Below are 140911 nucleotides of genomic sequence, written 5' to 3'. Positions count from 1 at the left end.
GTAGAGACGGGGTTTCACCACGTTGGCCAGGATGGTCTCGATCTCTTGACCTTGTGATCCACCTGCCTCGGCCTCCCAAAGTGCTGGGATTACAGGCGTGAGCCCATTGTTGAAGCACTTTTATATGACTGCTTCAGAAGCTTTATCAGATGATTCTAATATCTCTGTCATCTCAGTGTTGTTATCCACTGTCTTTTTTCCTTTGTTGGAGATCTAACTGGTTCTTGGTATGAAGAGTGATTTTCGATAGGAACCTGAGCATTTCGGGTACTATATTTTGAGACTCTGGGTCTTTCTATGCCTTCTGTTTTGCAGGCTTTTTCTGACATCACTCCAGCAGAGAGAAAGAGGGAGGGCCACCTCATTAGAGCCTCCATGGGTGGAGGTGTTCATTTGGCCTTTGCTGGTGTGGGTGTGGGTGGAACCATAGTTTTTTCCTGTGGTGCTGGGCTAGGGTAGAGTCGTTATTTCCTAAAAGTTTTCTGTCTTGCTAGGTTGCCTTTTTCCTTGTCCTTTAGCTAGGAAGAGCCAACTTTTGTTGGGACTTTATTTTTTTTTTTCTGTCTGCATTATTGCTGTTCACATGTTGCCAGTTTCTTCAGCTCCAAGTCTGGGATTTATAAGGCAAAAGGAAAATCCAGACAACTCACCACTATGTTGTTTCTTGGGTTCCAAGGTCCCTAGCCAGTCTCCCTTCATCTCCGCCTTTCAGAGACATCTTAGGTTTGTTTTCTATTAAGTTTTTACTTGCACTTAATAGGAAAAATAAGGAAAGTGCATCTAATCCAACCTTTGGGAAGCTGAAGTTGAAGCTCCCTTTTATTTTTTCAATTGCCAAACTACATTTTTAGTCAGCCAGGTGGAGGGAAGACTTAGTAGAGAAAATGCACTGTTACCTCAATCTCAGCCATTGTTTTCTTCCTTCTTAGCACAATGGATCCGAAGTGTAGTAGCTGTAGGATCTGAAGTGTAGTAAGTTTGAGAGTGGGAGTAAAATCCACGCTAGTCCCAAAGGAGAAGTACATCTGGACTCTAAATTCAGTTTCCCCCCTCACTGTACCATGTTGCTTCTTATAATAGATGTTTTTTGGTTCGGTTGTTTTTTTTTTTTTTTTTTGAGACAGTCTCACTTTGTTGCCCAAGCTTGAGTGCAGTGGTGCAATCTCAGCTCACTGCAACCTCCACCTCCCGGGTTCAAGCGATTCTCCTGCCTCAGCCTCCTGAGTAGCTGGGATTACAGGCACATGCCATCATGCCCGGCTAATTTTTTGTATTTTTAGTAGAGATGGGGTTTCACCGTGTTAGCCAGGATGGTCTTGATCTCCTGACCTCATGATCTGCCCACCTCAGCCTCCCAAAGTGCTGGGATTTGGTTGGGATTATTAAAACAGGTTCTATAAACTTATAAAGCAGTGAGGAATGCATTTGGTTGCAAATAACAGAAAAATTTGGTTTAAACAGAGGTTTATCTGTATCATACAGCTATTTTAGTGAACTAAATATGGCCTGAGAAGACTCCTATATTTGAGTCCTTGTGGACGAACTGTAACCTAGCTTAATAGGCAGACAAGATCAGAAACCTAACTTAGGAGTATGCGCCTGTAACAGTCACTGAGTCTTGGCCAATCCCGGCGGCCATACTTCAACCACTCACATACTGCTGAGTGTTCAAACTGTGTTCAAATAAAGCAAATGCCAACCTGCAACCAAACCAGCTTTTCTGTACCTCACCTCCCTTTTTTTGTCTATAAATCTTCCACCACGTGGCTGCGCTCGAGTCTCCGTGAATCTGCTGTGATTCTGGGGGCTGCCCGATTCGCAAATCGTTCATTAGTCATTAAACTCCTTTAAATTTAATTCGGCTGAAGTTTTTATTTTATCACAGCCAAATGCTTCACCCCTTCGAAAAAATTAATGAGTAAGCAAACCCCATGTATTTATACTACACACACTGTCAAACACTTCGGAGAGATTAAGTAAGATAAGGAGTGAGAATCAACCATCGCCTTTGACATTGTAGAGGTTATTGTCCTTGACAAGGGCTATTTCAGCGGAATTCTGGGAACAACAGTACTTCATTACAGTAGTCCAACAGAGTAATTTGTAGGTGAGAGAGTGAAAACTAGCAGGTATGGATGATTCTTTTGAGGTGTTCTGCTATAAAGGGGAGCAGAGAATTGGAATAGCTGAAAGAAGATGTGAGATCGAGGGACGCATTTTTGTGTACTTAAGACTTAAGCTATGACAGTGTGTTTTTAACCTGAGAAGATTGATTCATTTTAAAATAGAAAAAAAAAATGCTGATACAAGAAGGAGAGGCAGGGTGATTGCAGAGCCAACTCCTTAAGAAGGTGCCCAAGAGGAAAGGTTGATCTTGGCGAGAGCACACACAATCCATTCATTGTATTGGGAGGGAAACACAAAAGTTTAAAGGAAGATTTGTTTGTAGATTGTATGGTGATTAGACTAAGGAAGTTCTCTCTACACTTGTTTTCTCAGTGAAATAAGCAAGTTCATCACTTAAGAATGAGTAGCGACGCAGTGCAGACATTTGATTGAAGGGGAGGCCATATTCATAGAATGTGTAAAAATGAAATAACATTGTACTGACGATCCTAGCCAACACAACAGAACAAGAAAAAAAGTAAATATTAGAAAGCTAATATTAGAAACTAAACTGTTATCAGCACATACTATGTGTCCAGATAGAAAACCCAAAATAATCTACCACTAACCACTAGAATTAGTTTAGAAAGATACCCGAATAGGCCGGGTGAGGTGGCTCACATCTGTACCCGAATAGGCCGGGTGAGGTGGCTCACATCTGTAATCCCAACACTTTGGGAGGCTGAGTTGGGCAGATGATGAGGTCAGGAGCTCGAGACCAGCCCGGGCAACAAAGTGAAACTCCGTCTCTACTAAAAATACAAAAAAATTAACAGGGCCTGGTGGCGGGTGCCCATAATCCCAGCTACTTGGGAGGCTGAGGCAAGGAGAATCACTTGAACCTGGGAAGTGGAGGTTGCAGTGAGCCGAGATCGCACCACTGCACTCCAGCCTGGGCAACAGTGTCAGACTCTGTGTCAAAAAAAAAAAAAAAAAAAAAAAGGAAAGATTCCTGAATACAAGATCAATATATAAAAACTGTTTTTATACAAGAACAACAGTTATAAAATATAACTTAAAAAATATATATCATCTGAAGTAAAAAAAAAGGATTAGGAAGCTAGAGATAAAAATAAAATGTGCAAAATTATTACTAAGAAAACTGTGAAACTCTCTTGTCTGATCTACAGATTCAATTGAATTCCAATCAAATTTCTACAGTTTTTGGGAAATCTTAATAAGCTGATTCTAAAATTGTTATGGAAGAGCAAAAATAGCTCCCCAAATAGCCAAGGCACTCCTAGAGAAGGTGATAGAGGGATCTGCCTTACTAAATCGTGATACTTACTATGAAGCTATTGTACAATGTTGTGAAGGGGTTCCATGGATTGGGCCTCACATAGTTGCAGGAACTGGGGAGGACGCCCATGGAAGGTGGTTGCCTCTGCATTTGGAGATGGATCTGAAGTCACAGTAGACCAGCAAGACCAGGAGTCAGGAAGCAAAGCTGAACATGAAATGAGAGAACAAACTAGAATCTGTGAGGGCAAGTTGGAACCCATGAGAACAAATAGGAACTCAAAAGGACAAACTGGAATGCACCGTTTTCTACCTTGATCATACAGGGGAGCCACAGAAGCAGCCTGTGCCCTTCACTGCAGAGCTGTGTGTTTCTGGCTCAGGACTCAGACAGGACAAAGGCTATCCGACAGCAGCTGGAGGAGCAGCAGCCATGCCTGGCAGCCCTCGCTGACCTTCACAGCCTACTGGCTGCCTCCCCTCTGCTACTTTCCAAGTCTTTTCTCTGCAGCCCACTGCCAATGGCGGGAGATGGGAATTTTGGGAAATGTAGTTATAGCTTAACTAAGTTACCACACTTTAAAATCACAATGAGGAACAGAAAAGGGGCCAGTGTGGCCAGATTGCAGTGAGTGTGGGGGAAAGTATATAGCAAGGGAGGAGGACTGCAGACGTATATTTTGAAAATACGCTACCTGGGCATTCACTTATTTGATTCCCTGTACAATTTGTCTGGAAACAACCCTACCATGTATGGTGCCTTGGCTTCCTAGGGTGAGGAAATGCCTTCAAATGTATTTGATTGCTGTCTCATGCCTCCCTCATGCCTTCAAAGTTCAAGGAAGTAGGGGTGGTGAGGTAACAAAGAGCACTGGTAATTAAAACTGGCTTAAACTTCAATTTTTCATTTTACCATGAAAATCTTCATGATATGGTTTCTACTCTTCTCTCCCTGACAAGTAGGGAGTCTTAGTTTTGGCACAAACGGAGTTCTGAGATCAGGAAGTAGACAGGGTGGACTGGCTGGCTAAGAAAGTTCCTTTGCAACTTTTTTTTGTAATGTTATTGTTTGTTTTTATAATTACATGAAAAGGCCTAAGACATTTTTATATCTTGCAAGATATCCATATGACACTAGCCTAAATGCCCACCTTGGTTTCTAGGCAACATCCAAAAGATATGGTAGAGTCTGCCTACTCATTACCAAGTAAATAGCCATTCTTCCCTTCTATATCAAATTAACAGAACTCCATTTGCCCACCCAGCTAAAGCACCACATTTCCCAGCCTCCCTTGCAGCTTTGTATAGCTGTGTGGCTAAGTTCTGGCCAATGGAATTAAAGCAATGTTGTGCGGGACTTTGAGTCTTCTTTAGATCCAATCTTAAATAAAACGCCTACAACAAAAATCATACTCAGTAGGAAAACATGGAAAGTTTTTCTTTGGAAATCAGGACCAAAGTAAAGAGGCCTGCCCTCATTTTTCAAGTCAGCGTTTTAGGGAGATGTTTTGCAGCACCATAAGGAAAATAAACACATAAGAATTGAAATAAAGGAAATAAAACTATCATTTTTTGTGGATGATATGATTGTCTACAGTACTGTTGACCAAAAGAGTCAAACTCTGTAAAATATTTGAAGAGGTTTATTCTGAGCCAAATATGAGTGACCATGGACCGTGACACAGCCCTCAGGAGGTCCTGAGAACATGTGCCCAAGGTGGTCGGGGCACAGCTTTGTTTTATATGTTTTAGGGAGGCATGAGACATCAGTCAAATACATTTAGGAAATACATTGGTTTGGTTCAGAAAGGCAGGACAACTCGAAGCAGGGGGAGCTTCCAGGCAATAGGTAAATTTAAACATTTACTGGTTGACAGTAGTTTGAGTTTATCTGAAGACCTGGGATCAACAGAAGGGAAATGTTCAGGTTAATATAAAGGATTGTGGAGACCAAGTTTTATTGTGCAGAGTAAGCTCTAGATAGCAGACTTCAGAGACAGCAGGTTGTAAAATGTTTCTTATAGGACCTAAAAGGGTGCCTGGCTCTTAGTTGATTATCTCCTGGATCTGGAAAGGAAGGAAGGAAAAAAAAAGGAGGGGAAAGGGATTCTCTATAGAATGTGGATTTTTTCCCACAAGGGACAGCTTTGCAGGGCCATTTCAAGATACGGCAGAGAAACATGTTTTGAGGTAAAATATTTTGCTTTTCTTCCTTGTTATGCCAGAGTCAGATTGGAAAGTAAGCCACAATATACAGGGTTAAATAAAACCCTTCTGATGAGAATTTGTGGTTTGTAGGACATGACTCCACAGACCCCTTAGATAGGAATTGGGGCAAGATAAAAAAAAAATCAGAGCTTAGTTCTCAGTAGAAATCCCCAAAGAATCTAAAAATAAATTCTTAGACATAATAGATGATTTTGATAAGATCAATATAAAAATTCAGTTTCATTTCTCTATACCAGACACAATCTAAAAGCACAATTTATTTTTAAAAACAAATATTGCCGGGCATAGTGGCTCATGCCTGTAATCCCAGCACTTTGGGAGGCTGAGGCGGATGGATCACAAGGTCAAGAGATCAAGACCATCTTGGCCAACATGGTGAAACCCCGTCTCTACTAAAAATACAAAAAAACAAAAATTAGCTGGGCATGGTGGCAGGTGCCTGTAATCCCAGCTACTTGGGAGGCTGAGGTAGGAGAATCTCTTGAACCCGGGAAGTGAAGGTTGCAGTGAGCTGAGATAGCGCCATTGCACTCCAGCCTGGGTAAAAAGATCAAAACTCCATCTCAAAAAAAATAAAATAAAATAAAAAATAAAAACAAATATCAATATTATTGACGTAGAATATCACCAAACTATATAAGTTCTAGGGTAAAAAAAAACTAACAAAGATGTGTAAAATCTATACAAAAAAATTACAAAATTTTAGCAAAAAGCATTAAAGAATACCTAAATGGACAAAGATCCCATTTTTATGAATCATAAGTTCTTATGATAAACACATGAATTTTCTCCAAGTTAATCTACAGATGTAATGAATTACAGTCAAAATCCCCAAAAGATTTTTCATAGAACATGAGAAGTTAATTCTAATATATATTAAGGAGCAGATGTCAAGGATAGCCAAGGTATTTCTGAAGAAAAATTAAAAGGGGAGAATTATTCTAGCAGACATTATGATTTTTTATAAAGTTATACTAATTAAGATAGTGTGGTCTTGGTGCAGGAATAAATGAACTGACTGATAGATAGAAATAGAGGGCCAGGAATCAGACTCATGCATATTTGAATTTTTAAGACAGGCTGGAAGTACAGAACTGGAGAAAGGCAAGATTGAATAATAAATGGAGCTGAAAAATTGGTTATCCATGTGGAAAAATGAAATCAGATCTTACTTCACACCATATACAAAAATCAAACCTAGAAGGATTAAGAGTTTACGTGTTAAAAGCACACTTTCACTTTTAGAGAAAAATAAGCTAATATTGTTCTCATCTTAGAACAGGGAGGGATTTCCTAAATAACACACAAAAATATGCTCACCGTAAGAAACAATATTCACAAATTCAGATATGTTAAAATTAGTCACCAAAACATGTCATCAAAAAATATTTTAAAGAAATAGAAGAAAAATTCCAACTGAAGTTATTATAGCACAAAGGATTAGCATGCAGAATAGATAAGGGTTCCTACAAACAAAAAGAGGGAAAAGCTAGCAAAACTGCAAAAGATTCAAACAGACATTTCACAGAAGAAAAAATACATACAGCTAAAAATCATGAAGCACTGTTGAACCTCATTATCAGGGAAATGGAAGTCAAAACCACAGAGATACCATTTTACACCTATTGATAAAAATTTTGTGTGACAATATTGAGTTTGAAGGGAATGTGAATCAATGTGATCACATTCCTGGTAGAAATGTAAATTAATATAACCACTTTGGAAAATAATTTGTCATTACCTTATAAGGTTGTTCATGCCTGAAGACCCAGTAACTCCTCATCTAGTTATATACCCAAGAGAAACATTAGCACCTAATATGAAACAGAAGATTGTTCTAAGCAAAAAAGTTTGTCTTACAGAAAGAAATAGAAACAACTCGGATATCTACTGGCAGGAAAAAATATAAATTTTAGTAGAGTCGCACAAGGGACTATAACACAGAGGTGAAAATTAAGGAACTACAGCTTTACCAACCACATGAATGTCTCAGAAACACTGTTGAGTGAAAAGAACAGGCTAGAGAAGACTATATACAGGGTGATACTACTTTTATCACCTGAGAAGACCCAATTACATATGATTTAGATGTTCAAGCATATTTGGTAAAACTCATCTTTAAAAAGCAAAGGAATGACAAACAACAGATTTAGAAGAGTAACCTATGTGAGAGAGCCAGAGGGCAGAGATAGAGTGGGTGCCCTTCCCTTTCCCTTAGGTCAAGGTAAAATGGTGGTGATATTCTAGTTCTTGGTTGGGCCTTGGTTTTACCAGGTGTTCATTACTAAATGTGATATAAAGTAAAATAAGGCCATTCACGGGCCAATGATGATAGTGTGCCATGAATCAAGAATTTTTATTAATTGCATTCTGTGCATTTGAATTCCATTTTGTGAAAAAACAACAAAACTGTACGAATTGCAAAGAAATGTTCCTGAATCCCACTATCATAATGCAGCAAGCAGTTCCTCTTAAAAGTCTCAGTTAATGACCTGGAGCACGCTTTTATGCTTTCCAGTGAAGTGTGAAGTGTTGCCTCTCTTGTCAACAAACTGTCAGTCAGCACTGCACCACTTCCAGCAGTTCTGAGGTCAGGGGAAAGATTTTGAAAACCTTGGCTGGGAACTTTAAGACAGAAACAAAAAAGGTGTCAGCTAAGGTTTCTTAGGGACAGTTGTTCATTTGTTTATTTTAAAAATCTGGTTCCAAAAAAGTCTCATTTAAATTCTAGGAAAAAAACAAATGAGAGTATTGCAAAGCAAATGTTTATTCTAAGTGCCAGGTCACATTTATATTGTAATGTGTTTTATACTTTTCTTGGGTGTAATTTCTTATTAAACTATTCTTTATAACTTTATAAAACCCACAGTTTCCACATAGCAATGTCGAAAAGCATTTTGATTTAGAAATAGCGAAAAAAAAGTAGTTTGGGAGCTAGAATGAATGTGCATTTAGAGTAGCATCCCAGGCCGGGTACGGTGGCTCACGCCTATAATCCCATCACTTCTGGAGGCCAAGGAGTGGGCATTACTTGAGCCTGGGCAACAAAGTAAGACACTGTCTTTACAAAAAAAAAATCAAAAAATTAAGCAGGTAGTCCGGGCGTGGTGGCTAACGCCTGTAATCCTAGCACTTTGGAGGCCGAGGTGGGCGGCTCACCTGAGGTCAGGAGTTCAAGACCAACCTGGCCAACATGGTGAAACCCCATCTCTACTAAAAATATAAAAATTAGCCAGGTGTGGTGGTGGGCACCTGCAATCCCAGCTACTCAGGAGGCTGAGGCCGGAGAATTGCTTGAACCCAGGAGACGGAGGTTGCAGTGAGCCAACGTGGTGCCACTGCACTCCAGCCTGGGCGACAGAGTGAGACTCCGTCTCAAAAAAAAAAAAAAAAAAAAAAATTAGCCAGGTATAGTGGCATGTACCTATAGTCCCAGCTACTCGGGAGACTGAGGCAGGAGGATCACTTGAGTCCAGGAGGTTGATGCTGCAGCAAGCCATGATTGTGCCACTGCACTCCAGCCTGGGTGACAGACTGAGATCCTGTCTCAAAATAAATAAGTAAATCAGTGTTCCCTTAGATGTGAGACAAGCAAATGCACAATGTCCACTGTGTCACGAGCAGGGCTACAGAGATTGGAAAGTGAGGACTTAAGCACTGAAAGAAAACCTGTTTGCTAAGTCTCTGCCGTGCTTCCAAAGCTGAAGTATTCCTGAACTTCAGTTTCCCCATCTGTTGAACTCGGGAACTAAGATATGCCTTCCTTACCTCAGAGTTAGTGTATTGAGAAAGTAGATGTGAGCATGTTAGTGGCCAGGCACATTCTGCCCATTACACAGTAAACCAATCACTGAGATGATGAGTTTGGCAGTGGAGAAAAGATTTTATTCTTGAGGCAGCTAAGTGAGCAGCTAGAGAATGCCTCTCAGGTCTGCCTCCCCGTAGAAGAGGCTTTATGGATATTTATGGGGTAGAGTAGCAAGGCGGTCCGAGGCATGGGGAAAGGTGACTGGAGTAAGGGAAAACAAGGCAATGAGTGACCTGCACAAGTGTAGTCAAGCTTCATGGCTCTTAACAGGATGCACGTTAACAAAATGAGATCATTAGCGTGATCTGAGGGTGGAGTTTTTGGCCCTCCAACATCAAAAGGTCACCCACTGTGAAACGGGAGGTTTCCCTGAACCTCCTTGCAGGACATGCAACAAGGGTGTGGCTCGTCTGTTCAGCCACTGTGTGTGCTCAAACCCTTTACGGGAGAGGGAGCACGCAGGCAGGTGCAGGAATCAGGGTGAGCGCTTTTGGGCACCGGCCCACCAGTGGTGTCTAGGGGTAGGAGCCTGCAACTCCTGAAGCCCCAGTGGATGAGCTACAGTCCTCTTTTAGCTCTGCCATCCGCAGATGGCTTAAATGTTAAACAGCTCAGTGCCGTCTTGGTACCTGGATTCTTGTCCAGTGTCCAGGGAGAATCAGATCACACACAGACTTGAAGGATGGTGAATGTGGGGGTTTTATTGAGTGGTGGAGGTGGCTGTCAGCAGGGAGCCGGAAAGCGGATGGAGTGGGAAAATGACCTTTCCCTGGAGTTTGGCTGTCCAATGGCCTATCTCTCCTCCCTGACTGCCCCAGCCAAACTCCTCTTGATGTTCAGATGCTCCTTCTTTACTCTCCTTCTCTGCCACGCCGTTCTGCAGCTCTTCTGCTCTTCTGTTTGTCTGCTCATCTGCTTGTAGAGCCTGGGGCTTAGGGTTTATATGACTACAGGATAGGGGGCGTTCCAGACCAAAAGGCAACATTTGGGCATGAAAACAGGAATGCTTGTTCTCATTCCAGGCTGCAGGTTTCCAGGCTTTAGGGTGGGGCCTTTGCCAGGGAACCACCCTCTTCTACCCAGTATTTCCCTGTCTCCTGTCCATATCAACTGGACATTCACACAGGTCCAGTTGAAGGGCTGGTGGTCTCAGCTGGTTTGAAGTGGACAAGGACTGACCCCCACTTCCTGAAAAACAACTGTTACCATGGTGAGCAATGCCTTAGAGTTGTTAACTATAAGGAAGCTACTGGCAGATATATATTATTTAGCTATATGGATTTTAAAATCAGCTAGAAGCAAGCGGCTAAAAGCAAGCAAGGCAAGATAAGCTTGGTGGGCCTTATAAGTTTAGTCCTCAGTTTCCATCAACAGCCCATGGTCAAGCAAGAGGCAGCAGGTGGGGTAACAGGAAACCAGTGGGATGCAGACAGTGCGCCCATGCCCATTTTATAGTGCTTGGAGCATGAGTTTACTATTTATAATGACCACGGAGTTTAGAGCTATTTTATTATTGCATTCCTGACAGAAATTATCAAATCATATCTGATGTGCTTGATGTCAAGTCCCTAACCCAGAATGTAAGTCCAAATTTATAACTTCATTATTTGTTTGTTTGTTTGTTTGTTTGTTTTGAGAGGAAGTTTCAGTCTTGTTGCCTAGGCTGGAGTGCAATGGCAAGATCTTAGCTCACTGCAACCTCTGCCTCCTGGATTCAAGCAATTCTCCTGCCTCCGCCTCCTAAGTAGCTGGGATTACAGGCGCAAGCCACCACGCCTGGCTAATTTTTGTATTTTCAGTAGAGACAGGGTTTCACCATGTTAGCCAGGCTGGTCTCAAACTCCTAACATCAGGTGATCCACCCACCTCAGCTTCCCAAAGTGCTGGGATTACAGGCGTGAGCCAATGCACCCGGCTATAACCTCATTATTATGATAAAAAACATACAAACCAGTTTGCAGAAACCTGTTTTATGATGCTCCAATTTATGTGGCAATTTCTAGAAAAAAATTTATGGTGATAAGTGAGAATTGTCAGTCACTGAAACATTAATTACATAGTCAGTGAAGAGCAGGTAAAATATACTTCTGGGCTTCACTTTACATTAGAGATGTTTTTCTGAAACGGTGCCTATGAAACAAATCCTTGTCCCCATTACTTCATATTTATCATTTCAAAGGCACTTTATCTTTATTTCTGGTTGATCACCCTTTGAGGGTGGCATTCCAAAATGTCAGCTCAAAATTTCCCTGCCCTTCGGTTTCTGTGACAAGTAAGTTAACGATCTGTAAATAAATCCTGAAATGTCCTCAGGAATCTGCCACTTGAAGGAATTCTATTAGGATTCTTCCAAAATGCAAACACTTGGCGTGTCATGGGCCTGCCTGAAGTTGTACGCTGGGCTTTCTGGAGGGCAGCAGACCCCTAAGAATAGAGCCCGGGCTTTCCTTTAGTTCCTCTCATTGTTTTTCAGGGACAAAAATCGTTATCTTATATTTTTTTTTTCCAGAGGAGTAGGAGGAAGATCTAAAATAGTTAGGTCTGGCAGCTTAATCTGGGTTGGCTGTCTCTGCCGGCAATCTGTAAAATGTGTTTTTCAAGGATAAGAAGTTTGGGCCCTGGGCCAGAGCTCATGTCTGTCATCAGCGGGAAAATAAATGATCTCTGTAACCTGCTGCTATGCTCTGTTTACCTTTGTGCTTAAACATGAACACCTTGCCTTCCATAGGCCCAGAGCTGCTCAAAGTGGATCCTTTGCTCTTGTCAAACAGAACCTTCATAAATCTGCCATTTGGGTGAGCATGGTGGGGCCAGCTTTTTGTGAGGTGAAACTCCAAACCAGCTTCCATTCTCGGGATTGGTATGTAGTTTTTTCATGTTGCCTAAGAGGCTCAGGAAGGGAACTTGAGGTATTTGTTTTTTCATGCCTGCAAAGGCCATTTCCTAAGAGGTGAGAAGCATATATGCATGCCTGCAAGTACCTGTGAACGTGGGCCACTGAGAGTCTCTGGGGCAAGAGCCCTTCAGGGGAATCTGGTATCTATTCATTATGCAAAACTTCATTCTAGCTAGAACAGGGCCTGGGCTACACTTAAAGCTTAAAGGGATGTCTGTTAAACCATGTTTCCTGTTTCCTGTAGAACTTACCACACTAGTACTGAAAGTGTCATAGCTCAGAGTGGAAGGTTAACGCGTAAGAAAGGGACAGTATTGGCAGAAGGCAAGTGGTGTGACCACTTCCTTCTCCACCCTCTTCTCCCATCCCTTGCCTCCCTGGAAAAGCTGGTTTCCTCAGGAGTCACTCCTTCAGCAGCCGCACAAGGCACACGCCTCGGGGAAGCCGGGCACAGGCTGGGGTTGCCTCCCTCCTGCCCCTGCCCTGCCTCCTGCCCCAGCAGACAGTGAATAAGCCACCTGGTTGGCCCAGCTTCCCGCAGTCCCACTTCTCAAGCTAGGGTACATGTATCTAGGAGGACAGGACTGTGTCGCTGGGAGGTAGAGTGAGACGGATGACAGGAGCCACAGAATCAAAACAGCACAATCGACTCATCAGTTCTTTAACTTGTAAGTTCAAGTCAAACATTACTTTTTATTTTGCTTTACTTACTTGTTTTTTGAGACAGGGTCTTCTCTGTCGCCCAGGCTGGAGTGCAGTGGCACAGTCATGGTTCACTACAGCCTCCAACTCCTGGGCTCCAGTGATCCTCCTGCTTTAGCCTCCCAAGTAGCTGGGACCACAAGCATGCAACACCATAGCTAACTTTTTTTTTTTTTTAAGAGACAGGGTCTCACTATGTTGCCCAGGCTGGTCTCAAACTCCTGGGCCCAAGCAATCTTCCCACCTTGGCCGCCCAAAGTGCTGAAACTATAGGTTTGAGCCACTGTGCCTGGCCAAACATTACTTTTTATAATAAGACGAATATTTTTTTCTGAAATAAGGCCCAATGAAGCCCACCTTGTTTGTGTTTAAGAAGCCATGACCAAAAAGAGCACTACCCATTCCTGCCCAGGCTTGTTGCAGTCACCCATTTAATCGCTCATTCAACTTGAGTGTACTTATGGGGCTCTGGCCAACTGCCAGATGAGAAAGACGCAAGCCCCTCTCAGGAACTCACAGTGTAGCGAGGAGGTAATAGGTTAATGCGTGGTTTCCAGGGAGAAGTTGGAGCTCAGATAGGGGTCAGCAGGAGTGGTTAGGGAAGCCCAGAGAAAAGACCCCAACCCAGCTAGGCACAGCTAAAGAGAGACAGTAGGCACTGCACTGGGGGAAGGAGAGAACTCGTCTACCAAGCAGGTACACTGCCCTGGTCAGGGCTTGCCTGCCCTGGCCTCTGTTTCTTCACCTGCCAGATAGGCAGTTAGAGCAGTGACTCTAAGCCCCTGCCAGACTGATATGTCTGTGGCTCCCTTCACCCACATCTCTGCAGAGCTCAGTAGCTCTCAAAAGGTAGAGCCCAGCCTCAGGGCAGCGCGGTGGTGTATGCTGGGGCTGGGATGTGTCAGGGTCATCCTAACTCCAGGATGCAAAGGTGGCCATTGCTGGCCCCAGGGTTTCATAAATTGCTCCGCACGTGGAGAGTCTGGTGTTGGCAGCATTGGTTCTGATATCCTGCCAACTGAGCATGACGCACAGGCCAGGTGGAATTCAGGGCATGTGCTCACGGAGGAACCACCGTGGATTCTGGCTGTGGCAAAGGTGCTGCAGATTTGCGCCTCAGTTGATTTGTTCCAGGATGGCGAGCACCATGGCCAGCCACACCCCAGGGAACATTCCCCCTGCTCCCTCAGCACCCAGCAGCCTCGCAGCCCAGCAGCCCAGCCCCGCAGCCCTCTCTGGCCATTGATTGCTTAGGCAGTACCTGAAAGAAATCTCACCTCATCTGGTCAGCTAGCCTGGGCTTATCTGTAGGGAATTTCACATCCGCTTCCCCCACCAAAAGACACACATCATTTTGTGTAAATGTGAAACTTCAGGGACTCTTGCCTCATAAATGCATGTGTTTTTTTCTTGTATGCAGTGCTATTTTCAAGACCAATATTTAAGTCTTTCTGATGAATTCCTGCCCATCTGTCAAGATTTAGCTTGAATGGCCTCCTCCTACCCATTCTATGGGCTCCCATAGTCCTTTGTGCACTAGAGCTTGAGAGCACAGCCTTGCAATTTATCTGCTGACACGTCCATCTCACCAGCTGGTCCTGAGCAGATTCTCAAGGGCGGGAACCTTACAGTGGCGGGCTTCCATCACCTAATACTAAGGCCTCTGCTGACACCAAAACTCTGTAAATGTTGCAGTCAATTCTAAGTGTCTTTTTCTCAACTGTTCTCATCTTACTTTTTATGGTTTCAATGCCTTCCACAATGGTTTACTCTCTTATTTAGACTTCATCTATCTCACTGAATGGTGGTGTTGGGTCACCTGGGGTCAGAAAACCAGTGCAAAAATGCTGCCACTCTGGCTGTTACTATTACTGGAAGTGAAGAAACTGTCCTTCTTCTCTGACCCAGGAGCCTCATGTCTTCTACCAACATCCGTGAAATTTTGGCATGTGTGATTATTACCTGCACATGAGATAAGATCTCAGTTCTTGATGGTATGGAATGCTGCAGGGAGAGGAAGTGTGCGTGCACAGGCCCAGAGGCCTAGGGGAGCCCAGCCTGCTCTCGGAACTGCCAGGAGAGCAGATGACTGTGGCACACCCTTGCTGTGTGGGGTGGCAAGCAGCCTCTTCCTTCAGGCTTCTGCCCAAATGTGATCTCATTAGAATGGCCTTCCTTAACCATCCCAGCTGACACAGAATCCCACATCACTCCCTGTCTCCTATCTTGCTTTTCTGTCTTTCACATGTATACCACATCATCTCATATATTTGTTTGTTTGTTGTCTGTACTTCCCTACAAAATGGCAAATCCCATCGGCGAAGGAACTTTGTTTCATTCACTGCTGTAATTAATTCTACCACTTAGGACAGTGCCCCGCATAGAGAGATGAGGCTGTCAGGACAGGCAAGCCTGGTTTGCATCATGGGTTACAGCCTGTAAGCCATGCCAGGAGCCTGGGTGAATCCTGGGAGGTTTAGAAATTCTTTTAAGTATTCTATGATTTGCATTTTAGGGCCATGATCCCTTCAGCAGCTGGCAAGTTCATTGAAGGGAGGGCAAGACCACAGGAGTCTGGGAGAGCAGGTGGGAGGTGGGCGCATCATCTAGAAGGAGGATGTTAGTGTGGATTTAAGACACTGGGCTGGAGAGGAGTGGAGGAGTGTTAAAGCTATCAAGTAAGGAGAATTGACAGGGCTTGGTGATTGATTGGATGTAGAATGCAGGGGAGTAGTGGTCACAGATGGTGATTTGGGTGACTGGCAAATGGTTTAGGGGGGTTCAGAGGAAATGGGGGGTATACTTAGAGATAGGATGTTCAACTGGGGCAAAAGTTTGACTTACTATTATCTGCTGAACCGTGAGAAGAGCTGTTATCCTGTGATCATTTCTCGACATCAATCCGATGGCAAGTAGTCTGTTGCTGGTGCCAGGGTCAGAATGTGGGAGTGTCTTAGTCCTGCGGTTCACAGACCCCAAAGGAGAAGCAGGTTACAGGGATTTCTGGTAGTTGTTTCTGATGCCAGCTCCAGGTTAGACAGTCCTCATTCAACCTGACCCTTTAACACTTCTCCAATTTCTGTTTTTCAATATTTTTACGTTTTTAATTTATGTCCCATAAAATGCACAATTTTGAGCGCACATCACTGTGAATGTTTATCTACGCATACACCCATGTAACTACCCAAACCAAGATTCGCAACATTTCCACAGCCCCAGAAAGCTATCTGTGCCCCTTCCAAGTCCAAAGTAAGCATGCTTACCCAAAGGTAACTGCTATCTGACTTCCGTCATCTAGGATTAACATTGCTGATTCTTGAACTCCATTATAAATAGAATTACACAATATGTACTTTTTTATCTGTGTCTTGTTTCTTTCAACATCATGACTGTGAGGTTCACATTTCAAAAATTTGCTGTTTTTATAACTGTGTAATATTCCATCGTATAAATATGCCATAATTTGTTTACCATTCTCCTGTTGATGGGCATCTGGGTTGTTTGGAATAAAGCTGCAATAAACTTTCTTGTCCAAGTCCTTTTTGCAGCTGCTGTCTTTTGGCAATTCCAGGAAGGCCTGTGTTTTGTGTATGTGGATGCGTATTATTAAAGGAAAACCTTCTTGACAAGGCCTTGAACTCGCTGCTGGCCTCTGCCTGGGGTACCTTTGAGGATGAGCAGCTCCAAGGAGCAATGGACAGAAGCTCTAAATCACTAGTGACCAAGGGTAATGTCACATCCCCTCAATTATTTGTTTTTATTAGAGATCAGGAGAATTTGGGGGAAACCTAAAAGTGATTTTGAGCAGTTATTCTCATGCACTTATAAAGACTTTTACCTCTTGCAAAGGACCAGGGCTGGGGAAAGAGACAGAACCAGGATGTAGGTTGGGCCTCATGTACTTGGAGAATGGTATTGAACTCCCTACAGCATGTGGCCCCCAGTTAAGGGAATGGTTTTTCTATATCACAAATGGAAAATATTCTCATTTCTCTGTAATCATAGTCATAGTGTAAAGCATCCTTCGCTAGGGTTTGAATGAAAGAGGTAATCTCCTGATTTCTGCTAAAGAACTTCTCAAATCCTTCATTGCTGATGACTATGACATCCTCATAGGTGCCATTTTCCTCCTAACTTTTTTCCCAAATATTTCTGATCCACCCCAGCAATGCTACTAGTAAATATTCAGAGATTCCTAATCCTAGACTCCTCAGGCATCCTAGGTTTTAGAAGAGAAAGAGAGTTCTCTTTAGTTAAGAACTTGCTGTGGGCCAGGTACTATGTGAGGTAGTTTGCATCCATTTCATTATTTAATCTTTACAGCACAGTGAGATAGGTTTTATTATTCCCCTTTGATGGATGAGGAAACAGAAGTGCAGAGAGGTTCATTAATTTGCCCCAAATCACACAGCAGAGCCAGATTTGACCTGAGATATATTTGGCTTTCTTGCCTATAGCACATTGCTCCTTAAACTAAGTGTGTCTGGCCAGGTGCAGTGGCTCACACCTGTAATCTTAAAACTTTGGGAGGCCGAGGTAGGAGGATTGCTTGAGGCCAGAAGTTCAAGACTTGCCTAGGCAACATAGTGAGACTCTCATTTCTACAAAAACTAAAACTAAAAATAAAATAAGTGTCTCTGACCAGACCTCCTAGCCTGGCTCACACTGTCTCCATGGTACAAAACATTCATATGGTCGAAAAAAAGTATTGTCTCTCAAATGACTGTGAGATTCCACTATCCTTTTATAACTTCACGATATAGAAAATAGTCAAGCTCTTGAGGTTAAAGTAATGTAACTCAGAATCACATGTGGTCCACTGTGAAAAAGCTTAAGGTGACCCAGGGTGCAGCTGTGACTTCCAGAAACGTGGAGACCAAAGGGGAGCTACATAAGGTGTGGAAGGTGCCGAGAAGCACAGTCCCAGCTTGGGGCTGGGGCACTTCCCACCCACCCCGCGGGCTGTGATTAGCCCCCACACCCTGTCCTGGGCCCTGCACTGGCCGCTGCACACCACGCCCCTGCTCTTTGTTCCCCGGTAGCAGAGCCAGTATAATTTCATGCTTCCTAATTTCTGAGGATAGTGAATCAATTCCCCCCACCAGTTTGCCTAGAAGAAGAGCTTATTTAGACAAACGCCTCCAAGGAAACAGTTGTAGAGAGTCACTTAAGAAAACAAGAGGCTGCTAAAGGAATGCTCTGCGTGCAGTGTGGAACAATTCGCAGTCAGCATGGGCGCTCCTCGGCGGGGAGACGCTCCCGGGCAGAGTGAGCACACCTGCCGCACATCCTTCCCAAAAGGAACTCCGCTCATTCCGGACGCTGGACTGCAAATAAAAACAGCCAACGCTAGAGTCCTGGAGTCGGGGAGGGGCTGGGACAAAGGTGAATGAACTTTCCTCCTCTGGCTTCAGATCAGCCTTTAGATTTCTCAGAATGCCTGAGGTCATCTAAGTGGTCTCTAAGTTACTGTCACACCACCCCCATTTTAAGGGGGTTCAGGGCAGCGTGGCTGGTGGGACCCTCTCCTGGGACACTCCTCCAGGCGCCCCCCCCCATCCCCTGGAGGTATTGGACTGAAAACAAACTGCTCGCTTTAGGGGACAAAGGGCACTGGGGGGTTGAGGCTGCAGAGAGGGAACCCCGGGAGGAGAAATGGCCTCGGGAGAGTGGATTCCAGCTTCCATAGAAGGCTGGGAAGGAGCCACCAAGAAGCTTCACCTCCAGTCCAGCCAAACGGTGAGCCGCGGAGCACACTGCTGGCTCCTGGCAGCCCTGAGCAGTTTCTATTACAAAAAGAAAAGGAGGGGAAAGGCTATGAATGCTGGCCTGGTTCCCAGAACAGAGGCTGCAGGGAAAATGGAAACAACTGTTCGCCGGCCCAGTGGGCTTGGCAAGGGCAGGTCAGGGCAGAACCAGAGGGCAGGTCAGTGCAGAACCAGAGGAAAAGGTGGGAGCCCCCAGGCTCTAGTCCCTGGGACCAGAATCACCCATGCCCCACCCCTTCAAGTCTCAGCTCAGATGTGGTGGGAGTGTAAAGAGTGCTGGATTGAGAGTTTAAGTTTTGGCTGAGCTCCTAACCAGCTTCCTCACATGCCCAGGAATCATGGACTCATAGCTCCCAGAGCCCAGGAAGACTCCCTCACCCACTAGGATGACTCACACAGTCCTGCCAGTCCTGGCTGACAGTGGTCCCTCCCATCCTGAGCAGCCGCCAGGTCATCGCATGCTCATGGCTCCCTCCAGTTGCCCTGCTGGACAGAGCGTGATGGAAGAGTGGAGAGCCCCAGCCGCAGGGTTCCTCTGCTCTCATCCCACTTTAGGTCTGCTCCAACCCCGTGAGGTCGGGCCCCTGCCTCCTGTGCCTTTCATGTCCCCAGCAGTTCCAGGGACGGGATAGGGACTCAGGAAGTATTTATGGCCTGGTTAATAACGAGCCCTGTCACAGCCTATGATTTGGGGTCCAATAAATCTGGGTTCCGATTTGGAGCCCTGCTGCCTGCTGGCTGGGAGGCTGAAATAAAGGCCTTGACCTCTCTAAGGCTCGGCTTCCTCCGCACTAAAGTGGTGGGTGCTTCACAGAGCTGATGGGAGGATAAAGGAAGTAAGCATATGGCCAGCAGAGGAGTCAGTAATAGCGTTCACCTCTCCATGCACCTGGAATCCTTGCCCACTCCCTCTAGACACAGGCTCAGAAGCCAGTGGAGCCTTTCAGGGTGGGGACCTCACTGGTTTTAGGGTCACGTCTGTTGCTGTGGAGGCAAATGGCACATCTGCTGGGCTCCACACTAGCCTGAGGAGAGGCCTTATGCTGCAGCTGTTTCCCAGCCGGCCGTGGTGAGGCGTCAGCAGGGCCCTGTTTAAACACAGCGCTGCGGGAGCCCCCACCCTGCACCTCAGATCCTTAAGACACCTGCTCCCTGATGCTCTCCCCAGGTCTCACCTGGTGGCAGGAGTGGAAGAAGTGATGGGATGAGTCACCACAAAGACCCTTCATGGAACTCATTAACTTTACAGAATAATGATTCTGGGACAGAGTGGATGTTTTTTTTTTTCTTTTTTGCCCCCAATTACTAAAAGAGTGGAGGATTTTAAATATACATAGTGTGCTCTGGTGATTGGCAAATTTAACCCCTGCTTGACTTAATTCTCAACAAGTCTCACAGTGATGCATTCTGGTGAGATTTCCAAGTTTCAGTCACTGCAGGAATGATGGAGGTGCATGGGTGCATGTCACTAGGGCACTTTATGGTTTACAGGGCACACTCACATACATTATTTCCTGTGATCCTCACCACAAATCTAGGAGGCAGGCAGGAAAGGAGTTCTTAGCCCTATTTTACAGACAATGGCATTGAGTCCCAGAGAGGTTGGGCAATTGCCCAAAGTCACACAGCTTATTTTTCGAAGCACAGTAACTCATGACCCCAGAGTTCACTTCATGTCTTCTCACAACAAGAGGGAGGAACAAGCACCATTGTCTGGCCTCATATATTGAGTTTTGATTCCTGGGTTCAGTTTCCTGTCACTATGCGCAGGGAAGAGACATGGATATCTGGAGATCAACTCCCCCTACTCCATGCTGTAGACTCCACTTTGGGAAAAGAGTACACAAGCGATGCAGGGGGGTGGGGGGTGAAAGAAATCCACATGTTTCATCCCCAAATACACTTCTTTGACATAATTTGAGATGGTTGTTCAGAGGGCCTGCAAACAGAAGGAGCCCTGCAAAGCTGTCTTTCTGGGGGAGATTTGCATCTGCAGAGAATCTGCATTGATGCAGCCAGGTTTTCTCAGGTTTTCTCAGAGGTCGTCCTTTGTCCAATCTAGGAAAAATTAACTGAAAATGGGACACCTTTAAAGGTCTGAAAGTAACATTTCCCATCAGTTCTCTCGGGGCTGCTCCCTGTGAGGTTTCGTCTACGTAACAAGATCATCTTGGCTCACCAGGCCTCCTCATCTTCTCCTCCCATAACCTATTTTGCCCCGATCCAAGCCCCCATTCTTTCTGTAACCTCAGGATGGTATATATACTTATACTTCCTGCACTGGCCGCTGCACACCACGCCCCTGCTCTTTGTTCCCCAGTAGCAGAGCCAGCATAATTTCATGCTTCCTAATTTCTGAGGATAGTGAATCAATTCCCCCCACCAGTTTGCCTAGAAGAAGAGCTTATTTAGACAGGAGGGTGGAGGAGGGTGGAGGGTGGAGGGTGGAGGTAATCACTCTGTGGTTCTCCCCCATGTGCACATTAACAAATTTGTCTGCCTTTTCTTTTATTAATCTGCATTTTGTGAGATGATTTTTCCATGAACATACAGAGGGCAAAGAAGTTTTTCCCTTGGCCCCTACTGTGGCTTCTCTGGACTGTGAGACCACCTTTAGTCTTGCCCAGGCAAGTTCTGAGGCAGGAGAATAGGGTCTGGAGGCAGGGAACCTAAGGCTGATTCACACTGACTAATTAGAACTAAATCAAAAGGGAAACCCCAACTTTCCACACCTAAGTAACAAAAGGACCAGAGGCTACTCCCTTTGTAAACACCCCCACCTGTCCGATTTGGTTGATTTCTGCAACCAATCAGACTGATTGCAGGCCACTACTTCATTTGCATGAAGTGTACACCAAGTGGCCTATGGGAAACCTCTAGGGGGTATTTGGACCCCTGAAGATCCTGTAACCAGCACCCTTGAACCGCTGCTCAGGCCTGCTCCCACCCTGTGGAGTGTACTTTCATTTTCAATAAATCTCTGCTTTAGTTGCTTCATTCTTTCCTTTCTTTGCTGTGCATTTTGTCCAATTCTTCGTTCAGAACACCAAGAACCTGGACAACTTGCAGTCAAGACCCTCCACCAGTAACAGTTCTAGCTGTCTCGACACACACAGAGGCTCGCCGTAGGCCCTGCTCCATTGATGCCCTGGGCAGTGGAGCCACAGAAGGCACCTCTGACCCAGTGCTCTGTCTCAGGCTGGTGCAGGCCAGGGCCTGAGCCTGGGCAAGGCAACACTGCACCCCTGTGAATCATGCACCCAGCAGGGGCTGTAACAGGGCTGCAAAGCCACCACCAGGCAGCTGCTGGCAGGACTAGGTTAGATGGTGGCATGCAGGGCAGGCAGGGCCTTCTGCACGTAAGAGGGACAGTGGCACTTCAGTCCCACCAGAAAACCCCTTTCGTCACCCATATGTTCAGCAGCCACGCACTACCTCCCGCTGTGGTGTATGCAGTACAGAGGCTGCTGAGTGATTGTGGAGGCAGCCAGGACAGAAGCTGGGAGGCATATTGTACAGTGACAAAGAACAAAGACGTTGGAGTCCCACGGCTTCAGGTTCGAATCCAGACTCCACTTCTTAGCAGATGGATGATCATGGGAAGTCATTGAGTCTCCCTGTGTGCCAGTGTCCTCATCTGTATACTGGGATAGGACAGCACCTCCCACAGGGGTTCTGAAGTGATGTAAATGCAATGCTTGGCCTGTAGTGATTGCCCCATCCATGGTTGATACCATAAGGGGTTAGTGAAATGCACTGTTTTTTGCAGCTGTGGTGCCATGCAAATAAAAGTTATTCTCAGGACTGCATATCGCTTTCACCCTGTCATAGGTTTCACATTTTATTTTGCTTATTTCCTGTCTCCCATTCGGAATAGAATCTCCATGAGGGCAAGGATTTAAGACTATTTTGTTCACTGGTATGTCCTCAAGTGTCTACAAGACTCTTTGTGCCTAATGGAAGCTTGATTTGTTGAGTGAAGGAAAAACAGGAAAAAAAAAAAAAAGAGAGAAAGAAAGAGGAACTGAGAAAGAAAGAAATAAAATCTCCTTGATATACAGATGACAAGGACTATAGCGGGGAGCCATCACAGGCCAGAGACATGCCCTGCCCGCTGTTTTCATGAAGGCCATGAGAAACAACAGCGACCCTTGGAAGCTGGACTGGCTTAGGAGACATACAGGGTGGGACGCCAGGGAGGGAGAGGAGCCTCAAACCAGACTTAGGAGAGCAGAGCAGCAAGGAGAATAGCCATGACCCAGGGGCTCGCTCAGTCACACCTGACTTAAGGTTTCACCAGTTCCTAAGAGCGGCCAGTTGGGAAGTAGCACCCAAACCCCACTGCTTAGCACGTGTTATGTATTGCAGGGATCCCTCACCCCCAGGGCCTGTTAGGAACTGGGACACACAGCAGGAGGTGAGCAGTGGGTGAGTGCGCGTTGCTGCCTGAGCTCCACCTCCTGTCAGATCATGGCAGCATTAGATTCTCATAGGAGCACAAACCCTACTGCGAACGGTGCATGCGAGGGATCTAGGTTGTGCACTCCTTATGAGAATCTAATGCCTGATGATCTGAGGTGGAACAGTTTCATCCCAAAACCACCCCATCCTCCTTGTTCATGGAAAAATTGTCTTCCATGAAACTGGTCCCTGGTGCCAGAAAGGTTGGGGACCGCAGATTTATTGGACAACAAGTGATGCAAACGTTCATGGCATACTAAGCTGTAGCTAGTTCTCATTCCAAGTATGAGTTCAGGCATTTCAGGACATGCTTTCAGCTGCCTGTTGAGGCTCTTAAAGGCTAACCAGGAAAGGTTTCCAAACAAGGTAAGCTCCCAAGGAAGAGTGCCAGCAAGATCCTGCGTGAGCGGGCCACATGGGCAGCCCCTTAGGAAAGGTGCCTTGGCAGACCTGGCTGCAGGCTGCGTGGGCTGCTTGTTACACACAGCTTTTGCCTTGGACAATAGCCTGATAAGGCTGCACACTAGGGAGAGGGTAGCTTTGTGGCCAGCTGAGGGAGTCCCTTTCTACCTGAACTTGGTCTAGAACGTGCTAGTTGTCAGCCATGTTTACCGTACCATCAATAGCCTGTCCTGAGGTCCTCCTGGAACTCAGTGTTGGGCTTGTGAGGTGCAGCGAACTACTTTTCTGATTGAAAATATGCTCTCTAGGCCGGGTGCAGTGGCTCATGCCTGTAATCCTAGCACTTTGGGAGGCCGAGGTGGGTGGATCACCTGAGGTCAGGAGTCCAAGACCAGCCTGGCCAACATGGCAAAACCCCGTCTCTACTAAAAATACAAAAATTACCCAGGCGTGGTGGCGCATGCCTGTAATCCCAGCTACTTGGGAGGCTGAGGCAGAAGAATTGCTGGAACCTGGGAGGCGGAGGCTGCAGTGAGCCGAGATTGTGCCACTGCACTCCAGCCTGGGCAACAGAGCGAGACCCTGGCTTCAAAGGGGGAAGAAAAATGTTCCCTAAAGCCCACCTGGCCGGATAAGACCTGGGGAAACATCAAAGGAAAGGATGAAGATGGAGTGAGGAGGTGTTTCTAGAAACTGGAGGATCTGCCACACTCGCCATTGGTGAGGACAGGAAGGGAAGGGGCAGGGGCAGACTCAGGCTCTGAGTGGGAGGATATTGGGGGAAGGACAAAACAGAGGGCTCTGCAGAGCCTGACAGGCCAGGCTTCCCAGGGAGAGGACCAGGGCCACTGAGAACCATCCAAGGAGCATCTCCAGGCCCCGGAGAGAGACTGGAGGAAACAGACTGGAGGAAATGGATCTCACTGCCTGTTTTGCAATTTCCTGGACACTGACTAGGTTAGCACATCCCTATGTTGACTGGCCCTATGTGTTGCCTCTTCTGTCAAATGCCTATTCATATTTTTTTCCCATTTTTCTTCTGAACTATCTGTCTATTTCCCACTCCCTCCACCCCACCAGGCATTCAGGACTCGATATATTCTTGAAGCTAATCCTTTGTCACTTAAGTGCTACACATATCTTTTCCCAGCTTGTGGCTTATCTTCTGAGTTTCTTTAAAATACCTGTGATGAACCAAGGTTCTTAAATTTAACGTGGTTGAAATCATGAATCTTTCTTTTTTATGATTTGTGATTTTTTGGTGTGTTATTTTTAAGAAATTCTTCCTCACTCCAAGATCAAAGAGATATTCACTTCCATTTTCTGCTGGTCAGATATCCCACCCACAGGGATGCTGCTGTTGTTTGGGGACCTGTGCCCAAGGCAAGGATGGGCAGACCCCAAACCTGACATGCTGTCCCCAGATGCCAGGAGGACCACATGTCAGGGCCTGCACAACCTTAGGGTGCCTTTCCTGTAAACCAGCCCCCAGACGTCACTGGGTACAAGCTAGTGCTCCTAATCTACCCCCTACCCGTACTTCGGCCAACACAAAAGGTGCCAGTGAGCCTGAAGCCATAAGATCCATGTGGCAGATTTGAGGGCCCCAGATGCTGTATTCAACTGGGGGTACTCAAAATACTGTGATCAGCACAGATCTGTCTGCTCACCACATGCCAGGATCTGCCAGGGACCATCTCACAGCTAATGATAAATCCTCCTGTCAGGGCCACAAAGCAGGGCTTTGTGTCACTGTGTTAGCCCGCATCGTCCCAGGGCAGGGCTCCAGGCTGAGCTGGTCAGCCCAGGCCACTGCAGACAATGGAGCCACAGTGGGGCAGGGCTTGCAATGGAAGTCAGTATGGAGGATGGTGACAAGAAGCAAACACCCTGACAGCAGCCAGGCCCATGCACGCCTCCCCGAGGAGGGAGGACAGGGCGGGGCAGGCTCTGCAGAGTCAACGGGCAACTTGAATCTTGCAGCATCTGGCTAGCACCCAGGCAGGCTCCACAGATGCCCGCCTGGGCCTGATTTTCCTGTTCTCAGTCTCCCACGTCTGCCAGGAGGCCTTGATAAATATTCAATAGCTCTGGCCTCAGAGCCTGTGTCTGGAGGACATTCTTAGGCAGTGAACTGGAGACAAGCTGAGAGGAGGCCTTTAAAGGAGCCCCAAACCTCAGCCTCTCCTTTCTGCTCGGGGTTTGGTTTTAAAGAGTCCCAGGGGAGCCACCCACCTGCAGGCCTGACCCCCTGAGGTCGATACGCGGGTTCCCTGAGCCCAGCTCTCAGGGAAGAAAAAGGCAGAATTCAGGCTGCTAGAGCAGCCGGGATAAGAGAAGTGATGCTGGCAAATGTGGTATTTAATGGATATTTTAAAACACCAATAGCAAATACAGTCATTTCTGGGACTTTTTTTTAGAAGATGCTGAATTAAAAATTTGCATCTTCCCTCATTCTTGATCTCCTTCTGCAGTTCCACTTGAGCAACCCCACAGGCTCCAGTCTCACTTCTGCTCACACCCTCCACCTGCTGCCCACGCAGCTTCCTGTCCTGCCCCCACCGCGCCCCCTGCGCCGTCCCAGCTCACCTGTTGGCCATCAGACATCACTCACGACCCCTCCCTTTCACCAGACTGTGGCTCCCACCATTTTGATTATGAAGTTTCTCATTTAGCTCAAAATATCTGACAGACTCCCTGCCCCATTCATTATATTGGACACATAGAGTCGAATATATATTAAACTTCAATTAGATCAATTCTATATTAGACTTCTATAAAACATCCAGTGGGTGAGAAACTATATAATGATCAAAGTGACTGCAAATTCAGTAACCACATTGTGCAATCATATTTTACTTATCACAGAAACATCCAGGCACCTTTGAGAACCAACAGGACGTTCATGTGCAGAAGATGTGATTTCTTCAATCTAAAGACAGTGGAGAGAGGGGTGTGTGCGTGTGTGCACGGGTGCACGTATGCAAATTTGCTGGCCCCTCACAAAAGCTCTAGTTTCTGGAAGGAGAGCCCGAGTGTCCTCAGGCCCAGCGGTTCCAAGCATTACTGGGTGCCTCCACTGAGATAGCAAAGGACTCACAGGTCTCCAGGCACCTGGTAATAATGTGGAATTGGCCGGGGCTGCCTGTTGCTGAGGAAGTTCTTGTCAAGTCTGGCCTTGGTGGGAGCACCAGTGGTAGTCAGAGGTTCTTCACCTTTTTTGGGTCATAGACCCCTTGGAGTGAAAATGTTGGAGGTTTCTCCTGAAAAGCACACTGCAATTCAGGGGATCCCCTGGGTCCTGGAGTCCATGCATAGGCATCATGGACCCCACATGGAAACCTCCCTGATTGAGAGGTCTCGAAAGCTTTTCCAGTCCTAAGAGTACAGTTTCTAATTTGCTGGAGTCGGCTGGACTTTCATTCCCTGGCAGAGCCATTTTGGAGGATAAGAAGATGTGTCTTCTCTACCACCGCACATGCGGTCCACAGTGACTGAGGGGAGTGTCACGGTGCCACCTTGTGCTTCTGTCCTGAAACTGCACCTTCTCTGGGGCCCATGCTCAGGTCCACACTGCCCACCTCTCACTCCATGAGCCTCACTCCCTACCACTCTCCCACCTTCTTACTCTGACCAAGCCACATGGACTCCTGACGTCCCTGCCTTGGGGGCCTTTGCACTGACTGTTCCCCCTGCCTGAAGTCTGGGTTTAAAGCCGTATACACAAGTGCAGTTTGTACAGTCATATCATGAACCAAGAAAAAAAGCAAATGTTTATGAAGATGCCTTTATTTTCACTTGGCCTAAAGCGAGAAAGTATCACATGAGTATATAAAAGAATTTTTTAAATTTTGAGGCAGCTTTGAGGAGAGATTGAGGAAGATGAGAGGGTGTAGTAGTAAGCTCTCATTAAGTTTTGCTGCAATAACAAATAGCCTCAAAAATCTCAGTGGCTAGGCCGGGCGTGGTGTCTCATGCCTGTAATCCCAGCACTTTGGGAGGCTGGGATGGATGGATCACCTGAGGTCAGAAGTTCAAGACCAGCCTGGCCAACATAGTGAAACCCTATCTCTACTAAAAATACTAAATAAATTAGCCGGGTGTGGTGGCAGGCAGCTGTAATCCCAACTACTTGGGAGGCTGAGGCAAGGAGAATCACTTGAACCTGGGAGGTGGAGGTTGCTGAGATCATGCCACTGCACTCCAGCCTGGGCAACAGTATGAGACTGTTAAAAAAAAAAAAAAAAAAAAAAACTCAGTGGCTAACAGCAACAAAAGTATCCCTCAAATTGCTTCTTTATTTTTATTTATTATTTTTTTGAGATGGAGTCTTGCTCTGTCACCCAGGCTGGAGTACAGTGGTGCAATCTCAGCTCACTGCAACCTCCGTCTCCTGGGTTCAAGTGATTCTCCTGCCTCAGCCTCCCGAGTAGTTGGGATTACAGGTGGCCGCCACCACGCCCAGCTAATTTTTGTATTTTTAGTAGAGACAGGGTTTCATTATGTTGGCCAGGCTGGTCTCAAACTCCTGACCTACAGGTGTGTGCCACCGCACCCGGCCTCAAGTTGCTTCTTCCTGGTGGGGCAACTGTGGCTCTGCTTCCTTGCAGGATGGAGGAGCGAATGAATCGCTGGGAAGTCTTCTCACTTTTGTCCCCTTAAAGGAGAAAACGATGCGGAATGACGAAGCTGGGGCCCCCTGCTTCCCTCACATCCATAGCTTTTCTGAGGCTCCTGGCTTTCTTGCCTTCACAGAGCAGGACTGAAGCTGTCCCTGCTCCATAGGCGTGAGCTGCAGCCATGGGGTGGGACAGAGCCTCCTGCTTGGGCCCTGAGCCTCCCAACCAATACCCACATGGACCCAAAAGTTCCCAAGAACTCTGGGGGTATTGCAAAACCCCAAAGCCCTTCTACTCCGACTGCCACAAGAGGGAGGAAGAAGGCTTCTGGGTGCCATTAGAAGACTTCAGGCAAAGAGAAGGAGGAAAAGAATCCTAAGAGAAGCGGAGGCCAAGAGAAAAGAGAGGAACAAGGAGGAGGCGGCACATGTGTGGAGTGTGGCAACCATTAACCCGGAGCCAACCCTGAAGTCTTCCCAGCCTCTCACCTGAGCCTCTTCTCACCGCAAAACAGACATTGGAACGACCCACCTGGAAAACTGATGGGGGATTAGTTTCCTTCCCTTGAACGATCTCTCTTCTCAGCCACAGGAAAACAAGTTTCAAAGTTGATTGGGAAAGGGGGGGTGGGGTTCAGATATGGAAAGAATGAGGAGGGAACAGATGGTGCCTGCTAAGGCGACCAGATTTTTTCCCCCAGTTAATCTGGGAATGACCTAATTTACATAGTATTTGCATAAATTTCCATTTCAAATTAAAGCTGTCCTAACTTCAAGCATACAGGAGAAAATAAATGAGATCAAGCAATCTACTGTAATTGAACTCAAGCCGGTCCTGACTTCTGCAAAATGCAGGTCAGGCTTTTAAGACCTGGCACAGGAGAGGAAAGGAAGTTGGCCCCACTGTCCCTTCACAGGAGGGGGCTGGAAGAAGTCTGTCTCCACCTCTGAAATTAGAGAAAGTCATCACAAGGTCCTAGGCCAGAGTGTGGGGAGATGAGGAAATGCCGCCTCTTCTCTGCTCTATTCCTCCCTCCATTGCGGGGCCTCCTAAGGAAGAACCAAAACTAGGAATGGAGCAGAAAAGCCAGAGATGCTCTCCTGAAGTCAGACTGGACTAGCCGGCATCTCACAAATGAAGCAAAGGGAAGGCCGGCGTCAGGTCCAGCCTCTTCAGGCACAGTAGACTGGGCTCTTGTGCAGGAGGGTGGCAGGGTTCACATACCCAGGTGCATGGGACCCGGGAGGCATACACCCGCATGGTGTGTGGGGGTTGTTTTTGCCTGCCTGACTCCTTAGCGCTCCATCCTTTATTCTCATCCTCCACCAGTTCCCAGATCCCATCACACAGCCTCACAGACACACAAACATATGTGAGTGCCAAGGAACGAACACACACACACACACACACACACCCTGGGCATTACCACCAGCCCGGCCTGTGAGGTCTCAACCCAGCTTTGGGAACTCTGGGAACCTAGGATGTGCTGGTCATCTTGTTCACTCAATACCCCTTTGTCTATCTCTTGGATTAACTCAGATCCAGTGAAACTGCAAAGGCAGTGAATTCCTAGGGCATGTCAGATGGGGAAAGAACCAAAGCTGGAGGCTGGGACGGTGTCATGCTCTGTATGGAGTCACCAAGGAAGTACTGGCTGCTGCAGAAAGAAATCCCCACCACAGTGAAGGAAGGCCAGCCAGTGGCACTAGATGCCACCGACTGCAATGGAGGCTGAGTGGTCAAGGTGGACTTGAACCTGCCTTTCACGTGGTCCTCTGATGGAGGTCCTGAGTGCTGGCCTCTGTGTCTTCAGATGCTATGTCTTTTCCCCTCACTCACTGATTCCTCTGCACTGAGCATCCCTCTCTGCTTCCCTACCCACCTCAAGGAGGTGGGAGAAGTCTTGCTCTATTTTGATGTTCGCTGAAACAATTTCTGCTGAGAATTCTCAGGCCTCCCTGAAGTTAAGACAGAAAAACTCCCTGCCCAACCCCTTACTCCCCTGAAACAGGAGGACAGAACAGCCTAGCTGCTTCACTGAGGAGGCAGAGAGTTTGAGGAAAGGAGAGGTAAAATAAAAAAAAGACGGGCCAGGCACAGTGGCTCACACCTGTAATCTCAGCATTTTGGGAGGCCAAGGTGGGAGGATCACTTGAGCCCAGGAGTTTGAGACCAGCCTGGGCAACATATTGAGACCTTGTCTCTACAGAAAAATTTAAAATGAGGCAGGAAGATCACTTGAGCCTGGGAGATCGAGACTGCAATGAGTTGTGATTGCACCACTGTACTCCTGCCTGGGTGACAGAGCAAGACCTTGCCAGAAAGAAGGGAAGGAGGGAGGGAGGGAAGGAGGGAGGGAGGGAAGGAAGGAAGGAAACAAGGGAGAGAGAGAGGGAGGGAGGGGAAAAAAGGAAAAAGGGGGTTCATTAATATTTCAAAAAGTTACTTTGCCACATTCTTTTTTGGGAAATAATGATGCAGGGATCATATAAGCCAAAAGAAAGAAGAAAAGGCCACAGAAAAGAGTCGCCTTTTGAAAAGGCAAGACAAGGAGGGAAGAAAAGATCAAATGGAGACATCAGAGTCTAATTCTGGTGAATTTTTCAAGGGCTGCACCCACTGAGCCCCTGCCCCGCCCCCAGATGCCCTCAGCCAGGCCACACAGTACCTGAGAGCCGGTCTGGGTCTCTGGGCAGCTGCTGGACAGCTGCTCGCCCATTCATGCGGTTAAGATGAGTTCACTGCACAGTGGCATCACACAGATGCTCCTGCTGGCCAAAGAAGGCTCTGGAAGGCCAGGCATTCTCATTCAGCCAGCCCTTTGAAGGCTCCTCACCAGCAAAACCATTTATTTGGGGGTCACTCCAACCTCAGCATAAGAAATACCACACTTTAACCCAGAGGTTGGCAAACTCTGTAAAGGCTGGACAGTAAACATTTTAGGTTTTGCAGACCATTTAGCCTCTAAAACAGAGACTCAACTCTCCTCTAATGCAAAAACAGCCATAGAAAATATGCAAACGAATGTCTGTGATCCAATGAATAGACACACTGAAATCTGAATTTATATAATTTTCATGTATTGTGAAATTATTCTTTTGATTTTTTTTTCATTTAAAATCATTCTTAGTTCACGGACCATGCAAAAATGGCTACAGACCTGACTTGGCAAGTAAGGTGGATTTTGCTTTAAACAAGCCCCAAAGTAGAAGGCTTGGTCTTCTTAAATACAAATTAAGAATAGATTGATTTGATTTACAGAAGAATTTACCTTGGTGATCTAAATAGAGGGTTCCCTGAATGCATTCAAAATAAGATTTGATTGTAACTTTTTCCTGCAGTGTTAGCTGTCTTCCCTTTTTTACTTTCAGTGTTTTTCTTTTCTTTTTTTTTTGAGATGGAGATGCACTTTTGTCACTCAGGCTGGAGGATAGTGGCACGATCTCAGCTCACTGCAAACTCCACCTCTCGGGTTCAAGCGATTCTCCTGCTTCAGCCTCCCGAGTAGTTGGGGTTACAGGTGTGCAATGCCCACCTAATTTTTGTATTTTTAGTAGAGACGAGATTTTGCCATGTTGGCCAGGCTGGTCTTGAACTCCTGGCCTCAAGTGATCCACCTATCTCGGTCTCCCAAAGTGCTGGGATTACAAGTGTGAGCCACCACGCCTGGCCCTTCAGTGTTTTTCAAAATGACATTTGCCATCCACTAGTGGGCTGCAAAATTCATGAACATCATTTTGGATAGAATAGAACAAATAGAATAGAATAAAAAGATATCACAGTTCCTCACACACAATAAAGGTTGGTAATGTCTCATAACATTTTGCCAGGTGTGTATTTTCCTGTGTATATGTTCATATAGCTATGTTATATTGTGTTGTAATGTAAAACATATTTATTGTAATAGATCATGGTCAAAAGTTTGTGAAGCCCTGGTCTGATTAATATCAGGAAAGAGAGAGTTTGCACTTCCAGCCCTCCTGAATTGCCCCGAGTCTCCCCTTTCTCTCTCTACCCCTATACCCCTATGGGATTCTCTGCTGATCAACCCTGAGACTGACAGAGGCAGGAGACAGAGCACTCTCCTAGGCAGATAGGGGAGGGCCCCCAGAGAACTTCCCACCGGCCAAGGTCATTGTGCACAGGTGGCTTGCCTAAACATGCTCGCAGTGAAAACTTCTGTCCCTTAACACACGCGCAATAAGGGAAATAAATCAATGTGGAGTGGCTCAGACTAAGGGCCCGCATGTGCACTAGAAGGATGGGGGTGCCAGGAATTCACGCCACATACAAATAGGGAAACCAGCCCCATCAGTGGATTATAGAAGCCCCTTGTATTCAACTATGAAGGGGGCCAGCCAGTAACCTGCTTTCAGGACCCCTCTTTTTGCTGAGAGCTTCCCTTTTTGCTTCATAAATTCTATTCCACTCACTCTTTGATGTCCATGTGCCTAATTTTTCCTGGTCGTGAGACAAGAACCCAGATCTCGCTGAGCTAAGGCGTAAAAATTCCTGCCTCAAGACCACTGTTCAGATGCCCTCATAGTGACCGCCACAGACAGGACACCAGTAAAAGATGAAGAAGGGACAAGCCACACCTCACCTTCATTGTCTGCACCCCCATTGCCTGTGTCTTGTTCACTCAGCACCTTGCAGATGAGAGTGTAAGCCTGCAGTATAAGAGGTACTCAACAAGCGTGTGTTGAAGGAATGAATGGCTGAATCCTAGACAGCAGGGTTGTAGGTAAAAAGGCCCTGAGATGTGAGGGAGCAGAGCACAATTGTGGAACTGAAACTCATTCCCTGTTCTCCCAACTACACTGCCCAGCCTAAGCTTACACATAACATTCATTAAGGGTCTGGTCAGGTTTCCAGGCAAAGTATTCTCCTCCCCACTGCTTTGCCAGGTAGCAAAGTGCTTATTTCCCCAGGCACATGAGCTGCGTGCACATGCTTGGAAGAGCTCACCTTGGCGTGAACAGAGGGACATCTCTATCACAGACTGAGAAATGCCAGTTATTCTCGAAGGCCACTGGCTTCTGAAAGATAGGAAAGTGCACTCCAGCAAGCCAGCAGAATGATTCATTTCCATGGGACTTGGAAAGCAGTAAAGCAGGCAGTGCCGGACTGAGAGCTGAGGTGCCATGTGGGGGAGGGCTGGGCTGGGAGCAGCTATTACCAGGGAAAAATGAGAAGGACTGTCTTGGGAGCAGTGGCAAAGGCAGATCTAGCCCCTTTTCCCGCAGAAGTCCTCCTCCATGAATGTTCTCCCCTTCAAGACTCCTGCTCTGTCTCGGCTTTGTGCCTCTGGGGCTGATGGTGGCATTACGGGTGCTACTTACAGTCACCGACAGTTTACTGTCCTAGAGGTGGTGGTTCCAGAAGGGCCTCTGATCCACGTCACATGGGCAGCTCCCAGGGAGGAACCAGACACCTCATCCCGGTGTCCTGCCAGGCAGGCCCATTCTGGGCTTCCCCCTGTCATGAACCAGGTTTGAGAATTCTATAATCTCACACAGCACCGGTAAAGCAATATGCTTTGGGGGTAGGGCACTCACGGAGCTAAAGGAGAGCAAGAAGGGTGAAGCAAGTGTGCATCCCCCATTCCATAATCATTCCTGGGTGGGGGTGAGCTGGGCCGACAGCACGGGCCTGTATTCTGCTGCAGGACCACACAGGCTACTTGGCTCCAGGCAGAGGAGTTAATACAGACATTGTCTAGATGTTGCAATGCTTCCTGCATGGAAGAGGGATGGGGAGGGTGAAGAGGAATCCTCCAGCCCCACAGAAAAGGGAACGTGGGCGCCCTCTTGCTGGGAAGCAGCCAGGCCCCAGCTGGCTCATGGTCCAAGCAATGCAAGGAGCTCCCAGGGTCCCTCTTGGATGCCCCTACCTTTGCTCTGCTGACCCAAGGAGAGCCACATGCTCCCCAGCATTGAGGCCAGCCGCAGCACAGCTCTTTCAACAGTGGGCCCTCCATGTGCAAGGTCCCCCCAGTTGTTCACGATTTTGAAGAGTCTGTTGTGTGCTGATTGCCACAGTCACTCCTGTGTAACTCCAACAATGAAATGGGGCTCCCTGCCTATCTACAGGCCACCACTACACCAGCAGGGACCTGTGACCTTGGGGTGAAGCCCGAAAAAGGGATGAGAGACATGGAACTTTCTCTCCCTGCTCCCAGAAAGAACGTTTTTGGTGCAGTGTTTTGTTCTGTTTTATTATTTTGTTTTATTTAGGTGAAACAAACATCTGGTACACAGATCTTCATCCATTTTAAATGCCTCTCTAACCCCTTACGGGTGTTGTAACCCCTCCTGTCTCCCATTCTGCATGTTAATTTGAGTATGAACTTAATGGACGCTAAATAAGTCAATCAAGATGCCATTTTTAGTGCAGTTGAGCAGATGTGTTTCTGGGGAAATGTGTTTGCATGGGCAACGTCACCCAAAAGGCACCTCAGTGAGCACCCTTCCACCCAGGGGAACCCAAAGGGAAGCCACAGCATAGCCAGCCTGGCACAATGCCATGGGGGAGAGCATGGGGCGGCCGCCCTTTCTGGGGGATTTTCTTGTGAAAATGCCACCCCGTCTTCCTTGGGACCTGCCCCTGCTTCGAGTTTCCCCTCCCTTCCTATGGAGCACCTGCCAGACACTGTGCAAAGGCCTCTACCCCCGACTTCAGGTGGTACACAGGCAGCCCAGTGCTGGGAAAACAGTCTGTGCTCAACTATTTTAACAGGTTAGAACCAGAGGTCAGACTTTCAAATTCCACCTAGCCAAGTCCCAGCACTTTCAGGAATTCTGGGTAACGCAAGACAGGCCAAGGAGTGCTTGGCTTAGCCTAGGTGCACTCATCCCCACAGTTGGAGAATTCTTGTCCGAAGTCTGAGATTCCCAGTTTGGGTCTTGGCAAGGACTCGAAGAGACTCCTTCGGGTAGCTGAAAGCTGGAGCTGTCAGTCAGGCTGGTTTTATCCCCTCTGCCCCACCAAGGACCATTCCTGAAGCTGCACTGGTGATGGGGATGTGGGTTGAGGCACAAAGCAGCCTAAATCTACACATGGGGCCTGCAGTGCAGTTGCCTTTCAAGAGAGCACAGGGTCCGCCTGCATTAGCTACAGTGTGCACGGCTAAAAGAACAAGGTTCCAGATCTGGCTCTAGCTCTGCTCCTAATTAGCTGAGTGACCTCACCCTTGCTGGGCTTTCCTTTTTTCATCTGCATAACAAGAGGGTAAAGCAGAAGACCTCAAAGTTCTTCCAGATTTAAAACTCCATGGGGACTTTCCTCCTCTCTAAACTGTGCAACTCAGAATAGTTACAAGGATTAAATTCGATAAGGTATATGCAAAACTGAGAGGCAGAGCCTGGATTTGCCTGGGCCATCAATTCCAGATACTCTCCTAAGGGATTTGCCAGCTCCTTAGATCAATGACTTAACAGAAGCCTGGCTGAGCCCAGATTAGGTCTCCCAAATCCTGGGCTTGGGGGCCTGTACTGTCGAGCCACTTTCTCAGAGCCAGGTTATGTTCAAAGACCAGGGTGAATGGCCAGAAGTGGGGACTCCTCCCCTATGCCCATCCCCTGCTCTGAAAGTCCTGTGCCCAGTGGCATCAAACAGCAACATGTCCTTAATGAAAACCCCAACTAAAGAGTGGTGGCTCATTCATGCCCCTCTGCATTCCAAACACCTTCCACTCAGTGAACGACCAGTCCAGGCTTGCACCTTCCAAGCCTGCTGTTGCCTTGGCCGTCTCTCTGCAACTAGTAACAGTTGGCCTGAAGCACCGAGAGGCAGAAGGAATAGAGCTGGGAGGGAAAACCCATGATGCCCCCCTATGATGTTTCTGCTACCCCCACCTGGAAGGGCTCCAAAGTGTGGGCCACCCAGCAGGTCTCTAGGAAAAAAATCTGATAGCTCCCCAGAGAAATTCCACCTAGCTGGAAAAAACAGTGAGTCTTTCCTGAGTGCTTACTGTGCACGTGATCTCACTTAATGTACACATGCCGCTATGGGGCAGACTTATGGCATCATCAACCCCATTTTACACAGTAGGAAACACAGCTCCAACCTATTCAATAATTTACTCAAGGTCACGCTGTTCGTAATTGCAGAGCCAAAATTTGAGCCCGAGGGCATCAAGTATCAAAGTCTACACTCTTAACCATTAAGCTGTGTCTTCTCCAAAGTGGGAACAGGTCACCTTGGTGTTGTTCACTTAGTCTAGAGACCACTTTTTTGTCTCGAGACACTCATTTGGCACAGAAAATCAAATAAATCACCAGAACCTGATGGATTAAATAAATCAACCCTAAGCAAAGACCCTACAACTTAGGAGAAACAAACTGCTAAGGTTTGCAGAGTTGCATCTCTAGGACTCCAGGAGCCTTTAAATACAAAAAGGAATTAAACTTTAGTGACAACGTTCTAGGCTTTGGCAGAAGTCAGCCCAGGGGAAGATGTAGCTGCCCCAGCTTAATACGCTGTCCCAACCAGGGACAAGGCCAGAACATTCAAACCAGGCAAGGGAGACTTCTAGTACAGCCCCACCCCTATCAGATTTCCTCCTACTGTCAACCCTGGTGGTTAAAGATTTTATTTTATTAAGAAAAGCAGTGTTCCAGTGTCTTTCAGTTCACTAAAAGGCCACACGGTTAATTAATGTCAGAGCTGCCAACCCTCGTACGTGGGGCTGGCCTGAGCCAGGCCTCCCAGGTGGACTCTTCTGGTTATTTGGAAAACACTTTGGCTTGAAGCTGAGGGTTCTGGAGTTGCCGTAGAACACTGGTGCAAACCACAGGATAAACTCAGAAGAACAAGACAGAGCCAGCATGTGGATCCACAGCCCTGCCCTCAGCTACAGGGGGAGGCTATAGGGGAAATGTGTCCTTGTCTGGCTTCAGAGAAGGAGTTGAGAATACTGAACTCTCAACTCTGTGCCCACAGCTCAACTCTCACCATCTCTAAAGGCCATTGGGCCCACAGCGAGGGTGATGTGCTCCGTGCTGAGGATATTGAAATGCATGCTGAGCAGCTCCTCTTTCCTCACAGCCCTTCAAAGAGCCCTCTGGCTCCTGGAAGCTGATCACTTTCCCAGAGACAGCTGACGAGTGGGACATAGGAAGAAGTGAGGTGCTGAAGGTGAAGCCAGTCCTCGATAATTATTATCATTCCGTCCCCTGCCATCATCTTGCTTTTCTCTTATTATTTATAGGATGGGAGAATGTACCAGACACATCGATCATGGTAGCTGTCGTACACACCATTCTCGCCTAAGAAAAACTGCCCAGTCACAGCCCCCAAGGAGGGAAGTGTCCCCAAGCTGTCCCTCATTCAGCATTTGCCTTGTTCTTAGCCATGTGACCCACACCTCCTCTTGGCCAGCTGTGATTGGACAGGGGCAGATGCCTTGCCCAAGACCTCCTATCCAGGGACTAGTGGGATTGTCTGATATGGCCCAGCTCAACCAACTCTGCCCAAATGAGAATTCAAATTGGCAATTAGATCCATTGAATTATCTTTCCTTCTGAGAAAACTAATTTTAGGGTCTAAAGAGAATTTTTTTTATAGAAACATGATCTCGCTGTGTTGGCCAGGCTGTTCACAAGCTCCTGGCCTCAACTGATCCTCCTGCCTTGGCCTCCCAAAGTGCTGGGATTGCAGGCATGAGCCACCATGCCTGGCCAGGAAACTGATTTTAGAGATAAAGAGAAAATGAGCCAACTGGTAGCAGAACAAAAGTCCTGAAGAAACACTTAGAAGAGGTGAGTGAAGAGCGAAGGCAGAGAGTCATATTGATGCCAGAGCCCTAGGACCAGTGGTTCTGAACCCAAATATCTCTGCACACCCACAGCAGCTGGCGGCATACCTTGCACAGGTGGCTAACACATTGTGCTCAAGGTAGAAAATGCACCTTTTGTTGCAACTGAGGATATGTATTGTTACAACAGTGCTTGTTGGACAGAATGTTGAGAGGAATACTCCTTGTAGAATGGGAGAATCCCAAACACGCACATCGGAGGGAAGAGGTAGAGTATAATGATAAGTGTGTGCCAACACAACCAAGTTTCCCAGAATGTGTGAAAACTGTCTTGTGAGGACAGAAGAGAGCACAGTTGGGGCCATAACAGTTATTCTCAAAGACATGGGCTTGCAGAGTAACCAAGTTAACGCTATAATAACCAAGGATGTTATTTAATTCTTCTAAAGGCTTGCCAAAAATTCTGATATTTGAACATGTGCCATTGTATTAGTCAGGACCTTTTGGTTTCAAGTAACAGAAACTCAACTCAAAATTAACTTACAAAGGAATCTGATGGTTCATGTCACTGAAAAATCTAGGGATAGAACAGACTTCAATGATGGCTGCATACAAATACCCAACATCATCAGGAATTATTGTTTCTCTCTCTCTTCTTATTTTTCTTTCCTTCAGTTGGCATTATTCTTTGGTTGGCAGGCTCTTCCCACACTCAACAAGGTAACCAATATTGGCTTCATGCTTCCTACTGACCTCCTTCCAGCTTAGCAGCATCAGCAGATAAGGAATAATTCCCTAGATCTACAGCACAAGTCCCAGGGGTAGTTCTCAATGGTCCACCTTGGAACACGTATCCATCCCTGAACCAATTAACAGAGCCAAGGAGAAGCTGTGATCTGATTGGCCTGGCCTGGGTCATATGCCCAGTTCTGGAGCTAGGGCATGATGTCAGCCCCACCAGAATACAGGACCTAATAGTAGAAAATGGTTATTGCTTAAGGGATGTTAAACAGGCAGTAACAACAGCCTCAGCCCCAAACAAAATAGTTGAGCACAACCTCTCCGGAGCAAAGATCCTTGAACTCCTGACATTAACCTCTTACAGATGCCTTGCATGCTAAATGACTTTCTGATCACAGTCTCCCTGAGTCCTCACTAGGCTTTTATCAATCAGGATTCTTACCTACAAACAACAAAATCCCCTCTGATTTGTTTAAACAGAAAAGAACTTATGGACGCATATTAGTGGCTCACAGACTCTCCAGCAAGGTCGGAGAAATAGGGGTTGGCACTCTGCAGCCACAAACAATACCCAAATCCTCACCTGTCTGGTCACAGGCTTGATCCCACTGCCTTTGGTGCATGTTACTATTATCATCTCTGTCTCTGCTGCCTCTGGGGTTCCATGTCCCTCCACCATGTTCCGCCCCATCACCAAGAACAATTCCATGCAGCAGCTTCTCCCTGGCTTTTCACTCTTCCAGACTGAAATCTCATCATACTGCATCCAATCCACAGAGCCTATGTCACATGCCTGTGTCCTAGCTGCAGAGGAGTCTGAGTAACTGAGTTCTGATCTCCACCCTGGTGAGGTAGCACCCCTCACATGGCGTATTTTCCAAATTTAAGAAGTTTCTTCAAATGATGTTGGGGTGGCACCAATATGACTAATATCTATTATACTACACCACCCCTGAGAAGTGAGGTCTTCTGCTTCTTCTGGGTTCTGGACAGACTGAGCAATGGAGCCAACTCTTTATTTTCACATGTTATATCCCAATAAACCTATGATTCTCTGTTCTTTGCAACCAGAAAGAAACCCAGTTAATGCAACACAATTTGGCCAATGTAATTTGGATAAAATTTAGCTTGGAGACAATGGTTTTCATCCCAGCAGGATTGGTTCACAGAAGCTCATGGCTTCTTTACAAGGAAAGGCTCCAGTGGGGCTTTTGAGGGGGTCTGGAAAGCATGGCCACATGGAGCCCTCTCAGGAGTGCCAGCCCACAGACATTTAATAGCCTTGTTCCAGAACTCTGCAAATGCCACACTGGGCTACCACTTAACCACAAGTCATCCCCAGCTATTAACAAGAAGCTGGATTGCAGGTAGGGACACCCTAGCAAGGGTCTTGCTAGTCTGATCATTTCCCTTCAGAGTCTGGAATCCTCTGGCAGCGCTTCACGGAGGACTGAACTCTCTGACCTTCCTCCTGTGGCATCTGCTGCTCCATCAGGAGCTGAAGCCATTCAGTAAGAAATCATTTTTGAGTATCAACGATGTCTCAGGCATTGTGCTCACACTGGATATGCTCTGTCTCCAGGGGGCCTTCAGACAAGGAAATTAGCCAAGGCTTAAATGGCATGAGAGGAGGCCAGGGAGGGAACAAAAATGTTCAAGTGCTATTATCCAGAAAGAGATGCATTGTTTTCATTTCTAAGCAGATTTATTGATCAGGTTCACTATGGACATCAAGGTCTTTGACCTAATATAGAAGTATAGTTGTTCTATTTTCTGAGCAGGTCGACAACAAAGAAATTTCTGTGACTGGAGAATTCATTTGTGTAAAAGCCATCTGAGGATTTCACCATTAAATACTTTTAGTTATATTGAATAAATGAAGAGAATAAAATTAGAGGAAATAGTGACCACTTCAGAAAATCTAGATGGTGCAGAGCCAGTTGGATATGCATACCTTGTTAGTCTTGGGGTGAACATTAGAAAGTCCAGTCTTTCTTTTTTTCTTTTTTTTTTTTTTTGAGACAGAGTCTCGCTCTGTTGCCCAGGCTGGAGTGCAGTGGCGCGATCTTGGTTCACTGCAACCTCCACCTCCTGGGTTCAAGCGATTCTCCTGGCTCAGCCTCCCGAGTAGCTGGGATTACAGGCACGTGCCACCACGCCCGACTAATTTTTGTATTTTTAGTAGAGACGGGGTTTCACCATGTTGGCCAGGCTGGTCTCAAACTCCTGGACTCAAGTGATCCGCCCGCCTCGGCCTCCCAAATTGCTGAGATTACAGGAGTGAGCTACCGTGTCCAACCAGGAAGTCCAGTCTTTTACCAATGGCCCCCGGCCCCACCCCTGACTCTCCTCAGAATACCGACATGTTTCACACAGTTGGAGGGTGGACAGTTGTGCAAAATATGCGTGCTGACAGCAAGGGAAAAGAGGAAATGTCTGATTTGGACCCCAAATCTCCTCCAGGAACCCAGTCACCCTGTGGCCCACCAACCTTGCCATTTCTGCAGAGGCGGCAGGTGCCCCAGGAGACCACTAGGTGTCGCTGTGAACCTGTGCAAGCGCGGCCTCACCCTGTGGGCGCACACAGCGCGGTATGTTTTCAATCAACACCTTGTCAGTTTTTCTCCCCGAGGCCCCAGGGGTGTGCTAGGAATTTTTATTTCTTGAGAAATACTGTGATTCAGCTGCCCTTTGTTGGCCCTGCTAGAGAGAATGAAGGTTGTGCTTGCTCCTGCCAGCCCCCCAGGCAGGGGAGTCCCCTTGCAAGCGTCTTCAGGCCACCAGCCTCTCTCTATCTCCCCACCTCCCATTATTCCTCTTCATTCTCCTTTTTACCTTTCTCTCTCGGTGCCCGGTAACACCGATGTGCTGCTTAGGGAAAGGTCGCCATCCTAGAGGCCTCCTTCAACCCTTCTGAATTTCACCAGTTCCTAAATAAACTAGCTTGCAAATTCTGTCCTTATCCTCCCCTTCTGACTCTGCTCCCAGCCTTGCCCCTTTCTTTCAAAGCAACCGCAAGATTGAGGCAGTGTTGGGGTGGGAGCAACAAGAGGCTCAACTATCTTTTTAGTTTCCTTTTTTTTTTTTTTTTTGACACAGGGTTTTACTCTGTTGCCCAGGCTGGAGTGCAATGACACGCTGACGGCTTCATGCAGCCTTGACCTCCTGGGCTCAAGCAATCCTCCCACTGCAGACTCCCTAGTAGCTGGGACTACAGGCCTGAGCCACCATGTGCAGCCAATTTGTGTATGTTGGTAGAGCTGGGGTTTCGCCATGTTGGCCAGGCTGGTCTCAAACTCCTGGACTCAAGTGATCTGCCTGCCTCAGCCTCCCAAAGTGCTGGGATTACAGGCTTGAGCCAGCGCACCTGGCCAAGGGTCACCTATCTTACTAGGCTTGTCAGAATCTACTCCTGGCACACAGGGGCTTAAAAGTCAGATCTGCTTTCAGATCCTACCTCCCTCTGCCACTTACTAGCTGTGTGACCTTTGGCAGGTCACACACCCTTTCTGAGCCTCAATTCTTCATATGTAAACTAAATTTACACATATAAATTCTACATTAAGTAGAATTATAAATGTGAAGACCTCACGTGATCTGGCATGTAGCCGGCATTCCATAAATGCAAAGTGATTTTCCTTATGACTACAGGGACACTTACACAGACACATATACACACACTCAACCAAAGACAGAATTTGGGAACTTTACTCTCCTGAGCATGTAGCAAGATGGTATGTCAAGGAAACAAAATTCAGGGGTGTGTATTCCGAGATGCCAAGAACCCCCATGGATTCTAACCCTCTCTACATATGTCAGCAGTGATCGACCTGTTCTGAACCCAACTGGGTGCTGTCTTGGTCAGTGGCCATAGTTTGCTTGGCAAAATGCCAGGATAGCTGTCCTGGACCCTTTGGGAAAAGGCCACTTGTGGGTGGAGCAGCCACTCACTCCTTCCTCCAGAAGGCTTGGTGCCGCCACATTCCCTGGTTTCAAGCTACCACATTGCTGCTGTGGTTTTTTGCGGTGGCCACAGGGTGGAATCTTGGCCCAGGATGCCCTGTGGCTGCTCTCTGCAGGCATTGAGGACACATACCCTGAAAGGCTCGGGAGAAGGTGGAGAGAAGGGAGAGTAGTCTTTTACCAGAGGTGTTCCTGGACCATTCACTGGACGCTAAATGGCAAATAGAGAGGCCACGCCCCTGCTGGCCAACATAGATCACTGCAGCCCCTCAGCCTTTGGGTAGAGGCTGTTCCTGAGTGATTAGGATCTCTGCTTGGAAGGCACTTCAGTACTCATAGCCAGGATGAGGCTGCTTCTGTGGAGCAGCAGATAGGTAGTGGGTGTGTGAAGAACAGAGAAAAGAATAAACATTGCCTCCTGCATTGCCCAAAGCAGTGCGCTGGGCTTGGCAGGGTTGCAGGAGGCCAGGGGTGGTTTCAGACCCCTAACTCAAGCCTCAAAAGACAGGATATGCTCAGAACACATTGCTCCTGCAGAGGCTGGTGTTGACTCTGAACCTGTGAAGATTTCTGCAGCCATGAGCAGCCTTGGACTTTCAGGGTAGAGAGCTGTTCAGCAAGAGGATCCATCTGGGGGTCCAGTCACCTGACCCCTTTTCCCATCAGAACACAAATCAAAGGCCATCACTAAGCCCTTCCTGCCTAGGCTCAGAGGAGACACACTCAGTTGCCATCCTGGCTCTGTGACCTCTGGACAAGTCTCCTAATCTCTCCAACCTTCAGCTTTCTCATCTGTAAAGTGGATATGATCTTCAAGATGCAGACCATTCTCAGAGGCGTGCCATGAGGATTATAGATGGTGCAGGTGGAGGGCCCGCTTGTGGTAGGCACGCACTGCAATCATGAGGTTTCCAGAGACTTCTCTGCAGGCTGCTAAGGTGCAGCAGGAGCTGTTGCTGCTAACCTCAGCGAGGTGTGCCAGCACGCCAGATCAGACTCCTCAAACCAAAGCAGACAGAAGCTGGGAAGGGCTGAAAGCCCGACACTGCAACCTGAGCAAAGGGTGCCTCACTTGTCTGTTTGAAAAGCTCATGAAACCCTTGAGCATTGCTGGTGGAAATTTAAAATGGTGCAGCCATGGTGGAAAGCAGCCTGGCAGTTGGTCAACAAGGTAAATATAGAGTTACCACATCACCCAGTAACTCCATTCCTAGGTATATACCTAGGAAATAAGAACAAATGTCCACAGAAGAACTTGTATGCAAATGCTCATGGCAGCATTATTTATAGCAGCCAGAAGATGGAAACAACCCAAATATCATCAACTGATGAATGGATAAATAAAATGTGGTATATCCATGCAGTGGGCCATTATTCAGCCATAAAAATGAATGTATGGACCTACCATGTGGATGAATCTTGAAAAGATTATGCTAACTGAAATAAGCCAGACACAAAAGGACAAACATTGTATGATTCCATTTCTATGAAATGTCCAGTATAGGCAAATCCATAGAGAGAGAAAGCAGTTCAGCGGTGCCAGTGCCTGGGGATGGGGAATGACTGTTAATGTGCGTGAAGTTTATTTTGGGGATGATGAAAATGTTTTGGAATTACATAGCAGTGGTGGTTGCACAACTCCGTGAATATCTAAAAACCACTGAATTCTATGGCATGTGAGTTAAATCACAATAAAACTGTTATTTTAAAAAGGACCCTTAGCCTGCCAGCTGGAGTGTGCTTTGACCATGGACCAGCAAATGAGGTGGGCCATGCAGGGAGTGCAACTCTTGTGAGCCTTGCCTATAAATCAGATTAAGCGGCTTCTCTCCCTCAGCTGCCCCGGGTTCTGAAGGGGCTGCAGCAGCCACAGTCTGTCTCTGAACACCACCCTAATGAAAAGGCTGCTGAGGGCGCTGTGGCCTAGAGCGTAAGCATCCACAATGCTCACTCCAGGCCCTAGGCCAGCCTCACCCGGATAGCCCAGCTCGCAGTCACATGGGGAAAATCAGAGTTTACGAGCATGCTCTGCTTCGGTTTCAACACTGACGGGGATCACGTTTTCCAAACCAGGCATCAGAACTGATTGTATGGTTTGTACCCATGGGGACAGTGGGATGCACCATTTTAAGTGATATCCGTCTCCAAAAATTTGGGCATAAGGCTCCGGTTTTCCAGAACACATTCATCTCCTTCTGTTCCCCCAAACAGACAAGTTTTCTAAGAACTTCAACTCTCTGGGGAGTCCTAGACAGAAGTTAGAGTTTCCTACAATTCAGGTCTCCTGACGTTTAATCAGAACTGTACTTTTTCAGACTGAGAGCCAATCGAATGCACCGTTCAGCTTGAGGGCTGCCTACAACCACCTTCACAGCGGGGCATAGAGTCCAGACCTCGAAATCACCCTGCAGGCCTGTTTCCTGTTTCCTTGGGTCATCGACTGGAATCTTGCCGGGAAGTGTGATGTGGCCGGAACACTGACCGGTCTCTTCACTCTCCCCACACACCTATGTGTGCACACATGACTACCATTCCCCCGCTGCAGACCAAGCATGGGGCAGTCACACTCGGGAGAGCCGCTCAGTATTATCTAAAATGACTTTGTCTGGTAGCTTCCACTGAGGGAGGGGCTCATGCCTGCTGGGGAGCCTTGATCTCATACAGGAACAGGGCTCAAGAGAACTCAGGACTTCATTCATATCCGGGACACTCCTTCACAAAGGTACCACAAGGTTTCTACTGTCCTCCACCTCTGCCCCCCTGGACCCAGCCCCCACCATCTCATATCTGGATGAATCCAACAGCTACAGAGCTGGTCTTTCTACTTCTACCCTTGTTCTCTCCCTTCCTTAAGTCTCTTCTCAAATCAGCAGACAGATGCTTTCAAAACATAAGTAAGTTATGTCACTCCTCTGCTCAACACCATGCAATGGCTCCCATCATACTCAGAGTAAAAGCCGAAGTCCTTACAGTGGCCTACAAGGCCCTATGTGATATGCAAACTCCTCTCCACACATATCCCCCAGCCCACACACCCCCACTCACCACCACACACACACACTCATCCGCCCCTGCCTCCCCACCGACCCCTCTCTGAAGTCCTGTCCTCCAGCCTCATGCTCATCACTCTGTTCCTCCTGCTGTTCCTCCACTTCACGTTGCCTTGCACTCACTGCCTGGAAGGTTCTTCCCAGTTATCTGCACAGCCCCTGCCCACACATCCACCGCTTGAATCTCCCCTTACCACAGGGGCCTTCCTTGGCCACCTGTTTAAAGTGGCCATCCTCCATAACCCCTGACCCTGTTTATTTTTCTTAATGGCACTTAACACCATTCACATATCATATATATATATATATATATATATATATATATATATATATATATATATATACACACACACACACACTTATATCTAGGATATCATATATGTATATATCTAACCTGTTTGTCTATCATCTCAGTGGGAATAAACAAAGACCAACCCTATGATAAAGCGAGGGCCATTTATTCCGAGCTTGCTATATTAAGGGAGTCAGCAACTGGCACTTGCCTTTGGCGAGAGGCCCAAAGGCAGGCAGAGGAGAGGGAGAGCTTCATGGTGGAAACCGGGGAAGGCTTCAGGTGAGCCCTGCTTACAGGCTGTTGGCAGGAGGAAGCTGGAGGTGGGCTAGAGGCAGGGCAGCCTATGTGATTGGTTAGGGTGCATATTTGGCTTTCTGTGATGGGTCCTAATTAGGACTCGGGGACAAAAATAGGGAAGCTATCAGTTATTAACCAAGTTCTGGCCATTTGGGGCCCATTGGTACATGGGTTGTTTAGCTTCCTAGATTGTCACTAGAGATAGCAGTCTGGCCTCCTGCAAGTCTGATAGCAGGCTGGCTTCGTGCGTTGTTCATTATAATTAATTATCTATAATAACTATAGATAAGGGAGTGGGTTTCCTGGGCAGGTTCCCTGCTGCAGGCTGTGGGGCAGTGTTCTGTTTTTATATAGAGTCCAGCCATCTCTCTGTGGTTCTGTTGTATGTTCAGTCTTTTATACCTCATTAGAATATAAACACTAAGAATACTGTTTTATTTACTGTTGTATCCCCAGAGCCTAGAATAGTGCCAGTTACCTAGCAGGTACTCAGAAACTATCTGTTGTTGATTATGATCATGTTTATCTAGCTCTAGTTAGAAAAGTTGTGATTTTGCTACATGATGTGGAAAAAAGGCCAACCACAAGCCTGCTTCATTCAATCCAGTTCTATAAATGTTTGTTGAGTGCTTGCTACATATCCAGGAGGTTCTGTGTTAGGCCACTCCAGGTTACACAAGACGAGTATTAGCTGAAAATGGATTGACAACCAGGATTCTAAATGCTTTTGCCTTTCCTCCAAATTTCTCTTCGACTTTAAATTCAACTCCACCTATAACACCACTGCAGGTTCCAGGCCCATTATTCTTTCAGAGGCTGTGTGGGCCCATGTCTAGTTTCTCCAGCACTCACTGCATGTGGAGCTCATTTAGCTCCTCTCAGAAAGGGCCTGTGTGGCAACCGGTTGTTTTTTGAATGAGCTGATTATCTTCTCAGTTGGGTTATTCCCTGAGAGCCAGAGCCACACCTTGCCCCCAGTGCAGGTGACACATAGGAGGGTCCAGGGGTGATGGGAATCTCCCCCACTCCCCATTTTGGACCTTTGCCCTGAACTCCAAATCAAATATCTCACTGATGTCAGGTTTCTTTCATATTCTGCACACAGAGGTCACACTGCCTCAGAGCTGCCATGTGGAGGTGCATTAACAGTCTACTGTCCTGATAGCGCAAAACTGGGAGCCCTACTTGGACATCTCAACTATTTTCTGACAAGGGCTTTCTGCTTTTTTTTTTTTTTAAGGTTCTGAATTATCTGTTCCTCTGGGGAAACATTCCAGGGATTTTATTCCTGGCTAATTTATCTTTCAAGTCGAACACTCAAGGATCCAAGGAGCAAATAGGCCAGGATGCAGCTGGAACTAGAACTCTGTGGAATAGCTTATCAGCAGGCCACATTCAGCTGTAGAAACAGAATGGAGGCTGCTCAAGGGCAGGGATGGGAGCTGCTGTGTTTCCTAATGAGTCAACGCTTGGCACATGGTAGTTGCTCCACAGATATTTATTGAATGAATACGAAGGATAAACACACGCTAAGTTTGAAATGAGAAATCCTAAGTTTCAATAGCAATCATTGTCTTCAATGTTCACTCATTTTGTAGCTTAATTTTCACAGCCATTACAAAATACATTAAGTAAAAAGGCAAACAATGAGAACCCCAGATGTGAAAGGGGGCTCTGGGGAGCAGAAGTGTCATTTCCCAGTTCTGCTTGTGAGCCACCCGTGCTTGCTACACAGGCTGAGTTTCAGACCCTGCTTTCTAATGAGCACAACAAAAAGCTCCAATGTCACAATCTACTATGCAGTTTCAAAGTCTTCGACAATTATAATTGTTACGTGGTCTAATTCCTGAACGTATTTACCCCAGTTTTATAATGAATCAGAATGAGAAAAGTAAACATTGGCTATAATCAACTCATACCTGTTTAAGGCCTTGAGAGGGAGATGGGAGAAAACTTTCACCAAATCCACGACGGTTGCTGTCTTCATTTTATTCAGATAATTTTGTTCCCCCCAAAACCTGGTCAACGCTGGGAAATTGGCTGTCTGTAACCAATCAGACTGATTGCCAGCCGAGTCTTCGTTGCAACGTTGTAACTTCACCTTAGCCTCTGATTGGTTGCTTTTTGCAACCAATCAGATGTTTGCACAGGAGCGTGACCTTTGTAACTCCACTTCAGTCTCTGATTGGTTGCTTCCTGCAACCAATCAGACCAATTGTGGTCCACTACTTCATTTCCATGAGGTGAGCATGAAGTGGCCAAGGGGAAACCTCCAAGGGGTATTTGGACTGAGAAGACTGTATCTGGGCCCTTGAGTCACTTGCTCAGGCCCGTTCCCACACTGTGGAGTGTACTTTGGTTTTCAATAAATCCCTGCTTTCATTCTTTCGTTGCCTCATTCTTTCTCTGCTTTGCTGGGCATTTTGTTCCATTCTTTGTTCAAAACTCCAAGAACTTGGACAACTTGCAGTCAAGACCCTCCACCGGTGACACTTTGACTTCTGGATTTCCCCGAACCAAATAGCCGGATATACAAAAGAAACGGGGCAGCAGGTGTTCTCTCCTCCTGGCGCACTCTTGCCCCTATTTCTTGAGTTTCTCGAGGCTTGCCTTGCGACTAGGAAGACACTCAGCTCTTCCTGCCTATCACCAGAGAAGACACTGAGCTCTTCAGAGAGGCCCCAGGCTTCAGGAAGTCCCTCTTGGTGCCTGACTTAAATCTCTTCTCTGGCCATTAAGCACAATTCCCTCTTGCCCTGTCATCACTGGAGAAGAAAGACCAGCTGCTCACCACTCTCTCCTTTTAATTATTCTTTTTTTTTTTTTTTTCTTGACACAGAGTTTTGCCCTTGTCACCCAGGCTGGAGTGCAGTGGCGCAATCTCAGCCCACTGCAACTTCTGCCTCCTGGGTTCAAGCGATTCTCTTGCCTCAGCCTCCTGAGTAGCTGGGATTACAGGTGCCTGCTAACACGTCCAGCTAATTTTTCTATTTTTTAGTAGAGACAGGGTTTCACCATGTTGGCCAGGCTGGTCTCAAACTCCTGACCTCAGGTGATCCACCTGCCTCAGCCTCCCAGAGTGCTGGGATTACAGGCATGAGCCACCTCACCCGGCCCTTTTAATCATTCTTAATGGGCTTATAAGCAGTTATTAAGTCCCCCTTCAGCCTTCTCAGAACCTCATTTTACTTGCATTGAAGCTGAGAGCTTCCAAGGAAAGCATTTGACTCCGGGCCCCACAGATTTGCAATGCCTTAAATGGGCAATCAGCCACTTCACTCACTTTAACCTGCATAAATGAACAGTTCTGCCTTCTTTTGCAAAGTTTAAATCCATTCAAGGGAGTTCCCTGGCAACCAACCCTTATTAATAAATCACGCTCAATCTAGGCCAGGACAGGCATTTTGCAAATGCTTCTTTTGCTTGAGAAGTGACACTGGCACTAGGCACACAGTAAACAAGCTGCTGCTCTCTCTGAAGCTCTACATTTGCTGGATCCAGTCTGTCTCCCACAGGACCTTGTGGACCTGGTAGGCTCTCACCTGACTCCCCAGTTGGGAAGGGAGTGCTTCCCTAATGAACACTCACCTGGACCTTTCTTAGGGTTACTGGACTAGGGTCGCAGCAGCTGGGCAGCAGGGCATAGAGCTCGAGTGAAGCTTGCTCAGGCTCTGCTAGGCACACATTGGAAAGTTACATTTCCTATTCCATCATAATACCATTTATTCCCAGTTCATTGCTCATGCCTACAGGTGGAAGTCTGAGTTTTATGTCTAGATGGGGCTTCCAGTATGTCCCCACTCAGAGTCCTGCAGTTCCTTCCAATCATAGGAAGTGGGAAGGAGCAAGGCAGGTAGGTTGTAAGGCTGATGGTGTTTCAGCTTTGAGGAAAAAGTGATTTCACTTCAATAGTAATTTTAACCAGAATGGCTAAAGTTAAAAGGATTGACAATCCCAAGTGTTGGCAAGGATAGAGAGCAATTGCAACTCTCAGTGTTTGCTGCTGGAATGTGAATCAGAGCCACCACTTTGGAACTCTTTGGCAGATCCAGCAATTGCTCCAGCAATCCCACTCTTAGATATATGAGCAAAAAAGTGAGTGTTTATGTTCACCAAAAGACATGTACAAGAAAGTTCATAGTGTTGTAATTCACTTTTATTTTTTTTTTCTGAGATGGAGTCTTGCTTTGTCACCCAGGCTAGAGTGCAGTGGCACAATCTCAACTCACTGTAACCTCCACCTCTCAGGTTTAAGCAGTTCTCCCTACCTCAGCCTCCCAAGTAGCTGGGATTACATGTGCCCACCACCACACCAAGCTAATTTTTGTATTTTTTAGTAGAGACAGGGTTTTGCCATCTAGGCCAGGCTGATCTTGAACTCCTGACCTTAGGTGATCTGCCCACCTTGGCAAAGTGCTGGCATTACAGGCATGAGCCATCATGCCCTGCCTGTAGTTCACTTTTAAGTATATTTTTTAAAAGTAAAAAATCTGAAGCAGCTGCCACCCAAGTGTAGAATAGATAAATTGTGATATAATCATAGAATGAAACCAGACATAACCATGAAGAGAACTGAACTACTGCTAGACAGGACAACGTGGATGAATCTCACATGCAGGATGCTGATCCGGACACCACAAGAAAAAACAAAAGAAGGTGCCTACTGAGTTTTCTTCTTTCCAGATGACCAACTCTTAACTTACTCATCTGTTTTTTTCACTGTTCTGCTTCTTTTGAAGAAGATTTGAGGTGACTTACAAAGGTGTATGGCATATTTATAACTGAAGAAATCTGGGTGATGTTAAAACGAGGGCAGGAAAATAAGGTGGAAACCAGATGTAAGGATAGTCTTCACTATTTATGTCAGGAATTCCTACAAACTTTCTATGGTGAACAGAATAGAGCTTCCTAGCAGTCAATGCAAAGAAGAAACACAACAATTCCACACCCCAAAGTTAACAGTCTTGCTTATCAGAAGCACAGGTAGTTCTGAAATCTGATAGAAAATGTTCCTGTATCATTTCAGAACACGCAACTATGTGATCAAACCCCTTTCTATTTGTTTAAAAATTTGTCAAACATCCCATGTTTGACCCTGGATGTCTGAATCCCCTCAGCCCACATTTTCCCCCCTACACCATGCCCACACCATCCCCATAGAATTTAGGGTGAGGCAGCATCTCAGTGATTGACAGGCCCCTCCTTAGACCCCGTTTACTTTCCTGGGTGTGGTTTGGGGTAAGCCCTGTTCATGAAGGCTGGATTTCTGTTCTTTGGGTTGCCCAGCTTGCCACCCTCATTTCTGGAACCCAGACCAGCATCCTCAGCCCACGCTTTGCCACTCAGCTCATCTTCTTCCCAGTTGGCACTTCTCAGTGACCCCATCCCTTCCCCAGCAGTGACTCTGCGTGGGGCAGCTCCCTGGTGGCTGGACTCTTTCCATTTTGGCATTTGGGTTAGTGGATCTTTCCACTTTCTGGCTCCAGTTTTTGAGTTGAATTCATATGTTTCCCCGGTCACTAGTGAAAAAAAAATACAACAATCACATAAGCCAGAAAATTCCAATGACTGTCTCTTCCCCCACTTCTACCCTGCTCTGTTCTGACTCCCAAGGGAAGATGAAGCACACTAGAAGGTGTGAATCACTGACACAGACAGTAGGTGTGTGAATAGCCCCACAATCTCCACCAGCCTGCCCTTGCCACAAGCCGTGCTGCTCGGACCACACAGGTAGCAAACAGCAAACCTCTCTGGATAGAAAGGCTTAGGAGCGTCTCAAGGACATCTCAATTGCAGGATGAGAAGGCCATGTAACTCTTGAACTCCATGCAAGCTTTGGATAAATTAGGTTCAATCTCTAATGGGATTACCCGTTACTTTCTGATTCATTTTGTTTGTTTTAAAAGACCCCTGAATTCCTGCTATAAAAAGGAATTCACCAAGTGAGAAGGAAAAGGCTGATTTTTATTTATGTTAGGTTAGCAGCAATTTGTAGACACAGATACAAAAATCTGGTCCCGCTTGAGATGATACAAGGAAGCCATTTTTATTGTGTCCGAGCCAGCAGACACTAATTGACTTAGGCCAGTTGGCTCATGTCTTTCTTTTTTTTTTTTTCTCTCAACTACACAAAAACACAAAAATCCCCCCTTTTGCTCTGGAAGAGCCTTTTGCTCTGGAAGATCAGGTTTAAGGCAAGCCCTTGCTCCTTGTCTTTTCCATACAGCATGAGTGGCCTCTCAGCTCAGGATCCCACCAGCACTTATGCTAATGTGGGCACATTATGGTAACAAGCACCTAATAATAGAGGGAAATTTAATTCCAGCAGCAGCAGCAGCGGCGGCGGCAGCCTCTCACTGGAGAGGAGCCATCCTCCTTAGGAGGAGGACCGGTGCCGTTTGCATATGAGGGTGGCAGGAAGCCAACACACTTGCCTCCTGAATTTGGTTTCCTTCCCTTTATTCACGTCTATAATTGAGCCTTTGTAAGCAGAGGGATGAGTGTAAAGGAGCTAAATTTGGAGCTGATTTCACGGGGGTGATGAGAGCTCTGGAGGCCAGCTCTACCTTATGTTCATCTTGCCGACCAAGAGGAAATTCTTGGCCCTGATCTAGGGAAAAAAGAAACTACACTTGCCATTTCTCTGTATCTTCCACTACTAATAAGTGCTATTAGAAGCATCCAGGAAGAATGTGGATGGGCTGGGGGGGGCAATCAGTACCAAACAGCAGGAAAAAAAATGTGGATTCCTGGATTCACCAGTTCCCTCAACTGGTTTGTAATTTAGGAAGGGAGGCAAGAAAGAGGCATGGCCCTTGAACGTGAGCCTTTAGGTGGAGACCCACTGAGGCCTCACGTAAGTGTGACCCTGTACTTGAGCATCTGCTAGCCAGCTGGGTTCACAGCTGATCTCACGTTGTATTTAGCCTAGAAGAGTCAGCACTATATAGGCAACATAGCCAAACGGATTGACAAAATGAGCTAAAAGCAGGAAATTGGATAAGATCCTCCATGCTTCTACCAGTCTGGAATATAAAAAGCATTCTTACAGTGGTATTGCCACTTAATTACCTGGATCTATGGCTTCTCCATCAAAGATAGTGTTCATCTGGATAGTTTCCTAAGGAGAAGACAGAGACAGCATCAAACACAATCCTACATTCCTTCCCCCAGGCAAAGCTACACATCCTCACAACCCAAGTTCCTTAACCAAAGCCTTCTTGACTTCTAAGTCTTTAATTAGGCACTGTGATAGATGCAGGGGACACAGTGATGAACAAGGCAGGCATAGTCACTGCCTGTACAAAGCTTGCCAATTACAAACAGGTGCTGCAATGCAGAGTAATAAGGCTATGATGGGGAGATATAGGGTGTTATGGGGCACAGGTAGGGGTAGAGGGGACATTTAAACCACACTTGGGGGTTAAGGAAGCATCCTGAGTAAATAAAATCTGAGCGTAGAAGGAAGAGTGGAAATGCCACACAGCATGGCTAAGACCTACGTTGTGTCAGTGAATTGCTGTCAGGCATTGTCAAGGTGGACACAGGTGAGCTCCCAGGTGTCCGTACCTCTGGCCCTGGCACTCTGGCCCTCCCCTGCGGCCTCCCCTTGCCTAGGCCAATGCAGTGTCGCATCTGGGCCTCACCTAAGCCCTGTGCTCCAGGTCTTTTCTCTTCCCTGATCTGTCCTTGGTGCCACCCTCCAGGACCTGACTTCTGCCTAATGCACCTGTCCCTTGTCCCCATAGAAACACCCCCTTCCCTCACATGCTGCCCTCTAGAGGTGCCAAAGTCAGGGTCACTAGCACAGTAACAAGGATTGTGTTTGGAGTTTAGCAAGCTTTCCAATCTCCAGTTTTTATCACTTAAAGGATCCCCTACCTAGTTCCCCACAACTCCCCAACTCTGAAGAGAGAGGAAATGGGGATTATATGGCCTTCATCAATTTGACCAGCTAAGCAGCCCCACTGTTTGTGGTCATAGGTATTTATTTAATAGACTAATTTAATATTACATAGTTCTAGAGCAATCGCTAAGTGGCATCCCCAAGGGTACTCGCCTTAGACAATAAGACCCAGGAGACCTGAGACTGCCTCTTTTCCTGTTTGTACACTGGCCAGAACATAGAAGACTTAGGGGATGGATGTGCCTGAAGCCAAAATTCCAGTGCCCTGCACTGACTTCCTCATTGGAGGAGCCATTGAATTATGCAACAAATTCATGAAGCTTGGACCATGACAAAGCCTTATTCGTGGGGGTAGGGAAGAGCTGGAGGGAGCCACCTTCAAGTTCCTTCACTTCACTTCCCAGGGGGTAGATAAGGTTCTGTCAAAGAGAGAGAGAGAGAGAGAGAGAGAGAGAGACAGAGGTGGAGGAGAGGGAACTTTCCAGCTATCCTGTAACACTTTGCATTTGTGTGACACTTAACAATTTTCAAACTATTTCTCCATCTGTTATCTCAGGGCAGATATCCTCACCCCCATTTTACAGGTGAGGAACCTAAAGCTCAGAGAGGCCAAGGAAGTCCCCGAGGTGATAAGGCTAAGTGGGTAGAGCCAACCCCGGACCAGGGAGGGCCCTTTCTCTGTCACTTTTCTGCAAGGTAGTGGAAGAGCAAAGAAAGTTTAAATCAGCTGGGCGCAGTGGCTCATGCCTATAATCCCAGCACTTTGGGAGGCCACAGTGGGTGGATCACTTGAGGTCAGGAGTTCAAGACCAGCCTGGCCAACATGGTGAAACCCCATCTCTACTAATAATACAAAAAATTAGCCAGGCGTGGTGGCACGTGTCTGTAATCCCAGCTACTTGGGAGGCCGAGGCATGAGAATCGCTTGAGTCTAGGAGGCAGAGGTTGCAGTGAGCCGAGATTGTGCTACTCCACTCCAGCCTGAGCAACAGAGTGAAACTGTGTCTTAAAAAGAAAGAAAGAAAGAAAGAAAGAAAGAAAGAAAGAAAGAAAGAAAGAAAGAAAGAAAGAAAGAAAGAAAGAAAGAAAATTTAAATCTCACTGGAGGCTGAAGCACTAGTTTTGGTCTTTAAGCTTCACTCCCTCAACTCACTCTCGTGGAGAGCTGGTATAGATAATAAACACCACTACTCAATATTTATGAAATCCTGTTCTTCTGCAAATATATCAGCAGGCATGTTCAGTGGAGGGAACAAATTCTATCAGGAGCTCGTCACACAGCAATCTGTTCCAGTAGCCAAACACAAGCACCTCCCTGAATGATAAACATGCCCACAAGGCTGTGGCAGGCCTGCCTTCGGGGGAGACGGGAGCCCCTATCCCCCAGCGTCTATGCCTGGTGCCCCACACTGCCCATACTCACCACCACGACGTCTCTCTCTGCAGTCTTCGTTTCTGCAGAGAACAGAACAGGCAGAAGTTAAGCTTCTTGGGTGGTAAATTGACCTTAAAATTCCACCTCCACAACGGTATTTCCCCTAAATAGGCTTCGATCTCAGTCTTGCAGACACAGCAAAGAATTGTTCTGTCTATAGATATGTTTCTTGACAACTTTCCATCTTCTCAGAAAAAAATACGTACACATATGTATACACACACACACAATAACATACGAACAATTTAGTTGTTTTTTATTCTTTTTCTAGCTTATTATCAGTGGACCTAGAAAACTGGCTTTTACATGGCTTTTAAGATAAGAAAGAAAGATGGGATTGGATACCTCTGTTCATAAGGTGTGGGTTTTGTGCATTAATTCCCAAGCCCTTTTATTTTATTTTATTTTATTTTATTTTATTTTATTTTATTTTATTTTATTTTATTTTATTTTAAGACAGGGTCTCACTCTTGTCGTCCAGGCTAGAGTGCGGTCACAACTCGCTGCAGCCTTGACCTCTTGAGCTCAAGTGATCCTCTCAGCTATCTCCCCAGTAGCTAAGACTACAGGCGTACACTACCACACCCAGCTAATTTAAAAATTTTTTTTCTACAGACAGGGTTTCACTATCTTGCCCAAGCTGGTCTCGAACTTCTGGGCTCAAGTGATCCTCTAGCCTTGGCCTCCCAGAGTGCTGGGATTATAAGTGTGAGCCACCATGCCCAGCCCCCATCCCCTTTTTAAAAAGTGGGATTAGAGACAGTTTGTGAAAATCTCATTTATTAAAATCATCTCTGTCAATATGATCAATAACCACTATAATCAAATTTCTAACCCTGTTGAGACATGCCTTAAGCATGTCAGACACATGCCTGTAGATGGAGTGATTAAAGCAAACTTTTTTTTTTTTTAATTAAAACACTGTCCAATTCTTTGTCCTGTCTCCCCCACACTCTGGAGTCTACTTGAGGCCAAGCCAGGACACCTCCTCAGACCTGGAGCTGCTCAGATGGACCTTCCCAATTTACCCACTTCTCTGAAGTCAGTCAGCTCTCAGCCCATCTCACCACCCTCATCTCCCCCTTCTCACTAGTCTAACCTAAATAATTTGTGGAAATGATCAAATCCATTAGAATCTGGGAATCAAATATTATCTGTTCTTTTTTTTTTTTTTGAGACAGAGTCTCACTATGTCGCCCAGTCTGGAGTGCAGTGGCGTGATCTTGGCTGACAGCAACCTCCACCTGCTGGGTTCAAGCAATTCTCCTGCCTCAGCCTCCCGAGTAGCTGGGACTACAGGTGCGTGCCACCATGCCCGGCTAATTTTTTGTATTTTTAGTAGAGACGGGGGTTTCACCATGCTGGCCAGGCTGGTCTCAAACTCCTGACCTTGTGATCCACCCACCTCGTCCTCTCAAAGTGCTGGGATTACAGGCGTGAGTCACTGCGCCCAGCCTTATCTGTTCTTTCAAAAGAGGCCTGTGTCCAGCACAAAGCATTAGCTGTCCTCAGGACACCCTCCATGGGCTGCAGTAAGCAGGTCCTGTCTACATTTAACACACGGAGAGTTCTTTCTTCCTGTGCCATGCAGCAAGGGACAGACCTAGGTGTTCAGCTGAGCTGATTGGCGAGGGCTCTAGGTAGGGCATAGGCAGGACCAAATTGAGATATCCAGGCAGGCCAAGGCACTGTCCCCCCACCCTTCCCATTCTCCAGCTGCAACCGACCTCCGCTTCCTTCCAGCCACAGAAGATGCAGCTGAAAATGCTCCAAGATGTGATCGCGGCCTGATTCTTTGCCGAGTAGGAACCTTTTTACGTAGCACAACAGAGCAAGCAAAAAACAACAGACAAGGGAAACAGGTACTGTACATACCTCCTTTCTTTGTCCTATGGGGGGAAAAAGAATGGCTATTAATTCACTTGAAAGTATGCTGCACTGGCACACACATGACACCATGGGGTTCTTTGGGCAACTATGCCCTTTGAGATACAGGGGTTGACTGAAAGAGGTGCCAGGGATAGGGGCCAGAAAGAAAACTAGATCACCACGCCTGCTTCGAACAAAGCAGCTTCATCACTATTGGCTTTGGACTAGGGAGGTTCTGGGAATTTGATGAGTTGAAAAGTATCACCTTATAAACTTCAGGGAATACATTGTTTCTGATGAGAAAACCTGGTGAGGACATGCCTGCCCTAGTCAGACTGTCCAGCGAGTCTTCTTGCCCTATCCCTTTCTCCCCAAGAGCCAGCAGAGCAGAAGGCTTGGCTCACAACAGGGAGGTTTGAGAGCTGGCAGTTACATTTTGGTTTCCTGTCACATGAAGAGCTGGACTCAGACCCTACGAGATTTCCCATGATCACCTTGGATTCTATAGCTCTGTAACCCTAATTTTCTTCTTTGCTATTTGACAAAGTTGGCTGTCATATGGTATAACTAATTTCCAGAGAGGTTGAGTCTGAGTCTGGTTTTCTAGCTAGTTTTTCTTTTTTAAGTCAACCATGTTGAAAACAATTAATATTTACAACATAAGTTAAAAGAACCAGGTTCAAGGTGCATATTTAACGTTTAGCCATAAATTACATGAGAGTTGCAGTGTCTATTGGATTTGTTTCTTCAAGAACTTCTATCCAAATCCCAGTACAGTACACCACCATCCTTACAAGCAATTACTCTTTTAGAGCTGTTTTTTTTTAAAAAAATCAATTTGTGAATAGAGTTCAAACAAAAATGCCTTTTTTAATTTCAGCAGATGCTCGAGGATTTCTTACCTTGAAGTCAAGGTTGCCAATAGCAACAAACTTCCGCAATAAATATGGCAAAATGCAACGCACATCTTTATTCTAATGCCTTGTACTTTTATACAGTCTTTCATCCATAGATTTTCTTATTTGACAGTTAATATTTAATATTTAAAATACCCGTAAAAGGCACACATGTCTTATCACCCCCTCTTTTTGCCATTGAGAGATCCTAGAACTCAGAGGTTCCAACACCTCAAGATACTTGGGCATAGAGCTAAACTTGGAATCTAGAATCCTGAACTCATTGGGACTCATCTGTGAAGAATAATGAAACAAGATTTGTAAAAACTGGCTGGGTAGTGTACTAAGCATTTACTCTATATCAGGAATACAGTTAAGTGCCTTGTTTACATTTGTTCATTTAGTTGATTAATTTTACAAATAAGAAAATTCAAGTTCACAGAGGTGGTCACTTGCTCAAAGCCATATTCCAAGAAAATGGTAGAGCTAAGACTTGAGCTCAGGCCCATCTAACTCCAAAACTCAGGCTCAGAACCATCTAAGCTGTAAGTTGTAAGAGCTACTGAGAATCAAGGAGCTTGGCTCTGGGAGAAGTTTGTGATTCTTTGGTGCTCTCTTCACGTCACTCTACTACCTCACTTTAGCCAGTAAAAGACACATCACAGATTGGCACAATAAGAGGCATATTAGTGGGCAGCTGAAAACTGGAAAAAGAGAAAACAGGCCTGCGTTTACAACCCTTAAGAGTGAGAGACTGAGACCACAAGCAAAACACCAAGAATTATTTGGTCACACAAAAACCCGGCTGAGTCACTGGAGACAAAAGCTTAATTCCCTTATTGGTTTTGTGTGCTTGCCTTAATTCCATACTATCCTTTAAATATTCTACAAATAAGAGCACGGCATATTCTATCGCTATTTACAACAGGGCTTTGCTGAAGATTTTATCCAGGGCAAGGTCATCAGAAGGTTGATGCCCCAGTCTTATTAAGAGCCTCAAGGACAGAGTAGGTTGCCAGGGAAAGCCAAAAGGATGGTTTCCTGGCCTAGCAGGTGACAAAGAAAGTGCACCAGGACCGAGGGGAGCTGGGATTCCTTCCCCCGTATCTCCTTTTCCTGCCTTCACTCCAGGCAACCTGCCTTGTAGAGAAATCCTGATTCTCCATTTTTCCTTCTCCTGATGTCACCAGAAACAGTGTCCTAAAGGAGGTGGGGAAGAGGGCCCAGCCCACTGGCAACTTACAGAGGTTCCTTGTTCTTCCCAGTCTTGCAGGGGCAGTGTCTGTGGATGGCTTTGGCCAATAGGACGACCAGGTACACGAGGAGACCCAGAAGCAATATGGAGCCCAAAGTGATGACAAACGGCACGTACCATGCAGATGGAGAGTAAACGTTTTTCCTCAGGACCTGATAGGTGACCCTGGGCTTGAACAACAGAGAGCAGGGAGGGTGAGTAGAGGGTGGTAGTGATTTTGACATTCAGCACTCTCTCGTGTTGAGTGTTTATTCCACTCTTTGTTATTGTTATTGCTCTATAAGTTGGACATCTGTGTGCTCACAGTTCTTGCTGCTTCAACCCATCACCTTATTTATAGTCTTTGCAGACATCCATTAGATCAAAACCCAGAAATTTTAGGGAACTGAAAAACAACTCTAGGCCTTATTTTATTCTCTGTCTTCCCCTTCCCCAAAGCTAAAAAAAACTCCATTGGCTTTTTTTCTGCCATATCTGGGCATAACCCAGGGACGAATATAGCCATTGTCTCTCACCGAGACAGCATAAGCCACGAAAGTTGTTTTTTTAAATGCCTTGTAGGCTTTTCAGTGTTTTCTCAACTACAAGCTGCCACTGCCAGAGCAGTGGGCTGATATCACAGCAAAGCCTCAAGTTCAGCATCTGCTTCCTAGAGCTGGAGACAGATAACAAACAAGTTACGGAGGTTTCAGGATTGGAGATGTCACAATCAGGTCATGCTCTGAGCCCAAGAAAGGTGGGAACTCCTCACTCAGGAGAGCCTACCAGCTCCTCCCACAAGGAAAGTCCTAGGGTTGCCATATGCCTCCATTCACTGGGGTCATATTGACTCGAGCATGGGAGAGAGAAGCATGAACCAGCTCCTGGCAAGACTCTGAGAAGAAGCTGGCCACCTCCATAGTGGGTTCTCTAAGGTTCTGATTATCTTCCTTCTGGCATGCTGCAGGTATCAGGCTGCTGACCAGGGGTGCAGCTTCTACTAGGAGGAGGAGGAGGAGGAGGAAGAGGAGGAGGAAGAAAGGGGACAGATGAGTCAGCATAGATGCAAGCCAGTTCCTCCAAGGGGCAGGGAAGATAATCCTGTTGTCAGATTCAAGGCTCTCCCTTCCTTCTCCAGGCCAATTCTGTGATAGCACCTGGTCATTTTCTTCCTACCCTTTCCCACAGTCTGTATTTACTTTGTCAATTTGAATACTTGTTTGTAATCTATCTCCCCCTCTAGATCAGTGGCTCTCAGACTTTAATGCACATTAGAATTCCCTGAAAGGCTGATTGAAAACACAGCTCACTGGACCCCACCTCCAGAGCTTCGGATTCATTAGGTTAGGGGATAGAGTTGGGGATTCCAGGTTCCAGCATCCTTCCCTGGAGGTCATGGTGATGATCATGGTTGGGTAACCTATAACTTTAATAATCTAGGCTGGGCCTGAGAATTTGCATTTCCAACCAGTTTCCAGGTGGTGCTGATTCTGATGGTCTAGGGACCGCACTTAGAGAATCACTCGCCTATACAATAAGCTTTCTGAGAGCAGGGATCATTTTTGGCTTGTTTGCTAAAGTGACTGGCACACTATAGGCATTAAATCGATATTTGTAGATTGGATGAATTTTTTTGGAGCGGAGGTGGGGTGTAGGGTACAGATTGGTACCTGGTGATTCTTCAAAAGATGTGGGAAAGAGCACCCAGCAGTAAGCAAGCAACCTAATTTCATGGATATTGACTTGCAAAGACTCTTCTGAACAAGCAGAGAGGGGTTGTGAAGGTAGCAACTGGCAGCATGCCCATGGAAATCAGCTCCTGTGCCACAAGCCACACAGATGGTTGAGGTCTGATCTCTCACAAGTCTCTGCACAAACAACACACTCTTCTCTACCAGAACAGGAAATGTTAGTGGTTGAGTTAGCGGTTATGAGTCTGAGGTCTCACCAGATTTTTGCCACCCTGCAGCTACTCCAGTCCAGCCCATGGTTGCCATTTTTGGCAACATCCTAATACCTCAACTCTTCAGTCCACCCCACATACCTCCAGGCCGGGGAAAGAAGTCCATCAACATAACTCACAAGGGAATGTGCCTGGGGATTCCAGGTCCTAAAGCCCTTACCCTGGGGGTCGTGGTGATGATAGTGGTTGGGTGGGGAATGACTTTAATACTCAGTGTCACTGTTCCTGTCTCAACAAGAGCCTCCGCTTTCTTCCTGTCAGACATCAAGTTGTCATCAGTTACGTAGACAAGTAGCTTGTAGTCCCAGATCTTATCAAACCCACCAGCATAGTCAAAGCGAGATGTAAGCAGCAGGCGTGTGACATTGGAACCAGCATTGGGAGAGAAGGTGAAATGATTGTTGACGTTACCTAAATGAGATTTGATGCAGGGGTGTTGGTAAAAGGAAGAAAAGAGAGTAAGAAATAAAGGTTTAGAAGAAAACTGCATTCAATCTTTTTCTCAAATGTCCACACCTCAAGTGTAGACTGTGTCTCTGATACACCAGAGCTGGATTAGTTATATGCTACAGGCTTTAACTGCACCAGAGATGGCATTAGTACAAAGAAACTCTTGCTCACAACCAGTGTGGCTGCAAACAAGGCTGAGTAGAAAAGGACAATAGTACAACACCCTTAGCCTAGGTGCCATCTTGCTGAGTATTAAGCAGAGACTTTGTAACCCTGGTGCAGCCCCTTCTGATTTCTCATCCGGCAATTATTTGGTAACAACACGTGTAATTCACACTCAAACAAATGAGTGGGTTTCAAGAGGGTAGAATAGGTCACATCCCTAGCCATAGGCCAAGTTCACTGCATGCTTTTCACAGGACCCAGTGGGTCACACTGGTTATGGCTGTCCCTGGAGTCCTCCAAAGGAAGGTGCCTCCTGGCTTTGCGGGAATTGCAGTCCCAGGTCCTCCTGAACCCACCCCATCACACCCCCAAACACACACACAGCTCTGCTGGGGCTCATGGCTCAGCTCAGGGAGCCTGGGGCAGAGAGGCTGCCAGCCCAAGCACATGCCCGCTCATTCCTCCACTGGCTCCAGACTCATTACCGACTGAACACCAGTAAATGGAGCAGGAGATGATGCAATTTTTGCTCCCTTAACAGCAAAATGCTCCATAAAGGCCTTAGGGCTCTCAGTATGGATTGTTTCCATCTTCGGCAACTGCAGTCTCGAGGCAGTTTCTGCCCCTGGGTTTTGTGACACAGCCAGCTCGAGAGGCTTCCTACTGTTCAAGTTCCTGCTCGGCCAAGGGCACAGCAGGCAGCAGGGATGGATTTTTACTCTCTCACGTGGAATTGTTCTGCTTGTTTGGGTTTAAATCTCTGGCCCCAGCACTTCATTAGATGAGCTATTTTGGTCTAATTTCCATTGAGGGGTGCTCTTTTTTCCCTACGATGGTATATTTTTAAAGACAGAAGATGAATGGAGCAGAAGAGAATTCCTGAGGACACGTTTCAAAACGCACTTAATCTATTTAATCTATTATTATCCAGAGAGAGGACTGGGATTCCCTGCCCCCACTACCAGCTTTCAGGAAAAGAGGTGGTCGAAAAGTTGGACTGCATTTTTTCTAACAACACTAATATGCTTTATGACTCATACTGTAGTCAGGAATTGGGGGGTTCACCCTTTTCTTGGGCCTTTGGGCAGTCACGTATGGGGTCTGGGAGGAGTAAGACAAGAAGGGGAAACTGAGAGGAGTGCCAGGAAGCATAGGGGCTGCTAGATTTTGTGTCTCTGCTTTCCTCATTCAAATACTTCCCCAGCAAGCTGGGTGCAATGAGGCATGCCTGTAGTCTCAGCTACTTGGGAGGCTGAGCAGGAGGATTACTTGAGCCCAGGGGTTCAAAACTAGCCTAGGCAGCATAGCAAGACCCTATCTCAAAAAAATAATGCCCTCCCAACTCCCATCCCACTTTGCCCAGATCAGTGTGTGAGCACAGACCCCTACCCTAGACAACTTCAGGGTCCTCAGAGACAGGGCCAGGATTGTCGACACCAAGTACTATACCTGGGCCAATGGAATAACGGAAAGATCTGGGGCTGGAATCAAGGTCGGTACATGTCAGCTTGAAATTCTGAATATTTGTGCCAACTTTCAGATCCACTGGGAGGGCCAGGAAATAAGAGTTTGGAGTACAAATTGGCTTTTCATCATTTTCTTCAAGGATGTTCACAGTAACCTAGAGTAGCAAGAAGGTGGTCATTCTCAATAGCTAAAACTCATTGAGTGCTTACTGTGTGTAGGCAGTTTTCAGGCTAAGCACTTTTCATAAATTAGCTCATTTAAACTCACATGAGATAGCTAACATGATTATTCCCATTTTATGGTGAGAAAATGGAAGTTTAGAGAGACTAGGTAATTGATCTAAGATCATTCAGCTAGTGAATGGCAGAGTTGGGATTTGAATTCAGGTCTGTCCTACTCCAAATCCTATGCTATTAACTTCTACACCATATGCATGTGTGTGTGCACATTTAGTGTATGTATACCTTGCCCCCCCCCCACACACACACACATGCACCTGGACACATAGGCTCACCTGCAGATGACACCGAGTTGTTTTTCCAGGAAGGTGTGGATTTACGGTGTCTCCATGTGCCACCTTGCCTGCTGCCCCTTGTAAATGGAACTTCTTTAACTCTGGCATATGCAGAAATGGTTCTCAGCCCTGGCTCTGCTTTCTTGGGCCCACTTCAGAACCAATAGATTGGAGGGTGGGGGTCAGGGCCCTCATTGATGTTCCCTAGCTGATTCTAATATGCAGCCAGGGCTAAGACTCACTGGGACAGAACAAGCAGGCCTGGTTAAGCTGGGATCTCATCTGTAACCTGGGCTATTAGCACTGTACTAAGCCCTAGAGCTAACCTGCCATAAGCAGGGGCCAGCCTATTCTCTTTCATCGCTGTCTTTTATGCCTGGTAAATTGGAATATAGCCTGGGATGCCTGCCAGCACAGAATCATAGAATGTCAGCCCTGAAAGGGACTTGTGTGATCGTTTAGTTCATCACCCCTTTTAAAAAGCTTATGAATTTTGAGTCATATTCATACTACCTTTGAAATTTGGGATTTCAGCTATTTCTGAGCCCGGGAATAAATTGAAATGTTCACTCTAGTTAGCCCCCAGAGTGGAGTCCATTCATTTTCTTTAAAAAAAAAAAAAAACAGCCTAACAAACACTGCAATTATCTCCAACTTTCCTTGGGTAGCAATGCCAAACCTTGCACATCATTAAAAACATCATCCCATTAATTCAAAGCAAGTTATCGGAGGAAGCGGACTATTCAGGCATTGGGGTTATCAGGTGACTCTCCGTTTAAGAGATAGAGAAATATGGACACGGAGATAAGCATTGCTCAGACTCCCTCGGAAAATTGGGATCAAAGTTGAAAAATGAACTCGGTCTCCTGACTCTGAACCAATCTTTGTCTATGGCTGCCTGCTGCTAACTGAGAGTTCATTTTGCCTTCACGCTTTTTTACTTTACTAATGGGAAGGACCAGGGAATAGTTTGGTCTTTGTGGCTATCATGTTGCCCTTGGATAATCCAAACCACTGACAACATGGACCTATTAGGTCCCTGCAACTCGAGGTGTGGCAGGGGACCAGCAGCGCCGCCCCACTTGGAAGCACGTCAGAAATGCAGAATCTCAGGCCCCAGACCCTCTGACTCAGAATCTGCCTGTAACAACATTCTCAGCCTCAAAGGTTGGGAAGCAAGATAGCAGCACAGCATCGTTTTAAGATCTACCCCATCTGGTATGCATAGAGGCAGGGTAGGAACACGGCATAACTGCTCCTGGGGAGGAAATGCATAACTCCAAAACCACACTCAACTTCTAGGAAGTGTGCATTTCACCAACAGCCTTCAGTGAAGGCAAAGCAAGATTTACAGGGCCACAAGAGGAACCTTGTCCCACAAAGTGGCTTTGTGGGTCCACCAGACATTCTAATATCTGGCCAACAACTTTAGTGCTTTTGTCAGTCACCCGCAAACTTGGGCCTCAAAAAAATATGGGGCTGGGTGCAGTGGCTCACGCCTATAATCCTAGCACTTTGAGAGGCTGAGGCGAGTGGATTACTTGAGGTCAGGAGTTCGAGACCAGCCTGGCCAACATGGAGAAACCCGTCTCTACTAAAAATACAAAAATTAGCTGCGCACGGTGGTGCACACTTGCAATCCCAGCTACTTGAGAGGCTGAGGCACGAGAATCGCTTAAGCCCAGGAGGTGGAAGTTGCAGTGAGCCAAGGTTACACCACTGTACTCCATCCTGGGCAACAGAGCGAGACCCTGCCTCAAAAACGAAAAAAGAAAAATGTGGATCTTTATTTCCCAGGGCACCTTTACTTGTTTCTCACCACATCCGCAGGATGTACCCTGGGAAGTTTCCTCATTGCCACATCCACACTCTGGGGGTGCCAGAGAGACCCTAAGTCAACCAGTTGGGTTACCGGCACTATACCAAGCAGCACCACTCACAGTGACAGAGCTTGTGTCTTCGTTGTTGGTGGCCTGGATTCTGAGAATATAGATGGGGGTTGTTTCACAGTCCACTTTAGTTACCAGCTGGAGTTCTCCTGTCTTGGGATTAATCCAAAATACATTTGGATACTGGAGGCTGGCCCCTCCAGTGGAGATGGAGTACAGGAGGCTGCTCTGGGGGAGGTCTTTATCAGTGGCTCGCACCTGTCCCACTCGGGTTCTGGCTGGAGGAATAAAGTACCTGCAATAAGTCCTGCTTTTAAGGGGTAGAGAAGGATGATTCAGGAACAGATGTCCTAACTGCCATGGTAAGAAGGACTTCTGGAGGCCTCCTTGCTGTCCAAACTCTGTTTTATAGCTTCAATTCTACTAAATTGAAATAATGCTAACCAACACCCGCTAGGTAACTGACCCTATGATCCAAGCAGTCCTGTGAGGTGTAATAGACAATTTATATCTTTGTGTGTGTGTGTGTGTGTGTGTGTGTGTGTGTGTGTGTGTGTGTCTGTGTGTGACGGAGTCTCACTCTGTCGCCCAGGCTGGAGTGCAGTGGTGCGATCTCGGCTCATTGCAACCTCCACTTCCTGGGTTCAAGCAATTCTCCTGCCTCAGCCTCCCAAGTAGCTGGGATTACAGGTGCCCACGACCACACCTGGCTAATCTTTTTGTATTTTTAGAAGAGATGGGGTTTCACCATGTCGGCCAGGCTGGTTTCGATCTCCTGACCTCAAGTGATCCGCCCAGCTCGGCCTCCCAAAGTGCTAGGATTATAGTCGTCAGCCACCATGCCCAGCAATTTATGCCTTTATATAGGCTCCAGGGACACTAATCATTTTGCTATCAGAAACAATAGTACAAAGAACATACAACCTCACACATACATCTCTTTGCAGCAGTATTGTCTAAAAGTCCCGTGTTTTTCAATTTTCTATAATGAGCATGAATTGCTCTTTTAAAAATAAATAATTGTTAAAGAATTTAGTAATTGATGATTACAGATTATAGATTTTTAAATCCTCTTCCATTTTGCAATTTTTACAAATATTGTTGGTGGGTCTGCTAGCATTCTGGCTTGTTTTGTAGGAGTTCCTTCTCATAAATTACACTCCTCAAGGGCAGAACCTTCTCTTTTTCAATTCTGTATCCCAGCACTAAGTTTGTAACCCAAAGTAGGTGATCAAAAAGAACTGCAGTAAGATCTGTGAATTCCCAGAAAGCCTATTCCTTTCGAATTTGTTATTCACTGGATAAGGTATAAGAAATTAAAAGCATTTTCTTTGGACTTGCATTTTGCATTTTGCTTGAAAACTTAATGTCAGGAAATGGAGACCATCCTAAAGAGAATGGATCATTTTAGAGGGAGCGTTTTGGTTTTGGTTTCATTTGTTGTTGTTGTTTTTAATATGGAAAAAGTATCCATGATCTAAAGATGAACGGCTGTGGGGAGTCTATTACACTAGAGCATTTATAGTATTACCTTCAAACTGAGAGAGCGAGAGGGAGGCAGAAAGTGAAGCTGGAAGTGGGGAGTGAGTCTTTTCCTTAAAGGGGGAGGAGCCTGCAAAAAGCAGGGTGTTGTAAAGGGCAGAAAAGAAGGCCTTCAGGGAATCTTAGTAGGGGAGAGAGAAAATGCCTTTATTTTGTTTGTAAATGAAGGAAATATAGAAATGGGAAACCTTTTCTGTTTTTAAATTTTAATTCTCTGAGTGAGCTGGATAAAACTCACAGTGGAGACCAAGAGAAAACTTAAACCTGGAAAAGGGAGGATTAGCGGAATCAGGCAAACAGGCAAGGAAGCAATCAGAGGCTTCTGAGAAATGCAGTTTAACCAACAGTTTTCAAAAGTCCAAGTTTCACCTGAAGGGCTCCTCAGCAGCGAGGAAAATTTAAAAGAAATAAGAGGTGCAATAAATACTAATCAGCTGTGAATCACTGTGCAAAACAGCATGCGAGGCCTCCAGAAGGGAGTTTTCCACTCCACAGAACACACGTTTGGATGGAGTCCATTGACAGCACTCTGGTCTGTGTCTTATCTGTTACTTACCGGGCCTTCTTTCTGACACATCAAATACATAGGATGGCCTATCAAAAATGAGAGGAAACTCATTTTCTGGGCTTGTTAGGATATAAACGTAGACGTTATCTAAAAATGGAAATAGAAACACATTTAATCACAAATCCATACTCATCCATTTGTTTATTCAACATCTTTAAAGAATCTCCTGTGTACAGGCTTTGCGCATAGGGGATACCAGGTGGCTAAGACATGGGAGCTCCTGCCTTTTAGATGCCGAGGGTGTTCACCCTTTGATAAGCGCATGAGCACACAGAGCACTACAGAACCCAGAGTAGGAACAGCTTCCAGGAGAATGAACAAGCTGAGCCTTATAAGGATAGAATTAGACAAATGGGGCAGGGAGGAGATTGGGGGGTGTTGTAGGCATATGCAAAAATGCCAAGGTATAAAACCACATAATTCACTCTGGAAAACTTCAAGCTGTTTGCCCAGTTGGAAAAAAATGGGGGCTTGGAAGCAAGTGACAGGAGGTGAAGCTGGAGAATTAAGCAGCAACCGAATGGTGAAAAATCTTGTATGCCAAGTCAAAGAGTTGGAACTTGAACTTGACAGCTACAGGAGATGCTCGAAGGCTTTAACCAAGGAAGTCATATGATGGCATTTGCATTTCCCTTCAAAGACTCTTAAGTGTTGTAATTCAGCCGAGAAAGAGGGGGTCCCCGCATGAGGGCAGTACTAGTGAGAAGGGGGACCTAGCACAATACCTAGTATTGCCCAGCAGAGTTTGGTCATTGATACTCAAGAAAGACAATCATGAAATAAAACAAAATGATACTTGCTTTTATAGTAAGGGGGGGCCACATCCTGCACCTGGATTATCACCGTATATTTATTGCCGGCTGCTAGGTTACTTGGATTTTCGTAGTCTAGATCACCAATCAGCTAGATTAAAACAGAGATAGTAGATTATACAGATTAAACAATCCTATTTATTGGGCTGCGAGAGACATTTTCATATACTGCTAGTGGATATATAAATTGGCAAAACGCTTTTGGCAAACACTTTGCCCATAAAAATTAGGAGCTTTAAAAAGTTATGACCATACCTTTGCTCACTGCTAGTGAACTTATGGAAATAATTTACCAGGAGACAGAATCTATGTACAAAGATGTTCATTAAGCACTATTGCTCAACAGCACAGGATCACAACTTCAGATTCGTTGAAGAAAAGCACAAAATTGAATCTTATATGCAGGGCTGTTTCATTATAGTAGTCCCCCCTTATTATCTGTGGTTTTGCTTTTGACAGTTTCAGTTACTTGGAGTCAACCACAGTCTGAAAATAGTGAGTACAGTACTATAATATATTTTGAGAGAGAGAAGCCATATTCACATAACTGGTTTTCTTTATTGTTTTTTAGAGATAGGGGTCCCCTTTGTTGCCCAGGCTGGTGTGCAGTGGCTATTCACAGGTGTAATCATAGCTCACTGCAGCCTCAAACTCGTGGCCTCAAATGATCCTCCCATCTCAGCCTCAAGTAGTTGGGACTATGGGTGTGCACCACCATGCCCAGTGTCACATAACTTTTGTTATAGTATTTTGTTATACTTTTTCTATTTTATTATTCACTATTATTGTCAATACTTACCGTACCTAATTTATAAATTAAACTTACCATAGGTATCTATGTATAGAAGGAAAAAACATAACATATGTAGGGTCTGGTACTATCTGTGGTTTCGAGCATTCACTAGGGGTCTTGGAACATATCCCCGGTGGATAAGGGAGCACTACTGTATCTAAAATTCATATGCAGGCTAGGCACAGTAGCTCATGCCTATAATCCCAGCACTTGGGGAGGTGGAGGTGGGAGGATTGCCTGAGACCAGGAGCTTGAGAAAAGCTCTAGAAAAAGCTAAAAAATAAGCCAGGCACAGTGGCGCACTCCTGTAGTCCCAGCTGCTAGGGAGGCTGAAATGTGAGGATCACTTGGGCCTAGGAGTTCAAGGCTGTGGTGAGCTATGATTGAACCACTGCACTCCAGCCTGGGTGACAGAGCGAGACATGGTCTCTTAAAAAAATAATAAAAATAAAAAATACCTATGCATATATGTATAAAATACACATAAAATATATCTATAGAAAAAAGAAAAGAAGGACATGTACCAAACTACTAACACTGGTTATCAGTGAATGGTGATGCTTTTCTGTGCTTTCTATATTTTCTACAGAGAACATGTATTAATTTCCTAAACAGAAAAAAATAGAAATTATTTTTAAGATGGTACTATGAATAAACTGGGTGAGATGTTCTTGGGGATTGAAGAAGGGCTTGGGATGGGAGGTGGAGAAGAAAGCTGGGTGAGGGGAAGGGTAGCGGGTTGCTGGCTTCCCTCCCTGAGGCTGCTGCTTTCCCAGCCCTTTCATTTTTCTCTTCTCCTTCCCCACCACCTTCCAGCAGTAGCTCTGTAAGGAAAGGTCTAACTCAAATCATTGGGACCCACTTTTCATGCCCATCCTTCTTCCAATGCAGCTTTTGTCCCTTGAAGTTGCCAGGGAGGGGGCTTCCTACACATCCTCACTGTCTCACTCTCCTCTGGTCTCCAGTGGTTCTACGGTGTGGAATTTACCCAGACATACTCAAGGTCCTGGCCCTGCTTTCTCTCACCTCACAGCTCTATGGGCCGGGAATGAGCATTCAAATAAACAAAAGTGCCTGAGCACAGAGGGCACTGACGTGTCTGTGAAGGCACGCTAAGCAGGCACACAAACTGCATGCTATGCAAGGAAGAATCCAGTCCTCAGCAGCCCAGGCACAACTATGTGTAACAAATGATTCCTGGAACCAGGGTAAAATAAAGAGCGAATGGGGAACACAGACTCACTATTAAGCCTGTCAGTTACAGTCGCTCTGAGAGGGGGTTACCTTGGAAATTTCTCTCTATGGGGCAGCAAAAGCATGATGCATGTTGGACCAATTCCCGATGCCCTTTTAATGATGCAATGACCATTAACTGACCACAATCTTCCCAGAGCCAGCTGGATCCTGTAAAAATCTGCTGCCGCTCCCCACTCCAGATGGCATGGTGAAGTTGAATCTGTTGTTTGGTGCCTCACTGTCATCATCAAAGCAGAACTTGTTTAGGTCAAGAAGCAACGTCCCCTTGGCTGTTCTTTCCGGCACCATAATGCTGGTGAAAAGACACAATCCAGTATTTCCCCCAATAAATGGTAATCGACTGTTCCTTCTCACATGGGCCCTGGGCTAGACACCTCTACTTTAACTGCAATTCAAAGTAAGTCCATGGTCATTGCAGTCACCTCCTAACTGGTCTCCCTGATTCTGCCCTTGCTACCTTTTGGGCTATTTTAAACACAGCGGCCAGAGGGATCCTGCTAACATGTTGTCAGATCACGTCACTCCTCTGCTCCTAAGTCCCAAATGGCTCCTCATTTCACTCAAAGTCCCACCTTTGATCTGCAGGACGCTTCATGACGTGCCCTCCTTTTCCTCTCTGAACTCGTCTCCCACTAGCTCTTCTCCTTGTTCACTCTCCTCCTGCCACTCTGGCCTTCTGGTGCTCCCTGAGCTCTTCATGAGGCTCTGGCCTCAGCTTCCCTGCACTAGCTGTGGAATCCTCTCCCCACAAATACTCACGTGACTCCCACTTTCACTTTCTTTCATCTATCTAATCAAATGTCACCTTATCAGTGAGGCTACCCTATCTAGAATGGCAATGTTCCCTGCCCGGTACTTCCTCTCCTATTCCCCTCTTTATTTTTAATTCCTAGCACACATCATTATCTGGTACACCATATATTTCTCTTATTTATTCTGCTTATTTTCTATTTCCCTCCTAGAAAGTAAACTCTATGAGGGCAAAGATCTTTGCTTTTTTCTTGGCACACTCAATAAGTATTTGTTGAATGAATGAACAATAGACTTATAAGACTAGCACAGTAGTGAAGAAGAATAGAAGAGAAATATAAATTTTACGTCCTGCCTGAAGGAGTTTCTAACTGGGCTAGGGAGAATCCCTGTACCCCTCATTTCCCATGCTTTGAAGATTGAGAATTCCTTGACTTCTGTTCTAGTGGCTTCAATGGCCTAGAAGGGCCTCCTAACACCTTTATATTATTCATCCAAAAGAGATTTATTAATGATCAAATTCGGGGGTCTTGATCTCAGTAGACTCCAGGGTTTAGGCAAATAACACAAATGAGTAAAGCTACCCCCAAACTCAGAGCCTTCCGATCAAGCCCAGCTTGCTGTAGGAGGCTCTGAGGAAGACCAATGAACACCTTGAGACTTCCATTCATTGAGGGGCTTTCTCATGTCTCCAGGTTTCAGTTCCTCCATCTATAAAATGGACATAAATGATATCAATTAGTTTTTACTACATAACACACTGTCCCAAAACTGAGTGAATTAAAACAACAAGCATTTATGGTTTCTCACAGTACTATAGGTTTTCCCACAGTCCTTTCGGTTTTAGTTTGGCTTAGCTGGTCTCTGTGGTCACTGACAGCTTGGCTGGGGCTGGACAGTCTAGGATGGCCTCACTCACATGCCTGGTGGTGGGAAGGTGCTTGATTTCTGCTTCTTCTTGTCCTCATCTTCTAGGAGGCTAGTCTAGGCTCATTGCATGGAGGTCTCTGGTTCCAAAAGTAACAAGAGAGGGCAAGTCCCAAGGCACATGCATTTTTCAAGCCTCCGTTGTGCCATGTTTGTGAATGCTCCAGTGGTCAAAGCAATTCACGTGGTCAAGCTCAGATTCAAGGAGACCCATCTCTTGATGGAGCTAATAGCAAAATCACATTGCAAAGGAGCATGCATAAAGAGCAAGCAGGGAGGAATTTGCGGCTTTTCTTTCTTTTTTGTTTGTTTTGGCTACCTATCTTAATCATATTTTGCCTTGGTAGAATTTCTTACAAAAATATATCGTGGCTGTCATGAGAATGTGCCTGGAAGACCTTTAACCATGAGAGCATAACTGACCATCGGCCTCAGCTGCTGGGCTCTGAAATCCATCACTGTGTTTGTGGTGAGGCCACGTACCAACAACTGGTCATGGCAAAGATACTAAGGCTCATTCCTGTCCTATGTCAGTTGACACTGGCTCCAGGACCCCCAATGCCCTAGCTGAACACTCCTTAACTGCATGGCAGCCTAGAATATGTCCAACTACCTTTTCTCCCTCTTTCCTTCACTCAGATCAGCCTTGCATCATGATCTGATGACTTGCCCAGCCTTGTCCATCTCTCTCCCCATTTTCTGCCACAGGCATCTCCCCTAATAATAGCCTTGCACATTTAATCCCATCTTAGCATCTGGTTCTTGGAGCATACACTTCTCTCTGCAACCAAACTCTGTTCCCTTCTTTGTTCCACATCCTCTTTTCATGGCAGATAAAATCAGCTCTGGGCTCAGTGCATACGGAGCAAAGTCTGACAGCAAGAATGGTCATGGGCCACTGAGGATAACAGGTTTGCTTGCTGGAGCGTGTAATGGAGTCTCCACGATGCCTCATTGGCAAAGATCACCTCTGTATTTCAGCAGGATTGGAGTCTGAACATTCCTGCCTTGATTGCACAATGTCATGGTTTCATTCATAGGGACTTAGAAGAGACACCACTTATTAAACACCAACTGCATGCTGTATCATACCAAGCACTTTAAAAACACTATCTCTAATTTCCTCATCTCAGAGAGGTTTGTATTCTTGTCCCCACTGCACAGGGGAAGAAAGAGTGGTTCCGAGCATTTTCAAGGCCTGTCCAGGAAAGTGGATGTATCCAGACTTGATCCTCTGCAGTGTTAGAGTCACTGTAAACTTTAACTTCCATGCATAAGTATCCAGGCTCACAGATGGTTTGGGGATCTAAGCCTTGATTTCAACTCTGCAGAAGCCAGGAGATTGCATCATTTAAAGAATCCAAGGTCCCGAAGCCAGACATTTCAGGCACTCCAACAGAGGCCTCCTCACTTGGCCCTCCAGGGCTGCTTGGCCTGTTCTCTCATTCGTCCCTGACAGTTGGTATTCTTCCCCTAAACGCCTAACTTGGAAAGCCACTCCCCTCATTCAGCAATCCCTGCCTCAAAAGCGAGCTGCCCTCGCTCCCAGCCATCAGACCATGTTTCTCTCCCCATGCAAAGTTGACTGTGTCCAGCCCATTCTGAATCAGCCAAACTGCTCCGCCTCTTGCTCACAAACAGCTTGCAAAGCGCTTTCACTGAATCGCCTGACAATTTACAACCAGAGCGGGGGTTGTCACGTGCCTCGGATGCCTCCGTCGGGCCCTGGGCTCATTCATCATCAGCCTGGGAAAGCCTCAGGGGCCACGGTACGAAAGGCTGGGAGCCTGCAGGAGCCCGCGCGGGCAGCAGGGGGCGCCCGCCTCCTCCACGCCGCCCTCCTCCCTGCGGGAGCACAGCACACCGCCTCCAGCAGCCGCGCTGACCTCACCCGCTCTGCCACCTGCTCTCAAGAACTCCACAGCAGAGACCGCGCCCACAGCCTCCAAGGAAGGAACAAACATTCAAGAGCAAGTGTCAGAGACTGTGGCAGAACCATGCCATTGTCACTTTGTTCTGTTTTGACCTGCTTGCGTGCTTGGCTTTGACATAGTTGGACTGGAGAAGGTATAAGGCTGGGAGGATGGCGGGTGCTGCAGGTCAGGGCTTCTCAGCCCTCTCCGCACCCGCCCTTATGCAGCCTTGGGACGCGAGGCTGGGCTTTAGGCTGAAGACCTCCGCCCCTGGAACTGCAGAGGAGGGGTCCCTTTCGTTGCCCTTCCTCACATCTTGGCGTTCATAGGGTGGCTGAGAGTTCCTCCCGCTAGAAGAGCCCAAAGAGGGAACTTGAGCCTTGGTTAGATTATCTTCAGTAATAAATGCAGTTAGTCCAGCTACGGATTTCACATTGGCCTTCAGGGCTAATCTGGAGGGAAGATTATCAAGTGCAGGACTCTGTTTGGTCTTGCCTGGACAGTCTAGGATATTCGAATTGCAGTTTCACCAGCTAATATGGAACACAGTCTGCAAACTGTCCTCCCATACTCCAGGGGACTCTGGACTGCAGGAAGCCAAATATACAATTAACAGATATGCACTGAAGAGAGAAAATGGACAAGGAAGATTTGAGACAGCACAGCCCTCTCCAGGCATTCTCACTTCTTAACCTTCACCCCCTACCTCTTAGGGCAGAGGAACAAGGAAGAGCAGGAGGGCAGAAGAGGGCAGGAGCTTCCCAGGATGTACTGGAACCACCCAAGAGTTCTAGCACAGATTTAAAATGTCAAAGAAAGTGTAAGTGTGATGCTGCAAATTGTCTCCACTCCATCCCCTGGGCCCAGACATCTCTCAATTTATGCACGTAAAGGTGTGGAAGTCACAATCCTAACTACCCATGCAGCTGTCCCCACCCATCTAATGGACTTGTAGGGCTTAGGTTGGGATAGGAACCTACTACATGCTTAAGATTGTGACTGACGTTATTGGGGTGTCAGCAGGAAGCAGCTGGTGAATTAGGATCATTCTAGGAGGGGTCAGTAAAGGGACTATGAAGAAGGTGCTCACAGAGTATATGGAAATCTCATCAGATGGTGCAATATCTCAGGGCTCGTGAGAGTGAAGCACCCTTACCACCACTAGGCCCAGGGAAGCCAGTGGAGGAAGCAGGTCCTGCGACAGAGAGCTGCTTTTGGGAATGGAGATCTTCAGGCAGGGAAGGGATGCACCCAGCTCACAAAGAGAGAGCCTGACCCTCCTCTCCTTCTCTTTCCAGGACTCCCCATTGGCCAACTAGAAGCTGGAAGGCAAGGGAGTTGGTTGGTATCTGATATGGTTTGGCTGTGTCCCCACCCAAATCTCATCTTGAACTCCCACATGTTGTGAGAGGGACCCAGTAGGAGGAAATTGAATCATGGTGGCAAGTCTTTCCTGTGCTGTTCTTGTGATAGTGACTAAGTCCCATGAGATCTGATGGCTTTATAAGGGGGAGTTTCCCTGCACAAGCTCTCTCTTTGCCTGCTGCCATCCACGTAAGACATGACTTGCTCCTCCTTGCCTTCTGCCATGATTGTGAGGCTTCCCCAGCCACGTGGAACTGTAAGCCCATTAAACCTCTTTCTGTTGTAAATTGCCCAGTCTCGGGTATGTCTTTATTAGCAGTATGAAAATGGACTAATCCAGTAAATTGGTACCAATAGAGTGGGGCTCTGCTGTAGATACCTGAAAATGTGGAAGCAACTTTGGAACTGGGTAACAGGCAGGGGTTGGAACAGTTTGGTGGGCTTAAAAGAAGACAGGAAAATGTGGGAAAGTTTGGAACTCCCTAGAGACTTGTTGAATGGCTTTGACCAAAATGCTGTTCATGATATGGACAATTAAATCCAGGCTGAGGTGGTCTCAGATGGAGATGAGGAACTTGTTGGGAACTGGAGCAAAGGTGACTCTTGTTATGTTTTAGCAAAGAGACTGGTGGCATTTTGCCCCTGCCCTAGAGACTTGTAGAACTTTGAACTTGAGAGAGATGATTTAGAGTATCTGGTAGAAGAAATTTTTAAGCAGCAAAGCATTCAAGATGTGACTTGGGTGCTGTTAAAGGCATTCAGTTTTATGAGGGAAGCAGAGCTTAAAAGTTTGGAAATTTTGCAGCCTGACAATGCGATAGAAAGGAAAATCCCATTTTCTGAGGAGAAATTCAAGACAGCTGCAGAAATTTACATAAGTAACAAGGAGCTGAATGTTAATCACCAAGACAATGGGGTAAATGTCACCAGGGCATGTCAGAGACCTCTGTGGAAGCCACTCCCATCACAGGCCCAGAGGTTTAGGAGGAAGAAACGGCTTCATGGGCCAGGCCCTGGGTCCCTCTCTTGTGTGCAGCCTAGGGACTTGGTGCCCTGCATCCCAGCCGCTCTAGCTTTGATTAAAAGGGGCCAAGGTACAGCTCGGGCTATTGCTTCAGAGAGTGGAAGCCCCAAGCCTTGCCAGCTTTCATGTGGTGTTGAGCCTGCGGCTGCACAGAAGTCAAGAATTGAGGTTTGAGAACCTCCGCTTAGATTTGAGAGGATGTATGGAAATGCCTGGATGCCCAGGCAGAAGTTTGTTGCAGGGGTGGCCCCTCATGGAGAACCTCTGCTAGGGCAGTGCAGAAGGGAAATGTGAGATTGGAGTCCCCACACGAAGTCCCTAGTAGGGCACTGCCTAGTGGAGCTGTGAGAAGAGGGCCACTGTCCTCCAGACCCCAGAATGGTAAATCCACTGACAGCTAGCACCATGCACCTGGAAAAGCCACAGGCACTCAATGCCAGCCCATGAAAGCATCCAGGATGGAAGCTGTACCCTGCAAAGCCACAGGAATGGAGCTGCCCAAGATCATGGGAACCCACCTCTTGCATGAGCGTGACCTGGATGTGAGACATGGAGTCAAAGGAGATCATTTTGGAGTTTTAAGATTTGACTACCCTGCTGGATTTCAGACTTGCATGGGGCCTGTAGCACCTGCATTTTGGCCAATTTATCCCATTGGAACAGCTGTATTTACCCAATGCCTATACCCCCATTGTATCTAGGAAGTAACTAACTTGCTTTTGATTTTACAGGCTCATAGGCAGAAGGGATTTGCCTTGTCTCGGATGAGACTTTGGACTGTGGACTTTTGAGTTAATGCTGAAATGAGTAAAGACTTTGGATGACTGTTGGGAAGGCATGATTGGTTTTGAAATGTGAGAACGTGAGATTTGGGAAGGGCTGGGGCAGGATGATATGGTTTGGCTGTGTCTCCACCAAAGTCTCACCTTGAATTCCTACATGTTGTGGGAGGGACCTGGTAGGAGGAAATGGAATCATGGGGGCAAGTCTTTCCTGAGTTGTTCTCGTGATAGTGACTAAGTCTCATGAGATCTGATGGCTTTATAAGGAGGAGTTTCCCTACACAAGCTCTATCTCTTTGCCTGCTGCCATCCATGTAAGATGTGACTTGCTCCTCCTTGCCTTCTGCCATGATTGTGAGGCTTCCCCAGCCATGTGGAACTGTAAGTCCAATTAAACCTCTTTCTTTTGTAAATCGCCCAGTCACAGGTATATCTTTATCAGCAGCATGAAAACAGTCTAATACGGTATCCATCCAGGTCAGCGTCTTGGAGCACAGAGCAGGGTGGAGACTGGATCTAAAGGGATAAGTCAGGGGTGCATCCAGAACAGAGTTTAACCGTTTTGATATCAGACTCGAGGTCACATGGATCCTTTAACATTATACTGGGCATGCCATTTGGGACAACAGGGAGACATTCATGAGTATAATAAAGGAATTTCTATTTCTCCTGCTTCTCCTAGGCAATCCTGGTCTAGGGTCCTTTGTCCTCTGCATGTATTGGGTCTATGTCCAGAGTCGCCTGGAGAAAACTTACAAAACCACTCAAAGATAAACTCAGGAGACTCTCCCCATGGGGACATCTGGAGCTGAGACTCACCCTGATCTTCAGCCTTGCTCCAGATACAGGGCTGTCTCTTAGCAAGGGCTGCTGTGGAGTTGCTCCCCACAACCCCAATTCCTCCCAAAGAGCCCTCTTCAGCCTCTCAGGAGACCAGAGACTGGCTGGAACAAAACCTCAGAGACGAGGCTAATATGGGCAAGTACTAATCATGTGGCTTTTTGACAAAATAGTAGAAAGACAATATTGTTTTCAAAAAGCTTATTAACCCAGAATCACAAGGGACTTTATTGTAAAATAATAGCAAATAGATTGTAGGACAAAGAATGAGTCAAAATATACAAGATCACTTGTATCCCACTTGTATCTGCATTTTTTCCCTTTCGGATGTCTTTTGTTTATATTCAATTAAGTTGTGTAAGGTGAATTCGATGCTTTGTTTGGTTTTACCTAAGTACTTGGTTTGATTTATTCATCTGGCTGGTGGTATGTTTTCCTGGGAGTTCCTATTCACTGATCCTAAGTCTCAAACGTCTATTATAACTGCTAACTAACAGCCCCATCTTGCCACCCGTGGCAATAAACAAAGAACAGGCACAGTCCAGGGAGGGCCTAACAAGTCCCTGTGGTCCTTTTCACCAACAGAGATGAGCCAGATATAGAAGGGAGCAAAATAAAAAATAATTCTTAAGAGTAAGAAAGTGAACAAGGGAGATAATGAAGAAGGAAAATGAAAGAGAGGGAAGAAAAAAGGACGATAACAAGGAAACCTGTGGACAACAGTGAACAGTTCACATCGATTTATTCTACTGAGCTGTTTCTCCAAATGCTTATAATTCTCCTGAGAATATACCAGAGAAGCAGAAGGGCAGAGGGCCACCAAAGAGATAGAATGTCCAGCCCAACTTTCAAAGTGTGCATACCTGAAGGTGAACTTTTGGCATGTGGCAGGATTGTCGTTGACGTCTTCCACAATGAAGGTTATCTGGATGCGATTCTCCTGACCCCCATATGGTCTGTCCTTCACTAGAACTTCCAGGGAAATGGTGGGATTTTGTCTCAATTCACCTGCATCTCGGTCTATCCTTTGGGCCACTTGGATTGTACCAGTCACTGAGAAAGCAAAGGTTAGAACGTGACCCTTTGAAGAGAAATGAAAAGGAATACAGAAACTTGGAGAAAACTGGAAAAGACCATTCGAACATGAGGAAGAGCTTATGCAGAGCATAATCTCTATACAAATACATTTTTGAAAACCCATTAAGTTCCTGTGTTAGACATTCATTGGGGTATCTGGCCTGACCCTTCTAGGATTTTTCACACTGTACTTCAGAGTTGGGTCCCTGGTGGCGGCCCTTGCCCAGAGTGGACTGGACTGGTGAATAACTGACTCCAGCTTGACCCAGAGGGCTCTCTTATTGGAGAATTTATAACTGAAAGGCACACATTGGAGGATCAGTCAGGCTAATAGTGGAGCTACAGAACCAAGGTCCCTGGAGCAGCACTGGGTCACATCCTTTCTATGTCCCCATCTTTTTACATTTTCTTAAGAGATGCACAGAATCCTGTTGATAGATGTGCCTGCCTTTTTTTTCTTTCTTTTTTTTTTTTTTTTTTTTTTGGTTAGGTTGGTTTACCTTAGTTTCTGTTACCTGCAACCAAAAAATCTTAATAAATATGCTCAGAAAAAAACCAAAAACCTCACTCTACTTGTTAAAAGTTGAATTTCGCAACACTAGAGTGAACAGAATTCTCAACCATGGTTGTCCCTACACTATCAGCTGACAGGGCATCAGGATGTTTTCAGAGGCAGTGCACAATTATTGCCTTTGCCTGGCTCTCCTGGGAATAGGTGTCTTTTGCCCGAAAGCCTAAGGAGCCAACAGGACATTGTTTTTCTGGCATTGTCTAAGGCTGGACGTCCTTTTTGGTGATGCAATCAGGACTTATAAAGGTGGGACAGTCCGGTAGTGGTTAAGAGGACAGGCCCGAGGAATCAGGCAGCTTAGGTTGGTACTTCTGCTTCATGACCTACAAGCTGTAAGACCTTGAACAAATTGTTTGACCTGCCTGAGGCTCTCCCTAGGCCTCAGTTTCCTCATCTGTAAAATGTGAATGATGATAGTTCATTGAGTTGCTATCTTGAGTACTTGAGATGAGATGTATGTGAATAATCACTCAGCATAATGCCTGGTGTGTACTAAGGCCCCAGAAAAAGATGGTTATAGAAGAGCAGAGAAGTCCCCTTCAGAGATATTCAGATGGAAAAATAACTCCCATCAGTCTGGCAGATTGACCAAGATGACACTGTCCCATACAGTTACCACTAGTCACATGAGAGTTATTGAGCAATTAAATGGTGCTAATCCAAATTGAGATGTACTGTAAGTACAAAACATACAACAGTCTTCCAAGACTCGGTACCAAAGAAAATGATATGAAATATCTCATGAATCACTTTTTTTTTTTTTTTTTTTGAGACAGGTTTTTGCTCTGTCACCCAGGCTGGAGTAGAGTGGAATGATCATAGCTCACTGCAGCCTTAAACTCCTGGGCTCAAGGGATCCTCCTGCCTCAACTTCCTGAGTAGCTGGGACTATAGGTGTGTATCATGACACTCAGCTAATTTTTAAACTTTTAGTAGAGACAGGGTTTCACTACGTTGCCCAGGCTGGTCTCAAACTCCTGGGCTCAAGCAATCCTTTGGCCTCAGCCTCCCAAAGTGTTGGGATTACAGACATGAGCCACCATGCCTGGCCATGAATGACCTTTAAGTATTGATAACATGTTGAAACAATATTTTATACATGTTAAAAATACCTAATTAAAATTAATTTCTCCTATTTCTTTTTACTTGTTAAAAATGTGACTACTAGAGACTTTGAAATTACGTAAGTGGCTTCATTCTATTCCTATTGGACAGTGCTAATATAGCCCCTCTCTTCAGAAGACTTCAGGGAACCCTCAGGATAAGTAACCCATCCATCCTTACACACCTGCCTTTGAGAAAAAGGTGATGGGATTCAGGACATATTACCCCAAAATATGGCACCTTGGCATTTGAGAAAACAGCAGTTTTGAAGCAGTCATAAGAGCTTCATTCCAGAGGTAACCTACCTATAACTGGAGGAAAGGAACATCCTATTCTGGAAGACAGAGATGCCAGGAAGAATCTGAACAAACGGACCTTGCTAAATTCTCCCAGGTTTATCACACCCTTTTGTCCTCCAATCATACTTCTCCATAATTACTCACTTCATCAAACTGAGCATAAAAACACATGGGTTTCCCTGTTTCTTTGAGTCTTCATTTCTGAAGGCTCTGGTGTGACATAAACTTAACATTAAATGAATTCGTATGCTTTTCTCTTGTTAATCTGTCTTTTTTTATAGAGGTCTCAGTCACAAGCCTAACAATGGGTAAGAAAATAAATCTCTTCACTGCCCCCCACCCATCCCCCACAAAGGTGAAGGGTGACATAGCTGTCAACCCTGTTTAGTTTGCCCAACCCCCATGCCAGCTGCTTATAATACATCTATTACCTTGGTAACCAATGATGACCCCAGACAGAAAGACATGCCCAATACCAGAAGATAAGAAAAATACAATTGGCCCTTTGTATCCATGGGTTCTGCATCCTCAGATTCAACCAACTGAGGATTTAAAATATTCAGGAAAAATAAATGGCTGGCTGCATTTGCACTAAACATATACAGACATTTTTTTCTTGTCATTATTCCCTAAACAATACAACAACTATCTACATAGCATTTGGTATTATAAGGAATCTAGAGATAATATAAAATATACAGGGGGACATGCATAGGTTATATGCAAATACTAAGCCATTTTATAGAAGAAACTTGAGCATACGTGGATTTTGGTATCCACGGTGCATCCTAGAACCAATTCTCATGGGTAACGAGGGACAACTACATTGTAAGACAATCCACATGGCTGAATTAGAGGATGCACTTAAGGATGGAAGTGAGTGGCTTACACTGATTTATCATGAAATATTTGCTAACAGTGGTAATGCTGTAGAGGAGGTGGCTGGGAAAACCTTCATCATCAGGATCCTCCGCTGTGATATTGGCCACGATGGTTCCTGGACTCAGTTCCTCCAGGACTGTGTACACTCGTGTCGGGCTGGAACAGAGATACAGCAGACACAGCTAATTTCCAGGGGCACGGGAAGGTAGCATCTAGGCGATTGGTATTTTGGTTAGTGCTAAATATAGTGCAGAGCTGTTCAAGTTGCATCAACATGCTCAGAGGGAGAGCACAGCAGTGGAAAGGAGGGGTGGCTGGCTTTTGTATCCCCAAAGACCACATCCCTGTGGATGTGAAGAAAGTACCACGCTGTCATTGCAACAATTTACATGGGCCACAGTCTCTGACTCTATGCACCTCTGCCTGATGTCATTTCAGATCAGCCTTGGCATTAACGTCTTTTGAAATAAGGACAGGTGGCCTATCCAGCTATCTTTTCTCATTTTCCCACGTTTTGTGCAGATGTCCCTGGATTCTTTTAGATATCACTGTGTCCAGAGTTACATGCCAGGGTCATGTCCAGAGCTGCGGGTTCCCTCCCTTGTTCCTGACTCCCATCCCATGGCTGCCACCAGAAGCCAGAAAAATTGTAAAGCTTCTCTATTCTCATGTGTTTGCTCACTTTTTTTTCTTCCTTGTCTTTTTTTTTTTTTTTTTTGCCTGAGGATATAGAATTTATGCACAGAACTCGTGCACCTTTCCAAGTTGCATTAATCATGAGGTCAGCTCTCTGAACTGAGAAATAGGTCCCCTGAAGAAGACCAGGCCCCATCACTGTCCTTCTTGCAAGATAACCCCAAATCACCAACTTACCCATCTTCCTCAGACCTTCACCAATGCCTTTGGAACAGGCCAGTAATGAGACTGATAGGTTGGGAGTTTTAACTAACTATACATTGAGTAATTTTGAATGCTCTAAGGGAGGCTTATTGTTTAAAACAACTCTGCAGGAAGTCCTTTTGCTGAGGGAAAATCATTTCAGTGGGGCAAGTAGTCACCTCTAATTTCCCAGTTACCCAAGTGGAGGTCTTCCCATGTGGGATCTTCTTTGAAAGGGGTATAGTACCTCTCAGATCTAAGTGACGGCATTCCTTTCGTGAGCTCAGAATATTTCTGCTGTGCTATCTCACCATCCCTATAAGGTAGGTAGGGCCAGAGGAAGGAGAAATGGCAGGGAATCAATAGCTAAGTCAGGGGCAGTCAGAGAAAGGCAGGAACCAGGGCTTCACCCCAACCCTCCCTACCAGAGCTCCTCCCTGGATCCAGGGTCCCCCCACATCTATTCACAAGGTGGACTTCTGTGGGTATACTCCATTGCTGGAGGAGAGTAATCATGTTCAGCCTAAGGTCACCCCAGTGTCCCACTGAAACAGGCCCATTCATCCTTTCCCTTACTTGACATATCCCCTTCTCAGGCAATCTGTAATGCTGCCCCTGATGGATCTAGGAATAGACAAAGTGGAATGGGGCCAAAGAGGTGGGATGGCAGGAGCCAAAACCAGAGCCAGGAGGGAAGGATATGGCCCCAGCGCCCCCAGGCTGGGCCAAGCCCCTCGGTCCCTTCTGTGAATGCCCCTGTTGCTAATGTAGTATGTTTTTGCTTTGGTCATCATGAGCGGGTTCTGTTAACTTCCAAAAAAGAGGCCACTAAGATGCCTGTGCTAATCACACAGCCATGAGCTACTGCTCCAAGCATGCTCCTAGTAAAAGCATCACCAGGGAGCTGGTTAGACATGCAGACCTCAGGCCCACCCACCCCAGCCCTCTGAACCAGGACTGGCTTTTTCACAAGATGCCCAGCTAATCTGCATAGACTTTAATGTTTCGGAAGGATGATTATAAGGTGATGCCAGAGGTGGCAACCACAGGCTCCCAGCCTCCCCACGGGACAGAGAGAGGACACCTGGGGAGGAAAAGCCCCTTCTTCCCATCATCCCTCCTTCCTTCTCAGGCAGTGGTTCTCAGCTGGGGGGCCGGGGGTGGTGTCTGAACATGTTTGATTTTCACAACTAGGGGAGACAGCTACTATTGATGTTTAGGGGATAGAAGCTGGAGATGCTGCTACACATCCTCCAATGCACAGGACAACCCCTCTACAATGGGGTACCTGGCTCAATGCCAGCAGTTCCGCTGTTTAAGAAACTCTGCTCTGAAGGCTCATCTAGTCCATGCTGGGTGCTCCAGGAACCCAGATCCCCACGAAGGGAACTGGTCAGGCTACTGGCCACGATGCAGCTCCTCAGGCGAAATATTCTCTCCTTGGCTAACCTGACATTAAGCCTGGCAGGAGATAAAATCTTTAGTCTATTTGATTTTTGAATCCAAGATACAGGTATGTATAAAATATCATTCAACGGAGACCACAGTTAAGAGCTATTCAAAGCACAGTGAAGCTAGGTGCCATGCAGCTACCCTGACACAGTAAAGCTCTGCTACCACTTGTATTCCCACATCCTTCTTCCCCGTAACACCTGACCCCCAGAGCTTGGGCCAGTGGCCACACTCACAGGGAAGGGTGTGAATGCTGGGAAGCCATGGATGGCTTCACCACTATGAATGAGTATTCAGTAAGTGCCCAAGGTGTGCATGACACTGCCAAGCACCAGGTGGAAAAGGACTGAGTAAATACAAAAGAAATGGGCAGGAGGGGAGAAAGACCTACCTACCCAACTCTAAAATAAAGTGCTGTGCACACACAGCAAGCTCTGTGCACAGGGAAACAGTAAATATGTCAGGTGCTTTTTTTTTTTCTTTTTCTTTTTCTTTTTTGTTTGAGATGGAGTTCTGGTCTTGTTGCCCAGGTTGGAGTGCAATGGCATGATCTCAGCTCACTGCAACCTCTGCCTCCTGGGTTCAAGCGATTCTCCTGTCTCAGCTTCCTGAGTAGCTGGGATTACAGCCACCATGCCTGGCTACTTTGGTACTTTTAGTAGAAACAGGGTTTCACCATGTTGGTCAGGCTGGTCTCGAACTCCTGACCTCAGGTGATCCACCCGCCTCAGCCTCCCAAAGTGCTGGGATTACAGGCGTGAGCCACTGCACCCGGTGTGTCAGGTGCTTTTATAATAAAATGTTCAACTTCAATAATGGCAGACTCCTGGAGCATGCATCCTGAATCTATAAAGCTTTCTGACATTTGTCACCACCAGGGGTAAAATGGGGAGACATTTTCAAGAACAGACATAGGACTTGCTTTGGTTGTGTTAATTGCATGCGTTTAACAAATAGTAAAGATAGAAAGGCTGTCTGTACATTTTACATTTGTATTTCAGGCTCAAACTCAGTACACTTGAGTCTGTTTGAAGATTTAATTTTGTTAATCCTGAATTAAAGAAGTTATCGTTAGTGCTAGCACTGATTTACAGGAAAAGGAGGCTGAGAAGCTCAAGGGAACCATGAAAGCCCTCCAAGTCAGCACGTAGTTTGAAACCAAGCAAATCCTTTCAAATTTTGATGGCTGAGGGATGAGGTTGACCCTCATTGACTGCCTGAGCCAAGCCTGGGCAGCCACCCTGCCCCCACTCCTTCTTTTGGAGTGAGGCTCTGGCAGACACACCCTCACCTTCATCCAAGGAATGCTGTTTGAAATAAAGTCGACTGACTTAAAAAAAAAAAGACCGTCACACAGATCATGCTATCTGCTTGGGGATGGAGCCCAATATGTTCCTCTTTCAAACCTAAAATGAGAACCAGAGAGTTCCAGGCTGACCTCTGGGTGCATCCCACGCCAGCGAGGGTCATGTTCTCTCTCTCTCTCTGCTAAAAGTCAGTTTCTGTATTTTGGAAGATGTGATCCAAACCAGATGGTTTACAAGCTCTGCCCCTGGGGAGGACTTATTATTTTCCCCTTTGAAACCCCATTAACCTTCCTCCCCTCCTCCCAGATGGGACTTGTGGGGAAGGTGTCAAAGAATGCATCTGCTCCAGCCCTGCAGCCATCACCTTCCTCTGGGGGTTCTTGAAGAATCTGCAGAGCTGTGTGGGCCCATACCTGAGCCTGAGTCCGGGCTGGGATGTCATAACTGTTAATAAGCTGCCTAGACTTTGCTCCAGGAGCCACCTGTCAGCCCAAAGGCACTGAGCTCTCCTTCTGAACCTAACCCAGCATCAGGTGCTGATGGAAAGCATTACATAGCCATTTAATAGCAGCAGATAAATTGAGGGTCAAGGATTGAAAAAGGAACTGCAGCCCAGGCTGCAGGGCTGGAGCAGACGCATTCTTTGACACCTGCAACTGGACTGTAGACTATGTTAACATCCAGAAGTTGTGCAATTGTGGTGTTTGCCAAGTGGCACCAGGTTAGTCTGGGAGTGAGGTTGCCTTAAATACCTCGCAATCTTGGAGTAGTTTTGCAAGTCCTCTACCCAGCTCTGAGGCCTAATGGTCTTTTATTGGTGGAGTATCCTGTGCTGAATCTATTCATAACCGTTCATGCTGTTAAAGGTGATTTTGCCTTTCCTTGTGGCTGGCTTCTATGCCCATCTCAGGGACTGGGGCAGGCAGAGGCTCTGTAAGCAGTATGCCAGGCTGTTTGCAGTGCCATCTACTAGCTCAGAATCCCATCTTTTCCTCCTAAATCCCCATCTACAATAGGCTCAGATCTTCATTTTGTGCCTGGGATAGTGCCAGGCACATTTCCACAAACTACCCTCCACCCGATGCATTTACCCTTCCCACCTCTGCTGGACAGAGGAGCTGCCAGACACAGCCGGATCACTTTTCTGGATCCACCATGGCAGGAAGAAACTTTAGAGCAGCCAGTAACAGGCAGGCACCGTGAAAATAGCCCTCTCCTCGGTGTGAGGATAACATACTAGGAGCGGGCGTTAGGGAGTCGTGAGTGATGATGCATGCTCTGGGACTCTGCTGTTACTAAAGCGCGGCACTTTATTTTAAAAGCACCCTCTGCATGTGCACAGTGCAGGCCACACCCCGGGGCATGTGTCCACCCCTTCTCCCCACCATATCCAAAATCCCATGGTGCATGTGAATGTGTGGGTACAGGAGGCAGAGGCAGCAAAGGTGGAAAACAGCAGTCCAGAGGCCCAGATAAAGACTCTGAAGAGCACGTGCCTCTAATCTTTCCTGCAGGCCACAGCAAAGGGCATCCCTCTGCCTTGTATTAAATGTGCCGGAGGAGACGAGGCCGCCTAAGAAGGACGCACCTGCGGCCCAGGGAGTCCTGCATGCCCTCAGGCCTACCTGGTAAAGCGAGGGACTTCGTCGTTGAGGTTCACGATGTTCACCTGGAGCTCTGTGGAGGCTTTGAGGCCTCCACTGTCCCTCACCTCCACGATGAGATGGAAACTGCCAGGGAAACATTCCACGTGAGAGAATCAAGCTTTGCTGGCACTACTTCAAAATAGGATGGGGAAAATCATGGGGTGGGAGGAGTGAGAGCAGACCCTGCCCCTTTGGTGGTGAGCCTCTCCGTAATGCCCCCACAGTCTCAGGGCCTGCAGGGTGACCTTTCTCCCCCCGTCTCCAAACCCGCTGGCTGCTTCTCATTCTGCAGGGGCTATTCACCACCATTGTCCCACCAGGCCAGCATCTGCTCAAGCGCCATGCTGCACATCTATCCCGGTGTTTTTCACAAGATCTCTGGAAAGTGCATATCACTCCCACTGGAGGGAGTGAGGCCCCCATGGCTCACATGGCTAGCTCTTGTTCCCACACCCGACGCAGAGCCAGGAGCCTCACCTGCTTCACCCCAAGGCCAATGTGTTGTCATCCACTTCCCCTCATCAGCCCCTTTGCTTGGATGGCTGCCTTTCCCAAACAAGATGGGGTCTGAGAAATCTTGTATAGATCACCCTTGACATTAATGACTACATCTTAGAAAAAAAATGCCATCTTCCATTTCAAAAGGCATCAAGCCAACAGGGTCCAGATGGTCACCTAATCAATAAAGACAACACTCAACCAGATAAGGGCATAATCCTTTACTACCAGTCTTCGCCAGTGGACTCAAGGGCCATAAAACGAGCAGGACTTCACCGGCTCGACAAGGCCATCTTGACAGACCCTGTCTTGCTGTCACTTGTAATCAGCACCCAGCATCTGCCCAAATCAAAGACTCTTCCTTGCAAGACATTGATGACCATCTGGATGTGGCCAAGACACTCTCCGTGTCCACATCACCGTCCTTGGTCTGGTTTATTAACCTCTTTTCTCATGATGTTAAATGTTACTTTGTTTGATGTGGAATGTTTAATTTATAACATTTATGTGCTGATGAAGTATACTATGTATGGTTTACAATACTGACTGACCTGTGGAGTGGCTTGAGCCTATGTGCTCTGACTACTGAGTTAGCAAGAGGTCTAAGGAGAGTTGCCTCCTTGGGAATTCCATGTAGCTCATGGCTTTTAGGATTGAAGTAGCATCAGTGAAAACCTGACCTTATGGAAAGACACAAATGTGCATGGACCTGGTTATGTCTGACCTTGCACTGCTCATGACACTCTTGTACTTGGGCACCCTCTCCCATACTGTCATTCTTGTTCTCTGGAGACCAAAAGAGGCCTCCCAGACAATTGCCTTATTCCCCATCCCTCTCTGGGGTTCACTACCATCTGAACTTACAATGACGCTGTAGACTGCTCAAGGGGCTCCCCCCAGCTGCCCTCAGGTTGCACTGTGACCTATCCCTCATGTTTTCCTTGACCCTCAGATAAACAGTACTTCATGCAAGGTCAATAGCAAGACTACCTTCTGTGTCCTGCTTCAAAGTCCAATTCTGTTGTGGAGAAGAGGGTGCCATTAGCAGACATTCTGAAGCTCTTTGGGGGAGAAATCAGGAAATACTAAAAAACAAGGGAAAAAAATTGATGAAATCAGCCCACCTGCCCACCCTTCCCCAGAAGATGTGTGTGCTCATTTCCTATTTTATGTTCTTAGCCCATGGAACGTTCTCGATGCATCAGGATGCGGTTCAAAGAGCAGTTATCCAATTTAATCGCTCTTGAATACAGAAACTTCTGGCTCTGTTGGTCTGAGCCCTGGTTGACCACACCCTGAAAAGCTGGTGAGTGGATCTTGTTCTAACTACAGAAAGCATATAAAAGGCCCCTGTCAAGGCAGGCTCTGCTTCTGAGTCCAATCTTCTTATCCCTATCACTGTGTTCTCACTCCTGGACAACTTCTGGCTTTGATTCTATGCCTTGGCTTTAACCAACACTGTATTTAAATACAGTGTATTTAATACAGCTACTACCCACTAGGTAATAGGACTATACCTATTACCTATTTAATACAGCTACTATACCTATTTAATACAGCTACTACCCACTAGGTAATAGGACTATACCTATTACCTATTTAATACAGCTACTACCCACTAGGTAATAGGACTATACCAAAGTGAGTAGGATCTGGTCACTACCCTTAAAAACAACTTACAATATAGCAGGGCGCAAAATGCATGAGCATCAGTTATTGAAATGCCTGAAGGAACAAGGGACAAGGGTGAGCTGAGAATGAAACATAACAGGGCTTACAGTCCAGGTTGGAAGCCAGTTTAGGGATTCAGAAGAGCTGTTTTGAAATCTAATCCCTGGCACGTGGCATAAGGAAAGTCCTTCCTACATCTTTGGGTAGTTGAGAGTCTTTGTCATCATAGGCTTCCAGCCCAGCTCTCTTGATGACACCCTGCCCAGATCTCCTTGATCTGATAGGAAGAGACAGGTTTATGTGTACAGCCCGCTGAGGGTGAGCCCATAGGAAGACCATGCCCGTGCCACCCATGGCAGCCCATCAGGATTGCTCTGTTTCTTCCACAATGGAGTCAAGAAAACAGGGGAAGAGCCTGGATCAGAAGAGCTTGGTTCAAGGTCCAAGTTCTTCTTCTTCTTTTTTTTTTTTTTTTTTTTTTTTTTTTGTGAGACAGAGTCTGGCTCTGTCACCCAGGCTGCAGTGCAGTGGTGCTATCATGGCTCACTGCAGCCTCCGCCTCCCGGGCTCAAGTGATACTTGCATCTCATCCTCACGAGTGGCTGGGACTACAGGTGTGTGCCACCACACCTGGCTAATTTTTTTTATATTTTTTTTTGTAGAGACAGGGTTTCACCATGTTGCCCAGGCTGGGCTTGAACTCCTGAGCTCAAGTGATCCACCTGCCTCTGCCTCCCTGAGTGCTGGGATTACAGGCATGAGCCACTGCGTCTAGCTTAAGCTCTGGTCCTCACCACAAGATCTGGGACAAGTGCCTTTCTTGCCTATAACTTAGGGCTGATGTGACCAATTGCTCCTTCATGTTATTGAGGATTAAATGAGAATGCGTGCCGTAAAATATGAAGGATCGCAGCAACGCTAGAGACTCACATGTTTATATTCATTTCTTCCAAAGGGCTTTAAGGTTAGAAGGTTTCATTATTTCCTGCTAGGATGAGGGATGTTCTATCCTCAAGGCCTTAGATCTCTGGATCAGATCATCAGTGGAGGTTTTGCAACCACAGCCACAGCCCCTGAAGTCTAGAATCAAAGGAAACACCTGCCAAGGTTTCCAACCCAGCGATTTGCTGTGTTATGATCGCTGCTGAGCTCCCAGCACAAGAAGACAGTGTGCACAGAAAATAGATTAAAGGTCTCCTTTGAGGCCAATATAACGTTTTTAAGCCATTTTTAAAGTTTCCTTTTGTTTATTATTTAATAATGTTTTTCTAGTTGTATTGACCATATTTTATACAAAACTGAGGAAGACAGAAAAGTATAAAAAAGAAATGAAATATGCCACCTATTAAATCTCATTTTGGTGATTAGCCTTCTGTTCTTTTCTATGCAAACGTATACCCTCCAAAAATAGCAATGATGTTATCATCAAAATTATAATATCTGTTCATTGTGTTTATATCTTGAGCATTTACCCCTATTCTTAAGTCTTATTTTATAGCCTGGTTAGTTAACGATGGCACAGCATCCTACCACAGGGGTTTATTTTACTAAATCTTTCTTGCTGATCATTTAGGTGTTTTCTGCTCATTTTTAAGGGGAAATATTTGGGTGATGCCACAGAGCACCCTTCTCCCAGCCCCACAGATTGTGCAAGCACCTTGGCAGTACTCCCAGGTGTGGGGTTTAAATCCCAAGCCCCCCATTAACACTCCAGCTCACGGCCTGACAGCAATTGCCTAGGCCTGAAGTTGCCCACACACAGAGCAGTCCTCTGTCTTTGAGCAGAGCCTTCCCTGCAGAGAATCCTCGCATATCCATAAATCAGCACCTTAAGCTACATATGATAGAATGACAGGGTTTTAGAGACTCATGGGTTGGGGAGGAGATTTACTGTATGTACCTGAATCAGGGCGTCCTTCCACATGTGTTTTGAAATGCTCTAGGAGCTGGATCTCCAATTCTGGTTGGTCCCAAGCACTGTAAGGCCTTGGGATACAGAGAATGCAGACAGGCCCTACACTCCAAAATCTTATGGTCAACCGAGGGAACAAAGGTTTGGGGAGGTGCTCCAAAGGGGATACATACAGGATATGACGGGAACTGAGAAGAAGGACTCTTAGACTCATCTGGAATACAAGAGTCACAAATTAGGGTAATAAATTAAGTTTGGTGACTCTGGAGCCAGAATACCTGGATGTGAACCCTGGTTCATCACTTTGTAGCCATGTGAGTGCCTGCAAAGAGTAATAATACTAGGGCATGCCCCACGGGTTATCATATAAAGTGCTAGAACAATGCCTGGTACATGGCAAGCCCTCAATAAATGTTAACTACTGCTGTCCCATTAGAAGGGATCCATGAGGGAAAGGGCTTCATTTTATTCACTGCTATATCCTTAGTGACTAGCACATAATAGATGCTCAATAAATATTTGTTCGATGTTAAATATTGGGGTTTTCTTCTTGTTCATTTCCCATCTTAGTAAGACCAACATTCCCACCTTAGAGAATCTTAAAACAAAAAAGCAACAACAAAAAACCATCCTGTAAAACATTTTTTAAAAATATTTGAATGTAATAATGCTAGACTTGGCTTTAAAATCTTCTCCAGTTGGGCCCACAGTCTCAACAACTTATGCAGAAAGGAAAGAAAGGAAAAAAGAAAAACAGCAGCAGATAAAAAGGATGTGGAGAACTGTAGAACTAGGCACATGAGAATTTTCTTTTTAATTTCTATGAAGAGGATGATTTCCTGGAATCTTGATTTTTTTTTTCTTTTTAACACCAGGCTAATTTCTTTTTTCTCTGAACCTAAGAGCTGTGTTAATGGGAATAGCAGTTTTGTACTTAGAGAGGAGATAATATCCAAAGACTAAAAATATTGTGTCATGTGGCCATTTGCCAGCGACTCAGCAAGGCTCTCTGTAAAACCTGGCATTTTCTCCCCCTTTTTAAAGGCTTGTTTAATCAAAGCTGCTCCCTTGATATTCATTCTTGGAAAACAGAAATTAAATAGAATGAAAAGCAACTGCAGCCCCTCTCTGCCCCCAGTCCTGGCTAAGAAAAGTCCTGAGTAATCAGATCAATTCAGTTAACAAATGCTTGTCAGACAAGCTCTCTGGTTTTCCTGCTGGGAATATTTCTTTACCACCACCCCAGGTTTCTCTATTTGCCGCCCCTTTGCAGCTAGGTTTGCTCTCAGACACAAAAGCTTTAGTTTGGAAGACAAGAAGCCCATCCTTCCTGCCCCATTCACCCTTGATTGTGCCTTGGTGTAGGGAGAAAGGAAGGTGAGAGGGAGCTGGCCCAGTTTCCAGAAATGTCAGCTCCCTGGGGTACGAGGGGAACGCCACCTCCAGGCTTGCTTCCCCACTGCAGTAGGAGTCACCGACCAATGATTCAACCTGTGCCACTTTGCAGCTATCAGTTGCTTTCAGTAGAAACAAACAACAAGAATTCAGCTTCTTGTCTTTTATAGAATAGAGCAGTCAACTACCAGGCCACCGCAGGCTGAGTTTCCAGAAGGAAAGACCCTTATTCGGCCCACATCCAGGGAGTGTCAATGGCTCCACAAGCCACTGAGTACATGGCCCCAAACCCACCCCAGAGGGCCAGAGCACTCAGGACTGTGGCAAGTTACAAATATGTTGCCACATTCCTATATTTTTCAATGGAAGCTGAATATTTTGTAAAAGCCTCAATTCCTCTCTTTGTTTTCCCCTATTCCACCCTCGTCTCAGCTCAGAGGTGGGACGTGGAGGAGGAAGGAGGAAGAGTGCCTAGAAGAAAAAAAACTATCGTTAAAAAACTACCCACTGCAAGTCCTTAACGTGGCTCCTGCTCGTGGTTCATTGTTCTGAGGATGAGCTAAGTGGGTTACAGGCAAGTACTTGAATGTTTTTAAGAAGAGACACGATGACAAATGCAAAATGCTATTATTAATGTAATCCTTCACCGATAAAGCTGCAGATCCTATGCCCTCACATTCTGTCATTCTTTTTCCATAATTGGCCTGGGTTCTGTGCTGCAAGATTCAGGCTTTGCTAATCTTAATAACAATGATCCCCATCTATTTGAGAGTGTCCCACCCCACATGCAAACAGCCAGCAGTGACCACATATTTGGAGTGGGAATTGTCCAGTACCTTTGCTTTTTCCTTTTATGAGCCTTTGAACAAGAACCTGGAGTAGAATGAAGAATGCCTTTTGCTAAGACTTCAGGTGGTGACTCCTGACTCCTGAGTTGGCAGGCAGACACCAGGGGAGCTGAATGACTGGGGCAGGTGGGGGTGTATGGTGGGGACAGGGATGCTGTCACTCAGAAAAGCAAGGGGTAGGAAGCCAGTGGCAGAACTTGCCAGAACAGAGTAGAAGGGAGGTGGGTCAGGAGACCTGGGTTCTCACTGGAGTTACCTGACCCCTCAGTTCCCTCCCTCATCCAGAAATCAAGGACTGCCCAATGGACCTGAAAGATCCCATCCAGCTGGGACCCTTGATAGGGCCAGGTCTGGCATATGATGACCACTTTATACACAGGAAAACCAAAACTCACAACTGGCTGCCACTTCCTAGAGCTATGAGCAAGATAAAGACAGAAAGAGAAGGATGGCCCCTGCTGCGCTCCCAAAAGTCCAGGTAGTAGCTAGGTTATTGCTCTCTTAATTTAATCCTTTGTCTGCCTTGGTGAAGACAAAGCACATTTCATTTTATGCAAAAGCCCTTCCTCAATGGAAAGGCCAAAAGAAAGCCCCTTAATGGAGAAATTGCTGTACTAGATCATTTTGCCTCCAGCTGAGAGATTGATTAACATCCTGGGAGTCTCCAAGGAGGCTCTTCTGCAGTCACGGTGGCCATTTCCAAGCAGAGGGGGAAGCAGAGAGTGTGGGAGTTGAATGGGAGGAGGGTGGTCTCAAAGAGCCTCCTTCAGAAAGTGGAGAAGAGGTGGGGGGGTGGGTACCCAAAGAAGAAATGCCAGTAAAAATAATTATTCACATGCAGATCATCCTTCTCTATGTTCTGAGCCCATTATTAATGCATACCTCCAAGCCAAGCCCCGGCTCTACCTGCATGCCCACCACAACACAGAAGGTGCCCAGGAAGGGGGAACCAATGCTAGATCTAAGCCTGTGCCTGGCCAATGCAGTAGCCACTACCCTCACGTACGTGTGACTATGAGCATTGAAATGTGGCTGGTCTGCACGGAGATGATCTGTAAGTGTAAAATGCACACTGAGTTTGGACACCGAGTATGGAAAAAGAAGGCAAAATATCTCATTAATCATTTTATGTTGACTATGCTGAAATATTTTGAGTATACTGAGTTAAATAAGCTATTAAAATTAATTTCATTTATTTTGTTTTACTTTCAATGTGGCTACTAGAACATTTAAAATTACATGTGCAGGACTCATTTCTGGCTCACAGTATAGCTTTATTGGACAGAGCCGGTCCAATATTGATCAGTGTTGGTCCAAACAATGTACCAGCACATGCTTTTTAAGTTTCACTAAAAAGAAGGGAGCAAATACAAGTGGCTTCCAGATTAGTACCTGTTTTTCATTAACTGTGATACAGTTTCACTTTATTAAGCTGGAGAAGAGTTGTAAGATTTGTCATTTTAAAGGGGTTGAGGTTTCAAAATGCATCCTATAGCTATTTTTAAAAATCCATTATTCATTCTCTAGTTGCTGCCACCAGCAGGGTGACTCGTGGACCCCACCAGGTTAAGATGACAGACACAAACCAAGCCTAGGTCGCTTCAGGCATGTGCTTTAGTGTTTTGTTAAACTCTGTCCTTGTTTGTTCAGTCCAGTGGTTCTTGAAGTACATGGTACATCAGAATCACCGGGGAGGTTTGTATTCAAACTCAGCATTCTCAGGCAATGTCCAGGAATCTGCATTTTTAAAATCAGCCTAAGTATGTTCTAATGCCTGAACACACTTCTAAAGCCTGCAAAACACTTATAAACCGGTGTTTCCACTGGGTGTGGTGGCTCATGTCTGTAATCCTAGCACTTTGGGAGGCCAAGGCAGGTGGATGGCTTGACCCCAAGAGTTTGAGACCAGCCTGGGCAACATAGCGAAACCCTATCTATAAAAAATACAAAAATTAGCTGGGTGTGATGGCGGGCACCTGTAGTCCCAGCTACTTGGAAGGCTGAGGTGGAAGGATCACCTGAGCCAGGAAAGTTGAGGCTGCAGTGAGCTGTGATTGCACCAGTGTACTCTAGCCTGGGTGATAGAGGTAAGACCCTGTCTCAAAAATAAACAAACCAGTGTTCCCAGCCTTTTCGTCCAGAATAATTGCCTAAGATATTTGCCAAATATGCAAAATTGTTCTCAGACAATGCAGAAATGCAGACTCAGACTCGAAAACTCCAGGAGTGGGACTTGGAAATTTTGGGAGATGATGTGGCAAACCAGCAGTTCTCACCCCTGGCCATACATTAGATTCCCTGGGGGCTTTATAGTCCTAATGCCCAGGCCATATCCAAGTCCAATCACATCAGACTTTCACAGGGTGGGACACAGACATCCGTGTTCTTTAAAGCTCCCCCAGTGGTTTCAATTTACAGCCAAGGTTGAGAAGCACAGGTTGGTCAGTAGCAAATTAACCCACCTCCCTTCTACTTTTACGAACCTAACGATGTCATTTGCTTCTACTTAGTACCCCCAAGCACCCAGAATAAAACGTCTAAGTACAAAGGCCATAATATGTTATGTCCTAAACTGTTATTACCTTTTCCTAATCTGAGAAAGTTTTCTTCCAGATTATGTCCACCGCTCCTGCAGGCTGGCTGTTGACTTTCTGTACAGCTGTTAGTTCCAGCACAGGTGTTAAATATTTCATTAACAATTTCTGCTGCAACTCTGAGTACCCCCTCCCCAAACAACTCCTCAACTCACTGCAGAAGCCACAAGCCCCCGCAGCTGCTCTCAGAATGCTTTTGATGGCACTACATTTTTTTTTCTGAAGGGAGCAACACCTGCTGCAGTTGTTTCCTACCTGGGCAGCTTTCCTTCCTCTGAAAGGGTAGCTACCTGATCTAGGAGGTGTTTTTAAAGGGGCCATGACCTTATTCTGTCTGCATAATTTGGAGAGATACATTTAAAGTGGAGATTTAAAAACAAATATATGTTTGTCTTCACAACTGAAATTCTTTCCACTTTTCCCCCACTGGTTCTTATACAAACGTTATAGTAATTGTCATATTGGATTATAATTAGTGTATGCATGTATCAGAAATCAGAACACGATACCCCAAAATATGACATCTTGGCAATTGAAGAAAACCTTCTCAGAAGCAGGAAGCCCACTCTTTCTCCCAACTTTCTCCCCTGAAGCATGATCATAAAGGAATTCTCTGACCTACCACCCCTAAAAGTAGGTCATAAGAACCTGATTCTAGAGGATTCCAGACCCTACAACCAGAGACCAAGAAGAATCTGAACAAACAGGGCCTTGCTAAGTTTCCCCAGTTTATTACCTTTATGTCATACCCCTTTTTGTCCAGTTACGATTCTACACGACTGCCCATTCTTCATTGAACTTCAGCATAAAAATACAGTTTTCCCTGGGGGTCTTTGGGTCTTCATTTCTGAAGCCCTCCCACGTCATGTAAAACTTTGGTTAAATAAATTTGTTAATTTACTCTTCTTGTTAATCTCTTCTTTGTTATAGGAGTGTCAGCTGTAAACCTTTTGACAAGTGAGGAAAAGCTGTTCCTTCTCCCCTACGCATGAATGTCTGCCATTCAGTTTACGCTTCCTGAGGTCAATGTGTCCTACTCATCTCTGTTTCCAAAGTATCTAATAGGATGCCTGGCACATAGAGAGTTCTTTGTAAATGTTGAAATGAACTAAATATGTAAGTGAGGTGCTATACTTTGGGTTTCTGACCTTATCTCCATTAAGAATCCCTGGTCATCAGTAAGCAAAAGTGGCCATAGGGCACAGTTCTGGCCAGTGAGATATAGCAGAAGTCCTCTGGGTAGGGCTTCCAAGAGAGTTTTTGTTTTCCTGATAAAAAAAGGGACAGATTGGGCCTGCCTGCTCTATCCTGTATCCCTCCCTGGTTGCTTCTTTCTTTTTCTTGCATGGAACTCTGAGGTAAATCCGGGAGGTGCAGCAGCCATCTGGCAATCATGAGGTGAGAAAAAGAGGACAGTGCCAACAAACAAGCTCTGGTTAGAAAAATAGAAGCATAGGAAGAGCCCAGGCTCCTGATGGTAGCAGATGCACCAGTGCTGAACTGCCTGCCTGCCTCTAGACTTATTAGAGAAGAAAAAAAGTTCCCATGTACACGCCCATGGTTAAGTTTTGTTATTTGCAGACAAACACATTCCTAACTAGTATGAGAAGTATGTTATTAAGAAGTATGCATTTCAAGCACCTAGTATTGCTCTTAACACATAGACACCCATTAAATGTTTGCATATTCATTTATTCATGCAAATATTAACATGAATGAATGAGTTAATGAATGAATGGGTGATTTTTTTTTTTTACACAGAAGGATCATCTTCTAATAAAAACAGACTATTCCCTTACTTTAAGTTGTATCCAATAATTTTATAACAGCTTTGTTTCAGAGTCTGTAGACTATATATATTCGTCCTGGTATTCCCAAGGCTCATTTCTTCCTGTTAGAAAAAGTAGTCCAATTGAAGCTGCAAATCATGCAGCAAACAGTAGAAACAGCCTCCTGGTGTTACCAATTCCCCGAGTGTCATATTTCAAGTATTCTCTTCTCTGTAAGGCAGGGTCTGCAGGAGTGTTTCCTGCTCCAAGGTTAGTGGGGTGGGATTCGCTTTGTTTTTTCTTTTTTCTCTCCAACCTGGACTGCTCAGCTGCAGTGTGTGCACAGGCCACATTAGTGGGCAGAGCCAGGAGCTGAGGCGTCCACTCCCAGGGAACAACTAAGAGGCTTCACCTGAGGATTGGTGGTTATACTTGCCCCACTAGCAGCTACATTAAGAAAACTGATTAAGAAGGGAGAGAAGAGACATCCGCTGTCTCAGACTGAATCATGAGGCAATTCCCAGGACCCAATCTCCTGCTCTACAACCTAGAATTCTGGGGACTCCTTAATTTTTTTTTTTTTTTTTTGAGACAGGGTCTTGCTCTATTGCCCAGGCTGGAGTGTAGTGACGTGATCATAGCTCACTGTAGTCTCAAACTCCTAGGCTCAAGCGATCCTTCCACCTCAGCCTCCCGAGTAGCTGGAATTACAAGCACGCACCATCATGCCCAGCTAATTTTTTTATTTTTTGTAGAGACGAGGTCTCACTATGTTGCCTAGGCTGGTCTCAAACTCCTGGGTTCAAGCCATCCTCCTATCTTGGGATTACAGGCATGAGCCGCTGCATCTGGCCTCTTTTTTAATTTTTTAAACTTGGCTCTAAGCAGCTTGGCTTCATCTCTTGGGAAAGGTAGGTAAATGCTTGGATTTGGGGTGTACATTTTATGCTTTTAAAATAGAGCTGGTTTTTATGAGCTTAGATTTTTAAAATATTGAGCAGTTTTGATACACCCGGCACTGCACTAAGTGGTTTTACATGCATTGTCTATGTAATACTCACAGCTTCTCTACTGCAGTAGCTGCTGGTACTCTTCTTTGTTTACAGATGAAGAAATTGAAACTTAGAGAGGTAACAAATGGGCCTAGATCACACAGAGCCACAAATCCACTCCAGAGTGTCTGGCCCCAGAGCCCCTTTATTCATTCCAACCATCCTGCATACACTGTGTTTGGAAGTGGACGCACATTCCCCTGACTGCCACTGCCCAAACTCACCCCGCCAAGACTCAGGACAGCAGGCTCCTGTGTCTAACCCAACACGGACAAACACCACCTCTTCCATATAAGGACACTTACACTGAGGGGAATGTTTCGGCTTGTGTCTTCTGGATCGAAGGCCTCAACCTGGTAAATGAATCCAGGGTTTGCTCTTTCTACTATGTAGAGGTGTAGACCTAGACCAGTGTCCAAAGTGGAATAAGAAACATCTTATTAAAGCAAAAATGGGGAATTCCAAAATCAAGGCAGCTGTACACAACCAAGGGAACCAAGGGTGTTGGCATCGTGGGACCAAGAATGCAATAAAAAAATCCATGAGCAAGACCACTGGCCAACTTTCCTGCATGGATCCATTTAGGGTAATTCATAAAGTGCTAGGGTTGGCCAAGCTGGTACCAAGTCTTCATTCATGTCCTCTGTTGAGAGGTGCCCCAGGGTGATGCTGTTTGAGGTGGGGGAAGAAGGAGGTGATAGGGCAGAGAGTTGGGAAGTAAACCCAGGTAGGAACCTCCGGTGTGAGGATCCCCATGTGCTGAATCCATTTTAATGTGCAAATCTCTCCTCAACTGTGCTGTTACCCCTTGAAGGACACTTGGCAACTCCGCAGAAATGAGCCGTTGAAATGAGGGATCTTACAGTGGAACAGAGATAAATAGAATAAGTAGGGGAGGGCTACAGAGGCTCAAGGGAGGAACCAAAAACTGATTTCATCTGTTTCAGAGTTTTTCACAGTGATGGGGGAGGAGGGAGGAGCAGGCGGTACCAGCACTGACCAAGGGGCCACAGAGCTCTCACTCGGGCATTTTTTCCTTCCCAGTGATGATGGACAATATGAAAAGTAACTCACTCTATTGGGGGGCACCGTGCTGAGGACTTAACATACATTTTCTATTTTCATCTTCATAACAGTTCTATTAATATAAAGCAGGTATTGTATTTATTCTTTTAGCGTAATTAGTGCTTTTCAAATGAGAACACTGAGACTCAGGGAAGTTATGAAGTTGTCCTAGCTAGTAAATGATAGAATCGAAATTAAAATCCAGATGCCTTACATCTGAGCTTGAGCTTTCATTCACTTTTTATCACTCTCATGCTTCGTTCAAAAAAATATCTACTGAGCGCTCTGTCCAAACAGTGATCTACACACTGGGAATACAGCAGCTCACAAAACAGAACCTTACTCTCATGCAACTTCCGTTTCCATGGGAAGATATGGATAGCAAAATAATTGAGGAAAATGTGTGTATATTAGTGAGAAACATTATGAGAAAAATTGGGGAAGGAAGTGTGAGTTGGGTTACAATTTTAATAAAGTGGCTATGGAAGGTTAACTGTAGCGGGGAAGGACATGACACTTGTCAAGATTTTTTTTTTTTTTTTTTTTTGAGATAGGGTCTTGCTTTGTAACCCAGGTTGGAGTGCAGTGGCACAAACATAGCTCACTGCAGCCTCGACCTCCCAGGTTCAAGTGATCCTCCCACCTCAGCCTCCTGAGTAGCTGGAACTACAGGTACCTGCCACCACATCTGGCTAATATTGGTATTTTTTGTAGAGATAGGGTTTTGCCCTGTTGCCCAGGCTGGTCTTGAACTCCTGACCTTAAGCTATACTCCCACCTCAGCCTCCCAAAGTGCTGTGATTACAGGTATGAGCCACTGCACCTGTCCCTAAAGAAATGAGGAAGAGCCAGGAGATAGGAGGGGAGGCAGAGGAATCAGCAAATGCAAAATGCTGAGGTAGGGTCATGTTTGAGGCATTTGCAGATCAGTAAGGGGGCCAGAGGCTGGGTCACAGGGACTGAGGGGGAGAAGGGGAAAGGAGGAGGGGTAGGAGGGTAAGGAATGTAGGCAGCTTGCCAGATTTAATTGGTTCTTTTTTTTTTTTTTCTTTTTTTTTTTTGAGACAGAGTCTCGCTCTATCACCCAGGCTGGAGTGCAGTGGAGCAATCTCAGCTCACTGCAAGCTCCACCTCCCGGGTTCATGCCATTCTCCTGCCTCAGCCTCCTGAGTAGCTGGGACTACAGGCACCCGCCACTACATCCAGCTAATTTTTTGTATTTTTTAGTAGAGATGGGGTTTCACCATGTTAGCCAGGATGGTCTCAATCTCCTGACCTCGTGATCCACCTGCCTCGGCCTCCCAAAGTGCTGAGATTACAGGCGTGAGCCACCGCGCCCGGCCTTTAATTGGTTCTTAAGGAGACTCCCTTTGAGTGAGACGGGAATTTCTTGTAGGGTTTTAAGCAGAGGAGTGCCTTGATTTAACTGACGTTTTAATAGGATCCCTCTGACTGCAGTATGGAAAACAGACTGCAGGGGGGCTGGGAGGCCAGCTGCCAGCCATTGCAACAATCCAGGTGAGATGGGATGAGTGGCTTGGACCATGGTGGTAGTGATGCAGACACTAGGGTGGGGCCAGGTTCTGGGTATATTTAGAAGCTGGCAAGATTTCCTAAAGGATTTCATGTCAAGTGTGAAAGAGAGAGGAGTCAAGGATGACTCAAGGCTTGGTCCAAGCAACAGGAAGGATGGAGTTACTGCTAACCAAAATGGGAAAGATATAGGAGAAGCAGATTTGGGTGGGGGTGGAGGGTGGAGAGGAAGCCAGGAGTTTGGTTCAGAAGCACATTAAGTTTGACCTGTCAAACATCCAAGTGGAGATGCTGGGTGAGAAAGGTGGATGTTTGTGTTACGACCGCCACAGCTCAGGGCAGAACCTGAACTGAAATGACAGACTTGAAAGTTGTCAGAATAGGGATGATGCTCAAAGCCATGAGCTTGGGGGAGATCCTGTAAGACATTAGTTACTGTGTGCTCTGGTCCCTTACATTGTCCCTATTGTAGCAGAAACACGCTGCCCTCAAGAAGTCAGAGTCCATGGGGAGAATGAACAAGCCAGTCAATGACCAGGGTACACAGGGATGAGCCTAGGGGCAGCTCAGCCAGGTTCCTCCACAATGATCCACTCGAGGTCTCTCTCTGAGCTTCAGTTTCCTCCCTGGGACTGGGAGGGGACCAGGAGAAACCCTGCCTGTGAAGGGCTTTGCAAACTGTTGGACATTATTATTGGGAGTGTTGAGCTGGAGGACATTTCATTTATTCCCTGCTCATTAAGCAGCTGCCTTTTCCAGGGAAACAGCTGCTTGTTTATTTACTTTTTCTGTTTCTCTCTGTCCCCCAGGGCCCTCCCTGATGCCACTGTCTGGGCTGCAGTGCACATCCTGGTGTATCCTACCTTCTGCCAAGTTGCCTTGAAACTGAGGTGGCTCGTTCACATCTGTTACCTGGACAGTCAGGACTTGCAGGTCTGTGACACCAACCTCATCCTTCACATAAATCTGCAAATCAAATATGTTTGGTCCTGTTTCAAAATCTAGTTGTTCCATCCCAGTGGTGACAACCTAAAACAAAATGCAAAATTCTTAGTAACCATGTGAAAGAAGATCTGTTTTGCATGCATGCACTTTGCAAAGGGATATTCCTAGGAAGGAAGCATCTGGCATCCCGGAAACCAGCATTCATTCACTGTCAGAGGAACCAGTTGTTTTGCCTTAGTCCTTCCAACATAAGCCCTATGATACTTCACTAAAGGGACTCCTGCATGTGATGCTGCGTTTCCTAGGAAAGAAAAATAGTCAGGAGACCTTCTGATGCAATTGACTGGAGATGGAAAGCCTTATGTAACTAACCTGCACAATGTGCACATGTACACTAAAACTTAGAGTATAATAAAAAAAAAAAAAAATTAAAAAAAAAAAAAATTAAAAAAAAAAAAAAAAAAAACCTTCCACTACTTGGGGGTAGGCTCCTAGAAAAATCCTTTAACTACCCTGAATATAGTTAGATTTCCTCATTGTTAAGAACATGGCACCTGTATACATATGTAACAAACCTGCACGTTGTGCACATGTACCCTAAAACTTAAAGTATAATTACAAAAATAAATAAAAAATAAAAATAGAACCATAACTTGTATACATGCACATCTATATGCTGATGTTCAAGGGTCTAAGACCATGCACATCTTATATTACGCGTAAGGTTGCTGCAGGTCCATTGTGCAACAAACCTCATCATTAAACATGATAAATAAAAAATTTAAAAAAAGAATACTAAGCTTTCCTGGGATTGCCGTTAAGTTATATCTTGACTCATCACTTCATTCTAATTTTCCCAAAGCCACATCCAAAAATAAACAAGAGATGAAAGATACATCTGCGTAAGTAATGATATTTACTTAATCAACAGACTGTTCACTTTCTTTGTGCCTTTCCACACATTCTTCCATTGTCAGGAGCTTTTGTTGTCTGCACTATCAGTATTTTGTAGATGTGGGAGGGATGCGAGGAACAGGGCCAGAGAGACATCACCAGAATCTAGAGCTATTGCCAGCAGGAACTCTGGCGGTCTGTGTTGGGAGGGTCCTGCTGAAACCAACTGGAGACCAGCCTGTGATTGCTCGTATCTATAGGCACAGACTCCCACCAACTTAGAGCCTTGAACTCCCAGAAGGCCCGGAGCCCCTGGGGACATTGAGGACTAAATTCCATGTATGTCCTTAATTATGTCAGTAGAACCTTTCGGTTATTAATATGACTAGGGCCAGGTGATGAGACACTCAGCATCTTGCTGTGAAGACAGAACTTGGCTCCAACTCCATCTCCACCACTGAACTTCTGGGTGGCCTTGGGAAAATCACCTTCCCTTTCCTTGATTTTGTTTCCATGTGATTGTAACTAGGGAAATAATCATTGCCCTAGTTAAACAGCTGAAGAATGATACAAGGTATTAAAAAGCTAGGTCAAGCTACTATGGAAACTGAAGGAGAGAAAACTTCACTGTGAGCTGTGTTTAGCTGGGGAAGGCTTCGTAGAGGAGTTGGTAGGTATTATGTTGGACATTGCAAGTTCTAGGTTGGTTAAGAGAACAGGGCCACAGATGTGAATGAGTACTTGTGGTGAAAGGAGAGGGTATGGAAGATTGTCGAGGGGGGAAAAAGAGGTATTCTTGTGTCTACTGGTGAACAGAGGCAACCTAGGAGCCACGTAAGTGTAGATGAACTGGTCTCTATGCTGGGCACATGGTAGTGAGGGGCAGCACAGGGGTCAAACACACAGATGCTGGAGCCAGACTGACTGGCTTGAAAGCCCAGCCTTCCCATTGCTTAACCTTCCTGTGCCTTAGTTTTCCCATCTGTAAAATGGGGATAATAACACCTACTTTTTGGGTTATCATGAGGATTCGATGAGCTAATCTATGGGAAGTACTTAGAAGACTGTCTGGCACTGAGCAAACACTCTGCAAATGGTGACTTTTCTAATCATTAAGTAGTCAAAAACTGTTCAAGGAATATATGTCCACCAGAGCAGGTGGACTTCTGTTGAGATGATCCCCTCTCATGATTTACACCCTGGCTTCCTGATTTACAACCTGGCTCCCTGCTAAGCCTGGAGCCTCCTCCTGCATGCCAAGCTTGGATAGATCCTTGACCTCAGTATTACCTATTGCCAGCCTCTTCTCCTTGGGGAGTAGCTCTCACACCCCAGAGGAAGGAAATAGAACAGTCAAAAAATGGTCCAAAAATGTTGTATCTTGGAACCAAAAGAATGGGGTTGCTCTCAACACAAATGGAAAAACTGTTCTCGTTGTTGTTGTTACCAGCATTTATTGAGCATTTATGTGCCAGACTTGCCAAGTCATTCTGTGGAGTATTTCATTTGATTGTCACAATGACCATAGGTTGGTAAAACTTCCTCCATTTCACATTTAAGGAGATTAGCTAGGAGAGGGAGGGGAAGGAGCTCTCCTAAGGTCATAGCTGGGAGTGGTGGACCCTCGATTTGGTTGTGGGCAACCTTGCTACAGAGTTTTAGTGAAAGACAGTAAGTTTCACTTTAGGCATGTTAAATTTGAGGTTGTTCTGGATAAGGCCGAGCACATTTGTAGGCCACAGTGCTCACGACAGTAGATGGGAAAAGAGGGGAGTCAAGCTCAGAGATGGACAAATGAAAGAGGGGCAGGTGCTGGCCTCCACAGGACTTCAGAGAGCCCCTCTCTCCGCAGCCAGCTGGCAGTCACTCTTCCCTGGCCTCTTAAGCTATGCTTCTGGTGCTGCTCCAGGAAAACACCCTTGACCTATGATTAGCTACAAGTGGCTGAATGAGGACATCCCTCTTGCTGGGCAGTAGCAAACCAGCGCAGCATGAGGGCTATGAACAATAATTCTTGGGGCAGCCTACCTGATTGCAAATCTCAAGCCTGCCATCTCCTAGTTATGTGAACTTGGGCAAGTTGCTCAACCTCTCTATGCCTCAGTTTTCCCACCTTCAGTGTGCAAGCAACAGTACACCACTTCATAGCATTCTTATGAGGATTAAATAAATGCATTCACAAAATATTTAGGGAAATTCCTGGCATATGGTAAATGCCCCGTAAATGAAATGTTAGCATCCTCCTCCTCATTATTATCATTACTCCTCCTCACCACCCCCTGCACCACCAGAAGTCTCAATAGCTGTGTCCCAAAGCAGGGAGGCTTGGCCTCTTGCATGATTTGGAGTTTACCCCCAGAAAGTACAAATGAGTCACAAGAAATGGTGACCCAGACTCGCCATCCTCCAGAATGTCAAGGCTATCCAAGGAGGGGCCAGATTCTGCCATGGAGATTTTCATGTCTGGAAGGCTGCAGGAGTAACTCTTGTGAGCAATTTCGGTTGGAGAGTAGGATCTTCTTGGAGGGATGGTAGAGGACGTTGGGTAGTTTCTGGGGAGAAGCAATCAGTTCTTAAGAACAGCTTCATGACTTGTGAAACTGTGGCCCATCTTAGTACCAACACAGGGTTGTACGCAGCTGCGGGATGTGATGCAAGGAGGGCACAGGACTAGGACAATACACCAAACACTTGAGCCTAGATGAGTTGAGGTGCTAAGCAATCTGCCATTTCTAGAGGTTAGGAACAGGATGGAATTCTTCCTTGATTAACAGCCCTGCTTGAATCCCACAGAATGTGGGAAGAGCAGGTCCCTTGAAGAAAGAGTTGAGAGCTCACACAAACAGCGATAGACATACATGGCAATATGACAGAAAGCCTGGAACTGGAAATCAGGAGACTGAATGAAGTTCTTATTTCACCTTTTACGGCTATGTGATCTCAGATAAATCATTTAAACTTGCTGGGTCTCTGTTATATCTAAAACAGGAATAAAACATTTCTAAATAGTGATATTAATGTTGTAACAATCAAGAGATGAAACCACGTGTGGTGGTGCAGTGCCTGTAGTCTCAGCTACTGGGGAGGCTGAGGCGAGAGGATCACTTGAGCCCAGGAATGCAAGTGCAGCCTGGGCAGCATAGTGAGACCCCATCTCAAAAAAAAAAAAAAAAAAGAGATCAGGTATGTGAATGTGCCTTGGAGCCTCTATGCAAATTCAAAGGAACATGATCATCTTCATCACTAAATGCTGTAGACCATAAATGCTAAGGATGAGAACTCCCACGTGGAGACAACCCAAATGTCTGTCAATTGATGAATGAAAAAACAAAATATGGAACATAATATAATTCAGCCATAAAAAGCAATGAAGTACTGATCCAGGCTACAACATGGGTGACCCTTGGAACCTTATGCTAAGGGAAAGAAGTCAGTCATTAAAGACCACATACTATAATGATTCCATTCATAGGAAATGTCCAGAATAGGAAAATCCATAAAGACAAAGTAGATTAGTGGTTGCCAGGGATTGGAGGGATAAGGGAATAGCTGAGTGACTGCTAATGGGTACAGGGTTTTGTTTTGGGGTGATGAAAATAATCTAAAATTAGATTGTGGTGATGCTTGCATGACTGTGAATATACTAAAAACTACCGAATTGTACAATTTAAATGGCTGGAGTATATGCTCTGTGAATTATACTCAATAAAGCTGTTTTTTAAAATGAGAGCACTGGAGCCAGACTGCCTGGCTTCCATTCTCAGCTTAGTTACCTACTAGCTGTACAACCCAGGGCAAATTACCTAATCTCTCTGTGCGTCATTTTCCCCATCTGTGAAAAGGAGGTAATAAGATGGATACAATCCTTATGTTTTGAGACTAGAAAAGCAAACACACGCAAAGCACTGTCAACAGTACCCAGTGTACACAACGTGCTCTATAAGGGTAAGCAATTGACAAGGCTTACAGGAACCAAGGAGCAGCAGCAGCTGTTAAAGACAAGCTGAATGTCTAGGGAGTCAGTAGACAGGGCAGTTCAGTCACAGAACCAGCATCTGGGACCCAGGAATGTAAACCGCATGCTGCAATGTAGACTGACTGAATGTGTGCTCCTTACCTCCCCGAGGGCTCCCCCAGGGTGATGAGAATACCGGAAATCTGGGCTCTGGCCTCCAGTCATGGGTTCCGCAGGTCTGCTACAGGGCCCCAATATGCATGCTTTTTCAAAGCTCTCCTAGTGACTAATGATAAGCTGAGTTTAAGAACACGTAATGGGAACCTCAGGGAAGCAACCCTGACTCAGGACCCAGAGGAATGGCAGGTTGGACCAATGGCAGAGCTGATGATAACAGCAGGAAGTTCCCAGGACAGTTGAGGAAGGAGGTGGGGGCAGGGAATACTGAAACATAGGCAGATCCAGACATGGGACCCTAAAGACACCTTAGAAGGCCTCTGCGGTTACCAGTGGAAAGCATGCAAGAAGCAGGCTTGTCCCCACTTTAGGGAAGTGACAGCTTTGGAAAAGATTCAAATGACAAACTAGAAAACAGAGCAGCAGAGGCATGCCTCTTGAATGTCAATGGTTGGCTCTGAATTATCCAAGAGGAAACATTCACATGGTAGGGCTGGACATTTAGACTTATATTTTTGTTAAAGGGTGTATGGCTTTTTAATTAAATAAGTCTCCTCTTAGATTATCTTCTGAAAAAATCAGACTCATAGGAAAGCAGAATCACTAGACACAAGTACATCAGGGCATGGCTTTTAGGGAGATCAATATCCAAACTACTCCACCGAAAGAATTTAGATACTGTAGGCACACCAAACACCTGATGTCATGTGAGGGATGGAGGCCATAAGAAGCAGCTCTCTATTTGCAACACATTGAGCATAATGCTTATGTAAACTGTATGGAGTGGGGAAGGTCCAAAGGCTACACGAGCATCTTAGCACAGAAGGCCCTGGGATGCCTCAGACAGGACTCCTGGACCTTACAAGAGGGAAGATTAAACCAGATGGAGGAATTAATCACTGATCTGGCATCCCATCCACCCTCATTTTCAGGATCACCTCTTTGCAGGCAACACTCATGTTGGTAAGTTGTTACTTACCTCAAAGTAGGTGCCTGACAGCCAATTCACCCTAAAAGCTTCAGTGAGGGGATTTGAGTTGACTATCTGGGGAAATCCTGGGATCACAGGTGACAATGATGCTGATAACTTCACAGAAAACTTGTGCACTGAAGTCCCAGGTGGAGAATTCTCTGCCACATTGCCTGTAGCAGGTAAGAGGATTAGGTGTAGTGCTTCTCCCCCTGTGGAGTAAAAAGGGTGCAGGATGACATGAACACAAAGCCTTTTGCTGGGAACAGGGACTTAACAGCTTGGTTTGTGGCTTCAATTCGTAGCTCAGGGTGACGATGAGAGCTGGTCACTCCCCGAGAACAAACGCTCTTGCCAAGTGCTGGCAATGTATATGTGAGATCTTCTGGGAGCCAAGAAAACAACCACCACCAAACAACCAAGAAATCTGCTTCTGTCACTCAGTAAATAAAGCTGCTGCTTTTCTCTTGTCTCCCTGCTTCCCTTCTCTTTTCTCCCAGCCTTTGGGAAGAGCAGGGAAAGAGAACTGTGACACCTTAGGAGACAGACATCCGCCTAAAGAAACTTGCCTCATAATGTCATCTTCTCTCTTGCCAGGGCCCTGTAGCTTACAAGAGTTTGTTTTCCTTCTCTGCGTCAGCAATCTAGAGGTCATCTGAGAATTGAGTGTGCATGACTGGAGAACACCAAAATCATGGTAAATCTCTCCAAGTCCATTAGTAATCTCAAGGACAATTTTTGGTTATTATTGGACTCTGTAGGCATCATGCAGAGGGCCAAGCAGTACCTCTTGGTTGGTAGATTAACAACCATTCCACAGAGGAGGAAACAAGAGGCTCAGGGATGGCATGTGAATTGCCTTGGGCTGCCTTACAGGCAGGGAATTTTACAATTTAATAGAAAGCACATTTCTTCCAGGAAAGCCTTGGGACCATTCTAAGGTGCACAACACTACAAGACTTTGCCAGTGCAGAGAAAAGGAACAAGCTGTATTCTCTCAGCCTTCCATAATGATAATTACTGTTGTGGGTTGAACAGTGTCCCCAAAAGATTCATGTCCACCCAGAACTGCAGAATGACCTTATTTGTTTTTGTTTTTTTGAGACAGTCTTACTCTGTCACCCAGGCTGGTGAGATCTTGGCTCACTGCAACCTCTGCCTCCTGGGTTCAAGCGATTCTCATGCCTCAGCCTCCCAAGCAGCTGTGATTACAGGTGTGCTCCACCATGCCTGGCTAATTTTTGTATTTTTAGTAGAGACGAGGTTTCACCATGTTGGCCAGGTTGGTCTTGAACTCCTGGCCTCAAGTGATCCACCTGCCTCAGCCTCCCAAAATACTGGGATTACAGGCGTGAGCCACCATGCCCAGCCAAGAATGATCTTATTTGGAAATAGAGTCTTCATGGGTGTAATTAGTTGAGAGGCAGTCATATTGCATGAGGGTGGGTCCTAAATCCAGTGGTCAGTGTCCTCATAAGAAGACAGGACACGCACAGAGGGGAAAAGGCCATGATATAATGGAGGCAGAGACGAGTGATGCAGCTACAAGCCCGGGAATGGAAAGCAAACGCAGAAGCTAGGAGGTAGGCATGGAGCAGATATTCCCTCAGAGCCCCCAGCAGGAACCAACACTGCCAACACCTTGATTGCAGACTTTTGGTCTTCTGAGCTGTGACAGAATAAATTTCTGTTGTGTGATAGTTTGTTACAGCAGCCCTAGGAAACGAATACAATGATCATTTATCCAATGTTACAAATAAGTGCAAAATGTAAAATCCTGTATTTCACTTACTCCTCAAACACTCCTCTCAGACAGGTATTAATGTCATTTTACAGATGGGGAAACTGAGCTGAAATCCACACAGCAAATAATAAATAACAGAGCCAAGATTTACACAGGTCCCCCTTCCCAGCCAGCTTCCCAATCTCAGCCACCATCAGACCCTGAGAAGAAAACCCTGAACAAGTAGGAGGCACGGAGTGGGTAGGGACAGTAGAAGGTTCTGTCCCACTGAAAGGTATAAATGTTCTAGGAACAAACAAACCAGGATGTTTTATTTCAGTTGGTGCGGGGTGGGGTGAGTGCAGAGGAGTAAATGGAAAAGAGGAAAAAATTGAAATATAAGCACATTCACTGATACAAGCTTTTAAAATCTAAAGTCATCTTATTTAGTTTAGAGGCTAAAATGCATAATGCATAAGTTATTGTCGCTCGCAGAATTATCAAGTTTTATGGACAAGGACTGTGCAAGGACTCAGAAATATCAAAACAGCTGAAGTTTAGGGTGATGCGAATATGAATAGATTTTTAAAAATCTATTACAATTGACTTTGATATTATAGCATTCTTATGGTAAAAACCAGGAGTGAAAGAGTATGGTTGGAGTATTTAGAGACAAAGCTCTCAAAAACAGTTTTTCAAAATGAGCAAAATACTCTATTGCTTTGATGGGTTGGGTATTTGGGGCATAATTCCCTCCCATTCTCTTTTCTCGCAAATGCATACCTCTCTGAGCTGTTCATGAGAGTGTTCCCTCACTGTTTAGCAAGACAAGGACAGCTGTACAGGAAATGGAAAGTTGGCAATCTGTCTCATGGGATGCCCACATTCTCACCCATATTCTTCCCTTGCCCCCTCCAACCCTCTCCAGTGACTCGTGCCCCTCCAGGCAACAAGCAAAGTTAGAACTTGCTATGTTTTTCTCAATAATAGCCTAGGGTAAGATCGTGCCTAGCCCAAACGAATAGACTAAAATAAGTACCCATTTCATTTATCAAGCACCTGCTCAGCTGGCATCATGCTAGCTCCTTGACTGCCTGATCCCCTTAATCCCAGCACAATCCTCCGACATAGGTATTGCTGTCACCATTGTACACATCTGAGATTATACTGCTGTCACCATTGCACACATCTGAGATTATACTGCTGTCACCATTGCACACATCTGAGATTATACCACTCAGGGAACAGTCATGGAGGGCCCTGGCTCATGGTATCTGGATCTTGTACCTAACAGACTACACATACCTACTACAGACAGTCGGTCACTCCATGCCTGTCACATGACCATGCACATAGGATGCATCATAGTTATTCAGTCACCCTGGGACACTGCAACAACATGGCTGTGGGGGCTGGTAAGAAATTGACCTTTAACCTGGATGTTAGATCTTGATGATGTGATTTGTAAGAGGCTGTTTCTGGAACAACACGAAGAATTGTGCTGGAGTGTGAGCGTGGTGTGAGCTCAGGTAGAAGGGACTTGCTAAGCTCCACTCAGGGCTCTCCACAGCCTCACCCCGAGTGGAGAGATCACTGTGCCTCCCAACCTTAGTGCAGCTCCTTTGGGGAGCTGGGGACTGTAGAGAAGCCATGCTCCCCAAATATTGCCTGCTGATAGCTCCTGGTTTGCTTTGCTAGAAGTATATCCACTGATTTTCTTGAATTGATCATAACTTTGATAATTCCTGGGTCTGAGAGACTAATTCCATGAAAGATCCAGCATTCCAATCCTAGGCATCTGACTCCAAGGACAGCTCCATGATGTCTCCTTAAATCAGAGTGTTTTTTATCGTCCTCCTTGAATGGTCATATTTTGAATGGCAGTGAGAGATATTTTTGAAGAAGTGGATATAGCCAGTGACTCTCAAGCAATTTTTATTGGGAACCGCCTGTCCCATGTATGGTGAAAGCCAGACTGTCCTTGGATATGCCCTTTCTGCCGATATTCTTGCTAGAAATGATCTACATTTTTTCAGGTGGCCTCTCTTCCCAGGGCAAGGCCGTGTGTGCCAGGGTCATGCAAATGAATCCTTAAAACTTTGAGGCAGACCTAGGCAGACCTAGCAGTCCTAGGCAGTCCTTTGAGGCAGACCTAGGCAGTCCTAGGGATACTGATTTTTTTTTTTTTTTTTGAAATGGAGTCTCGCTCTGTCTCCCAGGCTGGAATGCAGTGGCGCGATCTTGGCTCACTGCAAGCTCTGCCTCCCGGGTTCACGCCATTCTCCTGCCTCAGCCTCCTGAGCAGCTGGGACCACAGGCACCTGCCACCATGCCTGGCTATTTTTTTGTATTTTTAGTAGAGACGGAGTTTCACCGTGTTAGCCAGGATGGTCTTGATCTCCTGACCTTGTGATCCACCTGCCTCGGCCTCCCAAAGTGCTGGGGATACTGATTTTTTTAAAAAGATAGCCAAGCTGGGTTCTCCTGACCTTAATTCAAAATCCGGTTTCTCCAGCTCTATTGCTATTTGTAAAAGAAGTAGTAGTAGTAATAATAGCAATAGCAAGGATAATAAGTGACTAGGGTCCATACCCTAAAAATAGAGTAATGAATAAGATACAATATTCACAAAATGTTAAACCCATCTGTTATACAGGTAAGCTTAAGTGATGTATCCAAAGGCACCCATCTGGTCAATGGCAGAGGGAAGATTAGAGGCCAGGTGCCAGCTCTCCCTAAAACACCGCATACTTTCCTTCCATGGCTGGTCTTCCAGGCTTTCTTTGGTGGTCTGAGTGCTAGAGAGCAAGAAGGAGGCTCTAATGGAATTTGACTTACACATGCATCTTAATTAAGAATCAAATTAGAATTGCTTGAAGCACGTACTTTGGAAAAGAAAGAGCATGCAAAAGATTTATTGTCAGCCATGGCGCCCACTGAAACATCTTGCTTGTGGCTAAGATCTGGATGCAGGATGTGCTCACTTGTCTCCCTTGAATCACTGCCTCTCCAGAAATGGACCAATGGGGCTTCCCTGGGAGCCTATGTTGGGATAATTAAGCCTTCCACAGTCTCAGAGAGGAGGAAGTTGGCCACCCTGGACCTTTGACACTGAAAGTGGAGATGCGGGTCAAGAATGTGGGGTGATGCCATCTTCTTCTTGGGGTGTAGCTGCTCTAACTTAGAGCTCTGCTTTCAATACACAGAGCAGGACTCCCTGAGACCATCACTCAATAGCTACCTCTTCATTCTCTCTAGTACCTAATCAAACAGCAGTGAACAAAATCAGTTCTGTGAAAAGAACGAGAGATTTGGAATCAGACCCCTGGCTTCAAGTCTTAGCTTTGCCACTGCTTGACTGTGTGACCTTAGGCTGGTCCCTTGACTTCTCTGGGGGTTCCTGTCAACTCTGTCTCTCAGGGCTATGGTGCTACATTAACAGTAGCCACTAAACAGGGTTCCTTTGCTAAAGAAGACTCATGGGACCCAAGTGACAATGCTTATAAATCTACAGTTTTATTACAGAAAACGGATACAGCATAGCAACAACATGAAAGTAAGGATATGCACTACAGCTGAAGGCTGCCTCAGCAGGAGATCCACAGAGGCCAGGTGCAGGCTAGGCTCTTACTGTTGTCTTTTCTCTATGGGACGGAAGAATGCACTGTCTTGGATCAGGAACAGCCAATGTATGCACAAATATCTTGGAATTATGGAGTCTTTACTGGGATTTTTTTCTATTTTGCTGTAGGCATATTCTTGTTCTATAACTGGCCTCAACGGCAGAACCCACAGAAGGTCCTCGTTGAGACCAGGTGCAAATAATCAATCCCACTGTTATCAATAAACAACGCTTACAAGCTGCTACAAACCATTCAGAAACTCCTAGGACCCACGGTTACAACGAAACACTTTTTTTTTTTTTTTTTTTTTTTGAGACGGAGTCTCGCTGTCGCCCAGGCTGGAGTGCAGTGGCGCAATCTCGGCTCACTGCAGGCTCCGCCCCCTGGGGTTCACGCCATTCTCCTGCCTCAGCCTCCCGAGTAGCTGGGACTACAGGCGCCCGCCACCTCGCCCGGCTAATTTTTTTTTGTATTTTTAGTAGAGACGGGGTTTCACCGTGTTAGCCAGGATGGTCTCGATCTCCTGACCTCGTGATCCGCCCGCCTCGGCCTCCCAAAGTGCTGGGATTACAGGCGTGAGCCACCACGCCCGGCCCACTTTTTTTATTTTTATTTTTATTTTGAGACGGAGTCTCGCTCTGTCCCCCGGGCTGGAGTGCAGTGGCGCGATCTCTGCTCACTGCAAGCTCCGCCTCCCGGGTACATGCCATTCTCCTGCCTCAGCCTCCCTAGTAGCTGGGACTACAGGTGCCCGCCACCACGCCTGGCTAACTTTTTGTATTTTTAGTAGAGACTGGGTTTCACCGTGTTAGCCAGGATGATCTCAATTTCCTGACCTCATGATCTGCCCGTCTCAGCCTCCCAAAGTGCTGGGATTACAGGCGTGAGCCACCGCACCTAGCCAAAGCAACACTATTAATCAGCATGCTTCATGCCTTGACTAGGGGTCAGTGTGGTTCACGAACTTCAGCAGAAAAATTCAGGCTAATATCAGGCCTATGGAAACTTATTCTCACAGCACAGATGCCACATAAGAAAATGCATATGCTCGGCCAGGCACAGTGGCTCAACCTGTAATCCCAGCACTCTGGGAGGCCGAACCAGGTGGATCACCTGAGGTCCGGAGTTTGAGACTAGCCTGGCCGACATGGTGAAACCCCACCTCTATTAAAAATACAAAAATTAGCAGTGTGTGGTGGCAGCTGCCTGTAATCCCAGCTACTTGGGAGGCTGAGGCAGGAGAATCACTTGAACTGGGAGGTGGAGGTTGTAGTGAGCCCAGATCACGCCACTGCACTCCAGCCTGGGCAACAAAGCAAGACTCCATCTCAAAAAAATAAAAAATAAAAAAAAGAAAGAAAGAAAGAAAAGAAAATGCATATGCTCAGTAAACTATAAAGCATTGTCAAATGTTGTTTCAACATATGCAACTTTTTCCTATTTCTTTAATTTCCACAATATATACCTCTTCCTGAATGAGATGTTCACCCACCCCCTTTTTTGGGAGGAACAAGGAACAATCCAGGCCAAGCAAGATTAACAGAAAAGAGCCCTTTATAGGACACAGAAGGAAAGGTGATTCAACTAGTGATTCTGTACATTATATTAGGTCGGTGTAAAAGTAATTGTGGTTTTTCCCTAGAAGAAAACCTAGGCAATACCATTCAGGACATAGGCATGGGCAAGGACTTCATGTCTAAAACACCAAAAGCAATGGCAACATAAGGCAAAATTGTCAAATCGGTTCTAATTAAACTAAAGAGCTTCTGCACAGCAAAAGAAACTACCATCAGAGTCAACAGGCAACCTACAGAATAGGAGAAAAATTTTGCAATCTACCCATCTGACAAAGGGCTAATATCCAGAATCTACAAAGAACTAAAACAAATTTACAAGAAAAAATCAAACAACTCCATCAAAAAGTGGGTGAAGGATATGAACAGACACTTCTCAAAAGAAGACATTTATGCAGCCAACAGACACATGAAAAAATGCTCATTATCACTGGCCATCAGAGAAATGCAAATCAAAACCACAATGAGATACCATCTTACACCAGTTAGAATGGTGATCATTAAAAAGTCAGGAAACAACAGGTGCTGGAGAGGATGCAGAGAAATAGGAACGCTTTTACGCTGTTGGTGGGACTGTAAACTAGTTCAACCATTGTGGAAGTCAGTGTGGCGATTCCTCAAGGATCTAGAACTAGAAATACCATTGGACCCAGCCATCCCATTACTGGGTTATACCCAAAGGATTATAAATCATGCTGCTATAAAGACACATACACATGTATGTTTATTGTGGCACTATTCACAATAGCAAAGACTTGGAACCAACCCAAATGTCCATCAATGATAGACTGGATTAAGAAAATGTGGCACATATACACCATGGAATACTATGCAGCCATAAAAAAGGATGAGTTCATGTCCTTTGCAGGGACATGGATGAAGCTGGAAACCATCATTCTTAGCAAACTATCGCAAGGACAAAAAAACCAAACACTGCACGTTCTCACTCATAAGTGGGAAGTGAACAATGAGAACACTTGGACACAGGAAGGGGAACATCACACACTGGGGCCTGTCATGGGGTGAGGGGAAGGAGGAGGGATAGCATTAGGAGATATACCTAATGTAAATGATGAGTTAATGAGTGCAGCACACCAACATGGCACATGTATACATATGTAACAAACCTGAACATTGTGCACCTGTACCCTAGGACTTAAAGTATAATAATAAAAAAAAAAAAGTAATTGTGGTTTTTACCATTACTTTCAATGGCAAAAACCAAGATTAATTTTGCACCAGCTAGGTCATAACTGGCAAGAAACAGACGTGTTTATCTTAGAGCATCACTATGGGGTGGGCCTGAGAAAGGCTTGTTTCTTTCAAATCTCTTCCAACTACATGGAGGCGAAAGTGGATGGATTCCAGTGACTGCCTGACTGCTTGCACTGGGGGTGAGGTTGCCATGGGCAAGGAAGAGCTGAGAGAAGGGACTGTCTTTTGTTCTTCTGAGGTGACTCTGAACAGGAAAGTGACATGACGGAAAAAGTAGAAACCTCTTGCAACACTCTTTGGGCCTGATACATAGGGTTAATTGGCTGACAGAAAGACTTTCTAGAAATGGATTGCATCTTCCAGCCTTTTCATATGATGAGAGCATTAAGAAGCATTTACATTTTAATTACCAAGGAGAATAAGAAACTCAGTCTTGGGCCTTTGTTTGATTTGCCAACACTGGCTAGCAGAGAACCACGCACAGATGATGGGCTGAAGAAAGCTGTGATTGCCTCTTGCCCAGAGCTTGCGGACAAACTCAGTTGGATGGGTTTGGTACCTTTTCATGTCCATGTGAATCTTCTGGCTCCCAAGGATCCCTTCTTTCATTAAATACCCTGGCATTTTTCATTTCCAGGAGGGTAATACAAAAGCTGGTTCCTTGGATGCTTCTTCAAAACATAGACAGCTTCCATGTGCAGTGGATTTAAAAATACCAAGGGTCCTTCTCTATGTCCTTCATCTTCTGGGACTCACATGTGATCCTTTGGGACTGATGGAGCCAGATGACTGCTTTGTCTCAACTCTTTCCACTGGGGCAGTTGAAAGTTTTGTCTAGTTTATATTCTTGTAGAGCCTCCCTTTGTAAGCTGTTGGTGGAATAGGCACTATAGCTTCACAAAGGGAAACTCATCTTCATAGGAGGTGGAAAGGACAGAAGTGAATTTAAATGTCAATATCAAGCAGGAAGAAGATCTAAAGCTCTACATTTGGGGTGTATCAGTAAATGTGGGGAAAAAACCATACCAGACTCAAAAAGTATAAAAATAAAAACAGCAAATATGTATTGGATATCCTCTATATATGTGGCACACAGGGACAATGAGCAATAAGATATATGAAATCTGTTATTGCAGGGCTGACATTCTAGTTGAGGAGGCAGAAATGGCCATATAACAGATGAATTACAGTATGATAGCTCATGCTACTTTTGGCTGAGCACTGAATCTGCATTAGGTGCTGGACTGAACTCTTTGCAGGCAGTCCATGTGCAGGCAAGAGGAGCTCCAGGGTGCAACAGCAGGAGCACTCCCCAGGAGCTAGGTCAATCCAGGAAGACTCCATGGGGGGGGGTGGGGCTTGAGTTGGGCCTTGAAGGAAGCATAGGAGTTAGAACACATGAAAGGAAAGAGGATACTCTATGTTACTTTATTTATTTACTTATTTTGAGATGGAGTCTCACTCTGTCGCCCAGGCTGGAGTGCAATGGCGCAATCTCAGCTCACTGCAACCTCCGCCTCCTGGGTTCAAGCGATTCTCCTGCCTCAGCCTCCTGAGTAGCTAGGATTATAGGCACCCGTCTTCATGCTCTGCTAATTTTTTACTGTATGTTACTTTATTTGAGATTATTATAGTGATGCCTGCTTCCAACAGCCTGAAGGGGTGCTGATGTGGCTGCCCCGCTAGAAGCCTCTGTAGCCCAGGTGTTGGAGTGTGAGGGTAATGACCAGGTTCTCAGACTCACAAAAGAAACAGTTTGTGTCACAGTAGCCCTTCCAAAAACAAGATTTGACCTAAGGGATTCTATTGTGTGTTTTAAATAAGAAATCTCAAGTATTTCTTGCAAACCTTTGTGATCTATCCCTTTCACACTTCTGATAAAATTCCAAATGATAGTGTTCAGTATAAGAAATTGGGTTCTTCCTAACCTCACTCTTTCCCCAGTGACAATAAAAGTCACCTCGACTCAAATGATTGTGGCCCTAAAAGCCCATATTTCTGGGGGAAATCTGAAATGTTTACTTCAAGTGACAGTCTGAACTGCTCATGGCCCACTTCACATTCACAGGTCATCCTGCCCTCTGCTGAGTTGAAAAGCCCAAGATAGAAGAGGGCTCAATATTAGGAAACCCAGTTATTTATTTATCTTATTAGCAGATCGAAGAGGAAAATTAAATGGTCATTTTCATAGATCTTGAAAAAGCGTTTGATTTAAAAATCCATTTTTATTTAGAAATAAGTACTTGAATATTCTTACATTTAGTTTTATTATATTTTTATTTAGAAATAAATACTGTAATATTCTTATATTAATAAGAATAAAAGCCACCTCCTTAACATATAAAACATTTCTCTCTCACACCAAAAGTTAACATCATGCTTAATGGGAAACAAGACAGGAATTTACACTCTTGTCATTATTTAATAATGGTCAGAATGTCCAGGCCTGGCAGTTAGATAAGAAAAAAATAGGAGCTATAGACATAGGAGAAGAAGAATATAAATGTTCATTTTTTCAAACGTGGAAAATTCATGAGAATCACCTGAAAAACCATGCCAAATAATAAGATAATTTGTTAACAGATTTCCATACATCATACAATAATCAGTTGAAAGATGTAGGGAAGAAGAGATTCCATTTACAAATGTAAAAAAAGAAAAAGTAAAAGAACTAGAAATAACCATAATAAGAATGTACCAAATCTATATGAAGGAAACCTCAAAATACTCCTAAGAAAAACAAATGAAGACTCAAACAAGTATCTAGAACCCTGTTCTTGGATTAGGAAGACTCAAGATCATAAATAATACTCACTAACATTTACTAAGCATTTACTATGTACTCAGACACTCTTCTAAGTATTTTACTACATAACTTGTCAAAGATGTAAATTATCCCTAAATTAATTTGCAAATTTAACATAAATTCAATATATTATGCATATACTACCTATTCAGAAATAAAATTTAATTTTAAAATCTCAATTTCAATAATCCAAGCTGACATTAAAAAGATCATCTAAGATTCTTGATGCCCTTGAATGAGGAAGAGAGAGTAAAATGATCACTAGCTTGAGTCTTTGACCCTTCTATCAGAAGGTGTTTTCTTTGCTCAAGAGGAAGACACCCCCTCAGTAACTCACTTTCCTCAAAGGATCACTTGTCAACCTCAAGTTGCCCTACGAGCCTCCAGAAAAGGGCCAGAATCTCCACAAAGACTCACTTGACATACTCACAAAGCTCTGCTATGAACACTATTTTCCCAACCTTAAATCTCAGGAGGACTACCAAATGCAGGCCAGTTAACCCAAGAGGGAAAGTGAAGTCTACACCAACATAGATTAGATTAGGCTCTTTAAGCATCTCTCTTTTCCAGGGCTCCTACCTGGTCCCCCAGGGCTCCCTGGAGCGGCATCACCTCATTCATTACTGCAGCTAAGCCCTCAATTGAACAAGCCTCCCAGGGGCAATTTCCTTTCTGGGGGACATTGTCATTCAATGGTATTATGCAGACCAAGTAGGCAAGCAAGGTTCCAAAGCAAAATTGAGTTCCTACCTGACATGGCACCCAGGAGAGCCAGGAGAATGATTGCTTCCTGCATACTTGATGGTCACAACTGTGCGTGCTTCCAGCACATTAGCCACAGCCTGAATCCCGTCTCACACCCAAAGTTTATTCCAGAAGCCACTCAGCTTCCCCTCCTGGTTTTGTTGCCATGCAAGAAATCAAACAGAGGCTTTGGCGGTAGCCAAGGGAGACTCCAAACACCACAGGACTGTTTGTTCTTTGATTACCTGCTTCTGTGACTGCATAGCACCCAAGAGACCAACCAGCCAGTCCTGGTCAGCTCAGAGTTTACCTTAAAAGTCCACACTCACCAAGTGTCTCAACCAAGAGCTCCAAAAGAGAAGTCAAAAGAGAAAACCGAGACACGGAGACCACACTAAGAGCTGGACGTGCGTAGTCCACCCATGATGGTCTCGGTCGCCCTGTAGCCAGGCTTGTGGTCATTTCCAGAAACAGGGGTGGGAAGTGGGAGTTTTTCTGCTGTCCTGAATCAATGAGTAGGATTCAGACTTGGGAATTAACTGGCACTCGTTCTAAAGACAAGATCTGAGAGCTGGGAGCAGACCCCTCCTCGAGGCTGACTTGAGGTGGAAGACTGCCCTCTGACTCCACCCCCCACCACCGCCCCTCCAGCCCTCGAAGAAGGCTGTGAAGGAAGGTTACTGGAGTGGTGAGGCTTCTGCCCACTGGGGAGTGATGCAGGTCTTGCCCTTCACGATGCCTTTCTGTTCCACACAGCCCTGTGCCAGGGCACAAGATGTGGCATGTGAACAAACGCGGGCTGGGGTCTAGTCTCCACTGAGAAGGAGCAACAGCAGAGCAGAGAGAGAACGGCCGAGCAGTGGCCTGTCCCCTTGACATGGTGCAGTAAGAGAAGTAGTGGGCACAGTGGAAGGCAGCTGGGCTTGGACCACCTCTCCCATTCCTCTGCCAGCTAGGGGAGGAGAGGCCAGCAGCCCAAGGCTGGGGGCAGGAATGCAGTGAAGAAGGTGGGGAGTTGAGTCAGAGCCTCCCAGTCTGGACGAGACCCCACAGGCGCTCTGAAAACTACACATGCCCCACAGGTGAACCAGCTTTTAGCACCTGCTACACGGAGGTCACCAACGAGGGATAGAGGGAGACAGTGTTATGGAACCAAACTGGGTCCACTCACCCTGTGCAGTAAAACCGGATATCCACACCGAGGTTTTTGCAGCAATAGAAAGGAAGGCATTTATTTGCAAGGGTGCCAAGCAAGAAGGGCTCAGAGAGTGAGGGGTTTGACCCAGGCTGCGCCACCTGCCAGTGTCCCCTGTGTCCCCTGCGTCCCAAACCTAGGGTGGCAAGGCTGCCCTTCCCTTCCACCACATCCAAACATTTGACAAGCCCTTTCCAGCCTCCAGGGCCTGCTGCCGGGCCCCTTCCCATGCTTGTTGCTACTGCCCTGGCTTAAGGTCCTTGCCTCTGGCCTGGGCTCTGGCCCGCAGCACATCCTACAGAAACTTAGGTTAATTTCCCCAAAGTACAATTTTGGTCATTTACTTTCCTGCTCAAAATAACAAGAACCTTTCCCTTAAGAAAAGTTGACTTTTCTTGTGTAAAGCATGAAGGAAAGGTAGTAAGATTAGGAAAGCTAGTCGATAGGTCTCTGTTCGAAGCACATAGATAGTAACAACAACAACAAAACAAAAGGGAGTGTTGCTGTGTCACCTTTGGCAATTTACCTAACCTTTCAGAATCTCAGTTCCACTCACTTCTGTAAATCAGGGAAAATAATACCTGCTACACAGTATCATCGCAAGCGATACACAAGAGAAAGAAGTGAAAGAAACTGGCCCATACTATGTGTTTTAAAAATACTTTTTTTTTTTTTTTTTTTTTTTTTGGAGACAGGATCTCACTGTCACTCTGTCTCCCAGGCTAGAGTGTAGCAGCGCGATCATAGCTCATTACAGCCTCAATCTCCTGGACTCAAGCAATCCGCCCACCTCAGCCTCTGGAGCAGCTGGGACCACAGGCGTGCACCACCACACCAGGCTAATTAAAAAAATTTTTTTTTTAGAGAGGACGTCTCCCTATGTTGCCCAAACTGGTCTCAAACTTCTGGGCTCAAGCGATTCTCCCACCTCCGCCTCCCGAAGTGTTGATATTACAGGCATGTGCCACACTATTTTTTCCTAATAGGACCCTGGCAAGGGCTGAAACATAGTAGGTACTCAATATATATTGGCCAAATAAAAAGAAAAATAAACAACAGTTGCCAAGCTACCAATTCTCACCTCTCAGTTTTTCCTGTCATGTGAGATACTGTAAATAATCCATTTCATTATGCATAATTCAAGCTGAAGCGATGGCTCAGATTAAGTTATGGAAAACGTCAGAATGATTAAACTTTTGTATTAAAGAAACTCACATCTGTTTAGTTTTCAGCCTGACTGCACAGCATTTTTCATGTTACCCTGTTTTTACCAGGAGATCGTGCCTCCCCTTCCTTTCCCTCCCTGGTTCTAGGGAGCAAAAGGGTCATCTTTTGGAATTCATTGTGGGTGTTTTCTCCTGTAATTACAGCTTCTGTTTCCAGCCCCGAGGTTGTTTCTGCCATTGCCGCGGGCTGCTGCCCATGTGTCAATTCCCATCTCCCTCCGAAAGCACCTAGTCCTAGCACCAGACACCCAACTGGGCCTGAATCGCACCAAGGCTGAATGGGACCTTGCGGTCCTTGGCTCTCCTGTCCCTGACTGCCAGCATGCTGAGCTGTCCTGGATCCACCAAGGTCTCAGCCAGATGGGATGAATGGGTTCCTCAGGCAGGGTCGGAATCTCTAGGGCAGGCACCCCTCCAGCTTCACATGAGACCCAGGAGCCTTCTCCTACATGCTGTCTGGCTCAGCAGTGATTCAGGCCCTTAAAGTATTTCAGGGGACTTCCCTGGGAACTAGCTACTGTAAGTGTCTAATTTGCTAGCAAAGGAGTTGTGTTCCAAACATTTTTTGACTTGGAACTTGGAACTCAATTACCCTTACATAATCTATAACATATAGTCATGCACCGCATAATGACAACATTTCCATCAACCATGGACTTCGTACACAATGGTGGTCCCATAGATGATAATGGAGCTGAAACATTACTATCAACTAGTGACGTTGTAGCTGTTGTAACATCATAGTGCAACATGTTACTCATGTGTCTGGGGAGATACTGGTGGAACAAACCTACTGCACTGATAGTTATGCAAAAGTCTAGCGCATACGGTTATGTACAGTACATAATACTTATAATGATAATAAATGTATGCTGTCATTTTAGAGTATACTCCTACTTATTTAAAAAAATAAAGCTGGACAGGCACCGTGGCTCACGCCTGTAATCCCAGCACTTTGGGAGGCTGAGGCGGGTGGATCACAAGATCAGGAGTTCAAGACCCACCTGGCCAACATGGTGAAACCCCGTCTCTACTAAAAATATAAGTTAGCTGGGCATGGTGGTGAGCACCTGTAGTCCCAGCTACTTGGGAGGCTGAGGCAGGAGAATCTCTTGAACTAGGGAGGCAGAGGTTGTAGTGAGCCGAGATCGCGCCATTGCACTCTAGCCTTGGTGACAGAGTGAGACTCCATCTCAAAAAAAAAAAAAAAAAAAAAAAAAAAAGCTAATTGTAGAACAGCCTCTGGCAGGCCCTTAGGAGGTATCCAGAGGAAGGCATTGTTATCATAGAAGATGGCAGCTCCATGTGTGTTATTGCCCCTGAAGACCTTCCAGTGGGACAAGATGTGGAGGTGGAAGACATGACATTGATGATCCTGACCCTGTGCAGGTCTAGACTAATGTGTGTGTTTGTGTCTTCATTTTTAACAAAAAAGGTTTGCAAGTTAAAAAAAAATAGAAAAATAGTATAGATTAAGGCTATAAAGAAAGAAAATATTTTTGTACAGCTGTGCAATGTATTTTAAGCTGTTATTACAACAGAGTCAAAAGTTTTAAAAATATAAAAGTTTGTAAAAATGTTACAGTAAGATAAGGTTAATTTATTATTGAAGAAAGAAAAATTGAAAAATAAATGGAGTGGACTAAGTTTACAAACTCTACAGTAGTGTACAGTAATGTCCTAGGCCTTACATTCACTCACCACTCACTCACTCACCTACAGCAACTTCCAGTCCTGCAAGCTCCATTCATGTTAAGTGTCCTATAGAGGTGTACCATTTTAAAAAATCATTTATGCAGTTTTTTGTTGTTGTTTTTTTTTTTTGACGGAGTCTCGCACTGTCACCTGGACTGGAGTGCAATGGCACGATCTCAGCTCACTGCAACCTCCGCCTCCTGGGTTCAAGCTATTCTCCTGCCTCAGCCTCCCAAGTAGCTGGGATTACAGGCACCCGCCACCATGTCCAGCTAGTTTTTTGTATTTTTAGTAGAGAGGGGATTTCACTATGTTGGCCAGGCTGGTCTCAAACTCCTGACCTCGTGATCCACCCACCTCGGCCTCCCAAAGTGCTGGGATTACAGACGTGAGCCATCGTGCCCGGCCTTATGCAGTATTTTTTAATGTACTTTTTCTATGTTTACATATACAAATACATACCATCGAGTTACAATTGCCTACAGTATTCAGTACAGTAACATGCTGTACAGGTTTGTAGCCCAGGAGCAATAAACTATACCATACAGCCCAGGTGTGTAATAGGCTATACCATCGAGGTTTGTGTAAGTGCACTCTATGATGTTCGCACAATGATGAAATTGCCTAGTATTGCATTTCTCAGAATGTATCCCCATCATTAACTAACTGTACTTGTCTGTATTTTAAATATTACAGCCTTAAGATGAGACACAGAAGTACTGTGCAATGGCTGGGCTCTGTTAGCAGCTCCACGAGCATTGGTGGGCTGGCCTGCAAGCCTCATCACCTTTATATCTGCGGGGCAGTTCTGTTCATGGTCCGTTTGTTCAGGACTGGAACTATGGGCTTCCAGGAATCCAAAACCTAGAACAGAACACCCAGGTTCCATCATTCAAGCACCTCCCCCATCTCAGGCCTCCCTCAGGAAAGGCACTCAGGGTAGACCCATGCTCACAGCAATGGTGCCATGCAGATGCACAAAGCTGCTTGCAAGAATAGAAACACATCCCTCCCCGTGTCTTCTTTGTGGGCCACTGTCCTAGCACACGCACTGCTTTAGCACCACATCTCATGGATCTTTTATACATCTGTCTCCATGCAGCCTTGGCAAGTTTTCCAGGACAGAGAAGCTCTTATGCTTCTTTGCACTCCAATTGCTTCACATTTAACACTGTGCCAGATGCATAGTAAGTGCTCAAAAAACATGGAATTACTGATCTTACTTTATACTTCCTTGCCTCGTGCCATGCTCTCCTCTCACACCCACCCCAAACATCGACCCAGTGAGAGCCCCCCCCGCCCCCGCCAGCTCTTGCAGGGATAGAAATAAAGAAGTGCCACAGCCCTTCTCACTTCTAGAACCCCGGAGCTGCATCCCCTGACTGGCCTTGAGGACCATGGGAGGGGCTCCTCTGAAGCCAAGGCTCTCAGGACCCACTGGTAGGGTCCTTTTCCTGGCTTCACAGGTGGAAGAGTGACTGAGAAGACGTCCTTGGGGCTCAGCCCCACCTGACTCCAGGGCACCTGCTGTGACTGTGGGCTAGGCTGCCTGCTCTCTGGGCTCACGTCCCCAGATAATTCTTTTTTTTTTCTTTAAACAGTTTGTGATATAATTCACATACCTTACAATGCACCCAGTTAAAGTGTACAATTCAGTGATTTTTAGTATATTCATAGAGTTGTGCAACCATCACCATAATCAATTTTATAACATTTTCATCCCCCCCAAAGAAAAACCTCTTCAATCCTTAGCAGTTACTCTCAATTTTCCTCTAACTCTCGCCCCCAACCCTAGCAACCACTAATCTACTTTCTATCTCTATAGATTTCCTTATTCTGGGCATTTCATATGAATAGAATCATACAATATGTGGCCTTTTTAAAATTTTTTTTTTTTTTTTGAGATGGAGTCTCACTCCATCACCCAGGCTGGAGTGCAGTGGCGTGATCTCAGCTCATTGCAACCTCTGCCTCCCAGGTTCAAGTGATTTTCCTGCCTCAGCCTACCAAATAGGTGGGATTACAGGCGCGTGCGACCATGCCAGGCTAATTTTTGTATTATCAGTAGAGGCAGGGTTTTGCCATGTTGGCCAGGCTGGTCTCGAACTCCTGACCTCAGGTGATCCGCCTGCCTTGGCCTCCCAAAGTGCTGGGATTAGAGGCAGGAGCCAGTGCACCCAGCAATATGTGGCCTTTTGTACTGGCTTCTTTTACTTGCATAATGTTCTTTGGGTTCGTGTATTTTGTTGTATGGCTCAATACTTCATTCCTTTTTATTGCTGAATAATATTGGGTTGGTGCAAAAGTCATTGCGGTTTTTGCCATTACTTTTAATTACTTTTGCACCAACCCAATATTATTCCGTTGTATGGATAGACCACAATTTAATTTTCTTATTAATCAGTTGATGGACATGTGGGTTATTTCAACATTTTGGCTATTAAAATAATGCTGCTATGAACATTTGTGTACAAGTTTTTGCACGACATAGGTTTTTATTTCTCTTAGGGAAATACCTAGAAGTGTAATTACCAGGTCATATGGTGATTCTACCAGGTCATTCTTGTGGGCAATTGTCTAACTGCTTTGAAGCCAGCTCCTTCTCCAGCATCCTTCATTGGCTTCCTGGAGCCCCCTACCCCAAGCTATGGGTCTCCTCCTACTTACCCTCTCTGCCACTTTGTTCAAACATCTTCATGCCAGCTGATTCCTTCTTCCCCCTTCTCCCTTTAGGTGGCATTTATTTATTCACTCAAGAAATATTGAATACCTACTGTGTGTCAAGCCCTGTTGTGCATGCTAAGGTTATCGCAGAGAACTGTTTTGTTCTCTGAAGAAAATGCCTGGCCACAAGCAACAGATTCTGTAGAAGCACCCCTCCTTCCATCCATCCAGTCAGCCAGCTGTGGCTCTGGTTGAAGCTCACCGCATGGCAGCACTGAGAGGTGACAGCATGCTGGCATCCCTCGCTCGCTCGCTCTCGGCGCCTCCTCTGCCTGGACGCCCACTCTGGCGGCACTTGAGGAGCGCTTCAGCCTGCCGCTGCACTGTGGGAGCCCCTTCCTGGGCTGGCTGAGGCCAGAGCCGGCTCCCTCAGCTTGAGGGGAAGTGTGGAGGGAGAGACGCCGGCGGGAACCGGGACGGCGCGTGGCGCTTGCGGGCCAGCGCTAGTTCCAGGTGGGTGTGGGCTCGGCGGGCCCCGCACTCGGAGCAGTCCGCCGGCTCCGGGCAGTGAGCGGCTTAGCACCTGGGCCAGCGGCTGCTGTGCTCGACTTCTCGCCGGGCCTTAGCTGCCTCCCTGCGGGGCAGGGCTCAGGACCTGCAGCCTGCCATGCCTGAGCCTACCCCGCCGCCGTGGGCTCCTGCGCAGCCTGAGCCTCCCCGACCAGCGCCACCCCCTGCTCCACGGCGCCCAGTCCCATCGACCACCCAACGGCTGAAGCGTGCGGGCGCACAGCGCGGGACTGGCAGGCAGCTCCACCTGCGGCCGGGTGCTGGATCCACTGGGTGAAGCCAGCTGGACTCCTGAGTCTGGTGGGGACTTGGAGAATCTTTATGTCTAGCTAGGGGATTGTAAATACACCAGTCAGCACCCTGTGTCTAGCTCAGGGTTTGTGAATACACCAATCGACACTGTATCTAGTTACTCTGGTGGGGACTTGGAGAACCTTTGTGTGGACACTCTGTATCTAGCTAATCTAGTGGGGACGTGGAGAACTTTTGTGTGTAGCTCAGGGATTGTAAATGCACCAATCAGCACCCTGTCAAAACGGACCAATCAGCTCTCTGTAAAATGGACCAATCAGCTCTCTGTAAAATAGACCAATCAGCAGGATGTGGGGGGGTGGGCGGGGACAGATAAGAGAATAAAAGCAGGCTGCTGGAGCCAGCAGTGGTAACTCGCTTGGGTCGCCTTCCACGTTGTGGATGGTTTGTTCTTTTGCTTTTTGCAATTAGTCTTGCTTCTGCTCACTTTTTTGGTCCTTGCTACCTTTATGAGCTGTAACACTCACCGTGAAGGTCTGCAGCTTCGCTCCTGAGCCAGCGAGACCACGAACCCACCAGAAGAAAGAAACTCCGAACACATCTGAACATCTGGAGGAACAAACTGTGGGCACACCGCCTTTAAGAACTGTAACACTCACCACGAGGGTCCACGGTTTCATTCTTGAAGTCAGTGAGACCAAGAACCCACCAATTCTGGACACACCACTGTACTTGCATCAGGATGGAAGGTCTGCTATGACATGGTTCTCCCATCAAGGAACTCGGGCCCTAGCCCAGAGACAAACCAGTAAGCCCAGGATTATAACCAAGTAATCTAGGCATGCCTCCACTGAACTCCAGGCATGCCTGAGGCTGTGGGGTATGAGAGAGTGGAGAGAAAGAATCAAATGTAGGTCAAGAGTGAAGCTGTCAGGGAAGGTTTCTAAGGGCAGGAGTGAGCTGAAGAAATGAAGGGTAAAGGCAAAAGCAGTTAACAATGTAGAGGTATGAAATAGTATAGTTCATCCAATGGCATTATGCCAGCTGATTTATCTTTAGGGAAGCTCAGTTTTTAAGAAAAAAAAATTTATTTTTTGAATAGGTAATACATGTACACAATGCAAAATTCTAAATATTCAAAAGAGTAAACAATGAAAAACATGTCTTCCTATCTCCTTTCCCCAGAAGCTGTTTCCCTCCTCGGAGACAGCCATTATTGTTACAGCCTTGTGATCCTTCTAGAAACAGTCTATGTGCATACAAACATATACTAAATAGCATAGTCTCTGCTTTATGGAAACATAGTCTGTGCTTCATGATACTGATGGAAGCATATTATATCCTCTCTACTTTACTTGGTTTTTCCTCTTACTATAGTTGGGACATTGTAACATATCAGCGCATACATAGCACCATTCTTTTTAGTAACTGCATAATATCCATTGTATTGATGTGCCACGTATTTATCAAGTCTGCTATTGATGGGGGTTTGCTTTGTTATCAATTTTTTCCTATTACAAGTAATGCTGCAATAAACGTCTTTGAATCTATATAATATCATACAAGAGTATATTTGTAGACTAAATTTTTAAAAATGGACTTGAATGGGAGAAAACATTAACTTTTTGACAGACATTGCCAAAATACTCCTCAAAGAAGTTGTGCCAATTTATACTCCTACGATTGACATGTGAGAATGTGGGAGAATCCCCCAAATCCTCACCAATATAGTGTTATCAAACATTTTACTTTTTGCCAATCTGTTAGGTTAAAAATATTGTATCTCATTTCAATCTGCATTTCCTTCTCATGAGTAAAATTGGGCATTTCTACCATTTTTCTTCTGGGTTGTTGGTATATTTTCTACTGGTTTGTAGGAAATCTTGGTATGTTGAGGAATTTAGTACTTTATCTGTAATATGCAGTGCAAATATTATTTCCTCTTTATCATTTGATTTTTGACTTTGTTTCTAGGGATTTCTGCCATAAAATTTTTAAAACATTTTTATATAGTCAAATGTATCACCTTGTGTTCTATGGCTCTACTTTTTGCTCACTGCTTAGAAAGGATTCTCTCTGAGATAATAATAAATACTTTCATATTTTCTTCTAATACTTTTATGGTTTTGTTTTCAAATATAAGCTTCTGATTTTCTTGGAATTATTCTGAAATGGGAAAAGTTCCTTGTCCCCATTGCAGGGCGTGCGATGAGGGTGCGGCTCACTTCTTCAGTGCCCTGCTGCTCAAACCTCTAGGGGAGCATATAGACCAGATGTGCAGGCTGTGGGGCTCCAACGCCACGACAGTGTCTAGGGGTGAATGTTTACAGCTGAAGCCCCAGGCAAAGTGTGATATAGTGTGCACTTTTAGTTTAGCCATCCGTAGGTGGCCTGTGTTAGCTCACTTAGACCCCTGCCTTATCACAAGGGCAGATGGCTTTCTGTTTCCCGGGGTTCTGGCCTTGGTGTACCGGAAGAATCAGATCACATGTGGGCTTGGAGAATGAGTGCAAGGTTTTATTGAGTGGAAGTAGCTCTCTGCAGATGGGGGAGCCAGAAGGGAGACAGTTTTCCCCTGGAGTTAGGTGGCTCGGAGGCCTGACCTCTCCTCCAACTGCCCCAGCCAAATTCCACGTGTTCTGCCAGCATGCCAGTTTCTGTCAGTGCATTCCTCTGGACGTCCAGCTGCCCGTGTGTTCCTCCGCTGATATGCTCCTCTCGACATCCAGCTGCTTGTGTGTCTGCCTGCTAGGGTCTCAGCGTTTTTATAGGCATAGGACAGGGGCATGGCAGGTCAGGGTGGTCTTGGGAAATGCAACATTTGGGCAGAAAAACAAAAATGCCTGTCTTCACCTAGGTCCATGGGCACAGGCCCCACTGTGGAGCCCTAGCCAGGGACCACGCCCTTCTCTACTCAGCACTTCCCTGCCTCCTTCCATATCATTTAAAGGGACCATGCCTTTCCCAGTACTTCCTTCCATATCAGTTCCTTAAGGTGTGAGGTAGGATCCAATGGGAACTTCTCTTTCCAAAATTGCACTTTAGCCAACTTAGCCAGAGTGCTAATCATCTGCTCAAAGAGCTGGGGATATGGGAATACTTTCCCCTTCACATTCAAAGAGTAGTTAAGCTTAGGATAGAACTGTCAAGCAGAGGAAATGTGCCTCTAGCCTGTTTCACACAGCACCTGGAAGAAAAAAGGAGCAAAATTTCTCTTAGCTCATAGCATGTCATTCCAGAGAAAGTTGGAACTTTCCGTCTGTGTGAAATAATCAATCCAAGACTTGCTTTTCCTGGCCTCAGTCCCCTCATTTGCATAGATGTGGGTGACCCAGTGTTCAGTGCATATCAGCCCTCTGCTTTGTACGTAGTAATCCCATCCTGCACAAAGCAGTGGGTGAAATACATCTTAACGTGGGTGCCAAAAGCAAGTCTGATTCTTCAGGCTAAAGTACTCAGTGTTCTCCCTCCCTCCATGCCTTTGCCTAAACTGGAAGTTATGTCTTTACTCACCTCAGCTCATGTAACAACACCAGAGAGAGCCTCATGACAGGCAGCAGGTCCTTTTGACCTCGCAGTCTTCTAGTTAGCGATTCTATTTTGATTTATTTATTTATTTGTATTTTCCTCCTCCCAAAAGAAAGAACTTAGCCAGTTTTTAACTTTCCTCTGAAACCCTTCTTCCCATTTTCTAGGTTTTCTATGTCATTTAGAATTAAATATCTCCTTGTTTTTACACACAAATGAGGGGTGTTTATTTAACCATCAATATTGTCAATGCTTTTATATTCATCAAAATATTTTATAGCTTTCTTTATGCAGCTTTTCTTCTTTCAATTCTTTTTTCTAGGTTTTTCTTCTTTCTTACACCCTTTAGTAGTTCATTCATTCAGAGTGTGTAGTCAGTAAGTACTTTTAGTTGTGTGTGTCTGGAAATCTTTATTTCATCCTGGCGTGTATATAATAGTTTAGCTGGGTATAGAAGTCTAGGTCGACAGTTATTTTTCTCTTCATTTCTTGAAGACATGTTCTCCCTGTCTTCTAATATCTATTTCTACCCATGAAATAGATAATAGTTTTTTTGGCTAATTTTTGCTGTTGGCCTAACATTGTTTTTGGTATTTGGTTTCAGAAAGCTGTCTTTTCTTTTTGGTAGTTCTTAATTAAGCCTTTTATTTATCCCTAATGTCTTACAATTTTAAAATTCTAATTTTACTTTGAGACTATGAGGTTAGCTGTTCTTGAATTCCTCTTGTAACTTTCTATCTTTGAAAGGAGAACAAGTTTATAACTGTTTTTAAAGCTCAACTGATTTGTTACCAATTGAAAAACAAATTCATTGAGTAGATGGTATTAGTATCAAAGTATTGCTTTGTTATGTTTTCAAAACCATAAGTCTAAATAGATTTGATAAAAGTGCCTATAAATCAGGACTTCTGCTGAGTAATGTCAGATAACCACAGTCTTACTGTATATGAAACATAACATTAAAATAACAAACATTTCACAGATAACATTTGACACATAACAAATCATTTTTATTATTTCATCATAATCCTTTACAGGTATGTTGAATTAAAACTGATCTTCAGAGGAAAATAATCTTAATTTTCAAAGCAAATAATAATATGAGTTCTTGCAAGACAAAAATTTAGAGTTGCATTTATTTGATTTGGTTTTGCTTAGCTTTGATGACTTAAAGAGTTTCTTCCCTTTTTGCTTCATCCCTGGGATGCAAGGCTGGTTCAACATATGCAAATCAATAAAAGTAATCCAGCATATAAACAGAACCAAAGACAAAAACCACATGATTATCCCAATAGATGCAGAAAAGGCCTTTGACAAAATTCAACAACCCTTCATGCTAAAAACTCTCAATAAATTAGGTATTCATGGGATGTATCTCAAAATAATAAGAGCTATTTATGACAAACCCACAGCCAATATCATATTGAATGGGCAAAAACTGGAAGCATTCCCTTTGAAAACTGGCACAAGACAGGGATGCCCTCTCCCACCACTCCTATTCAACATAGTGTTGGAAATTCTGGCCAGGGCAATCAGGCAGGAGAAAGAAATAAAGGGTATTCAATTAGGAAAAGAGGAAGTCAAATTGTCCCTGTTTGCAGATGACATGATTATATATTTAGAAAACCCCATTGTCTCAGCCCAAAATCTCCTTAAGCTGATAAGCAACTTCAGCAAAGTCTCAGGATACAAAATCAATGTGCAAAAATCACAAGCATTCTTATACACCAATAACAGACAAACAGAGAGCCAAATCCTGAGTGAACTCCCATTCACAATTGCTTCAAAGAGAATAAAATACTTAGGAATTCAACTTACAAGGGATGTGAAGGACCTCTTCAAGGAGAACTACAAACCACTGCTCAACGAGATAAAAGAGGACACAAACAAATGGAAGAACATTCCATGCTTATCGATAGGAAAAATCAATATCATGAAAATGGCCATACTGCCCAAAGTAATTTATAGATTCAATGCCATCCCCATCAAGCTACCAATGACTTTCTTCACAGAATTGGAAAAAACTACTTTAAAGTTCATATGGAACCAAAAAAGAGCCCGCATTGCCAAGACAATCCTAAGCCAAAAGAACAAAGATGGAGGCATCACACTACCTGACTTCAAACTATACTACAAGGCTACAGTAACCAAAACAGCATGGTACCAGTACCAAAACAGAGATATAGACCAATGGAACAGAACAGAGCCCTCAGAAATAATACCACACGTCTACAACCATCTGATCTTTGACAAACCTGACAAAAACAAGAAATGGGGAAAGGATTCCCTATTTAATAAATGGTGCTGGGAAAACTGGCTAGCCATATGTGGAAAGCTGAAACTGGATCCGTTCCTTACACCTTATACAAAAATTAATTCAAGATGGATTAAAGACTTAAATGTTAGACCTAAAACCATAAAAACCCTAGAAGAAAACCTAGGCAATACCATTCAGGACATAGGCATGGGCAAGGACTTCATGTCTAAAATACCAAAAGCAATGGCAACAAAAGCCAAAATTGACAAATGGAATCTAATTGAACTAAAGAGCTTCTGCACAGCAAAAGAAACTACCATCAGTGTGAACAGGCAACCTACAGAATGGGAGAAAATTTTTGCAATCTGCTTATCTGACAAAGGGCTAATATCCAGAATCTACAAAGAACTCAAACAAAGACACAAGAAAAAAACAAACAACCCCATCAAAAAGTGGGCGAAGGATATGAACAGACACTTCTCAAAAGAAGACATTTATGCAGCCAACAGACACATGAAAAAATGCTCATCATCACTGGCCATCAGAGAAATGCCAATCAAAACCACAATGAGATACCATCTCACACCAGTTAGAATGGCGATCATTAAAAAGTCAGGAAACAACAGATGCTGGAGAGGATGTGGAGAAATAGGAACGCTTTCACACTGTTGGTGGGACTGTAACCTAGTTCAACCATTGTGGAAGGCAGTGTGGCGATTCCTTAAGGATCTAGAACTAGAAATACCATTTGACCCAGCCATCTCATTACTGGGTTATACCCAAAGGATTATAAATCATGCTGCTATAAAGACACATGCACACGTATGTTTATTGCGGCACTATTCACAATAGCAAAGACTTGGAACCAACCCAAATGTCCATCAATGATAGACTGGATTAAGAAAATGTGGCACATATACACCATGGAATACTATGCAGCCATAAAAAAGGATGAGTTCATGTCCTTTGTAGGGACATGGATGAAGCTGGAAGCCATCATTCTCAGCAAACTATCGCAAGGACAAAAAAATCAAACACCGCATGTTCTCACTCATAGGTGGGAATTGAACAATGAGAACACTTGGACACAGGAAGGGGAACATCACACACCGGGGCCTGTCGTGGGGTGGGGGGAGGGGTGAGGGATAGCATTAGGAGATATACCTAATGTAAATGACGAGTTAATGAGTGCAGCACACCAATATGGCGCATGTATACATATGTAACAAACCTGCACGTTGAGCACATGTACCCTAGAACTTAAAGTATAATAAAAAAAAGAGTTTCTTCACTTTTTAAAAAAACTGGTATACTCTCTTCATGCAATCAAAATATTTCAATTCAAAAAAATTTAACTTAATATCCATCTTTTCAGAAGCTTATTATATCTTACTATGAGATTCTTCTGTTTGTGTATGTGTGTATGTGTATGAGTGTTTGTACATTTAAACCTGCATTCTCAAATAAGTTCCAACTCAAGCAGTTGGACTTTTAAACAGCTCTTTGTGCTCCTGTGGGCCCTCCATACCCTGGATTTAAAGTCTCTACTATATTAAAAATAAGAAAACTCTTTGTCCTCTGGGCTCCTAATAGAGCTGCCAGTAATTAGAAGTTTTCTGGACATCTAGTTGATTATACTCATGGGGTTTCCTCAAGCAACTAGATAAAAGCAAGGAAGGACCACAGAGATCTTCTAAATGCAAAGCTACACGAGCTTTGCATTTTCTAGATAAGAAGACAGTTTAAATGACGTGCCCAACTCACAAACCAGTTAGCAGAGTTTCAAGAACGGATGCCAGTCCTCTGGCTCTTCAGCTCTGCTATCTTTCTCCTACTCTAAAAGTGTGGTTAATAATAATAGGAGGAACATAGAAGCAGCAGCCAATGGCTGATCTGCATGTACTGCTTTACAGAAAGCACTTTCACATGCAGACAACATCTTCCGCTATAATTGCTTCATTGACCATCTCTTAGAACTTGCCAATCAATCTTCCAAACTGCCACCTCTGTCCCTCAACAGACAATGTGAGAATATAGATATTTTCTGACAAAAATCTGGTTGTGGAGGACAGTGGCTACTGAACAGGCAAATCACCATGGCTGGACAGTCCTGAGGAAGGGCCTGAGGAGTGGAGGTGGATGGCCACTACCTATGTGGACATGATCATCATTGTCATCACAGAACTCCCAAGGGCACAGTACATAGGTGGCTTTCCTGAGGTCCTCTGCTTTGGGGAGCTCTGATCTGGAAGATGATAGACAGAAAGTGAAAGCTCTGCCAACCATGCTTAAAGTGGCCCCTCAAATATATCTGTGCGTGGATCTACACATGTGTGAAGGTATCATCATCTAATGAGACTGATTTTTAAATTTGTACACCTCTTTGAATATTCTTCTACAGAGGAGATGCCCTATACATGACTTTTTGCTTGTGGATATAGTTGGAAGTAGGGAAACCCTTTGGAAAAGTGGGGTGGTCGAAAAGGAGCAGTACTAACTTTGCAGTTAAGTGAACCCAAGTTTGAATCCTGACTCCACAAACTACTGGCTATGTGCTTGTATGAGTGTTACTTAGCCTCTTCCTAGTAAAAAGAAAGAAAATGGGGCCAACTTCTATCTCACCCATGTCCAAGATACATCTTGTCCAACACAGAAGGAAAAATTGACCTGTGGGCATCAGAGAAAGCTAATCTTGACTGTGGGAAATCAGTTTATACTTGTTTTGAAGCTTAGTATTTTCCCAAACTTATTGTTTTTCTTGAAAAAATAACTGATGGAGTAAAGCGGAAATGGATGGATGAGGTAAGCAGATATTTTGACCCAGAAATGGTAGCAATACAAAATAGGGAAACTAGAAAGGAAAAGCCAGACTGCTGCATCTCAGGTGAGGACCAACTGTGCTTCAGTCTTCTCTTCCAAGAAAAATCTTCCAGCCAGAAAGAGCTGAATAGACTGATGAAGGAGAAAGTGAAGCCAAGACTATAGAAATGACAGTGAGAAAGCAAAGTAATGAAAGTAATGATGCAAACACCATCCACCTGGGGAAGGAAAGACCCAGGAAGGTGTCTGAGTCCATCTTCTGCAAGGAACCCAGTGCTATGCTCTTGACATGTGGCTTAAAATTCAATGGGGCAAATACTGTACTAGGCAAAGGCTTCCCACTAATCCCAAGAATATGTTTTAGTGTTGTATAGGTATAGACACAAATCTTGGCTGCACTGATGATTAGGAGGGTGACTTTAGGCAGGTAACTTAATCTCTCTAATTTTATATAATGTGAATAGTAATACATACACATAAAATCATATCAATTAAATGAGGTGGTATCTATAAAGTTCTTGGTATAAAGTTGGCATTCAATAATAGCTATTATAACAAGCATTAATTTCATAAAACACAGACTTATGTGGGCAAAAGATAACTTTATTTTTCCTGTTTCCAGCCTTACTTTTCATCTTGAGCTTTCTCAGACCATTGCGGAAAGCTCAAATTCGCTATTTTCAGGTAGACCGAGTCAGATCCAGCAACTTCCCGGGCATCTGGTTTTAGAACTGAGTTACAGTTCAGATTTTCTTCATCCTCTTTCCTTGTATCTCTGAGATTGACACTGATGTCTGGCTGAATTCCCACTTGCCCACACAGTGTTGAGGGCTGCGTGAGGGCGTGGGGAGAGGGCACCCCCTTCTTGGTGCTCTGCTGGCCTGCTGCTTCTGACACACCATCACCCTGCCTCAGAGACCTGCAGGTCTCCATGGCGTCCTCCCAGGCTTCCTGCAGTCCTGACGGTGAACTGCGCCTTCCCCACATAGGGTCCCTTCATCCTGGTTTCCAGGCCTCACAGGCTTGCTGTCTCCCAAGTATCTTCTGTGTGTCCTCACGCAGGAGCCTTGGGTGTTTTCTAATGGCTGACACACCCCTTTAGGGATATGGAAAACTCAGGATAGCCTCTGGCCCCATGTGCGGTGACGTCATTTCTACCCACTGCTGACACACAACAATGGATCAGATGTAGTCTCCCTGGAGTTTATCCTCACATTTAAAGGTGCTCCCCAGACATGCCCGCCTCTGTGAGTTCGCTATTGTCAGAGGATAGGGAGGATGTACGCCTTCCACATTGCATCCAACTCTCTTACTCCCTCTTCAACTCTCCTCTCTCCACTCAGTCTGAGGGCTTTATCTGTTTGTCCAGAAGCCAGGGAGGATGTGGATGGAGAGCACGCAGGTAGAAATGGGCATTGCCTGCTCACATCTTCTTTCAGATTTTTCTTCTGTCTATGCCCGGCTAATGCCTTCTGGAGCCTAGGAGTTTGGTGTCTTGTTCTCTGTTTCTGTACTGTTTGGATTATGGAAAGCTATATTCGTTCACTAGAGTGAACAAAGTGCCACAAACTGGATGGCTTAAACAACAGAAATTTATTGTCCCATAGTTCTTGAGGCTTGAGGTCTGAGATCAAGGTGTTGGTAGTGTTGATTCTTTTTCAAGGCTGTGCAGAGAATCTGGGCACACCTCTTTCCTAGCTCCTGGTGGTTTGCTGTCCTCACCCTGGTCTCAACCTTCATCGAAGACATGGCATGCTTCTCCCTGTGTGTGTTTCTGTCTCTGTATCCAAATCTCCCCTTTTGTAAGGACACCAGTCATATTGGCTTAGTGCCCACCTTAACAACTGCACTCAGACTTAACTAATTCCATGTGATGATTAATTTTGTGTATCAACTTGGCTAGGCCATGGTACTCAGATATGTGGTCAAATGTTGTTCAGCACGCTTCTGTGAAGTCAATTTTTACAAGAAATTAATATTTAAGCCAGTGGTCTTTAAAACAGATTTGCCTCTATAATGTGCATAGGTCTTATTCAATCAGTTGAAGGCCTCAATAAAACAAAGATTGACCTTCCCTGAGCAAGAAGGAATTCTGCCAGCAGACTGCCTTTGGACCCAAATGGCAACATCGGCCTTTTCCTTGGGTCTCCAGCCTGTTGGCCTGCCCTGCAGATTGTGGACTTGCTGAGCCTCCATAATCATATGAAACAAATCCTTAAAATAAATCTCTATCTGTCTGTCTATCTATCTATCTATCTATCTATCATCTATCTTCCCATTGGTTCTCTTTTTCTGGAGAATGCTAATACAGATATATTCTGAGGGTTAGGACTCCAACATAACTTTTAGGGGGACGCAATTCACTGTATAACAGACACTATTCAGCACACAAGTGAATGAGGTGCATGAGGATGGGGGCATGTTCTTTGACACAACACGGCTACCCCAAAGTCCAGGATTGCCACCACTGCCAACAAGCACCATTGTACAATCCCTCCGACCATGCATGAGGGCTCTGTACATTGCTCCACAGTTTTGGTATGGCTTCTTAAGTCTCTTCATCTGTAGGTTTCCCCTCTACTTTTTTTCCTTTGTAAATTATGTCTTGTGAAACTGGGTCTTTGTAAATTATGTGTTGTGAAACTATTCCCACAGTCTGTATTTTAATAAGTATGTTCCCATGTATTGTTTAAAATGTTTCTATTTTCCCTGTCTTTCCTGTTAACTATCCCATCCCAAGCAACTTACCCCACCCCCAACTCTTTCCAGCCACAGCGGCCTCTGTCTCCTCAAGGACACCAAGCCTTGCAGGCCCAGGGATTTTGCTGCATGGTTTCCTCTGTCTGGAACATCCTTCCCTCAGCGTCCCCCATCTGGCTCCTTTTCAACTCACAGATCCTGCTTTAGAGGGACCTCCCTTGACCCCACTCCTGATCATCCTCCCTCCGAGTACCTCCTTCCCTTGATTCATGATTTTATTGATTTATTTATTGAGACAGGATCTCTCTCTGTCACCCAGACCTGGAGTGCTGTGGTGCAATCATAGCTCACTCACTGCAGCCTCGAATTCCTGGGCTCAAGCAATCCTTCCACCTCAGCCTCTCAAGTAGCTGGGACTACAGGCACATGCCACCATGCCCGGCTAAATGTTTAACAATTTTATGTAGAGACAGGGTCTCACTGTTGCTCGGGCTGGTTCCTAACTCCTGGGCTCAAGCGATTCTCCCGCCTTGGCTTCTCAAAGCACTGGGATTACATGTGTGAGCCACCGGGCTAGGCCTAGTCATGATTTGTACCACATGTTTTTACTGTGTATTTCTTCATGAAGTTATCTGTTTATAGCCCATCAGATTGTGAGCTCTGTGAGGGCAGGGACCATATGTGTTTTGTGCATGACTGTAGCCCAGTGCAAGCCACAGTGCCATTAACTTGTTAAATAAATGAATGAATCAACGAAGGCATGTTGGCTCTGAACTCAAACTGGTGGCAGAGATTCTGCCTAGCAACCCAGTTCCTAAATCCCAGATGGAGGCTATTACAGAGAAGACAATAATAAACGAAACACCAGTTGTAAGCACATGAATCAATTAAAGCCCTGTTTACATTGTTTTTTGTCAAACATAATCAGTTAGCATTTGAATTAAGGTCAGGCTCATTGTTTATAGCCTCTATTGCCTGTCAAAAATGGATATGAATTCCGTGCTGAAAAGGCTTGGTATCCAGGTTAAATTGCTTGCTATCTGGGCAATGGGGCTTATCTTTCCTCATCC

General features: G+C 45.5%; 1 protein-coding gene and 1 long non-coding RNA gene across 3 annotated transcripts, besides 21 other annotated features; both read right to left on the bottom strand.

Annotated features, from left to right (window-relative positions):
• Positions 3243-3780: an enhancer, noted in NCBI's record as "NANOG-H3K27ac-H3K4me1 hESC enhancer chr7:105720971-105721508 (GRCh37/hg19 assembly coordinates)". NCBI's record gives its function as "activates a minimal SCP1, AML or CMV promoter by ChIP-STARR-seq in naive H9 embryonic stem cells {active_cell/tissue: H9 hESC(naive)}" and the evidence as "EXISTENCE:reporter gene assay evidence [ECO:0000049][PMID:30033119]".
• Positions 3781-4320: an enhancer, noted in NCBI's record as "NANOG-H3K27ac-H3K4me1 hESC enhancer chr7:105720431-105720970 (GRCh37/hg19 assembly coordinates)". NCBI's record gives its function as "activates a minimal SCP1, AML or CMV promoter by ChIP-STARR-seq in naive and primed H9 embryonic stem cells {active_cell/tissue: H9 hESC(naive and primed)}" and the evidence as "EXISTENCE:reporter gene assay evidence [ECO:0000049][PMID:30033119]".
• Positions 11928-12222: an enhancer, noted in NCBI's record as "tiled region #14293; K562 Activating DNase unmatched - State 4:PromP". NCBI's record gives its function as "activates a minimal TATA promoter and a strong SV40 promoter by Sharpr-MPRA in K562 cells {active_cell/tissue: K562}" and the evidence as "EXISTENCE:reporter gene assay evidence [ECO:0000049][PMID:27701403]".
• Positions 21407-21456: an enhancer, noted in NCBI's record as "active region_26482". NCBI's record gives its function as "activates an Ori minimal core promoter by ATAC-STARR-seq in GM12878 lymphoblastoid cells {active_cell/tissue: GM12878}" and the evidence as "EXISTENCE:reporter gene assay evidence [ECO:0000049][PMID:35858748]".
• Positions 21767-21936: an enhancer, noted in NCBI's record as "active region_26481". NCBI's record gives its function as "activates an Ori minimal core promoter by ATAC-STARR-seq in GM12878 lymphoblastoid cells {active_cell/tissue: GM12878}" and the evidence as "EXISTENCE:reporter gene assay evidence [ECO:0000049][PMID:35858748]".
• Positions 21967-22096: an enhancer, noted in NCBI's record as "active region_26480". NCBI's record gives its function as "activates an Ori minimal core promoter by ATAC-STARR-seq in GM12878 lymphoblastoid cells {active_cell/tissue: GM12878}" and the evidence as "EXISTENCE:reporter gene assay evidence [ECO:0000049][PMID:35858748]".
• Positions 25081-25200: a silencer, noted in NCBI's record as "silent region_18526". NCBI's record gives its function as "represses an Ori minimal core promoter by ATAC-STARR-seq in GM12878 lymphoblastoid cells {active_cell/tissue: GM12878}" and the evidence as "EXISTENCE:reporter gene assay evidence [ECO:0000049][PMID:35858748]".
• Positions 25514-26065: an enhancer, noted in NCBI's record as "H3K4me1 hESC enhancer chr7:105698686-105699237 (GRCh37/hg19 assembly coordinates)". NCBI's record gives its function as "activates a minimal SCP1, AML or CMV promoter by ChIP-STARR-seq in naive H9 embryonic stem cells {active_cell/tissue: H9 hESC(naive)}" and the evidence as "EXISTENCE:reporter gene assay evidence [ECO:0000049][PMID:30033119]".
• Positions 25541-25640: an enhancer, noted in NCBI's record as "active region_26479". NCBI's record gives its function as "activates an Ori minimal core promoter by ATAC-STARR-seq in GM12878 lymphoblastoid cells {active_cell/tissue: GM12878}" and the evidence as "EXISTENCE:reporter gene assay evidence [ECO:0000049][PMID:35858748]".
• Positions 25671-25830: an enhancer, noted in NCBI's record as "active region_26478". NCBI's record gives its function as "activates an Ori minimal core promoter by ATAC-STARR-seq in GM12878 lymphoblastoid cells {active_cell/tissue: GM12878}" and the evidence as "EXISTENCE:reporter gene assay evidence [ECO:0000049][PMID:35858748]".
• Positions 26911-26960: an enhancer, noted in NCBI's record as "active region_26477". NCBI's record gives its function as "activates an Ori minimal core promoter by ATAC-STARR-seq in GM12878 lymphoblastoid cells {active_cell/tissue: GM12878}" and the evidence as "EXISTENCE:reporter gene assay evidence [ECO:0000049][PMID:35858748]".
• Positions 27471-27520: an enhancer, noted in NCBI's record as "active region_26476". NCBI's record gives its function as "activates an Ori minimal core promoter by ATAC-STARR-seq in GM12878 lymphoblastoid cells {active_cell/tissue: GM12878}" and the evidence as "EXISTENCE:reporter gene assay evidence [ECO:0000049][PMID:35858748]".
• Positions 41175-41675: an enhancer, noted in NCBI's record as "H3K4me1 hESC enhancer chr7:105683076-105683576 (GRCh37/hg19 assembly coordinates)". NCBI's record gives its function as "activates a minimal SCP1, AML or CMV promoter by ChIP-STARR-seq in primed H9 embryonic stem cells {active_cell/tissue: H9 hESC(primed)}" and the evidence as "EXISTENCE:reporter gene assay evidence [ECO:0000049][PMID:30033119]".
• CDHR3 (cadherin related family member 3) lies at positions 47873-121041 on the bottom strand. Of its 2 annotated transcripts, NM_152750.5 has the most exons (19): positions 120941-121041; positions 109259-109461; positions 103172-103337; positions 100016-100113; positions 89460-89554; positions 87951-88055; positions 82695-82843; positions 79618-79807; positions 71274-71445; positions 69092-69194; positions 68280-68378; positions 66233-66459; positions 63761-63932; positions 61857-62107; positions 59743-59924; positions 57610-57623; positions 55723-55754; positions 53465-53513; positions 47873-51912 (listed from the first exon to the last, which is right to left on the bottom strand). In NM_152750.5, the coding sequence occupies exons 1-19, from the start codon at positions 120984-120986 to the stop codon at positions 51608-51610; spliced, it is 2658 nt and encodes an 885-aa protein (NP_689963.2). In that variant the 5' UTR covers positions 120987-121041; the 3' UTR covers positions 47873-51607. The 2 variants fall into 2 exon arrangements, with proteins under 2 accessions (NP_689963.2, NP_001288090.1); NM_001301161.2 differs by lacking the exon at positions 109259-109461.
• Positions 52869-53369: an enhancer, noted in NCBI's record as "H3K4me1 hESC enhancer chr7:105671382-105671882 (GRCh37/hg19 assembly coordinates)". NCBI's record gives its function as "activates a minimal SCP1, AML or CMV promoter by ChIP-STARR-seq in primed H9 embryonic stem cells {active_cell/tissue: H9 hESC(primed)}" and the evidence as "EXISTENCE:reporter gene assay evidence [ECO:0000049][PMID:30033119]".
• Positions 74555-74744: a silencer, noted in NCBI's record as "silent region_18525". NCBI's record gives its function as "represses an Ori minimal core promoter by ATAC-STARR-seq in GM12878 lymphoblastoid cells {active_cell/tissue: GM12878}" and the evidence as "EXISTENCE:reporter gene assay evidence [ECO:0000049][PMID:35858748]".
• Positions 83313-87939, bottom strand: LOC107986833 (uncharacterized). Its single transcript, XR_001745316.2, has 2 exons — positions 84855-87939; positions 83313-83882 (listed from the first exon to the last, which is right to left on the bottom strand). It is a non-coding gene; the product is annotated as an uncharacterized LOC107986833 (long non-coding RNA).
• Positions 93051-93698: an enhancer, noted in NCBI's record as "OCT4-NANOG-H3K27ac-H3K4me1 hESC enhancer chr7:105631053-105631700 (GRCh37/hg19 assembly coordinates)". NCBI's record gives its function as "activates a minimal SCP1, AML or CMV promoter by ChIP-STARR-seq in naive H9 embryonic stem cells {active_cell/tissue: H9 hESC(naive)}" and the evidence as "EXISTENCE:reporter gene assay evidence [ECO:0000049][PMID:30033119]".
• Positions 120585-121536: an enhancer, noted in NCBI's record as "NANOG-H3K27ac-H3K4me1 hESC enhancer chr7:105603215-105604166 (GRCh37/hg19 assembly coordinates)". NCBI's record gives its function as "activates a minimal SCP1, AML or CMV promoter by ChIP-STARR-seq in naive H9 embryonic stem cells {active_cell/tissue: H9 hESC(naive)}" and the evidence as "EXISTENCE:reporter gene assay evidence [ECO:0000049][PMID:30033119]".
• Positions 120708-121002: a silencer, noted in NCBI's record as "tiled region #9048; K562 Repressive non-DNase unmatched - State 21:Repr". NCBI's record gives its function as "represses a minimal TATA promoter and a strong SV40 promoter by Sharpr-MPRA in K562 cells {active_cell/tissue: K562}" and the evidence as "EXISTENCE:reporter gene assay evidence [ECO:0000049][PMID:27701403]".
• Positions 121537-122488: an enhancer, noted in NCBI's record as "H3K27ac-H3K4me1 hESC enhancer chr7:105602263-105603214 (GRCh37/hg19 assembly coordinates)". NCBI's record gives its function as "activates a minimal SCP1, AML or CMV promoter by ChIP-STARR-seq in naive H9 embryonic stem cells {active_cell/tissue: H9 hESC(naive)}" and the evidence as "EXISTENCE:reporter gene assay evidence [ECO:0000049][PMID:30033119]".
• Positions 127589-128088: an enhancer, noted in NCBI's record as "H3K4me1 hESC enhancer chr7:105596663-105597162 (GRCh37/hg19 assembly coordinates)". NCBI's record gives its function as "activates a minimal SCP1, AML or CMV promoter by ChIP-STARR-seq in primed H9 embryonic stem cells {active_cell/tissue: H9 hESC(primed)}" and the evidence as "EXISTENCE:reporter gene assay evidence [ECO:0000049][PMID:30033119]".
• Positions 128089-128590: an enhancer, noted in NCBI's record as "H3K4me1 hESC enhancer chr7:105596161-105596662 (GRCh37/hg19 assembly coordinates)". NCBI's record gives its function as "activates a minimal SCP1, AML or CMV promoter by ChIP-STARR-seq in naive and primed H9 embryonic stem cells {active_cell/tissue: H9 hESC(naive and primed)}" and the evidence as "EXISTENCE:reporter gene assay evidence [ECO:0000049][PMID:30033119]".

The sequence above is a fragment of the Homo sapiens genome, chromosome 7, assembly GCF_000001405.40.
Source record: "Homo sapiens chromosome 7, GRCh38.p14 Primary Assembly".
NCBI lineage: Eukaryota > Metazoa > Chordata > Mammalia > Primates > Hominidae > Homo > Homo sapiens.
This window is presented reverse-complemented; position numbering and strand designations above follow the sequence as displayed.

Bases quoted from the DNA above. Each gene is read 5' to 3' on its own strand.
- CDHR3 (NM_152750.5), bottom strand. From the start codon at position 120,986: ATGCAGGAAGCAATCATTCTCCTGGCTCTCCTGGGTGCCATGTCAG. The intron at 68,379-69,091 runs GCAAGTATCATT...TTCCATTTTTAG, and splicing joins GGCCCCCCCTTACTATAAAA to ATAACGTCTACGTTTATATC. The intron at 59,925-61,856 runs GTAAGGGCTTTA...CTGTTGTTCAAG, and splicing joins TCATCACCACGACCCCCAGG to CCCAGGGTCACCTATCAGGT.